Source organism: Psittacula echo, assembly GCF_963264785.1.
Source record: "Psittacula echo genome assembly, chromosome: 21".
In the NCBI taxonomy this organism is placed as follows: Eukaryota; Metazoa; Chordata; class Aves; order Psittaciformes; family Psittacidae; genus Psittacula; species Psittacula echo.
Window position 1 is genome coordinate 3,369,466 of NC_137757.1, and position 144,179 is coordinate 3,513,644.

Sequence of the window (144,179 nt, forward strand, 5' to 3'; positions counted from 1 at the left end):
AGTCATCTGTGCCAGTGCAAAATGGCTGCAAAGCTTTCTTAATGCTGAGTCTGAGTACCACGTCCCTGTTGCACACACCTTGTGCACCACTTTCTTGCACTCGCAAGGTCGTGAGGATGCTGGTGTAAAACGACCATAGATGTTAATGAGCCACCTCTGATGAATTCATTCTCTGTAGGTCTGGGAGCAGCTTTCCCCAACCAGTTGATCCAGGGAACAACCACTCACACATAGCCAATGTGTCCCTGCTGTCTGCAGATCCCATCTGGATGCTCTACTGTGTACATGGTCTCTCCATGGGAGCACATGCTGGCAGCTGGTACCAAGCTGGGCCTCTCCACCGTGTTCCCATCTAAGCTTCGGTGCAGGGGGCTGAACATGCCAACAGTTCACAACATTAGCAGGCCCCCAGGGCATGATTTCATGCACGTGGGCCAGCACCAAGCCCCTTCGAGTGCGGAGGGGGGGTGTGTGTGTTGGCAGAATCCATTAAAATTCTTGGATTGCCACCAACATCTTTGACTCTTTTGTTTGGGCCAAATTCCCAGTGGGGCCCCTTCACTGCTTCCATATTGGCTGTGGCCAAGGTCTCTTGAGAGCACACTGGTTCAAGTTGGAATATGTTTTAGATAAACAGCGTGTCAGGTTATGGCATGTGCCCAACAGCCTGAGCCAGCCTCACATGCAAACCCCACCCGGAAGCCCAGCTCTCCTGCAGAGGCAATGGTGGAGCATGACGATAGCTGTGGGTCCACCACGGATGGCGTACACTGTGAAGTCCTTAATCCCAGTGACCGGAATATCGCCCGTTGGATTATGGCATCCCACTGACCAATTGCTCCTGGATGTAATGTTAAGAACAGGCAGGATCATTTCTAATTTCAGGTGAAGACCTTTAAAGATGTTGTTGACCCATCCCAAAGCAGTTCTGGTCATCGGTTGGTGGTGACTCACACCTGCAGTATGTGACTGTGCTCCCCGATCTGCGCTGGTCCATGGTGTCATTATCATCGCCCTCATTGGGAAAGAGAACTCACCTGGAATAAATGAAACCACTGCTCTTTTCTTCCACTACAAGGGGAACAGGAACAGCAATTGCCGGAGTGGAGCGACAGGCTGATGCAGTGAATAAACACGGAGCCTTTTCACATTGAGGCTCCTCTGGGCACCAAGACTATCTGAGGATTAATTACAGCAAAGAAAAGGGACCACTGGCAGCCAAAAGTATGGAGACAAAACCCAGAGCCAAGCTAAATGTTTCCAAGCCCAATGATCCCACTTGGGAATCCAAACCTCCAGCTGGGTGTGAGATCCAATTAATCCTTTCACTCTCTTTCACTTGCATGGGGCCATCCTGGGTAGGAGGTGGAACAGAGAAATGGCACAGAGGAGACCACTCATGTTGACCTGGATCAACCCTCCAAAGCATTACCAAGCTACCCCATGGGCAACCCCTGTTGTCACACAGCCATACCTTGAGTCTGATGGTGCAGGCAGGCATTCCTGGGTGTAGTGATGATGCAGAGATAGTCTTCAGATATCCTGATGATGAGCGTGCTAGGGAGATAGCTAGGTATCTTTCAAGTTACATTGTCATCTTCTCAGGGCTTTACTCAGATCTCCCTCAGACAAGTCATTTTTGGGTGGTGATTTGAGTAAGGAATGAGTAAAACTTGATTAATGCTCTCTAGGGCCGACCTCTGACAGAGATTCACTGGGCCCAAAAAAGGTAGCAGAAAACACTTCCCTGGCAGCCCCACTGTTATCATTTTATTCTAGAAGAGAATACAAATTTAGGGTCAGTTTTCAACAACAGATTTTGCTAAACTGATTTTTAATTGATTTTGAAGGTTTCAGTCAATCAGACTATAAGAACAAATACAGGGTGGAAGGGGAAGCACCTTTTCTGTCAGTTCTTACATCTCTTCACAGACAGAATATATCAGCCGTCCCCTGTACTTCTAGAGTAGGCAGAATAATTCGGTCTAGCAGTTATTCTGCTGTATATGCTGTTAAAATACCAGAAATGATACTTTATATGTATGTATATATATGTGTGTGTGTGATATGTACGTAGTATATCTAGATGTATCTATACCATATGTGTGTGATGATACATCTGTTTAGAACATGTACATACAGTGATTAGAACACAATGTCCTACTTTCTATGTAATGCACAAGCATAGTGTGGCTCCAATGGCATCCCATCCTTGTTCTACCACAAAAATAACTAGGTTTCAATCCTAAGGATGTTTCAGCAGCTGAAGCCTCTCGCCACTGCTCTGAGAGATTTTGTTTCAAGAAAGCATTGCATTATGTTCCTGGTACAGAGTGAACTGATGAGGTGGTCACTCAGATGCAGAGAGCATCGCTTATCGCTGGTCAGGGGGCTGAGCAGCCCCTGGAAGCTGCATCCCCCACATCACTTCTCCAGCATTTCTTTGAAGGAACATCCTCCAGCTTCCCCATAGCAAAGAACAGCAACCTCCAGAGCTGGTGTCAGATCAGTTGCTGGGTGAGAAGGACTGGGAGGTTGTGTATGATAAAGGAACAGACGGGGAAGTCCAGTGAGATCCTGGTCACAGCTTACATGGCCTCCAAAGGGCTGTTTCCTGCAGCTTTAAACCTGTCCCTTAGCACAGCAGGGGCCCTTTCCAGCTCTAATTCATCTATCATTGGTCTCCCCTTGTCTTTGTTGTTGGTCTTTCAGACTTGTGATTTCCAAACAGGTTCTCTCAGTGTAGTCCACCATCTCCCATGGCTTGTGGGCACTTCTGAGGGCACAATTATGCTATAAAAGCACTGGAGAGATTTTCACAGTGACCCTTCCAACAACTCCAGGCTGGAACAACCATGAGCACAAGGATCAGGTGCAGGGCTCTTGGTGTTGATGGAGGGACAGGCAAAGCAGAGCATAGACAGGATGCAAGTAGCCAAATTCTCCAGTGCGTTTCATGTTTAGTGCCACCAGCATGGAAAAACAGACATATGACCCTCGGAGAAAGCCATGTCTGTGCCTTGGGAGGCACCCACACGTACCTGTGCTTGCAGTGACACACTTTGTGCTTCCAAAGAGATGCAAATCCGAACTTCAGCAAGTGCAAACACACACACACTCTTGCTCTTTCTCTCCCTCTGTCACAAGTAGTCAGACACATACATGCATTTCTATATGTGCTAATAGGTTTAGAGAAGATGGAGTCGTTTCTGTAGGGTCTCTCACAAGGGGATCTAGATCTTACAATACTTGTCCCCCCTGTAGTACCACTGACTTACAGGGCCCTTTAAATACAAGTGAAAACACGCAGTATTTTCCTTGTGGAGCTTCCACTCTAAATCAAGATTGAGAACGTGCCAGGCATATGCAGAGATTATGCAAGGAAGGGAGATGCAGAAGCACAGTTGGAAAGGAGCTGCTGGGAGAGTGTGCACTGGGGAACATTTGCATTCATTAGGTTTGCTTTCTTCTCTCCAAGATGCATCGAACCTATGCACAGCACTGTGTTGTTTTAAGGAAACACAGCTTTTTGAAGGGAATATGGATGGTAAAATAAAGGCCCACTAGATGGCACTCCGTGGACACGCATAATTCACCTTCCAACTGTGCCAAGCGGGAGCTGGCTGCAGGCTGCGGCTGATGCAACGCTGGGAGCTGGTGCACCTCATGCCCCACCAGCATGGTCCTGAGCATCCCTGCTCGGTGCCAAAGCCTTGTCTCTGCCTCTGACCTTACATCCCAGCGGTTTTGTCCCCCTGTCAATCATTTGGGGGATCTGGTTCCCCTTATGTAGCCAAGGATGCTGCGAAGGGTGTTTCATGCACAGTGACCATCCCTAGTGTAACCAATGTCAAACAGCCTTGTGTTAGGGCAACAGAAAACTTGCTTTGACCCTCGGATCGACAGCGCATGCCAGGGAGCTGCCCTATGGTGTGGCTGCAGGGCAGAGGCAACAGAAACGGGCATCCTCCCCCTCCCTCCCAGCTCCCAGCCTGGCCCCCCAGATGACATGACCAGAGGAAGACGAGGCTGGACACAGCTGAGGGTCACTGCTGGGCTAAAGGAGCTGTAAAAGGTCCTGTTTTGCTTGAAGGGATATATTTATCAATGGCGAGAGGGGCTGGGGGCTTCCTGACTTCGTAGCACAGTGCCACGGCTGTGAATAAGGGCAGGAGAATCAGACCCCACCAGGTCTGGTTGCTGCATGCTGTGAGGATGTGCTCTGGGCTAAGGGAACCTTTAGTGAGACCCAAGACCTAAACCTTTCTTCCCTCTGGCCTCAACCCCTTTCCTTCTGTGCATACCAGGCTCAGGGATGCCTGCGGGAGCAGCTAAGCCCATGGGGGTCTTTTCTCCTCCAGGATGATGCTCTTCATCATGGCCCTGCTCGCAGCCCCAGTGCTGAGCCATGGGGACACCTCCAGAGAGCCCTGTTCCCAGTGGGGGCTGACGGTGATTCTGGCTCCTTCCCAAGCATCACGAGCACAAAATGCTCGCTTGCCCAAATGCTTGGCAGCAGGACTGTGACTCGCAGGGTTTGACTGACAGCTCCTGAGGCAATTTCATTAGAGAGACAGGAATGCTGGAGAGAAATCATTAATTTCCCTTAAAGAGAAATCTTTGCTGAACATACCTGCCCGATGCGGGTGCGGGGAGAGGGGCTGGGATTGGCCCCCACACCCCTGCTAATCCCATCTTTTCATGTTTCTTTCCTGAAAGCTCATTTTAATACCATCTGTCAGCAATCCGATTCCCTCTTATCACCACTGGAAGACCATCTAGCCATTTGACAGGCAGCGATGATGGGGCTGGAGGGTACCCGCAGCCATCTCCATGCACGCTGCAAACCCTGTCCCTGATGGCTGTGACTGGTTGGATTTTAGCTGTTCTGCACACAGGGCAGGTGGGAAAGTGGAATTTATTGCTAAGGTGATGCTGCTCAAGGGTTGGCTGAAGGTGGGAGCAGGGATGATAGTGGGTCAGGTACCTCACTGGGTTTGGCACTGAGTGGCCAAGGACCATAGAGGGTGTTTGGAGAGGGCTGTGAGCATCTTTAGTCAAGGAAAAAGGAGAATGAAGAGAATGAAGGAAGCCTGTGGCAAGAACCCAGATCTCAGTGGATGCCAGCCTGAGAATCCCAATGCAGATTCCTTTTGCCTGAGTGCCATGGCTGTCTGGGGACATGGCACATCGTCATGGGCAGCCATCACTGCATCTGGAGTGACTCAAACCTGGCCAGCAACGTCAGGCTGCCACTTGATGAAAGGTTTGTGGGGACCCAGCTGGGATATTCAACTGCAGGACAGGGTTGGGGATCTCTTTCTTAGGATGTCCTGGACTTACAAAAAGGCTTGTGAACCCAGATCTCATCATGGTGCCCACAGACCCCATTGCAGTTCATCACCCTGACACCATGCTCAGGACTTTCAGTCTGCACACATTAGTTCCGGGCATCCCTGGCTGAAGCACAGCTCGAGGCTGGTGTGGTGAGATCATGCATGTGCACATGCATGGGCTGAAACTGATCCTCTCAGTCTGTGCTCTTTCTCCTTAAGCAGATGTACCACCAGCATCTCAGCCCTTCACACCCCTCCATGCCAATGCAGGTCATCAAAGCCTCTCTCCTTGTCCATGCAGAGCGGGCTAGGAGTGAAGCTTCTGTTGCTTCTGGAGCCCCAACATGGGCCCCTCGATGCAGCCCAGCACTGGTGATAGCTTGCACTGCTACCCAGCTTAGCCCAGCCCCGTGGCCTGGAGCCCAGGCAGGTCCCTGCCTGCCCACCTCAAAAATCAAGGTCTGGCTGCAAGTTTTGCTGGCTTCAATTCTCAGCAGCCCAAAATGGGAAACGCAGCCCCTTTTCATTGTGCAGGCAGGAAAACCGAGCTGCCTTCTTGCCTTGGATGCTCTCAGAGCTGTCTTTTGGGAATAGCTCATGAGCCAGGAATGTGGCTTTTTGGAGCACAAGCGAGGATCGCTGCTATTTTCCCGTTTAAAACCAAAGGAAAATAGATCAAATGTTAATCAGCAGCAGGGGAACCTGCTGCAGGTTTATTAGGATTTTCCCCTTCTGCAGAACCTCCTGATGAATGGACAAGCTACAGAACACCATAACACTTTCAACACTGCACATTCGCAAAGAGCACGGCCAGTGCCCAAAGGATGAATAAGTCGGGGAAGGGGAGGGAAGAATGGTTTAAGTGCACAAAACGAGGATGTGAGTTTGCCTAAAGAGATGATAAATCCCAAGCAGCATCCCTTGTTCTGCCAGTGGCTAACGGTAAGATCCGAGCGGAGTCACATCCCTGGCTTGGTTCTTTATCTGTAAAATGACCTAACCTCTGAGCTAGTTGAGGCTGTAATAAAAAGGCTGGAGCGAGCTCTCCCTGGTATCACAGCAACAGCAGGAACGTTTCAGAGCAAGCTCAGTTTAGCTGCAGCCTCCAGCGTTCTGAGGAACAGCTCTTTAATGTCTGCAAAAGTGCTTTGAAACCCAGGGATGAGAAACGTGGAAGGGGAAGGATGGTGGTTATTGCAGACACGGAGGACTGTGCCTCCAGCATGGCTGAACGCAGCAGCTCTGGGAGAACGCACACATGAAGAGGATCATCCATGGGAGACAAGCTCAGCGCTGATTTCTCCCAGCTGATACAGCTGAGAAATACCCAAGGAGACCCAGTGAGCTTCATGACCTGAAGGGTGCTTCAGGTGGGATGAAACCAGCAAAAGAGCAATCGGGTAATTCTTGATGAGCCAGCAGTGCAGAAGCTGTCAGTGCAGTGCAAGGGCAGAAAGACATTTATCCTGCTTCCTGGGCAGATGGAGATGAAGAACCTTAATGTGCTTTGGTCTTCATGCCTCTCACCCAGAGCTGTCTGCACGGCCCTGGAAGGATCCTGGAAACTTCTGTCCTTGATTATCCCCCAGCAAAAAGTCCTCTAGACGTTAAAGTCACCCGCTGGGATTTATGGCTCAGGCTTGCTGGAAGGCAGAGTGGGGTTTGTGGCCATAATTTAAACCCACAAGAAGAAACAGGGCTAGGATAAGGTCATTGCTCCCTCATGCACATCCCTGGATGGGGAGGCAGAGAGAGAGGAGAGTTTCTGATGCTGCACAGTGCTCCAGATCTTACTCACCAATGGCATAAAGGCCTTACGATGTTATAGCAGGACCTCCAGTGTCCAACAAAGCAGTTCATAGGAGAGACTGTAGGATTTCACAGTTTCTCCTCCTTCCTGAAGCAGTACCCCTGGGTTATTGCACTTATTACATTAGGAGCTGTAAAGCAACTGAGTAAATAATAAAGTGCTAGAAAGAAAGAAAATACCCTGCCACCCATTGCAGTTATTAGTCCAGATGAGTGAATTGGGTGTTGAAACAGCAGCGTTGAAGTTTCCCTCATTAAATCACACACCAATTCAGCGCTTATTAGGTCTCCAGTCAGATGTCTAAACCCCAGGAAGAGAGGTTTGCTCTTAGCAACAGCCACTACTTTTTCTGCTGTGAGCAGCTTGTGAGTCTCATGCTGTTTGCTGGGTTGTGAGAGAAGAGTAAGAACCTAATCCTGGTGCTGCATGAGAGTCTGGGGGGGGTTGTTTCTGAAGGAGGAGCTCAGAAAGTGGGTGATAACTACACCAAGAGTCAGGAAGGCAGAGAGAATGAGCTGGGAGGAGACTTTCTGCTCTACCTGGCCTGACCCGGATGCTCACATGCGTGTCTACCTCAAGAAGTTGAACTCTGCCACTCAGCAGCACTTTGGAGGCTTCCCCCATCCCTGCATCCATCCATCCTGATTAATCCTCTTCCTCATGCATCTCTGATCTCCCTTCCCTGTAACCCTTATCTCCTCTTCTCCCCACGCTTGCCTCCTGCCTGCTGGCACTGAGTGTGGGGCTGCAGCCGGGATGCTGGTTGCCTGGTTAAAGGTGTGCTATAAGGGCAAGTTCCATCCTTCCCACACTGTAGCAGAGGCAGTTGGATGTGATTTATCCACAGACCCCCTTTGCACAAGGGTGCAGAAGCAATGTCCGGCTGGTGTTGCCTTCACCATAGCTTCTGAGCAGCTGGAAGGCTACAACCCATTCCTCACACATTGATGGACATACTTAGGACCATAGGATAATTGAGGTTGAAAGGGAGTTGAGAGCAGGGCCAGCTTAGGAGGTCAGACCAGGCTATTCTGGCCTTTATGTGGTTCGGTCTTGAAAACTTTGCTTATGCTCCCTTTAGAACAGTCAGGCCCACATTCCTAAGGGATGTGACCAGGTCTCACAGGAAGGCAGTGGCAGTGTCATGAATCTCTCATGGGTGTTAATCCCTCTTGGCAAACACAAAAGGGGCCACAGTTCTGAGTTTTCTACCATAACCAGGAGGATGCAGTTGTTTGCATCTTTCTATTTGAGGAGAGCCAAGGTTTTCACTTCATCATCGGGGTGCAGGAACTGGCTTTACAAATGAGTGCATGTTATGAGGCACCTGTTCAAAATGAGAAGCACAGGCTGACTCTGTGCACTCAACCCAAGGGCATCCTGCGTCTTGTGCTGATCCCGTTTAGGGCAGGAGAGGCTGGGAGGGAGCACCGGTGACTCCAGCAGGACACAACGTTTAGTATGAGGTGATATTTTATTTGTCTTGCTAAGCATCCAAGAGCTGTCTGTGAGGAGATGAAGTCATGCTTCGCCTGCCAATGCTCCCCAGGAGTGATCTGCTGCAACCATCAACACACTCTGCTATATCGGGCATTATTTTCCCCGTTTCTGGCCACTGCACAGGTCCCACCATCCATACGAATGATGCTGGGGGGGGTTAGGCTGCTGGCACGCAGCATCACAGGCATGCCCACACCCTTCTTGTGCACAACAGTACCATGAGCCATGGGAGAAGGCATAAACACAACCCTTCTTGATGCCCCATGGTGGCTGCATGCCTTGGGGTGCACTGTGCATGCTAACCCCTTACCTCTGCCTGACCCCTTGCTGGCTAAGACCTTCTCCACCACCATCCCTTTTCCTTCCTTTCCTCCTCACACACAGCAGCCTCCTCCTATTGTCATAACAACAAGCATCAGTCCGTGGCGGCCACGACAGTCCATCCAGCAAAAACACCTCCCCATGGGAGAAAGCACCAGCTCCCAGCCCCAAACCATCTGGCTGTGGTTAGGAGAGGCAGAGCTTCCCCCCTGGCAGAGGGATGGCAGCTGCCTTGCCTCTCCATACACTTTGCCTAGGGCCTGTTCCTCAGCAGACAGGCAGCCTCATCTCATGCACTTGCTGACACCACCCTGCTCCCTCCGTGCTCACCCATGTCCTTCCTTCTGTCTCCTTCCCACAGCATGGGGATGTGGGGCAGATGAAAAAGGGCCGCATCCTTGCCCAGCACCCCCCGGCGAGGCAGCATGTACAACTCGAGTGCACATCTGTGCCTGCCCCAGTAATCCCTCCTCCCCATCATCCCACCAAAGTCCCAGTATCCCCAGAGCCAGGTCCCCTGACCCTCTCAGCCCCTGGTCTCCTCTCCTCCCTGTATGACACAGATGAGGCACCCTGAGGCACAGGCAAGATCAAACAAGACCAGCTCAGCGCAGATTAAAGAGCCCCCGTGGCTTAGGACGTGCTTCTCGGAGGGGAATCAGGACCACAGGCAGAGCCAGAGATGCTCCTGCAGGCACCAGAGGCACCAGGCTGTGGTGTTCCAGAAATCTGTCACATCCAAGGTCTCAAAAGTACTTCCCCTTCTTGAAGCCTGCACCCACCAACAGATTAAAACCACTCAAGTCCAGCCTGCTCAGAGCAAGGGGATGCTGCTACACCCAGAGGAACATAGGAAACAGAGCACCAAGATAAAGCAACTAAGATCTGAGGTTTAGCTACTCATTCACTCCCCACAAGCTTTGTACGAGTTCCATCCGATTGGATGCCCTATGCCAGGACTGAAGACCAGCACCCTCCTTCCTCAGAGCCTCCCAGCCTCTCTTTCCCAGCTCTTTTCCAGCAAGTTTTGCCAGCTCCATTCCCCAGGGGAGCATTCGCAGCCCTTTGCACTGATGCTGGTGGAAAAGCAAATGCAGAAACCAATTAGACACTTGCTGTCAGGGCTGGATCTCAGTGTGCCCACCTTCACCCTATCTCAGCTTCAGTCCTGCTGCATCTCCCCAGAGGCATTACTTCATCCTCATCCCCAGTCCTTTCCCCTCTGTCCCATGCCAGCGGTTCCCTGTGGTGCAGCTCTGTGATTGACAGCAGGTAAACTGATTCGGTTTTGCTAAAGCCATCCAGCTCATTCTCCACACAAGCTCTTCCCAGTTGTGATGCTGGGGTACATCTGCCAACACAGTGCAGTTAAAACGCACCCCTCAGCTGGGCAATCCGGCTCCTTCTTCAGCCAAAAGCCATATGGGAGGTCAAGGAGCAAAGATTTCTGAAGGTGCTTTTATTCCTGTGATGCGCAGAAAGGCCTGGTTATAACAGGAATTAATCTTGCCAGGTTCTCAGCTCAAGCTCCCGAGCTGCTGGGAGGCTGAACCTGGGGAAAAGGAAAAACCATTTCACCATGGGATCAGGTATTCCAGCCTCCCAGAGGGAATCACTGGTTTGAGCTTCCTGCAGTGTTGTCACAACCTTCCCCACTTCACATGGCTGTCAGCAGCTGCATTTCTCGGGGTAACCAGCCCGTAGCATCAGTATCAGCAGTCGCATGCAGTATTTTGATACCCCATTGGCCTCCCCAAGGGAGGAAATGTCTGGTCTCTCTGTCTAGAACACAAAGACTCTTCAGGGGGAAGGAATTTCTTGGGACACCTGATTCATTGGAGCCGTTCTGGAGATTTGTGTAAACCAGATTTGTTCCAGGTTTGAGAGATCAGTGGGGTTTAGCTGCAGCGCTCTGCAGACAGCTCTGGCTGCCTCTAAAGCAGCTCTGGTTTGAAGCACTGTTTGGAAAACTCATTCCTCCGTTCAGTGGCTAAAGCACACACTGGAGGGGCTGGCAGAGTGGCTGGAATAAACGTCACCATCCTGCGGCCTCCAGCCAGGACTCGTTGCCTTCCACCACCATAAAGGAAAATACAAAGTGGTTTTAGGGTAGTAAAGGACCCAGCCTTCCTCAAGCCTCACGCATCTCCCTAGACCCACAGAGGCACTTTGGATGCATGGACCAAAATGCTAGATCCATTTCTACTGCAGACTTTCAGAGCAGGGACAACAGCAAGAGTGGGATCCCCCTGGAGCAGAGGGATGCAGAGCATAGCACCCAGCACCCAACGCTCTCTAAGCCTTTCCAGCACTGGACAACCCCTGGGGAGATGTTACCCAAAGTTGTGCGCCTGTAGGCCTTGCTTTTGCATATGTTTTAACCACTGGAGTTTTCTCATAGCCTTATGAGGCCAGGATTGCTGTCTACAGGTGGGGAAACTGAGGCAAGGAACAGAGACCTGATCTCCCAACTGAATGCTATGGGCTGGTACACTCCTTCGTCCTGAGTGATGCAGAATTCAAACCCAGTGATTGCTGCCAGCCAGACCTCAGAGAGGATGGAGGCAGAGGTCTGCAACCCTCTTCCTCCTTTTCATGCACAAATGTGGCTTTTGTGAGACTAAATGGAGAGCAGATGAGGTTCCCCACCCCTTCCCTCATCTCTCTCATTGAGAACAGCCACCATCCTAAAAAATCAATGCTGGAGAAGCATTGTCCAGGCCTTGATGTTCAAACAGGGAGCAGCTGGTTGCGGGGGTTGATGCAGCCCTAACTGCATGGTCACAGACAAAATTGGATGAAGAGTTCCTTCCTTGACCTCTTTTCCAAAGCCTCCCTCCACCAGGCCCTGAACTTGTCTGCAGACATCCATCAGAGACAGACTTGGGTTGGAAGGGACCTGAAAGCTCCTCCAGCTCCAACCCCTGCCACGGGCAGGGACACCTTCCACTGGAGCAGCTTGCTCCAAGCCCCTGTGTCCAACCTGGCCTTGAACACTGCCAGGGATGGGGCAGCCACAGCTTCTCTGGGCACCCTGGGCCAGCGCCTCAGCACCCTCACAGGGAAGAGCTTCTGCCTAAGAGCTCATCTCAGTCTCCCCTCTGGCAGGTTAAAGCCATTCCCCTTGTCCTGTCAGGCCCTTGTCCAAGCTTCACACTGGTTTATCCAGCTTTCCAGCCATGGTTTTCCAAGCCGGGTCCCTGGCTGTGCCGCACGAGGTGAGAATCAAAGACGGCCAGGCGTGCACGTGCTCGTATGTTGGGACTTCAAAATTTATTCCAACATGCTATTTTTTTAAAAATAGGCTCAGACCGAGCAGTCAATCTGAGCTGTAGTAAAGGCAATGTTATACTTGTAAAAACTTCTCATTCACAGTACAGATGTCATTTACAGAAGGGTCACAAACACCAAATACTGAGGATTTTCTCTTGTTTTTCTCCTTTTTTTGTTCTGTTTTTGTGGTTTTTCTGCTTTTTTGTTTGGGTTGGGGGTTTTTTCGTTTGTGGTTGGGTTTTTGTTTTTACATCAGACTGTGCTTTTAGCTGCGTTCCTTGGGTTTGTTTTTTGCACTGCTATAACCATACAGACATCGCGAGATGCAAGTGTAGAAACCGGAGTTCAAATAAAATTACAGGCAGAACTACCAAACCCCATTGGACGCTGTACATATTTACAGTACCCTTTTTGGAATGTATTGCCATTTGAAGAACATATAGAAACTTTCTACAGACTATTCCACTTACAGAATACATACACCTTTTAGAAAAAAAGGCAAATATTTATCTTACATGAGACCATGTATATTAAATTTGCGTTACACATTATTCTTATTCTTCTTATTATTCGTATTTTTTTACATTACATTTACTAAAGTGATCTCAAGTGCCATCGTATCTCAGGAATGGAAACAGATTGGGGGTTTATGCCATCAGGACTGATTTTTTTTTTTTTTCCTTTTTTTTTTAATGATTTTTTTTAATTATTTTTTGTAAATAATTTACAATATGGTTTTCTCTGTAAATACTGTGCAATAGATGGAGATACTTAAAAAAAAAAGAAAAGAAAAGAAAAAAAAAGCACATGGTGAAATCAAATCGGGAAACGAGAACAGCAGGAAAGGGCTAGATCAAATTGTCCAGGGTTTTGCATGAAAATTGGAATCGTCTGAATGCACGCCCAAGTATATTGCTTGTTCAGGTGCTGATTCTGTGAACTGAAACCAAAATCTGGGTAACGTTGAAAGCTGGCTTAAGGGAAAACCAATTGGTTTGCAGGTTTGTTGGTGGAGGTGATAGGAAAGCAAGGGGATGTGGCCAGTTGGGGCTGATATTGCTCTGGTGGAGCTGATGGGCAGTGACTGAAGGGTGGTTGGGTGCTTTACTGCCTGCAGGTAGGCATCCCCCAGCAATGCCAGCCAGCATCTCCCGCTGCATCCAACCCCTGGGCTCTGCAGAGCTTGGCTTTGACCAGTGAGCCCAAGCACTAGCCAAGGCATGGAGCTTTATAGACACCAGTGCTGCAAATGTTACCCCTTCGGAGCAGGTGGTGAAACACATTTCTCAGTCATAGGCTGTAAAGTCACAGCTACTTCATCGTTACTTTTAAGGGTTTCCTGCTGCAGTTCCTGGGTACCCAGCCAACAGCCTGTGAATAATTGGAGCTGACAGAGATCTGCTTCAAGGCACGGGGTCGTTCTGGGGAGCCAACTGCCTCCCTCTCCTCCTCCTATGGTCTGCTCAGTCCTGCAAGATACGAAGCTCTGTAGCCTTGATAAAAGAAGCTGAATTCATGCTTAAGCACAAAGAAGTTACTGAAACTCCAGAAGTGCTTAAGCTTAAGCCAGCGTACAAGTGCTTTATTAGCTCTGGCTATAAGGCTTGGTACTTAACGTGACTGTTTCAAGGAGTTAAGAACATGGGCCAAGTACTCGGTGCAGAATGATTTCTTGGATGCCAGAGCATCCGTTTGCCATTGAGTACCTGCATTCATGAGAGCTACACAAACAGCTTCCCAGGGAAGGAAATATCAGAGTGGGGTTTTGGCTGATGAACCAGCTACATAACAAAGAAGAGCAGCCAGTCTGGACGCCACGTGCCCTCATGGACTACACATTAAAGAACCTCTGCCATAAAGGAAAGCAGGGGGTTTCATTTCCACGTGCTGATGAAAAGGAAGGGCTGGGATGTGGTTTTTTAATTTCCTTATTTGCATTATTAATACATTCTCTTGCAAATAATACTGCTAATTCCTCTGCAAACTGTCTGTACTGATACAAACTTAACCACCCCTGCAGCCCCTGCAGAAAGTAAAGCAGGATTTATCATCCCTACTTTGCAGACAGAACAGACACCCAGAGCGATATTGAAAGCTGTGACCTGCAAAGAGCTTTCACCAAGGGTGGAATGGGGAAGCCAATGGGTGCTCCAGGTTGGAACGGCAGCCACCAGTGATGGCTGGGTCTTCACCCCTGCTCTAACACACAACTCTATGACAATCAGTGGAGCTGCATCACTGTGCTCCTTGGCTGAATATGAGGCAGAGGGGAGACACGAGTTGCACAACGTCACGCTATGGTTTCACAGCAGGGCTGGGGCTGCCCTCAGGGACACCTGCTCTGCCCACAGACAAGATGCTGGTGCCGGTGCAGAGAACACTCTTCCCATGGAGCTCTGAGCTGTCAGTGTGAGAATTAGCCCTTAAATATATGTATATATATTTGTAATCCTTTTTGCCTATACATTAGGCCATATTGCGCCTGTTAGGTACAGCATGAAGCACCATTTCACCCCAGCCAGAGCCTCCCCCGCTGTGCCCGCAGCCACTCTGCTGAGAAACCAAACTGGGTCGAGACCCAGACGGGAGGTTTGCCCCTCTCCTGAGTTTTCAGCTCTCCCTGCGTGTGCCCAGTCCATGACTACCAGGGGGTTGGTATGGGATCTGTGGGCAAATGCATCCGAATGGTCACGCACACCAGTGGCTGCCAGTCTGGATGCTCTGCAGCTGCAATGCAGAAAGCTTCAACTCATCTTGATCTGCTGGGAAAGCTTTAGGTAATAATAACAATAAACCACAAAAGCAAGAAACCAATGGAATGACTTCAGGGGTTTGTTGGGCTTTTTTCTTTCCCCTCTGTCCAGAAATGAGAGAGGAAAAAAAAACCCCACTCCACCATCTAAAGTATCAACAAGTCAAGGATTTAAAGAGAGTTACAGAAAGAAGCCGAGCAAATTTGATCTAGCCCAAAGCTCATGTCAAATGCACCTAAACAAAACCAGGACTCTGAGTGCACAACTGCTGCATTATTTTTCTTTATGTACAATTTCAATATATATAAATATATAGATATAAAATTAAATACAAAAAGCTACCTTGGAATAATGTTAAGAGTGTGACAAGGGTAAGGGAGGGGGCAAAGTGGCACCAGCCCAGGAAGTAACAAGTGGTGGATGGTTCGCAGGGATGCTTACACTAAGCAATCCACTCCGAGTCATCTTGAGATTAAGCACATGCTTAAAACCTGACTAGGATTTAAGCTGGTGCTTAAAAGTTTCATTGAACAGAGCTGCTTCACTGAACTGAACTCTGAGACCCTGCTCCTGCCCTGGGATCTGGCCGGGCTTGAAAGCAGGACCAGCTTCCAGGCTTGGGGCCAAAGAGGGAGAGATGGGAAAAAGGGCAACTTGATAAAAGTGCTAATTAAGGTATAAATGGGTTCTGGACATTGTTTTGGTCAGTGTCACAGCCTTAATGTTATTTCCATGATATCTCCTTTTGTACTTAATTCCCTTGAAAAGAACAGAAGGAAACCCCCCAAAAATCACAGAAGATCATTAAAAAAGGTCTATTATTTGCCCGTGGAACGGGAACAGTTCATCGCTCACCAAGTCTGGCGAAGGGAGATGGTCTCAGTCAGGGGGTTCTTTGATTTCTTTTCTTTTTTTTTAAATTATTTTTATTTTTAGTTAAAAAGTGTATCACGTACCCGGTAAGGCAGAGCAGCTCTGAAGGAAAGAACTGCTCCACCGCTTAAAGAGCAATAGCTTTTTCTGTTAAAATAAACCCCCCCCCAAAAAAAGAGGTTTGTACAGATTCCATAGACCAGAAAACCCTCTGAAGTAGTAAAGAACCTGCCGTCTGCTAGGGCAAACATATACGGAACAGTTGTATCTTAAAAAGTGTATTAACATGACAGAGAGGAATGGCTCCATCGGGTCTCTCTGTATTTGGTATCGCATCTATTGGCAGTAGAGACCATTGCTCGGCTACGGATGGTCATAGTTAAAACTCTGCTCTGCCAGAAGTTCCTGTGCACGCACAAGAAGCTGATTGCAAACATCAACCGCTCAGCATCGTCACCGGTTGCTTCCGAAACACCAAAAAAAAAGGGCCCATCTGCACCAGAAGGACTGCGCTGGCGACGTTCTGCTTAAATAAATAAATAAAGTGAAAACAAGCCACGGAGTTACTCATGAGTTACGGAGCCTCAGGCGTGCAAAGAAGCAGAGCACAAACTCCTCCTGCATCCCTAGGGCTCAATGAAGCCAAACCAGCAGGAGCGAGGCGGGGAGAGAGGGAGCTTGTCCGCGCCTAAAAAACGACAGAGGAAAAATGGTTGCAAGGCTGAGATTAACTTCTTCGTTTAAACCGAGGGAGGGTGTTTACAGAGGGCTCCAAACCCCACAGAAGAAGGGGGTCAGGCACGGGCAGGACTTTGCCGGGCGGCCGCGTGCAAGGGGTGGGAGGATTAAAGCAAGCAGGAGGCCGGCTCGTCCAGCGAGAGACACCATTCCTGGCACTGGGTCTACATTCGATACATCCCTGTGTTCTTGCAGGTAAATCTTTGAAGGAGAACCTTATTTTTCTGTCCCTTTTTAGGAAAGTGCTTTGATGGGTTCCGCAGGCGGGAGGAGGGATGCTCAAGATTCATGTTCTCTTTTGAGTGACAATTTCTCTCCCTGCGAAGAAACCTCCCCTACTCAAGGAAGCGCTAGTTTCATTTACAAGCTCAGGGTAAACACGTTTCTCAAATGTAAAGCAGTGTCAACTGTTTAAAGCACAACCATAGGCAAACAGAGGGATGCGAGAAAAAAACCAAGCACTTTGGGAGAATTAAATAAAGCATGTAATAAATACGAATCATAAACTTCTGTACACAGGAGCAAGGGTTTGGTTTGGGTTTGGTTTTTTTTTTTTTTTCTTTTTTTAATCATTTAATCAATATAAAAAAGTTTTTCTGTTTTGTTTTTGTTTGTTTTCAGTGCATCTTCTTCCTCTTAAAATGCTTAACCCTTTCCTTTCTGCATCTCTCAGGCCCATCATTACGCACACCGAAATGGCAAAAAAAGACAAAGGTCTAACAAACCCCTTCCCAAAAAACTGTAAAAAAATATTCACAGCCTCAAACAGTTTTGTACATTTCAAGCAACAAAAGGTATAGAAAAAGGCACAAGTAACTGCATACATGTGGAGATAATACCAGACTGGGACAAAGAAAACCAGGAATCTTCCATGGGTTTGGTCATTCACTAGAGTGCTTCTTATAGCGATGATTATACTAAAGGAAATAGTGTTGAAAATGTCTGTTGATTTTACATTGGAAGCCTAAAGGTGGAACAGATGGTGGAGGCTATTAAGTACTCCCCGGGTTTTCATCCACCTTCTTTTGAGTTTGACCTAAATCTGCGTGCTCTGCGTGTGGACTGCTCTTCCTGGAGGTTCCCCCTTGGTGACTGGGCTCTCCAGAGAGGTTTCTCCTCCGGCTGGAGAAGGGCTGGGCGTGCGGGTGGCTCGATGAGGGCTCTGAGAGGCAGCCGGTGCTGCTGCTTCGGTCCAACGGCTGGGAGGGGACATCTGAGATGAAAGTGCAGGACGATTCAAAAGAAGTGCTCGAGCTGCCAGATTGCTTCTTGCCCGGTTTTGTCAAGGGTTCTTCCCCGCTTGTCGAAGGCTTTGGAGAGTGCTCGTGGGATGTGCTGGGGCTGGCTGGGGATGCCGAGCTGCCTGCCTGCTCCGCGTGGCTAGACTCAGCGAACATTTTTACCCTGTATTCCTCCTGGTCTGTCTTTTGCTGAAGCTCACTAGTCCTCATTTTCTCTTCTAAGTAACCACTGCTCGTAAGCTCTGGGGACAGTGTGTATTTAGAGACCTTTGCAACCGGGGAGAAGGATGCTGATGATGGCTCCTGCGGGACCTGCGGTTCCTCGTCCCTTTTAGGAGCTTGGCTGAACTCTGCAAAGCTGCTGCCACCAGAGGCAAAGTATCCCACTTGCAGGGACACGACTGAACTGGGCACCAAGCTGGGATGGGTGCTTGGCCTCGCCTGGACCATCTGGATGCCCCCAATCGGAATCATAGGATATGGGGTCCTTGTGAGCTGCTGCGAATGCAACGGGAGATGGCTGAAGACATTCTCCTCCCCTCGGCTGGGAGTGTGGACGTGTATTTCATGAGGTGCCTGCAAGGGTCTGGAGCAGACAGGCTGCGTGATGCCAGGTGAGCATGTTGGGCTTCTTGTTTCTATCTTCTGCACCAGAGAGGGAAAAGAAACAGCTGAATCAGTGCAATGTACAAGTTACAGCATTAGCATCATTAATGTTCACTAGAAGGACTGGGGGTTTTAGTATTTCACTCTATTTGGGAGATTATAGAATCATAGAATAGTTTAGGTTGGAAAGGACCTTAAGATCATCTAGTTCCAACCCCCCTGCCATGGGCACGGACACCTCACACTCAACCATGGCACCCAAGGCTTTGTCCAACCTGGCCTTGAACACCGCCAGGGATGGAGCATTCACAACCTCCCTGGGCAACCCATTCCAGTGCCTCACCACCCTCACAGTAAAGAACCTCTTCCAACCAAAGAAGATTTGGAACCCCAAACCTTTAAGGTAAGGAGCAACACAACCCACAGCATTTGCCTTCTGGGTATAAATATGCCCACTGTCTGTTGGTGTACAGATCCAGGGCTTGGTTCAGCCTTGGATCATTATAAGATCATAGAATGTTTTGGAAGAGACCTTCAAAGGTCACATAGTCCAACCCCCTGCCATGAACAGGGACATCCTCAACTAGACCAGGTTGCTCAGAGCCCCATCCAACCCAACCTTGAATGTTTCCAGGGATGGAGCATCTACCACCTCTCTGCGCAACCTGTGCCAGTGTTTCACCACCCTCAGAATAAAAAGATAGATATGATATCTAATCTGAATCTACCCTCTTTCAGTCAAAAACCGTTACCCCTTGTGCTATTATCAGAGTTGCCTCTGAAAGCCTGGCAGAGGATGCCAGTGTTTCCTGCCATCCGAGCTGCTTTGGATCCCTTTCAGTGCTCTGAGAGCCCAGAATAATGTTATCTATTTTTATTAGGATCACATCCTTACAGCTGCTAATTGAAGGATGGTTTGTACAGAGGGAGACATAGCATTAACTCCCATTTGACACAAAGCACACCCGTCAGTGTGGTCCCCACCACCACCCTCATGGTGTGGTCTGTAGAAATCAAGTGTTAAGACCCTACCATTTTACCTTTTCCTCTTTCTCTCTCGGTGCTTCACATAGTTTCCTAATGTACATCATGGAGAGATATGTGGCTAAACAGAAATGGATTAATTAGTGATGAGGTTATAACTAAACCCCTAAGCAGGACTCCCAAGAAGAGGAAGCAACAGAAGTTGAAATCAACTTTCCATTAAGATGGGGTTAGCTTTAAAAGTTGAAGATTCACTGGAGGGTATGTGTCTTTGTAGGGTTATGGAGAACTGATCGACCCTGTGGGCTGGATCTCTATGAAGAGGCGACAGAGGAAAGCAGCAAGAGAACAGAAGGGAGAGAAAGCAAGAGACACTGAAGATAGTACATACTTGTTCAGCACTTACAAGCCCAAACACTTGCTAAATCTCACTTATCCACATGAAGCCTTGGTAGAATCACTATGGGATACTGGGAAACCCCCAAACAATCTCAGTGCTGCAACAGCCACCAGCCCAAGAGACTACCTACTGCAAGAGGCAGTGGGAAGAGAGATGGTCATGGTCAGGCCTGATGCAGAGAGTCGACAGAAAGCCTTACACTGAAGCTAAGCTGAGACCATCTCATGGTTTTGGATCTGATAAATCCACCTCTGATCTTTCATGTAGCCTTACCAGGGATACAATTCTGCAAGGAAAGCCCAGCTGTCCATCTCGCTGATAAATGGAAAGTTTCCTGTTCAAGTCTATCATTGCTTTGGAGGCACATGAGAAAAGCAACAGTGATGACTGTGAGAATGAAAGGAACAGGAAGATGGAGCAAAAAGGTGTGAGAGTGTAAATTACAAGGTGTGAATGGGCAGATAAGCAGGGGTACTCCGTACTGTTTTCTACTGTTGACTAGAGAGCTTAGGGGATTTGCTACAAACAGTGGCATTGGCAGTTTTCCTGATAGAGATGCTTTAGAGTTGAAGAACCAGGGTTTCCACAGCCCAGAGATTTACCACGAGACGGGAAAAGTTAATAGACAGGAAAGGAAAAGAGCATTAAAGTAAGCAAAAGTTTGAGCTTAAACCAAGGGATTTTCTCTGAGAAGGTAAGACAAGTACTCAAAGTGGAAAGCAGAATGAAGGCAGCACCAGAAGAAGGTACGTTATCATTGACACGGAAGAAACGCACACAGGGCAGCGTGGCTTTCTGGAGAAGACCTGGGTCAGCATCTGCTGTGACAGGTTCTCCAGGGCTTTTATAAAGGCCCTTCTTTTCCCAGTGCAGCCCATAAGGGCTTGAGTCTCTCCTCACACCAGTTTCACAGCAGAGCAACTCCAGCAACTGAATCTCATGTTCATCAGCATGAATTACAGCAGATCCAGGCACTTCTGCAGAAACAAGAAACGTTCCACCAAACCCAACATCTAATTTGCCTGGAGCAGTGGGAGGAACATGCCATTTCCCTTTACCCATAGGACTTGATATGTCCAGCAGAGAGATTAAATCATTTTCTGGACCCAGTGGGATCCACCTCTCTGCTGAAGAGAGAAGTGAGATGAAATCAGAGCAAGTTCGTCTAACACAGTTGGTTGCCTATGTACATAGCCCAGGAGCCAGCAGGAGAGCGCAATGGCCAGTTCAGAGCTCATTCAGTGGTTTCAGTGACCAGAGAAAAGCCACAGCTTTCCCTCAGATGGTGAAATCTCAGAAACGAGTATGAAAATCTGAGGGGAAAAAAAGCTTTTTAGTGACAACTAGTCATTATTAAGGTCATCCTCACTGCTTGGCTCAGCAGGAGACCAGTTGGGTCAGGAGTGTGAATAACCCCTTGGAGAAGGGGCAATTTCATTTCTCTGCAACTGAGATAGGCAGGACCACATGAGTGCAAAACCCATTGCTGTCCATTGTCACTTTTCCCTGGGTTACCTGTGACATCAGCCACGATCAGAGCCACTGTGCACTTCTGCATTGCAACCTTCGTTAAAAAACACACCAGAGAATGTACTGCAGGGACTAGAAGACAAGAGGGGCTTGAACTTACCAGCTTGGACTCGTAGAGCTGTATGTTTTTGCCAAAGAACCTGTGAGGTAGAGGCATCGAAGATAATATCCCATGCTGGGCTTGATATGAGCTTTGAACTTGGTCATCTGCTGCTGATTTGCTAGTACCAGGCAAGTCCTCTTTCCCGGGGGATGGATACCTAGACGGCTCGGAACAGCCTGGAGACAGGACTTTCTTCAGCGATAAATATCTGACTGATGACATCTCTCTGCTTGGCGACGAGTGCCTCGCAGGGGAGACCTCTCCTTCTGGTGGAAGGTATGTTCTTGGGGACAGCTCTCTTCTGGGGGATAGATGCCTGCTGGGTGACAGCTCGAGCCTTGGTGACACACATCGCAATGGAGATGCCTCCCTCCTGGGAGAGACACGTTGGCAAGGAGACAACCCTCTCCCTGGGGACAGGCACCTCAGAGAAGACTGCTCTGCAGTTGGTGAGAACCGCTTCGGTGAAGTTTCGTTTTTGGTTAATAGGTGCTTTCTGGCTAGCATTGGTCTGCTGCTGCCACTGCCTCTGCCAGAGTCCTGGCTCGGAGACCACCTCTTTCTTGGGGAGGTGTCTTTTGAGGTTGCCAGGTCCATAACTAAGGCCATCTGTGGCCTCGTGACAGACTCTCTTTCAGCAGGAGCCAATTGTTCGGTGGAGGTCAAAGCTGGTCGGTGGAGACTCAAGAAGCTGTGGCACACAGCAACGTCACTGCTGTCTGCTGACCACTTTGTTTCCAGCCCTGAGGAGGAGGCCTGCTGGCCTTCACCTGCTTTTTGGCCACTGGAAACAGTTTCTTGGGCTAAGGACAACGCTGTTTCAGTGCCTTCCTCTTGAGAAGATGGAGAGCCACCTGAAGAGTACATCAGGAGGGTGGTATGTTTGCCTTCGGGCAACTTTAAAGTTGGCTCATCTTGGCTCTCCTCTTCCTCCTCATCTTCCTCCTCTTCATTGTCATCATCCTCGTCAGATTCCTCTAGGTCTGAAAACTGGTGTTCCTCAATTGGCTCAGATCCCTCCCGCCCCTCAGAGTCCTGGAATAGGTCTTCACTGGTTCCTGAAGGAATGGGCAAACAGAAAACAGAGAGCATAAAACCACATGTACAGGGACTATTGTTGTGCTAAATCTGCTCAGAAGTTCTATGGGGACAAGAGGAGAGAGGACCTGGCTATTTCATAGCTTCTTCTGACCATTGATTGCAATGGTGCCTACAAATATCTACAGCTGCCAAAACACAGGGAAGTTGCTGGGATAACCTCTCCCATCCTCCACATGTTGGGCCTTTTCCTGCCTAGATTAAATGGAAGTTAAACATTAGCAAGACAACTTCTTGAAAAGCAAACAACAGCAGTGAAAGAACCTCTGTGGATTTTCCCGTCTTTTGATAAATTCCAACTATGAAGCAGATGCTGCTTTGTGACAGAGGAGTTTGGAGCCTGGCTGTGCAAGGCCTTGCACTGGGGTGCTTTGTTAATAAGGGCTTTTAAACGGCAAGGAGTCTACAAAAAGCAAAGTCTAAAGGGTTTGAAGCGTGCAGGTAAGAACACAGCATCTCCCTTCTGCTTGAAGGACCAGCAGAAGCTGTCTGAGATCAGTACCGCGCTCCCAAGCAGATTGCTGCAGCATCACCCACTGCCCTGCTCTGGCTAATGACAACCTGCATTTCCCCTTGCCAGATGTGCACTGATCCTGGCACAAGTGCAAGCTCAGCCTGGAGAGGTCCATCGGGAACAGCCACTGGATGTCACTGTAGCTCAACAAAAGCGCACTGTCAGGAGGTTTCCTGCAAGCCCCACGGCTCATGAAACACCCGTTTCTCACGCTGCTTGTGCCATACACCAAGGCGATGGGCGCAATGCTGCTGGCACACACTCTATCCCAGCTTTGGAAGGAAGGAGAGCGCCTGGATGCTGCTCTGACACCTGCATGAAGCCGTGTAACTAATTGCAGCACTGCTGGCCTCTTTTCCCCATCAGTTCAGCCTAGGACACTGTTTCTCCTCTGATGACCACTGAAATGATTTTCCATTTAGAGCTGCCATCTGTCAGCAGGACAAGCTGGAGGGGAAATTAAACAGAGCTAATGCTGAGGCTGGACCACACCTGCCTGCAGCAGGCAGAGTGGTTTTCTGAAGGGGACGTGGCCACACAGGGAGAAGTCACTGTGATCTATGGATAAAAAGTCTCATTTTGCTTACTCCGAATAGCAGGGGCTTGGTAATTAGTGCTCATGAAAGTATCAGGCATTACCACTGAAATAAGACATCTATTTTGCCATTATCTCTCCAATAGACAGCCTGAAATGCATCCCATTTGCTCCCCACCCCATTTCAAAAGTATCTGTAACTAGTCCATAAAGCAAGAAATACTTCAGAACTCCTACAGCATCGAGTCAAAGCCATCAGCTCCCCACCAAGAGGCTGACTTTGTGAAATGCTTGTGTGATGATGGTGTTTGCTGGACCCAGGATCCAGTGGCGGGTTGTTTGCAAACTCCCAAAGGAACTGAGTTCAGAACAAATATTATTCCAAACAACCAGCGCTCCCAGCTGTAGGGTGAACTGTGCATATTTCTTGCTTGGCAAAGGAATGCATTTCACTACTGGAGCTATGAGCTTGTTCCTGTCTCTGGCTTTGGGGTTGCGGACGGACAGGCAGCTATAGCCTCAGCCTCCACTGAGTGGCTCCGAGAGCCTTGTCCTGTGTGGTCTCCTTTTTAGGCCCCAGTCACACAACACAGGCACTGGCCAGGTCAGAGAGCAAGGGCAGAAGTGTGGACTGAAGGAAATGTGAAGGCAGCTCCGCACTTGGGACTTGTTTGCATTTGCCACTGAGGGAAGCATTTCAGTGAGCCCTAAGACAGCCCAAGGGGAATTGGCTTTGGCATCCTAATGCGCTTCTTGCAGGCAGAAAGAGAGCTCAGCTCTGAGCTCTGAAATGCATCTTCCTGAGCTAATGGGCTAAGAAAGGGTAGATCAGGAGAAGACAAAGAGGGAGGGAGACACGGAGGAAGGAAGGAGAGAGGAAGCTAGTGAAAATGTGCCCTGTTGATGGCTTTGTTTGAGGGTTGCATTTCATTACATGCCTGTTATTCTAAGGTTATTCTACCAAACCTACTTGTGCAATCACACCAAGCGCAAACAATGCAGGAGTGAAGAAGGATACTCAAATCTCCTTTTATAGTAACACCCCTCACTTTCTGCTGCCCCTTAAATAGAAATAGAAACAATCAAGTGAAATACAACTCTAGTTCAAAATCATCCAGGGAGCTTTCGGAACTGCTGTTCCCTCCCAGCCTGCCCCCAAAGGAAAGCACGGCAATTTCCCTGCACTGGTTTGTGACATATGGAAATAGTCTTCCTTTTTTGCTATTATTATTATTTAATTAAAATAGTCCTTTCCAGGCTCTGTTTTAAGCCTCTTTGCAAAGAAGACAGAAGATACACCGTGGTTACACAGAGGAAGGCTCTTTGCAAGCCACCGCTCTGAGAACAGGGGATGTGCGATGCAGCTGTGAGCTCTGATTTCTCATGCACCTTTCTGCATTTCTATGTTATTTTCTCATTCACCCAAATAGCCCCAACCATTCCAGTACAAAATGCTATCTTCTGTCCATCTTCTTGGCTGCTTTATTTAGTATTTACTTGGCATTTGTGAGTAATGGGCCTCCTTACTCTAGAGGCAGAATAGCTGAAATCTCAGCACAAGTCCAATGTTAGCTTTAACCAAGTGATAAAGAACCTGGAAGGGAAGAAAGGAAATATCCTCCAATAACAGGCCTTCCCATTTCCACCTTTCTGCATTCCTTCCTGGCAGACCGTCCCTTTTACACAAACACAAATGGTCTTCATCAATGGGAGGAAATGGGGACTGGATATTTTCTGTAATGCTACAATTACACGGATTGCTTGTATAATGCAATGAAGTCCAGACAGCACAACACATCCCAGCGAGCAGCCGCACAGCCAGCAGCAACAGCGGGAGAGGAGTCCCTAATGAAAGCTAATGAGATCCTCTCCTCTGCAGTCCACATAGGGCCCTTCCTTGCTGGCTTAGCAGCTGTCCAGCCACTACTTGTTCAGCTACAAGCAGTCAGGGACCAATGATTTGATGGTGGCCATAAAAACAATCCCCCAGCTGATGGTCCCATCCTTCCCAGCTGAGCTGGGGATGCAGAGCAGACCTTTCTTGGGCTTTTGCTTAGATCTGCTCTTCCCATAAGGCCAAAGGCTGAGACCAGCTCAGCTTCATCACCTGCCAGACCTCTGTTTTCACAAGCAGAGTGCTCCCATGAACAGGCTTTCAACGCCCTGCTGAGTGCACTACTATTAACCCTGTATGAGCACGGGGATGAATGACTGAAGGAAATGATGAATGAAAGCATTCCCCTGGCCCAGTGCAGTGAGCCCTTGCAGTTCTGTCCTCAGAAACCTGTAATTACGTGTAACATAAATAGGACTTGTGATTTGCAGGTATTCAAAAGCGAAACTCAATTAATAGGATCCATTAGTTCTAATTGGCTGTAATGGAAAGGTTTAAAATAACAGTTGCTCTTTCCAGAGTCGTGCAACCAACATTTCAGGAGCCACTTTCCTCTTTCCCTATCTAGCTTCGAGCTGCAGAGGCATCACTGATGGGTGGTACAACAGCAGGGAGAGCTTGCTGGAGACCATCAGCTAATCCATTCTTTGAAGTGAGTTCCTGGGCTAGAACTCTCCAGCAGCCCCACATGGGAGCAGCCTCCCACTGCTCACACCACACCAACACTTTCCCCTTGGGGCTGCTAACGGCAAAATCCCTGACCAGGTTTTCTTTTGGCCACGCCATCCTTTGTAAAGGCCACAGCCCAGTACAGCACGTCTCTCTGCCTGATGAGAAGGTTGCTCTGAAGAGCTGGAGGAAAGCCAGGAGTTCAAACAGATTTAAAGGGAAGCAAGCCATCCCCTGAGGCAGGCAGCACACTGGTGGCCAGGTTATTCTTAGCCTTGGTTAGATGGGAGAGCCCTTTGTCAGTCCCTGCACATGTCAGGAAAGGCACCGTGAAAGGGGGCACAGGTGTCTGGCAATGCCATAGGGCTCTTTATTTCTTCCATCTCCTTGTCCCCTGGCCAACCAGTTGACTACACCTGGCATGAGCCAGCCCTTAAGCCTGAAAGGGCATGGTGCACTGTGCTGGGGATCACTGCGGTTTGGGACTGGTTAACTAGTGGGACTGCCCAGGTACCTCCTACAAGTTCTCTGCTGGCAAGTTGAGCCACAGTCTGTTCAGGTCCAAACCAGTCTCATCAGCCCTCTAAGCCACAGCTGCACCTAAACAGTGACCCAAGCCCTGCAGCCCCATCAGGTTGCTCATCTGTGCCTCCTAACCAGGGTGGCCACATCCAACCTCTTCTGCAGGAATGCTGATTCCTAAACTGTGCTCAGCATTTTTGTGGAAGTGTGGGGGATTCCCTGAACCACAGATGATTGCTGATTGCTCCTCAGTTTAAGTTGAAATGATGCTTTTCCAGTGCCTGCAGGTGTCATAGAATCATGGAATGGTTTGGGTTGGAAGGGACCTTAAAGCTCATCCAGTTCCAACCCCTACCACGGGCAGGGACACCTTCCACTGGAGCAGCTTGCTCCAAGCCCCTGTGTCCAACCTGGCCTTGAACACTGCCAGGGATGGGGCAGCCACAGCTTCTCTGGGCACCCTGGGCCAGCGCCTCAGCACCCTCACAGGGGAGAATTTCTTCCTTATATCCAACCTAAATCTCCCCTGTTCCGGTTTAAACCCATTCCCTCTTGTCCTATCGCTACAGTCCCTGATGAACAGTCCCTCTCCAGTGTCCTTGTAGGCCCCAAGCACAGTGTAATTAATGAGCGTGGAGATACCCCAAGGATATAGCACACTGCATTTGTGAGCTTCAATATCCCAAAACTGAGACTTAAAGCACCCAGACCCCCCAGCCCTGTGAACCACCTGCACCACAAGGGAGCAAACCACATTCTCACCATAGGGAAAGGCACTTTGTGTTTTTTAATGACCTCTGAAACAGGGAGCAAGCGGCACTGCCCATGTCCCAAGAACCAGCCCCTTTCCCAATAACGCCTCTGATTGACTTGACCCCAGCAGGGGAGCGGGGTGATAAGCGCTGTTTGTTGTTCCTGCTGAGTTAACGTTCCCTGGCTCCTGGCTCCAGCACTGCTCAGCTGATGTTCACTTTACAAAAATAACCGTGGCGCCAGGTGTTTGGTGCAGTTCATTTTAACCCATTGTCAACAAACCCTTGCGGGCTGCAGCAGAACGCATCCCAGCGATGGGGGAATCGGCAGGGTTTGGGGTGAGACAGAGTGGGGGTGAAACAGGAAACGAGGAGGGGGGAATGCTAAAGGCAGCCACAAGAGCTGCTTTCATACTGGGGTTTCTGGAGCGGCAGCCAGGAAGGGTCAATGGTGTCGTGCCCAGCCTGCAACGCAACGCAAACAGAAAACACCGCCCTGCTCCGTGGCACTGGTTTCCCCAGGAATAAAGGCACTGTGATAGAGGCAGACCTGTGCTCCCAGTGACTCCCTTCCCTCCATAGCCTGTGCACTGTTTCCTACAACCACAAAAGACCCGCTGAGCACAAATGCAGATGACTCAGACTTCACGAGGAGCTGAGATCTGCTCTCCCTAAGGCTTCTTCCTCATCATCCCAGTGCTGCAGCTCCAGGCCTGAATACTCAGGGTCTTCCTAAAGGAAACAGAACAACAATCGTCAAAACATCTAACTGCTCCCCGGGGACACATAACTGAGCCCTTCACAGCTGCTGGGCTGCAGCTTCCAATAACTCGGGTAAAAGATCCTTTCCTAGCTCAAACAGCCCAGCGAACGTAAGACTTCCCCATGCTACTTCATCTCCCAGCTTGGAAATCTTCCTCACCTTCCCCTCCCAGCATTTCAGATGGAGACAGAAGCGCTCATGGTCACCACGCTCCTGCCTGATGCTGCCCAACATCCCCAGAGATGTGCTTGGGATGACTTCAGGGAATTCAGCTGCAGATACTATAAACCAGGGTGGATATTACTAAATAAGAGAGTCAAGCGTCCTGCTCAAAGAGCAGGCAGACTCCTGCATGTACAGAGCTTTGGGCAGGCTTTGTGTGTGTGTGTGCTTGTGCAGAAGTAGGTGAGAGAAATAAGGAGGTGAGTCAGGGTAAATACCTCTTCTTGTAAAGCACTCGGAATAATGCCATTAAATGTCAAAGCAATATCTTATTTCAGCTTTGCCGGCTCTTTCCCTACTGAGAAACCTTCCAGATGATTTCTGACCTGGGTGATTCACCTTCATCCTACTCACAGAAAGGACCCATGAGAGTGAGGGATGCTGGAAGGAGCTGCTCACACCCCATCCTGGCATGCTGAGGTCTTCAGCAGTGGCGCAGGGTCCAAGCTGGGCTTGCCTGCAGGGACAGAAGCAGCTCCTGCATGCACCAGTCCCTCCAGACACAGCCCAGGTTTGCACTGGTAGCTTGGAGTCTTCTGGGATCAGCTCAATACAGGAAGATGGGCAGGTCCCTAGAAGATGATCCTTATGGAAAAGTCCTTCTCCAGAGGCCCTTTCAGGAGCAAGGTATCCCCCAAATCATTAATACCCCTGTACTGCTGCAGCGCATCCCCTCTGCAAGAGCATCACCACAGCGTGCAAGGGCCACGCACCAAAGCATCACTCCCATGCTCATCACTTCAGCTCCAGTAAAATACGCTGTCACATCCCAAGTGAGGTGCTGGGACTGATTGTTCTTCTCCACCCACCACACTGTGCTTGCAGCAAAGTCGAGGTTCACAGCCTTATGCAATGCATCCTTACGGATGGGTCTTGTTTTGCTGCTTTTATGGCCAGGAGAGACCCAAAGCACATCAGGGAGCCCCTGAACTCCCTGCCAGAGATACCCCAAAATACCAAGCAGCACCGTCTCATGCCACAGATCCACTATTCATTCTTATGTGTACAGCCTATATGCAGAGCACTGGATCAAGCAAAGGATGCTCCCTGCTCTTTACTCTTGCCTTCAGCCAGCCAAAAGACTTCAGACAAACATGCACAACCCTCAGCAGGGAGACACAGGCTCACACTGTCCCATGGATACAGCATCCCAGGATGGCCCCATAACCCACCCCCTGCAAGCAGAAATTCCCTGATTTGTGTGTTGGAAGGAGCCAGGGTGAACACAACCACTCCCTCGTCTTTGAAAGGATGATCTATGGAGCACACCTCCTGCCTGAATGGATGCTGCCCTCTCTTAGCAGCAAGAGCAGGTTTATAGTGTGAAAGATTTTACCTTCTTCGGCTTCCAGATCCACCAGTGAAGATACCAACACGCCCATCTCCTGACATTTTTTGCTGTGGGCCTTTGACTTCATGTGTTTAGTCAGATTCCCTGAAAAGAAGCAGAAAACATATTTTGCTCAATATGCCTCTTTTTGCCTCCATTTTGCAAGCTCAGCAGTTCCAAGTTAATAATTTGGCTCTGAACCAGACAAAGGAGGCCTCTGACTCTCCCCAAACCACTATCCATTGCAAATCCCCTGTGGCCCAAGACTCAAGTCCTCCCTTTCATTCCTCTGCTGCTGCCCTGGGATGGAAGAGGAGGTGCTGGCAGGGTCGTGAGACGTTTCAGGTGTTGTGCAACCTGAAAAAACAGTTGTGGTACACATTTGGGTTTGGAGGCAGGGAAATCCTGGCTCGCTTTCAGCTGTGATGGTGCAGCAATGAAAAATGGCAGGAAAGTAGGGAAGGGAAACACATCTCAATCCAGGATCACCTCCCGCCTCATCCCAGCACACGGTCACCTGCCTCGAGGTGAGGAGCTCCTTAGCACCACAGGGCAAACTGCTCCTACCAAAATGAGTGCTCGAGATGCCAGAAACAGGGAAAAATCCCCACAACCACCCTCTGCTCACCGCAGGATGGCTCAGATGCTCTGGCAGGCAGTGCCAGGCTGAAGTTCTCTGCTCTCTGGAGCAGGACGAGTCCTGAGCACCCTCTGAAGCCCCATGCACCAGGGTCTGGCAGCACTAATGAGGCTTCATCCACTGGGATGTGGGGGCATCGGTTACTGCTCCAAGACAGTGTGATGGGATAACTTGTGGGCACAGCGGCATCTCTCTAATTCTAACTCCCAAATCACAGGCAGGTTAATTAGACAGCTATTAACCCTGCTAATATCCAAGGGAAATGCTGAACAAAGGGGAACCTTTGTTGAGGGGGAAAAGGTAGGAAGGTGGAATGCAGAGGAACACAAAGGGTAGGAGAAAAAAGCAAGTATGTCCTATTTTCCCTTTCCTCTCCCACATTTCTTTATGGGCTGAGCTGCTGATGAGAAGAAACCTGGGCTCTTGCTGAAGCTCCACCAAGGGCTGCTTCATATCGCAGCAGAGCCCCAGGAGCTGAGCGCTCCAAGCACACAGCAGCAATATTGATGTGCCACGAGCCTGCCTGTCAGCCAACACCTGAGCACAAGGCTCGTTTCTCTCACCAAAATATAAGAGGAAAAAAGGGATTCTCACACTTTATTCTACCCTTCAGCTGAGGACTGAGGTCCTTTGGCTGGTATCCTGAGTCTCCCAGTCCCTGAGCTAGGTGGGAGTATAAGAGGGCCTCTATCAACCTCTCCTCCCGCTGCTCTGGATAGTATAAATAAATAAGCAACCATTCATAGGAGCAGAGAATTACCCGTGATGCCCTCCCATCTCAGAAGAGGGCCATAACCATCTAGCTACCAAGTTACGGTTCTCTTTAGCCCATGAATTATTTATTCAGCCCATTTTGTACAAAATGGAATAGCTCCAACAGGAAAGACCGAGAGAGACAAAGGCTGACTATATATCCTTGTGTAGCTGGCACCCATCTAGGATGTGGATTCAAAGGATATTTAATAATTTAAATGCAGCATAGCAGCTCCAATCAGAGAGATGTATTATTTTTCAACTTCATGTCTAAATACCCTTAGGCCCATGGTTAGGACACTCAGGTATGAGGGTGAGGGCAGCTTGGCTCAGGTCCTTGCTCCGAATCAGATCTCTCTTTCTCCACTTTGGACCAGGGTTTTTGTTCTGGACCCAAAGACAACCAGAACTTTGTGTCCCGTTCTGATGAGACAGATGGACACAAGATCCAGTGAATCGGGTCTGGATCCTGGTTCACATCCACACATCCAGACAAGATCATGCTCTCAGGGACACCCCCGATCCCAGTGAATCACCATTGTTTTAAAGTGAAAAAATGCTTCACCAAAACCAACGAGTCCAAATTGTGGCCTCATGGAACTGGAATTCGGTTTTGGACCTAACTAGCAAAAGGCAAACTGACTCAGTCTGTTGGAATCAAACCCTGCTGCTGCCTGTCCATCACACACATCACATCGTGGCTGGCAAAAATGACCCATCTTTGTGCAGTTACCACAGCAAAATCCCTCACTGGCTTCCCTCCAGGGACAATAAACACAGAGGACAAGCCCAAGTAAATGCCTGGTGTGAGAAGGGGGGTGCTGGTTAACCTGTGGTCTGTGGCACCTTGGGAATTCAGCTGTGAAGAGCGGGGAGGGGAGGTCCACCGGGCATTTTGGTTCTACCATTATCCTCAAAGCAAGCTCATAAATCCAGTGTTACAAGCTTCTGGTTTGGCTAAACTGGAAGGGCATAACATCAATTACTTGAGCGGTTGGGGGATGCAATGATTTGGGCAAGACTGGGACCTCCCCATACTTGAGGGAAGGACTCTGGTCCTCAGAGGCATCCAGCAGCCACCTTGGCCACTTTGGATGTCTGAAGGATGTTTATGCACACAATTCCTCTCTACTACCTTGCTGTGCCATTGGCAGCAAAGGCACACTCTACCCTTTTGCTGCTGAAGGGCTTGGGCAGACACTTCTGCAGCCTGCAGCTCTGTGCCCATCCCTTCACTGCACCTCTGCTGTGACTCAGCTCCACTCTGAGCAATGGTTTGACTTGACAAGCCATCACTGTCACTTCCCTTCTCATTGTCTTTCACTGGAGGCAACGGTCCTTGCGCAAGGCAAGGCCATGGCTTCTCCTCTGCCTTCCCCACCTCGGCTGCCTGCACAGGCAATGCCAACCACCCTGTACCAATGAGCTTATGAGAAATACCAAAGGACCAATTCATAGCAAGCGTTGCTTTCCTTCCCCATCCACTTTTTTCTACTCTGCTTCCCTTCTTCCTTCATTCTCATTTGGTTTGATAAAGCAATACCCACACGCGCTGAGGAACAAGATAACCCTGCAAAGCTCTCGGTGCAAATCCCCTTGGTGCACAGTCTATCCATGGTCAGCTTGCTGCATGCACGCCATGAAGAAATCCCAACAAAACAGGAATGCTGCTATCCTTTTAGGGAAGGGAGACTCAGCGGGCTGGATTCTCATCTGCCCTAAGCTTGCATCATTTTAAGGAAGTTAAAAGCTCGAGGCTCATTTACACCATCTGAGAAGTTGAGTTATTACCTTGGGAGCAATTTGGAGGACAATCATATTTATCTTATCAGGGTTCTTCTTACAGTTTGTGTTTTTAGACCCCTTAATTAATGCTGGCAGGATTAAATGCTAAAGTCCTTCGGCAAGTTTCCAGTAAAATCAAACACCACTTTGCCTAAGTAAAAGCTGGATAGGAATCCTACAAGGAAGGCCTCAAAGCTTCTTGTTGCCTTAAAGAGTTCTGGCTCACAACTTGAAAAAGAAGAACCAAACCCACTGAGCATTGCTTCCTTGGAAACAGTGGGAAAAACATACTTGGAGGAGCAAGAGAGAAACCAACAGGAGGGGAAGCTGGATTTCAGCAGCAGAACAGTATCCCAAGCAGGTGAGTGGTCCTCACTAAGGGTTGTTTACCAGAAAGTTCCCAGATTTAAAATACACTGGCTATATTTAAATAAAGCCAGGAACCAGTGGAAATTGTGACCCCATCCCAACCACTGCTGCATTGGAGGACAAGCAGTACCAGCACAGCACTCTCATTACCCCTGCTTGTAACTACTTAATAGCGGCTGCTTAAGCTCTTCCATGTTGTGAGGTCTTATTCTGGACTTAAAGCAGCTTAAGTACTTGTGTTGTTTTGAGAAAGCTGGAATTCTGGTGTTCCAAAAGCACTTAAAGCAGCTTCATAGGGACCAGAAGTCATTTCCCAGTTAAATTTAAAGAGGGAAATTAATTTTTCAGAGTATCCATGACCATATTTTTCATATGCTAAAGCAAAACATAGGGGACAGAAACATGAAGATCCTTGGAAAAAATGATCCTGTCTATCCCGGGCATGCACTACGATTCCTATTTCTCCTCTTAAATGTGAACAATTTAACACCAACAAAAAGCCCCCAACAAATTACGAGCTGCATGATCTCAGCATCCAAGGCGATGCAGTGATACAGGCACTCACAGCTCTGCAGGACTGAAGGGTTTTCATACTCCTCTTTTAAAACACTATGCGAGGAGAGCAACAGCTTCTCCACAAGTAGCAGACTCCCATTTTGCTGTGAGGCACACTCACACACAGAGAACCAGCCACAGGCCAATGCTCTTCATCCCAGATAAACCCTTGAAATAGGTTTTATGTGCGACAGGCTTTGATTTAGGTCTTGGCATGGAGATAGTGTTCCCAGGTGAGACTCTATGAGAAGGAAAGCTTTAATTTACGTAAGTTATTAGGCAAAAGATTTTAATTTAAAAAAACCACTGTTATTATCTTTTATTCTTATTGACTTAGATATTAAAGCAGAGAATCTGAAGATCTGCCTGCCTGCCTCTATTAATAGAGGCAATAAAATGTTAGCCGTCTTCTGGATCAAGCCTATCAGCTTGTGTTAGCCAAAGACTAATCTTCCAGAAAGGTGCCCAGGCTGGATTTGCAGATTTCAAAATACAGGGAATTAGCATATTTCCCATTGAGACTTGTGCTGAGCCTTAATAGCAGCACTGTTTAAAACAAATAACAGCTAATATTTCACTTGAATTTGCCAGTTTTTTACTTCCAGCCCTCATTCCTTGTTATTTTTTACCTTTCCCTGGGAAGTTAAAGAGCCTTTTTGCTCACAGTGTTCCATCTCCTGTCTGGACCACTGGGCCATTTTCTGTTCCCAGCGACACGTCTCACGCCACATTGCGTAAGGGAGCAGGCAGCAAATTCCTGAGGATAACTCCGTCCTCATCTCATTGGAGGTTTGTGACATCCCAAGGAGTGGGGGGAACAAAGCCTCCTCCCATCAGTGGCTCCACAGGGATGCTCAGACCCTTTCCCTCTCCCAGCCACTGAGGAAGGGCCCCAGCACACATAGCACAGGGGCAATCTGCAAATCTCTATCTCAATCTGCGCTGCTATAACAGCAGTTAATTCTTCTGGAGCTTCCAGCCAGTTGGACCCGCTCTGTAGTTTCCAGAGGAGGCTCAGCCGAGCGCTGAGTCTGCTGGAGCAGTAATAACAATAAACGGAGCAGCCATAACCTTGCCTTTAAGGGCTGAGGGGGTAATGCATTTAATACATTAACATGTTCAATAACCTCAGTGCCTGTCATGTGCTGATTTAAGGAACTGAAAACTAATTTATTAAAGGAAGACTATGGCTGAGGACATGAAGAAGTCTGGTGTCTGGAAACTGTGGCTGGACCAGACTACCAAATGGGTATCTTCAGCCAACAGGCACTGATGTCCTTTACACAAGCACCTTTTAAATTAATATGAAGTTCCTTGTCCCTTCTGACCTCCAAGCAAAGGCAACAGCATTCACAGTGAGCTGCTCCATACACTTAGTCCAGAAATGTAAAGCAATCTTAAGTAATCAGGACATGAGAGTCTGATGTGAGTTTGAACAAGAACAGAAAATAGCTGTGGAAATGGATAATGTCTGCACAGGAGGGGAATGGATGTGCCAACACTGATCCACATCCCCAAGTCACCCAAGAGTGCACTTCTCCCAAGGTTCTGGAGATGAGTGACAAGGGAAGGCTGGTGGTTCCTGGTGGTTCCTGTGTCCCCTCTGGGAAGGCAGTCAAGGGAAAAGCTCTCCCCGACCTTCTTGAAAGGGAGACCTGTTACACTGCAAGTTTTCCTTCATTTCCTTCCTGGTAAGAAAAGAATGAAGAAGCTGCTTAACTTCTTTCAAACAACCTCTTGGAGGCCATGGTAACAAACCTCTTAGGAGAGCACTACTACAGTGGAGGTAGAGACACCTCATTAAAGAGGCACATTTCTATCTGGTCCAGAAACGTAAAATCAAATAAATCTTTACAAACCAAATTTCCAAGGCTGCTGTTCCCATCAGCTCAGTGAGCACATGAAAATCCCAGGGATTTGCTTTAAAACAAGAACAAAAGGGAAGAATCTCCCTGCAGTTCTGTAACCCGAAGGAACAGCTCTGCTTACAGGGATGGAAGTGCACAAAAGGCAGACAAACAGGGCTATTAGTGAAAAGGGGGAAAATATTTAAAGCTCTTTCTTTTGCAGTTTTCCCAGTTGTTGGAACCCTGATATGGAGTTTCCAGGACGGGGAGAGGAGAGGGGGAGGTACATTTTAAGTAGATAAAGATCCTCATTAAAAATAATAATAAAACAAATGTTTAACTGCTTCCAGCCTACTTGAGAGTTTAGAGCATTAGATCATGCTGGAGACATCTACCACAGCCCAAATGAAGACAGCTCCACAATATCCCCCTTGAGTTTATGCTGAAGGCTAAAATTAACTTGGGAAAGCTGATTTCTAAAAGAGCTTCGACACAACTCGTGTTTTTCGCAAGTGCAGCCCGGTAGTGAGAGCTCCAGCTTCTCCATTCTGCTGCTAACTGTGGTTGCAAAACCGCCCGCCAGGAAGGAGGATCCCAATGAACCAGGGCACAAACAAACCGATTCGAGACATCTGCAGAAGAAGCTGTGAACCATCCAGTTCTGCAAACCCTGGCCCTCTGTTTTGTGCTCTGTCGCCAACAGCAGTGGTTCTGTAACTGGACTTTAACTGAGGATTTTATCAGCACATACAGCTGATCTTTTTCTCCCTTTCCAGGAGCTCTTCCAAAGACCCCTGTATCTCCATCAGCAAAACAAAACAGCTGCAAAGTCATGTGGAGTATAAGCATGCCCATAGGACACAGCCAGGGCTCTGATTGTCACCCCCTTCCAGCAAAGAGCCATCTCCATGCAGTTCCAAGTTACCATCATCCAACTATTTGTCCTGAAATCAATGATCTGTGGAAGCTCTTCCCCACTCATGCATCCATAGGTAAAAGGATAGTTTTGCATTTAAATCCCAACACTGGGGTTTGCTTTTGAAGGAAGCATTTCCATGCCGCCTTCCTCATGCAGGTTTCCTGCAAAGCTGAAGAAGGGACGTCCCTTGGAGGCAAGTGTCTATTTGCAATGTGCAATCTGCAGTCAGTGCTGACAGTTTGTGTGCTTCAAGGAGAAAGAGATGAACAGCAAAGCAGCTAGAGAAATGGTGAAAAGGATGGTTTGATCGCAGCATCCTGAATAAAAGCCTCACAGAAGCATGGTGGAAAGCAAGGTAAAGTGACTGAAGAGGCTGAATGGATTCACCTCTCAAAGGAAAACCTCAGAACAAAGTAACAAAAGCAAGAGGGAAAGAGAAGGAAAATGAACCAGAAATAGCTCCAGGCTGGGAGGGAAAGAACCGCTGCTCAGATCTGCTGCATGTGTCTGACGAGAATTTGGCCTCTGTATCACTTCCCCATGCTCCCATACACGCAGTGATTACCAACACATTGGTTCCCAAAATCACCCGCCAGCTTTACCAGCAAAGTCATCAGCTCCAGATAGTGACCACCCTGAATCACTTGGCATCTGGGTCACTTGTCTAGCATGGACATACCCCCATTGGCACGTCAGGGTAAGCACATGTGCCATGTTCCATACACAGCCAGGGGCTTCCTCCTCACATCTATGCTGTGCCACTTCCTTAGGCAGCACCGTTTTTGGGGAGTTGATGCTCTTCTTGAGTAATCGACAATCGCAGCTGTGTCATCTTCTGAGATTTGCAATGATGGAGCTACAGATAATGAACATTTCATACTCATGTCGAACTAGAATCAAGAAAGTGAACTCAACATCTTTATTGCAAGACTTGCTGCAACCAAAGATGGAGGGGAGATCTGCCGAACTCACATGAGAAGTTAAGGGGACCTGGGCATCTCCAGCACTTTTGAAGTCTTTACCCACAGTCTCTTGGAATGGACTTTTTTTCTACATGTGGTTTTGCATGTTCCTCATAGAATTCACTCACACACTCACTGAGGCAATGATGAAGGTTACTTGCAAAGAGTATCTGGTGGTAGCGAAATCGTGGATCATTAATGACTAGATGTCCTGGAATGGAGGCTTTAAGAGAAGAAGTCTACTGATATGATACAGGAAATGTGGAAGCTACATGCAACTGCGAAGGATGAACATGTGCAGCGCAAACAGATCTGAAGAGCATAAAAAGCCACCCAAAGACTGTCTCCGAGTGCTCGGTCAGAGCATGTTGCCTGTACCCAGGAGCAACTGCTCTCATTCTGAGGTGCTTTGGTTTGTAAATCCCTGCCAGTGAAGCTGCATTTCAGGATCATTCCCTTTAAGAAGCACAGATGGGATGGCACAGATGCTGTGCCGCAGCCAGTGCTTTCCACTGGTCATCTTCTGACAATGGCAGCCAATTTGAGACTCCCTCATCCCCCTCCCTCCAGCTCCTGGGCTTTTCCAGACCCTGGGAAGGCTTTCCCTTCCTCTTCACCAGCACCCCCAAGAAGGCTTGCAAGTCAATATACTGAGCAGAGGAGCTAGGAGCTGACTGTCTCTTACCTTTGGTTTTAAAAGCAAAGTTACAGTACTTGCAGACATATGGCCTGACGTCTGTGTGCGTGCGAATGTGTTTCTTCAGCATGCTGGGTTTCTTGCAGCGAATTCCACACTCCTCACATACATACTTCCCTCTTCCACGGCCTCGCACATACACATACTCTTCGTTTGATTTGTACCTATGAGCAACAGGTGTCATGATAAAAAAAAGAAGATTCCCACCTCAGAAGTTGTCACAACTTCCCTGGATTAATTCAACGCGTTACGGACGCCACCGCTCCCGTTCCGCACGTGCTAGCTCAGGGTGACCGGGCTCAATTCAAACTATCTTCAAAAGCTTTTGCCCAGATGCCTAATTCCTCTTCTGGAACACGTTCTTAGGTCCTGCTTCTCTGTACAGACAAATAGCCCAAAGTCTGAGATAAGCAAATGTCCTGGTTTTCCCTGTCCTCAAACACAAGCTGAGGCACTCGTAAAAGTCTGAATAAGATATGTCACAGTCCAGCCCGGCTGCACGAATCATGTCTCTGTCAGCCTAGGCTGTGTTTTGAAGTGTGCACAGTCTGTCACTGTGCTATGCAAAGTCCTGAGCATCACAGAACACACATCCTAGTTAAACCTCTCATGATACAACCATTCCCACCCGCTGTTACAATAAAAGCCATCTGAGAAGACTGTAATACCACACCGCAAATTGTGGTCCCTGCACAGGCTTCTGCTAGAACGAGACACCCAGAATGGACACAAAGAGAAGAAAACATCCATTTTTTAAATACACTGTGCTAGCACTAGATGTGAACACCACAGGCTCCAGGCTCCTTTCTCTTTGGCACAGTACCATGACTTAGGTTTACCCAAGAGAATGAGATTGGTCATCCTTCCTTCACATTGTATATGCATTTACTTTCTGTCCACGCATTAGTGTATGGGGAAGGCTCCATGATGAGGGTTTGAAAAATATTGGTGAGACTGAGACAAATCATTTAGCCTCCTGCCGTTTAGCAAATGGGGTCTGTAATTTCCTGTACTTGCAGCACACGAAGAGTAAGGTAACATGAAATTGGTCCCCTCAGATTTTTAAGCAGCCAAAGTTTTGAAGCAGGGTACTTCTTGCAACTCATTTTTCTATCCAGGATGAATTATGCCTGAAAGCAATCTCCAAACATCTGCATGTGAAAATCAGGTCTTCTAAAGCACCACCATCAGTCACCTTTTAGTATCTTCCCAATAAAGCCACATGTGGGGGAACAGCTTGTATTTCTGTCCTTCAGCATCAGCAGAGTTTTCCTAGACCATAACCAGCATCATCTGGTAGCCCAAATATTCTATTCTATCTCTTGCAACTGAAACCACAGCAACGGCATCTACCCCGTACCTTTTTCCCCAAAAAAGACCCCCAAGAATCAGCACCAAAACCCCTTCAATAACAAGGTTCTCATCTTTTGGCCAGAGGGGACTGAGACAGTATCTGAAGAGCACACACTGACTGCCAGCCTCCACCCCAGCATGTCCACCTATCTCCATTTAACCATACAGATACACGCAAGGAGTTGTTAGGGATGGCCAATGTCCCTTCTTCATTCAGTCAGTGACTTGATGCTAAAGGAGCAAAAGGAACCCAGGAATCCTGATTTCTCTTCTTCTGTTCAAATCTGGATTTGAGGCTTCCTTCTGGCTCTCTTTCTGTCATTATGCTGGTAACCACCTTGCCATTTAAGAAATTAAATTGCTTCTTTATCAGCCTTGTACTTACTCTACCTTTAATTACACTCTCACTTGGCAGTCTCTAAGCAAGTCCTTTGTGTCCAATAGTCCCTTCGTCAGCCTCATTAACGCTATCAGGGCTGGCTTTTCCTGGATAAAACGGGCCACGTGGTTTAATCTGAAATCAGACATTGCAGTTTATCTGCCACTCTATGAGCCTGAGCCATCCCTCAATGCAGAGATTTTTCTACAGCTCCCTGAGACCATGTGCAAAACACCCAGGGAGAGGAGAGAAACAGAAAGGTAACCTAAAATAATACCAAACCAAACAAGGAGAAGAAAGCAAGGGAAGTAATCCTGCCATAACGTAGAGAAGGCTGCTGCAAATGCCATCCGTCTGCATTGAAGGCTATAACATGTTTATGGAGATAATTACTTCAACATGACACTGGTTTCTCTGTGGATCTAATACGCTTGTATGATTTGCATCAGAAAGACAAACCAATGACAGCTCACTTCATGTGAAGATTTGCCCTGGACAAAGGATCTTCCTGCTCCGTAACGTTTGCTGTAACCAGATCCCTCTAATAGCCACAGTTGGAGTTTGTGTCAGCAAATCTGGGCTTCTCTTCCAGAGCACTGTGGAATTCATAATCCTGTAGTTAGCAACTTATACCTCCTACAGTGTCACAGCTCCCATCTAATACAGAGATGATTTGAAACCCAGGAGGCTAACTGGCCATTATGAGCTCAGAGGCTAATTTAGGAAATAGCTCTTTCAAACAGAGACATAAAAAGATATAAAATCCCGTTATTTGTTGCATTTTTGGAACTGTTCTTTGCTGGGTTCTGCACATCTGTTGAATTCTGTGCAACCACTACAAATGCTTTTCAGAGCACGAGGAACTGGCAGAGCCATGGCAGCATCAGTACTACCACAGGCAGCACCAGATTCAGAAACTTGATGGCCCCAAAACAGCCCATCACTGCCAGGAGTCACAAGAAACCCAACAATGGGAAAACATGAACCTGGAGAAAGCTTTGTCTCAGCTCTTTCCCTTAAACTTAGTTGAAACCTAAAACCATGAAGCATTTATTCCTTTGCAGGCTTTAGGAGGCTTAGCTCTTCGTATTTGCCATTACAAGTATCTGACTATCCTTTTTAGCCACAGACACTTCTTTTTATTTCTTTCTCAGTGCTGTGAGCCACGTCCAAAATCCTCATGGGGCTGCAAACCACACGATAAAACCTTGGAGAGCAGAGAGGGAAGGAAGTCTGGTGGTTCACAGGCAGGAAGGGAGAGCAGGTTTCTGGGGGACTCATTGCTTCACATAGTTGGGCTGAACCACCCCTTCTCTCCTGCTTTCTACAACCACCAGGAATTCACCTTGACTGCAAAGCCTTTGTTGATGTGACCTTGCTCATGACAGCCTCAGCACAGCAGCTGCATTTACATTATTTGCAGGTCACACACAGGCAGCCTCATTTTGTGGCTTTCCAGAATATGAAGCCCAATGATGTATTGTGGTAACGAACACCCCTGCTAAGTTCTGCAGCAACCAAACAAGTATTTCCTTGACTGGTTTTGACATTTGTTACACTCACTTGTTTGCTTTTTGGATTTCTGGTACCTAGTAACAGGAATCAGATATCTGATCCCTTTCCTGAGCCGCTGCATTTAGTTTACCGTCAAGTGAACCAAGTAGCTCCAGTAGTTGCCTTTGGTGTAAGTCTTCTGGTTTTATTGATGGCACATTTTATCTCAAGCTCCCTGCTCATCTGGCTTGGCTCAGACCTTCGGAAGTTCCTGATAGTTTGCCCCGGTGTTAACTAATCTATTTTATGTTTTATGCCACCCGCAAAATATGCCCTATCGCTGATAGATGCATAACTACTATAACGTCACACCTGACTATCAAGTTGATTGCTTTTCTCGCAGCTCACTACTAGATGATGAGAGTACTTCTTGCAATACCCACTCTGAAGCTGCGTGTGAAGCAGAAGTCCTTAGCATACCCAGGGAAACACAGGGTAGGAGACCCTGTAAGACTGCAGCCTACATAGGGATCACCACACACTGAGGTGATCTGTCTTTAAGGCCAGACAGGATAAAATCTCCCTTAACTCAAGCCAAGCTACAGCAGAACAAACAAAAGGATTTCTTTACAAAACCCAGACCAGACAATGCCAGTTCCAGGTTTCTAAAAGCATCATAAAACCTTCTAGTATCCCAGGTTACCAGACAGGGATATTGCACCAAGACAAACAATTCTTCTGAAGCATTATACAAGAAGACAGAGAAAGAACTGGGTATGGATATGGGAGGACCCAGGCGTGATTCAGGTCTTTGCAGAGGAAGTCCCCTCTAGATGAAGCAAACTAAAGCCAGGATTTACTGCTTTCCCTTCCACTTGCATTTGAGATTAACAATTGTAGGAGTGTCCCTGGGCTCTGAAAGTCACCCTGGTGAGGTTATGAGCCCACCTATGTATAAATCAACATGATGTGGGCTTCTCCTGTCCATCCTCCCCAGCCCTGTAGCCCTGAGAGGACATCAGTGGGGCTCAAGGGACCTGCTGAGAAGTGAAGGCCTTGTCAGGAAGGCAAGAGCAAGGAGACATTCCTCAATGTGTTCAAGTGCTCCAGGCAGCACCTTGAAAATGTGACAGCCTCCCAGCACTGGCACCAAAGAGCAGATCTTGCCATGCTTTCCCACTGAAGTGGGACATTGCGTCTCTGCATGGAATGAGTAGGATCACGTCCTGGCTGGGGGGCAGTGTGTTAAAACTCGCCTGCAGTCGTTTTTTTACACAGAAATGACAGTGAGGATCATCTCTAAAACCAAGTCCTTTGTGAAGATTCCATGCCAAGCCCAGAAGAGGAACTTTTGTTCCAAGCCCAGAAGTGCTTTCCAGGCCCTAGGCTCTGTAATAGTTCTCATGACCAAGCAATGAATACTGGTAGAAATACATAGGTCAATAACTCATCTTTGTGATTTAATTTACTACATAAAGTGGGAACCTCTTCACAAACACACTTTTACGATCTTCTCTGTATTACCAGTTCTGGACTTACTGACATTTCATGTTTATGTCCCATTGATGTACAGAGCAGGACACCAGCTATTTGTCACTTATCAGGGAATACCTTTATGAAATACCTGGTAAGCATTGAAGAAGAATGCAATATTAGCAGATGGAAATACCATTTGCCAGTGTCAGGAGAGATACCAGGCAAGAACATCCTGTTGCCATTTTCAGAAGCTACCAGAGCTGACTAATCTTGCTTAGAGACCCGAACAGGTAAAGTTACATGAGCACTAAATATTGCTATTTCTAGATCAGCTCATATCAAAAGCACATCATACTTTTTCAAAGAAACCCTTTAAAGCATCTTGCTTTAAAGGTCTTTTCCAATCTGTTTGATTCTATGAAGCATCTTCAGCCTCACCAAAGGGTAGGACCTCAAAGGAGGAGATGTTGCTTACATTTATCTGGTATTTTTAGGTAAAAAGAAGTGACCATCAAAGAACAATCAGGTTTCTTGCCTGTAACCCCGCATTGCACTGTGAGGTTAGCCATTGACTGGAGGACAGGCTCACCATGCATACAGTCACTAGCACACACGTAAACCACAGGACAGCATGTCTGCTTGCATGGAAACCAGTAGCAGTGCTGGCGTTCCAAACAGCAAAACAACCCCTTGACTTGCCAGCCATGCCAATGACCCCAACTGCAAAATGCATGTCAATTCAGCAAGAAATTCTAAAGGCAACTTCAGGAATAAATGCATCCTGTTCATTTCCTCTCTGCGGGAATCTAAACAGATAGGAGGAGGAATTTTATGGCACTGCAAACAAATTAAGATCATACAGGACAGCTCAGGCCTAAGTTACCCTTTCTGCTTTTTATAATGTCCCTGGTGGGTCCCCACAGCTCAGATTTTACCTAAGGCAATTTTCCACATTTCTTTGAATGGGAAACAATAAAGTGGGTGTATCCCCACAGTGTGTTCCTTGTGATCATAGCTCTGTCAGCACGACCTTGGTGGCACTGGGGCTGCGTGGGACATGCCAGCTGTTTCAGAAGTGATGCTACCACCATGGGTGGCCAGGGCACTGTCCGAAAGCAGATCAGTGATTCTCCAGCCTGCCTACAAAGAAATGAACACTGGCACAGCCCCTGTATCATTGAAAAATGCCACAGGAGATGGCTCCTATAGCACTGCTGTGTCACAAGGCAGCCAGACCACCAGGACATAGGGAGGTCAGTGTAGAAAGACTAAGGCAAAGGAAATCTCTCTGATCACATCTGGGACATTTGGTCCAGGTTTTTGCCTTTCAAAATTCATGTCGTGCCAGCAAACCAGAAAAAATGGGAGGGAAACAACATCTCGGGTGAATGGGATGGATGCAAAGGTGAATTTTGGAGGAAAGCATACAAAAAAATGAATGACTCAAGCATCGTATTGAACCATAGACAGTAAAAGGTCAAGGATAGACTAAAGATGTACAGGATGGTCAGGATGGAGAGAGAGTCATTATTGGCATTTACCCTAAGAACTCCAGGGTGAATCCAAGAAGTGGAAAATTCAAGCTAAATATCTCAGAATCACAGAATAGTTAGGGTTGGAAAGGACCTTAAGATCATCCAGTTCCAACCACCCTGCCATGGGCAGGGACACCTCACACTAAACCATGTCACCCAAGGCCTCATCCAGCCTGGCCTTGAACACCGCCAAGGATGGAGCATTCACAACCTCCCTGGGCAACCCATTCCAGTGCCTCACCACCCTCACAGTAAAGAATTTCTTCCTTAGATCCAATCTAAACTTCCCCTGTTTCAGTTTGAACCCGTTACCCCTTGTCCTGTCACTACAGTCCCTGATGAAGGGTCCCTCCCCAGCATCCTTGTAGGCCCCCTTCAGATACTGGAAGCTGCTATGAGGTCTCCACGCAGCCTTCTCTTCTCCAGGCTGAACAGCCCCAACTTTCTCAGCCTGTCTCCATACAGGAGGTGCTCCACTCCCCTGATCATCCTCGTGACCTCCTCTGGACTTGTTTCAACAGTTTCATGTCCTTTTTATATAAAACAAGATGGGCAGTGTCTTCCAGTAGGTAGGTTCACCCTGCACAAAACCACGCCATGGATTTAAGCAGAATAACACCTCCTGCATGGTCAGCCTCTAAAGCACCTTTCGCTGGACACAGCTTCTTGGTGTAAATTTACTGGAAGGGCTGTCAAAACTGTTGACACCTCTGTAACACACACAGAGGTAGATAAACAGCCAGAGTGAAAAGCAATACAGAAAATATGCATAAAGAATCCAAATCCACACAAGAAGCTTTTACTACCATAAAAACACAGGCCAGAGAATGCCTTTTAATGGCATTTCTCCGTCAGCAAAAGCATATCCTTTGATCGGTAGAGCCCGTTTTTTTGATTAAAGAAGTGTTGTTGGCTACAGGGACAAGAGGATTTGGGACTGCATGAGCTGGTCTGCACCAGGAGGACTGCTCCACCAACAGCTGTATCTGATCCTCCTGAAGCTGGCCCTCGAGCAGTGTGGTATGCCCAAGACAGACCATGGGACTTCCTTCAATTAAACTAATCCAACGCACAGGAAGCACAATAGCAGCAAATGTTGTATATGGATGTAAAACTGCAAACCCAGTGCCGTTTCATATTACTTCTCTGGATATTATGCTTGAGTGAAAGCTTGATTCAATTTTAGGTTGTGGCATCAGACCTCTTCTAGCCTATTAGAAGTAAAATTACAGCTATCCTCATTATGGTTCTAGCTGCTGTTATACAACTTTATCCTCTCTAAGCTTTAATCATTTAATTGTCGTTGCAAACCGCTACAAAAACACATCTATTGCAGAAAAAAGGAATCAATGTAAATAGTCATGCGGTGCTTTCTGCAGCTGGAAACCTGGGTTGGATTACTGAAATGCAATTAGAGATGAAACCATACAGAAGAAATGAAAGTACATTCGCTGAAAGGCGAAAGCGCGTGCATTGGCCCTGCCAGGTGGTCAGCTTTAGCCTCCTAAGCATGAAGAAACGTGGAAGTGTATTGATTGTGTGAACAGGCTAATCAGTCCCTTCCGGGCTTCCCTAATGCAAAAACTCCCATGGTCTCATTTGTGTAGTGATTGGGCCTTGTGTCCCTATCCTCGGGAAACACCACACAAAAGTCAGTTATTACAGAGCTCATGCACTCTGAACACCTTTCCCACCTCCACAGTGGCATAAATGGGAAAGAAAATAGAAAGTAATGAGCGTCTGCAGTGTTTTGCAAGACACAAAGATCACAAAACATCACTTCTGCCTTCCACCTCTACCTGCCTATTCCCAAAGATTTCCTTCTATGTTTTTAGAACAAATGAATGCTGTGTGACTGCTAACACAAGGCTGGGCATTTTTCCCAGCACCAGTCAAACAGGCTAGGTCGCAATTCAAAAGTCCATCCGGGTGAGCATGCATGCTGTTCCCAGGGCACTGCTCCAATGCCACCTCCTTCTTTTGAAGAGCAAATACAAATAGGGTAAGCCAACTGCCATAAACTCCTACAGCTGATTCATAAAATATTCACGGAGAAAGTCTCGCATGGAAATCCCCATGGATGCCCTGTCTCAATCCTGTTTCTTCCTTCTCTGCCCCCATCAGAATTGATTAAACAATTTCCGGAGAACCTGACATTAATGACTCCGTCTGACACTAAGTGACTCTTGTCTGACACAGATACTTCTTGTTCTCAAAACAGCTCTTTCTGCAACTGTTCTTCTGACTGCTATGAATGATTCCGGATGCGATCACTGGTGTAATTACAGGCTGCCTTCTTGTCCTTCTGTTGCTTGTCCTGTCAAGGACAAAGGACTGTGTTTAATGGCCTCACTCCAGTGCTTTATTTCACAGCACTCCCTGCAGTACCTGTATTTTTGGAGGCATGCTTGGGTCTTTAACACTTGTCAGTCCTAACCAGATCATCAGATTCTTGAAGAAACTGGTTTGGATTTAGGTTAGTTACAACTCAAGAGCTACTTATTGAACAGAAATATCCAATGTAAGAAGCAAGTGCCCACATCAATACGTTCTGCCCGCTACTCTTGTTGCATGGTTGTTAGCTTCATGATCTATCCTCCTTCTCTATTTTGAAGCTGCTACCAATGTACTCTAGACTTTAACAGTCACAAACAGTCAAATAAATTATCATCATGAGGATTTGGCATTTGAGATGTAAAAGCATTTTGTTGGTGCATTTCTGTATCAAAAGCCACCCATTTTTGACAAAAGCAAGCTTTTAGGATACACATGACCCCTTGCTGTTCAGCTTGGATACCATCACATTATATCTACCTCCACATTATTTCAAGCAGCCTTTTTTCTACATCATTTGCTGGTCCTTTCCAAAGTCAAGTTCATTCCTTACAGTAATCTTGATTTGAGCTGATTATTACATGGGCAAATACTACCAATGCTTCAGTCTCTAGGCCAGTTATTAACTGCTGAAATGCACACACTACAGAATCAAGCAAATCTGTGATATAACAGTCCGTGGAGTCTCTCAATAGACATATTCTGGCAAAATAGAAGGTGTCACTTCTGGAGTGACACCTTCCTGTCCCTCAAAGTTTATTCCATTTGTGGATTAATTTTCAATCCCCTTCTGGTCCAACTGGGATACAACAGGATGCTCAACACCTCTTGGACCTGATGCATGGGCTGGTCCAGAACATTTAGTTTTAGAGGATTTCTTCCTAAAGCTACCTGTCTTCTGGACATGGCTGTCTCCTCCCTGAGCTCTCTGCATGGTCCCTGTCCATTCTGAGGGGTTCACAGTGCTTTGATTGCTCCATTGTTAACCCAGGTTTAGTTTTTGCCAGATGCCATGACATTAAGACGCAGCACAGAGGAGTGCTGGTGTCAGACTGGCCCTGCTGACCTAGCATCAGTCAAGCTGAAAGAAGCTTCATATTCCTGCCATGGGACAAGGTGGGTAACATGGACTCCAGTGACTACGTTAAAGACATGCATTTTCTCTTCTGTCACCATATCTGACATAAGCCTTCTTGTCCTCCAGCCTATTAGAAGTGAATAAATACCCCATTTACAACTTACACCTCAAAGGATCACACCAGTGAGTCCCGGGGACAGGTACAGGGAAAAATCACTGCTGTCCCTGGATGCTCTCCATTGCCACATCACTTGGTTTGAAATTATTAAGCAGTGGAATTTCATCATTTCATTTGAGAAACAAACTCAACTGACACTTAACAGGAGGCCGGGTTGGATGGGTTTTTTCCAGTACTCTAGCCAAAATCATATTTACATTGTTTCTGATTATTGCTTAATCTTCTGCAAGCAATTCCTCTGCTTTTGGAGATCATTGACCCACAAATGGAGCTGTCCCATCCACGGTCATTGGAATGACTGGTAGGTAAGCAGGAAAAAAATAAAAGAGCCGTTTACTGGCTTTTACAATAAATCTGTAGTGTAGCAGCCGGTTTTGTGAGGTCTTTAACATAGAAAACATATTTTATGCTCAGCGAGCATGCTAATGGCTTTTGTGGTGAGCCTGGTAAAGCTGATACCTAATGAGGCTGGTTGTTTCTTTGCTAAAAAAATAAAAAGCAAAAGCCATGCTGCACATTTTTAGATTAAAACACTGTTGTGTTAAAAAAGCCAAATTTCTGCACAGAGCAAAAAACAGTAATTAAGATGAACACCACACAAGGGAAATTTAACTGCATTGTTCTGCTACTGCTCTGGAGCGAGGCACTCCAAGCCCAGATCCTCATGTGCTTATCTACTTCTCTGCAGTGGGTGTATGAAGAGGGGCACAGAATGGTGCATTAGAAAACCATTTTAAGCATCGCTAAGCGGGACGAGAAGCAGCAAAGAACCTGAGACGGAGACCAACAACATCCACCGTAGATTGAGGCTTCCTAAGCTTATTTCACGTACTAGAAATAACCTGCTTGCCAACTGGAAAGCTGCAACACTAACAAACCAGGTAATAACAAAGAAGTTCTCAGTAATAACAAGGAAGAGTTAAACAAGAATTAAAAGAATTGAACAGACTAAACTTATGCGTCATCGGATTTTTGGCTCTAAGTTCAAACCTTTCACCAAAATGATGCCAGAGATCATTTTACCTGGACCAGTGAGCACAGCCTGAACCAGCATTTCCACCCTGGTGCAACAGACTGGGCAGGGCTGTCTGCCCACACTACTGGAGCTTTGTGCCAATAAGTCCATCAGCCCTACCCCAAACTGGACTGATTTAATCACTCTGGACTTAAGGCACTTCTGTACTGGGTTTCCTTTCATGGCTTAGACACCTCTTGGAGATGTCAGCTGCTGTTATCAAGTCTTCACACCAATCTTGCCTCAGGACTAACGTCTCTTAACAATACGTCTTATGCACCTTTTCTAATTTACCCTACTGATGATGTGTTGTTACAATAGTAATCCTGCTCAGCACGAGAGGAACCACAGGTTCAGACCCCTGGTGCGTGAGCTTGGCTGAGGAGCCACTGGCACGAGGCTACCATCTGTGGGCTTATGACTGAACGCCTCTAAGTCAGAATCCTGCCTAGACGCTTGATGTTGTGCTGTTGCGACATTGGTCGCTCGAGATTGACCCAGGAGATGACAGTCTTGTTCAGAATGCATGGGCAAAGCCCTTCCCAAATCTTCGTTAACGAAGACAAGCCATCCTCATAGGAGAAGGAAAACTCCTAACTTCAAATCTGGGCAGATGGAGCTCGTCTAGCCTTGTTAAGTCTTCCATCTAAGAGAAGGACACTCTTACAACACTTATGACCTGAGGACTTTGCTGCCACCATCCTAGCTTGCTAGGCCCTGGCAGATAAACCTCAGGTGTAAAGAGTGGGGCCAGTTCTGCGCACGCTGTGCCTCACCTAAAAAATCCACTGCGCAGGCTGGAAGGGTTTACTCACACTTGCAAAGCCCTGTAGCGTTAGGCGAGGGACGAAACGGCAGGTGACAAGGTGCACTGGAAGCTGCAGATCCAACCTTGCATGCGGGCGGTTCAGGACACTGGTCGCTCGAGACTGACCCAAGAGATGACAGTCTTGGTCGGAAACTTGCTGATTGCCTAAGCAGCCTTTTTTCCAACCAGATTTGCCTCTCCCACTTGCCCTTAGTCATCGTGCTTGTAGTAAGCGCGGGTAAAGCCTTTCCCAGATCTTCTATATTTCAGTATACATCAGGAATTTGAAATTGTGTATAAATAAATCACAGAATAAAATAAAATATATTTGGATTCAAAGTTGCAAACTTCATCAATTAAAAACCAGAAAATGCTACATGTAAGTTTGTCCACGCAACCAAAAGTCTCATGTGATCTTTTAGATTTTGTTTTCAATGTTGACAAGTTTTGGAAGAGATGAGGTATGACATTTCCCAAGTTTTATCATTTTTTTTTAACATCGATAGATGCATTTTATAATAGATTCATAGAAATAGTTAGGGGGGAAAATAACCTTGTCTCTCCCGCTCCGCTAGACCAGGTTGCCCAAAGTCCCATCCGACCAGGCTTTGAACACGGGCAGGGACAGTAGGATTATGAACATTTCTAATCACTCAAATGTACAATGAAGAGCTTTCTGGCATTCACTACTGTAGGTGAGCTATGAACTGCAGTCAGAGCTACAGAACCTGGTAATTTACTAGCATTAGCAACTTCAAGACATTTCCACTGGCTAAATACCCCTGTTCACTGCTAGCGTTCTGAGTGCTGATGGCAATGGATGTCCTGTCTTATAGGATCCTTGTGTTTCCTTACTGTTTGGCCAGGCCACCTATTTAAATCTCCTAAGTCACTTCAAGTGACAGAAAGGAATAGTCATCCCTTCTTCTTTGAGTAAATCTTGTGAAGTATTTCACAAGATACAGAAAAGGTGTTTTCTGGTGCAGCTTACTCACTGGAGCAGAGTTCAAAAGCTCCCTGCAAGCAGTGGAGATGCTACTGCTTTCCCTCAGAGAAGGCTGCAATGCAATGCAGGGATCACTGGTTACTTCCAGCTTCCCTTTAGTATCAGCCCACTTCATTAATGCTAATGATGTTACTGTTAGATATGCACAGACAGAATAAGGAGGACCCATTCTTCTATACAGATGAGCCACAGAAATGGTTCAGGCCAGACTCATTCACTGATGGATGTCTGCTTTGTCACATCTGTTTCCCTCTTGATGTCTCATGGGGCTTCAGCCCATCCTCCTCCCATGTAAGTTTATTTCTGAAAGACTTGGCAAGGATGCTTTTACAGGGCACCTCCTACATCTTCATTCCCACTGCTCAGTCAGCGATAGACTTTGGGAGCATCACAGGAGGAATCCGTAAAAACAACAAGAATGGGGAAAGAAAACTTCCTCTCAAGTTCCCCCACTTCTACTGTCCTGAAAGCTGAACCCAGGACACACACTGGAGAGGTTCTCAGGAAACCCAGTCTCCCTCTCTAGTCTGTGTGAAGAGGCTGCAGAGGTGTATGGGGGCCTGGGAAGGTGGTGCTGCTCAGGAACTGGTTTTATCCCCATCCTTTTGTTACTTAGCAATAGAAACCCAAACACTTCTCCTCCAAGTGTAGAAGGCTTCCAGCAGCTCTAGCGAGAGCCCTGCAGGGAGTATTGAATTTCATTCACTTCTTCACCAGTGACATGAATACCCATCCATGAACTGTTGGCACAATAAAAACTGAACGTCTAAGACTGCCTGCCATTAACAATAACACAAACCCCATCCAAACAGCCGCCTGGTTACGCTTTGAAATAACAGGAAGTGCCTTGATTTCAAAGAATCTTGGACGTGAACCCGATATCCTGCACATTATGGAAGAAATTCTTCAAGACAAATGCTTGATTTCCAAATGTCTTCACAGGACAACCCAGACAACCTCACTGCCAATCCCATGCAAAGCTTCAGCAGAAGCCAGAGAGCTCATTGGAAGCAGAAAGGTGTTTTTGGCAGGAGAAATAGTCCCCTTTGGAGTCTCAAGCCCTTCAGAAAGACTTGAGTGAGAAGGTGCTATGGATGGGACAAGCATCAGCAGCTGACTCTTTAAGGTTGCTTGCAGTGTGTTAACTCATGGCTGACTTCAAGGTGTTAGAGCACCTCTCTTTGCTAGGAGTATCCTGGGAGTTTCCTGCCAGGACTCTTCTGAGTTACAGACCTTGGCTCTGCCACCCGCCGGCTGCTGGAAGGCAGAGGGGAATAGACTGGTTCCACGGAGCCTCACACTCCCCTAAGTGAGGTCCAATTCCCCAGTGAAAGCTTTTACTGAGTAATAACAATAAATAATAATAACAGACTAGATTTAATTCGATAGCATGGAAGCAAAAAAGCTTCTGGCTATATTGGAAAGTAGTAAACAAAAGCAAGTCCAGCTGCCTGGTCCCTTTTCTTCCCAAAGGTAACAAAACTGCATGCAGAGGCATAATAAAGACAATCTGAGAACCACTACTAACAAAAATACTCAGGAAGTATCACTTTCTGGTCTGTTCTTGCCCTTAGCACTACTGGGTATTGAAGGCTGATGAATTTCTCATCTCCAGATATAAATACCACTGACAAAATACCCAAAGCCACTTAGGTTATTATGACATCTTGACATCCCAGAGGATCTAAGAGATTGGTCTTAGATTAATCCCCACAAGGAGACCATCATGTCAACCCTCATTCTGCCCTCCAGTACCTAGACGCTTCAAGGAAACGCGAGCCTCAGATTGTCCCAGGCCTTTACCCATTCTTCAAACTGAACCTGAGACAAACCAATTTATAAGAACTGATTCAATTATTTCTTATTTCCTCTGCTTCCTGCCTCCTGTCAAGGCCAAGCAAGGAAATGAGGACTAATCCCAAGGAGACCTCAATATACCAATATTCCAACCGCACAGCAGAAACACCAGGAACTGCATAAAACAGTTTTGTCCTACCAAATGTCAGACTGATCCCAGACAGGTAAGAGATTCCAGATGAGCTGGAGTGAAGAGTCTTGACCTTCAGGCACTCATCTGGACTAGCAGGATTTTAAGCCCTATTCATCTCTAATGATGAGGAGTCACCAACCTGTGTTGTGAAACACCTGGCAAGAGGCAGTAAGTCATCGGCCCTGCTGAATCGATGAACACCAAGATGCTCTTTTAGTGTTTCTACAGGCAAAACATTGGCCCCAATCCAGCATGCCCTCAAGGCAGTGCAAGGGTCTGGACATGGGCTATAGGCAGGATCTAGTGGAGGCTTGATTCAGACGGTATGAACTGGGTCCATGCATCATAAATGAATTATTGACCAAGCAATTGAATTCTTGCCAGCTGGGCAGCTCTTTCCTCCAGCTCAGGCACTCTGAATGGAGTTCGGTGACTCCTATTCCCAAATCTGTACAAAAGCACACATCCCTAAGGACCATCCTCCATCAGCCATGCAGTCCTTCAGCCAAGATTCAGCTGCTTCGTGGCTTTCCAGGGCCACTCACTGCAGGGTGAGGAGTGCCTCTGAAAGTGCCCCTTCCCATCTCACTGCTCCTCCCCAGGGCATCCTCAGAGTTCGCATTTCTGACTTCAGCAACTGAAAAAAGTTTGTGATTTCCCCTTTTGCTGTTGCTGCAAAACCCAAGACAGCCCAGAGAGAGGGAGCTGGATCCTGCTCTCTCTTGCACATCATCAAAGCAGTGATTTAGGCAGCTCCAATCACATATGCAAAGCAACTGAAGGAAACAGGGCAACACAAAGGTAACCAGGGGTAAAGCCTTCATTACCCATGATGATGTGTGAGGAGGTGAGCAGAGCCAAAGTGGTGCTTGCAGGACCCACAGTTCAAAACCCTCATCTTTTAACTTGGAAGCAAAGCACATTAGATACCACAATTATTAAGGAAAAAATCTGGAAAACCCATAATGCTATTTTCCCAGTCATTTTTCTGCAACTGAACTTAAAAAAAAAGGAAAGGAAAAAACCACCCCCCCACCACACCTCTTTCTTAGGCATCTGCTTTTAGATGGTGCATTAGATAATTGTTGCGCAGAAGATTCAGTGTATAATGATTATAACAATGAAAACCATGATGGTGCCAAAGCACACTCTTCAGTAGCTTTAGCAGTATCCATGCATGCCGCAAGTAATTTCTTTTGGAAGGCCCTAAATATGAGTCTCACTCACATCCTGCCCCTTCTAGAAACCATTTCTACAGATAGAGTTTCACAGCTTCAGATAACAGATCTATGACACGCCAATGTTTTCCTAAGCCCCAGTAGCACAGCGGTTCTCACGGGACCATCCCTGAGCGCAAGCGGCCGATGCAGGTCTCACCACTCCGACAGGGAGCCCCCACGTTTCAAGGATGCGACACAACCCTCTGCATTCCCGCCAGGGCCATGGGATCGTGCTGCTCCGTCTGTTCCCAGACGTTATGCCACACTCGTGGGTGAGATCAGAGACACAAGCCGCAAAGCAGCTGGGAAATGAGGAAGGCAGGGATGCAGTCGCTTGATAGCCAGCACCGAGACACACCGGTAGCATGGGTTTCTCTCCAAAGGATGCAGAGCTGGTGGGAGGAGGAGACCAGCTCCCAAGTCACTGATGGAAAATGCCGTGGGTCCGGCCACCTCCCCTGTGGGTTGAAAGGGGCCGTGGAATAATCTCTCCTTGGAAAGTTTTCCATGGAAATCTCACAGGGATAACACACAGAGACAAAAACGTGTTTGTGTGTGCAAATGGGGGAAGATCATAAGGTTTAGGGGAGGGGGGCAAACGTTTCAGCAGGAAGAAAAACATATATAAAAGAAGTTCCCTGAGAGCCCCAAGGTCTGCTGATGACACTGAAAGGCTTTCATTTTGAGTCTCTAGTTCAACATCCAGCCCAAAGCAATAGTGGCTGAAAGCTGTCACAGCGTGACAGTTTTCTGGTAGCTCATAGGAGAAAGAAGCTGGTAATTGCAGCTGAGCTCCTATGGATCACATCTCTGCCCTGCAGACTGGCTGCTCTCATCAGCTTCCCTCTGCAGGTCAGAATAAGTCCTCTTCAGCCCTGCCAGCCCCTCTTCTGACACAGTGACTTTGCTCCCCAATGCTGCAGGTCCCCTACCTTGCATAGATAAAAAAGGACAATCTTCCAAGACAGGAACCCCATTATTTGTCTTAACACGGTGCCTGCAAGCCCACTCTGCAGGCACTGCACACACAATAACAGAAATGGTTTGCACCCTATAGAGTTCCTGCCCCAAGGATATACGGATACACAGCAGATGGACACCAGTGGATAGTATGGGAAAACAACAGGACAGCATTGGACAGTGTGGTGCCCTGGGATGTCCTGGCACAGCAGCCTAAATGTTGTCATCATTTCTATAGACATCTCAGAGCAGAGGTGAGTTGAAGGAGGAACAAGGTTGGCAGATGTTGTCAGAGTGCTTTTTCCAGCAGGGAAGAAAGGTTTGGAAACATAACACATGGGGAGTGGAGAGCACTGTCACCATTCCAAGGCAGGAGGTGACAACAGGCAGGGTGGTGCTGAACCATAGAGAGTCTTGTTAGTGACACCAGCTTGTGTTTGGCGTGACAGGGAGTGAGCAGGCAATGCAAGAGGATGCAAAGAGGGCTCTATGTGGACAAAGCACTAGGGAAATTGCTTTTTCATTCTGTTTTCCAAAATGGACTGACACAGACCCAGATTATCACTGTCAGCATGCAGAACAGGATATAGGAAAGGAATCAGATGAGCCTCTGATGTATTTTGCTCCTATATATGGACAGCAAAGGTTGTATGTAAGAGCTGTGCATGAAGAACTGGCGAAGTGCAAACATGGCCTGAATGTAACAGCCCTCTCCTGCCACTGGAGAAGCTGTTGCCCTCCAGGGAGCCAGAATAACCCCAATGAATGAGGACAAGATCTCCAGTCCCTCCTTTGAGATGAGCTGCCACCTGGAAGTGGATCTTGACAAGCTCAACAGCACATGCCTTGCAGACAGGACCCAACTTCCTCAGAGTGTGTTATACCCATTTCAGGAACCCCCTTTCTGCACTAATATTGCAGGATATTTCCCTTTAAAAGTAAAAAAAGATTGAAACATCACCTAAATCCCTGCCCAGAACTCCTTCTCTCTGGATTTTGCATGCGTGCAAGGGAGTCTGTTGAATGTCCCAGTGTATCATGCTCAGTTTTGCTGAGACCAACACATACTCATTTTTATCTCTAGAAAGTTACAAACCAGCCTTGCTTATCCTACGCTTGTGGCCCTTTTGCCAAGCCAGGGAGGGACGTGCAGGCTTCTGGGGGTCTCTCAAGTACATGTCTTCATATGGGACACGTAGGCTTGCTTCCAGCTGGAAGACGTGCTGCTGTCTGGAGGCGAGGCGACACTAAAGCCTGCAAGAATCCGAGGCTGCTCCTCCTCAAAACCACTCATCTTCCCCTCTTCTAGATAAACATGGAGTGGTAGGAGGCTGCCAACAGCCACCAGCACTCGTGGGATCACCATCCAGCTGGGAGTTCCCTTGACGGAGCCATCTGCAGAGGAACTTGAAGCCATCTGATCCCGGGGGCAGTTCATAAACCCACTGCTCCAGATGTGACCTCGGCTGCTGGAGGCTTCAGCGGTTCTGGTGACACGACTCGCACTTCTTAAGAGACAGCAGGAAGGCTGCAGAGACCGTGCAGAAAGAACTGGCTGCTGTTACTTGCTGACACGTCCTCTGCTCTCCAGCATTTCTGGGCTGTGCAGGAGAAGGAGGCCCGGGAAGTCCTCTTCTGGAGGAGGGGGGGCAGAGTTAGAAGCTATTTTAGGTCGCTGCTCTTCACTGCAAGAAATAAAACCTCCCTAAGCTTCAGCAGAGAGACCCCCGTGTGTTTCATGCCGAGGTGCCCTGGAGAGCTGCTGAGCTGCACAACAGCCATGCCCCACGGCCCAGCAGCGCAGGGTCAGAAATGACCATGACTTTCTCTGCTGGTAAAGTCAAGCTGCAGATTGCAAAGGTTCCCAATACAGGACTGGCGTCTCCCAGAGCTCTGCTCCTGTCATAGGCCACTGCCATGTGCAAGTACCCTTTGCAATGTATTAGCACTTTCTTAATTTACCATCAGGGTTAATGGTGCAAATCTGCAGTGGGGTCACAGTTTTCTTTCTTGGATGCTGTGAATGACCTTATTAAACTCATAGAATCATGGAATGATTTGTGTTGGACGGGACCTTAAAGCTCCTCCAGCTCCAACCCCTGCCACGGGCAGGGACACCTTCCACTAGAGCAGCTTGCTCCAAGCCCCTGTGTCCAACCTGGCCTTGAACACTGCCAGGGATGGGGCAGCCACAGCTTCTCTGGGCACCCTGTGCCAGCGCCTCAGCACCCTCATAGTAAAGAAGTTCTTCCTTATATCTAACCTACAGTGGCATCCACATAAAGGTCCAGTTTCCACAAGCACAAATACCCAGAGCTCTTAATGACTGCAACGAGCTCTGCCCATTACTCAGCACCTCAGGAGACTAAGACCTCCTTTGAACGATGAGCTCAGCTTTCAGTTCAACAAATTTAACTCAAGATTCAACATGTGAAGAGCTGAATTAGTACTAAATTATCGTTAGTAATGACACTTTGCAGCACAACAAGCAGGTTTCAACTCTAAAACTCAAAGCCATTCACAACCTGGGTAAATGGACTAATTACCCTTTATTTGTACTGTGACCCTGCATTCCCACATACACAGGAGGTCTCACTGCTGTTCTCAACACTATACTATTACGGGAAAGGAAAATATCCACAAGCCAAGGCAATAACAGAGCCATGCAAAACACAACTTCCCCCCCTGCTTTGTACGCTGCTTGAGTCAGCACCCGCCAAACAATACTTGGCCTTTTTGAATTCCTGGGAAAAACTGATCAACCTTCAACCTAAAGACTCCCCCCAAGGCTCTCTTCTATCTACCTTCCCACTGACCAACCCCAATGACCTGACAGCCTCCAGGTCTCTCACCCCCCAGCAGCTCTCCTGCCAAGCTGAGGGCTGTATTTATAGTAGGAGAGGGCTTTGCTAAGTTCACATTTGGGAAAGGTTCTTACTTTATCAAAACCAGCTTGCAGGCACAGGCTGCTCTGGCACTCTTCAGACCAACACGCTGCCGACAACCCCATGCTTGGAAGCCTTCCTTGGTCTTGTAGGGGGACTGAAATACATGCAGCTGAATCTCAAAGAGCAGTGTAAGTGCGCAGCCTCTTGTAACCTTGAAAACCACAGAATTCTGCCATCAAATAGTTTGTTTAAATAAGAATGGCAAGAAACCCACAAATGTTGAAAACCGCTGCTTGAACTGCTGAGCTAAAACATCTGCAAGGAATAGATTCTCTTTGAAAGCATCGCTACTGTGCTGCTCACCCAACCAAGGGTTACACAAACCAGCTCAGTCATGTCCGGGGTCTACAAGAACCCAAAGCACCCACAGACCAGAAAGCTTTATAAAAGCTTCGCTATGTGCATCTGATTATTCCCCTATGTTTGACATAACATATCCTGAATAAAGTAGAGAGATAAGAGCAGCCAAGCATTCAGAAACACATGAACTTCCAAGAGACAGAATGCCTACCAGAGATAGTAGGTGAACATAGAATCATAGAATAGTTAGGGTTGGAAAGGACCTTAAGATCATCCAGTTCCAACCACCCTGCCATGGGCAGGGACACCTCACACTAAACCATGTCACCCAAGGCTCTGTTCAACCTGGCCTTGAACACTGCCAGGGATGGAGCATTCACAACCTCCCTGGGCAACCCATTCCAGTGCCTCACCACCCTCTCAGTAAAGAATTTCTTCCTTAGATCCAATCTAAACTTCCCCTGTTTCAGTTTGAACCCGTTACCCCTTGTCCTGTCACTACAGTCCCTGATGAAGAGTCCCTCTCCAGCATCCTTGTAGCCCCCTTCAGATACTGGAAGCTGCTCTGAGGTCTCCATGCAGCTTCTCTTCTCCAGGCTGAACAGCCCCAACTTTCTCAGCCTGTCTCCATACAGGAGGTGCTCCAGCCCCTGCTCATCCTCGTGACCTCCTCTGGACTTGTTCCAACAGTTCCATGTCCTTTTTATGTTGAGGACACCAGAACTGCACACAATGCTCCAAGTGAGGTCTCACAAGAGCAGAGTAGAGGGGCAGGATCACCTCCTTTGACCTGCTGGTCACGCTCCTCTTGATGCAGCCCAGGATACGGTTGGCTTTCTGGGCTGCGAGCGCACATTGAAGCCGGCTCATATTAAGTTTCTCATTGACCAACAGCCCTAAGTCCTCGGCAGGGCTGCTCTGAATCTCTTCTCTGCCCAACCTGTAGCTGTGCCTGGGATTGCTCCAACCCAGGTGTAGGACCTTGCACTTGGCATGGTTAAACTTCATCAGGTTGGCATCAGCCCACCTCACAAGCGCGTCGAGGTCCCTCTGGATGGCATCCCTTCCCTCCAGCGTATCAACCGAACCACACAGCTTGGTGGCATCGGCAAACTTGCTGAGGGCGCACTCAATCCCACTGTCCATGTCACCGACAAAGATGTTGAACAAGACCGGTCCCAACACAGATCCAACATCATCAGGACAGTCAGCGAAGACCCTGCCTGTAATCTCCCCTGCTTCCAGTTCTTAATTCTTCAGCCTTAACACCAGCACAAGCGGCAAAACAGAGCAGCAAAAATATCTTATTAGCTCTCACTGCCTTTTGTCTGAGTACTGTATGCAAAGAAGCATGAGTTACAGTCTGCATTCTGCTTTTTCAACACATAGGCATCAATTTCTCACATGGTTCTAAAGAGAGACACTGCATTCCACCATCCCTTTTCATTCAATTGGTTCTGTGTAACTGTCCAAGCAGCAGCAGGTCCTTCAGGACAAGGAAATGACTTTAAACCCTTGCAGTGAGTAATCACACCTTTTCCCACTTCTCCATCCTGGAGAAACAGAGCTGGGCTGGCAGCTGCCTTAGAGCACTTCATGATCTGGAGATCATGAGACTCAGATTGGCTACAGGTTTCAGATGCGCCTGCCTGCACCACGTCCTTGGGAAGCTCCTCCTCAAAGGAAGACTAAAACTAAACCATAGGTAAACAGGTTTTATCATAGAAAAGCTGGAAATAAAACTTTCAAATAAGGAAAAGCAACTTGGGAAGATGGAGTACTTAAAGAGAAGTTTCTATACAGCCCTGCCCACCACGTCCTGCAGTTGGATCCTTCCTGCTGGTCTTCTTTCCATCTGCTCTTGCCATGTCCCATAGCCTCTTAAACCTCTCCTGCCTTGAGCAAGCCCAGCAGCATCCCATGAGAAGGAATGATCTCACCTTCCTTCAACAGCACTGCACCTCCCTCTGCTGTGCAGATGAACCCTGATATTCATAACCATCAGTGATCCAGTTACATCATGAGCTATATCAGGACAAAGCACAGGAGCTAAGGCACTCTCCTTCCAGCAACAAACAGGGAAGAACTGGAAAATCTTTCTCAAATGCAGAGTCTGGCTCTCACTTCAGTCCCATTTCTTAAGGCTTTACTCAGTTCTTCTGAGCATTCTCACCATTGGTCTGACTTGTGCGCTCACTTCTAAATTATGCAGAAAAAGTAAAACTTTTCCAAAAGTAAAATTTGGAATCCAAACTGGGGGTGGGGAGAACTTAATTCCCATTCGCAGGGACACGGACCTTCTCTAGGGGAAATCCATGGTCAGCGCACAGATTTCATGGGATTCATGCTCCCAAATGCATGTCATCTTTTGAAAATGGAGTTTAGGCACTTTTTATTCTCAGACTTCCACCATTTCCAGCATGCAGAATGTTCCAAATGATTTCACATCCCATCCATCATCTATCTAGGATTCGACAGATGGTAACCGATACTAAAGAGACTTGAAAATCAACTGCTACACTTGGGAACAGCCACCAAACAGGAATCAGATTAACATCTTCCTTGAGAAGAGACCTGTCTCCTCACAAGCAATGCTTTCACCATTAGAAAGGGTCAGAAAAGGAAGTCGCCAAAAGCCAGTTCAGAAATATATTCTCAGAGTCATCTTCCTGCCATTTACCTCGTGGAACATGGATCGAGTATTAGGCAGTCGGGTCTGAGTCTGTCGATTGGAACATCAGGTTTCTAATTGATTGCACAGTACTTGGACTCTATTAAAGGGCCTCTATAAATTACATTTCTGTATAGGACAGGCTGCCTAGATGTGCAGCTGTTAAGAACTGGCTAATCCTACGTAAAGCTGGTAAAAACGTTTGCCTTCTCAGATTTTCCACCAAACTAATTGGAGAGATTGTGTCACTGAATCAATAAAATCAAACCCCTGTAATCTTGATGGTTGCCACAAGCCCATAAAATAGTCTGCTAACAGGGAGAGCTTATTATTCCAGACATTTGGCCCACATCGAACAGCAGCTCAGAATAAGACATTGTGTCATGCCTGTGAATCCAAGACGGACAGCCCAGGTGATCACAGTTACTTCAGGACTTCACACAGATCCTTTTACATCATTGTTTTCAAACCCCTGACAACAGAAAGTGTTGCCTTTTATTAAACTGCAAAGAAATGCTTACTCTTAGGAAACTGAGGGCATATACAGCCTTGGAAATGAACACTCACACGGTATCTGCATGCATCCATTCCTATGAATGTGTTATTTTCCCTATCCTGAGATAATCTCTGACCCGCAACCTTCTCTTCATTTCTTTGCTGCCAGCAGCTTGTACCATTTTTCTCCATCCCACATCCTCATCTTTGCTATGAGAGCTCGGATCTTCCAGCCTCACCCTCTCCTGCTTGGATAATGTCTTCCCTTCTAACCAATTTCTGCCTCTCTTCATCCCTATTCAGCTGCCTAAATTGTCTGTCTGATGAAACCACACTCTTCCTTTCCACTGGCTTCCCCTCATCTGTGTGATCAAGGCACTGTGAAATACTCTGTCCTTTCATCTGCTCTCAGATGTCACATCTTCTCCTATCTCTTATGCACAGCTCTGCTCTGCCAACAACCCTGAACCTATACAATACCCGCTGGCACTTTTTGGTCCACATGCTGTTTGTCCATTCTGTTTCGTAGCTCTTTGGTATAGAACACATGCCAGCACACAGGTTACATCCTCAGGCTCTGCCCACCTGGATGACAGCATCATCCTCCGTACCTTTATCTTCTCCCCATCTCAGCCCCCATACACTTTTTTGCCCTAGCCATATACCCAAGGCACCTGTGCAAGGGAGCAGAGACATCTTCTTCCTTGATATTGTTTATTAAATATGTATTTTTCATGATTTGAACTGAAAGCAAACAGGAATTCTTATCTTCGTTTAATACAGAGAAGATGAAAGTCATGGTGAGTGGAATGAGAGGCTGGGAAAATATCACTGGGGATGCTGGGCTCAGGAAGAGCAACATCCTCTCCCCGAGGACCACAGTCAGCCTCTGCCTCACCGTAACCATGTCACACTGGGGAAGCCCATGGGCTGCCTGGATGCTCACAGGGATCTTCACGTGGGAGGAAAGAAATCCCTGCAGAAAGCTGAGCATCCCACACAAGGTCAGACGGGAAGGCATCTTTAACAATTGTCTGTGGGAACTTAGCATCGAGCTGCACCATGAGTGCTGCCAGCAGGACGTGGCAAGAAAGCAAGCAGGCAAAAATAAGACAGAAAACCAAACAACAACCTAGCCTAAATGCTTCTGTGTTTGTCAGATTTCCTGGGAAAACAGGAATTAGCTGCAGAATGAGCCCAATTTGTCAAGTGAAGTGACGAGATGTTCAGGACAGGAAACGTTAACAATTCCCACTGAGGAACATTAAGACATTTTAAAGGCACAATAAAATCAAGCTTAGCAGTAGGTGAGTTTGTACATCCCCTCTCACAAAGAAGGAAATTGAAGAGCACAGAGGATGACTTATCCAAGAGTCACGGTGAGTCATGAGCCCGCCATCCCCAAGTCACTTCTCTGCTCTCACCAGCACACTGGCTGTGCCTGGGATATGTTCAGGAGGCCAGGGAACAGACTGTTCAGGAACTGCTCAGCACAAACACAGCTGGTATTAAAGGAAAGCTCCGAGCTGCAGGCACAAGGGGACATCCTGCATTTTGAAGCCAAGGTGGAGGTGGTGCAGGGATGGACGCTCATCACCACACCCAAAGCACAGAGAGGACAGGGGTCCATGTGCTGCAAATATCAGGGTTAGGATGATAAGTGAGAGTGGGTCCATGCTTAGTTGACAGAAACATGCAGGATTTAATGGTGTTATTTGTACCCACATCCATAGGGAGAAAGCAAACGAGGTAGCCAAGAGTAGATTGAATGTGAAAGATGCTGATTTGTATTGCACACACCTTTGAGAACTGTTCAGGGAAGGTAGCAACTCACAGGTTGAATGTACTGTCATAAAAGCAAGGAAAAAATAAAGTGCTTCAAGCCCTGAGCGCTCTCATAAAGATAGAACATTTGGCATCTTGCAGGATGCTTCAGTGGTGCGTTACAACCTGAATTGGTTGCGTTGTGAAGCATTACAACCAGAAGCTGCTCCCAACAGAAATTAATAACCTGTTTTAAAGTTAACAACCCGAGGTTACTTCTACATTATACAAGGTTACTTCCAACAAGAGCTCTTGGCACGCAGCTCCATCTGCTGAGTGACAGGTTCGGGAACTGGCGCTGTTACAGAGCCAGCCCACACTTCCCTCCAAAAGGGAATCTGTCTGTCAGCTCTCCCAGACACACCGGCTCTTATCTAACACGGCTCGAAGCAAACACGTAGGCTGAGGTGACCAGAGTTGGAGTCAAGCGAGTTACACCTTTGCTGTGCTGCTCTCTGCACTCGATCTACCTAAATCATCGCCCTTTCCTCCTCTTCTGTGTGCTGGGTCCTGTCATCTACCTTGCTGCTCCCAATCCAAAAGATTTCCTGAAAAGACCACTGAAAAGAACTGATTTTTCAGCTTGGCTGCTCCCCAGGGTACCAGGGAAAAAGGCTGGTTTTCAATTACACCCAAAATTAAAAGGAAAAAATAATAATCCAAATTTCCATGAAGACATGGGGAGAAAAAAGCATTTGCTTGAAGTCAAATTGAACCTGTTTTTAATCTTAGCTTTTAAGCATGTAAGAATGCACTGATTTTCAAAGCAAAAAGCACATATTCCTTTCATTTTGAGACTATCAGTTCTCCAGTTGTTATTTTCCTCTGCTGCTATTCCTGAGTGGATCTTTCACGCAGCCTTTCTCGCTGCCTGAAAACCTGTCTCCTCAAACAATTTCTCTTCTTAACATGTCAGCCTTGGTAAAACTCACAAATCCATCCCTTCCTTAAATTGCCACCCTGTGTCTTGTCTCCTTTGGATTGTTGGCTTTTTTAAGCAGAAAATGTGCTTTGCTTGTGCTATGATAAAAAAAAAGAGTGTAAACGTATGGTGCTCAAAAGAGACCTTATGTTCTTCTAATGGGCATGAGAAATGAGGCTCGTCCTTTCCCCCGTATGGAGCACAGTGCCTGGACGCAGCCCCAGTGCCGCAAGGATGGATTCTGGTGAGCATCACGACCCTTTGGGCTATACCCAAACCCGATGCGTATGGACCAGCAGAAAGACAACCAGGGAATGCAGACCAGCTACTCTGGTGGGGATTCTTGGCTTGCTGCCTGCATTTGACACATGTCTTATTTCATACGAGCATTAAAAAAACCCCTTCCTTTTCTCCAGCATCCCCAGCACAAGCTGGTTAATTGTTCTCAGATCTGCAGTCTCCAAGCCAGTGGCATGAAATCTCTCCTCTCTGTTTGCTGTAAAGCCCTATCCAAACCAACAAATTCCACATATAAGATACATGATTCCTTTAAAGGTCCTTTACAGAAGCAGGATAAACACCTGCGCACAAGCTGATGCTTGAGACTTGAAAATCACGTTTCAGGCAGCAGCTTGGCACAGGCAGAACCAGCTTCTCCGAAGGGCTGTGCAGCCACAGGGCTGCCCAAATGGAGCACAGCAACGCCTGCTCAGCACTTCTCGAAACAGGGGAAATCCAACCAGACCCCACTAGATGCTCAAATTAATGCTGAGTGGTCAGTCTGGCACCACTAACCCCGATGGAAAAGCTCTAACACCAATTCCTCCCTTCGGTGCAAAGTAGCGTTAGGAAAATCCCTTTCACTCGAAAATGCAAATTATAGGAATTCTTTACTTCTATCCAGTACGGAATCAAATATTACTATTTAATCCTACTTCCTTTCCTGCTAATGTTCATGCTCAAGTGAGTGTCTTTGGGATAAATGACTCCTTTCAAAATAAACATGGTGAATTCTTAGAACTCAGCTAAGCAGGAAAGGAAATCCCCTGAACGAACCGGGTCCGATGCAGGGGTTTGGAGTTACACGCTGAGAAACTTTGCTTGTTTAACAGAGAGGCTTTCTCCAGGGTAATAAAACTCTCACATTGCTGTGCCAGGGATTTTCCATGAGGTGCGTGTCAGCGGGTGGTGGGAGCTGCAGTTTCTGTGGCCGGTCATAGGAATGGAGTGAGATCACCCCAGAGAAGCTGACCACAGATCCCAGTGAGTCCACAACAGCAAGAGCTGGGAGGAGAGCTGGGGGAAGGGAGGTTTGCATACAGTTAATGGGCCACCCAAAAGTTCTTTTTCCTTATGCATCCAGTAATGAGCAGTCACGTCCCAGTCTGATAAAACAGTCCCAGGGCTTCCCCGTTTTCCTTCAACCCAGGGGAAAGTCTCTCTCTAGACAGGGTAAGTGAGGCAGATGTACAGCTCCATCCTCTTCCTTCCTGCCTGAATATCCAAAAGCAGCCCCACAGCATGGAGGCAAAGGGCAGTGCAACACAGCTGGGGCTCTCCAGGGAATGCAATGGTCAAACTTCATCCAATCCCCTAGTTATTTGTACTGTAGTATCATAGAATATCAGGTTGAAGGGACCTAAAGGATCATGTGGTCCAACTACTCTTTGCAAAGCATGACCTAGACTAGATGTCCCAGCACCCTGTCCAACTGAATCTTAACAGTGTTCAGTGCTGGGGAGTCCATCACTCCAATGGCTCATTGTTCTTACTGTAGCTGGCTGGGTCACAGCAGCACTATGAGCATCTCTCTTAAAGTTAAAATTCTGACACACTACATTACATCACATGGGTTCTTCTTGCTTGTGTGTGGATTTGTACACATGGGCTGCTGTGAAAGGGAAGTATTTTTTAAGCTGTGAATGCAAGGATACTTAGGTCTTGCAGCCATAAGTGTTTTTTCCCTAAAAGGGAAGAAAATTAAACACTTTTCCAAAAGACAGCTTTCTTTTTGATGTTGTTTCCATTTTACATGGCACTGGTTTGGGGATGTCAGTTAAGGTTAGTGGTCTTCAACCTCCCGTATCTTGATACTGCTTTCCCTACTAGTGCAATAAGACAACCGATGGGCCCCATAAGAGCACAGTGAGTTTGGCTGTGAAATAGAAGAACATATATTGACTGTAGCTACCCCTCTACTATCAGATTTCATCATGGCAATGCTAATGCACAGTAAACAGTCAACATTTCCCTGACAAGACCATGATACCATCACAGACCTCACTCTTAAATCAGGTCAATACCAATCTACAGTTTCATGATGTAAGATTTCAGAATGGGCCTGGTGCCTCCAAAGTACCCGAGTGGATTGATGAAGGTGACACAGGGCCACCTAGGAATCACGGCACTCCTCCTGGAGCAGTGCTGACCAGCTTGACCTTCAAAGATCATTTTCACTGCTCAAAACCACCACAACATCCCTCAGGACAAGTCCAATGGATGTCATTATGAGCTCCTTCAGGAGTACAAATGTTGACCTGCCTGCTTAATGGCATGGCTCTCCCAAACACAACCTAATGAGACTGTGCAGCATCCAGCTTGTGCGGGGAATGACTCCCACCTCCTTTACAATCAAGTGCATGGGATGCTCATGGGGCAGGGGGTGAACGCTGGTTGCCATGGAGGTATATCCAATCTTATGGAATTTCAGGACTGCAGGTAAAAAGACATTGCTGAAATGACATATGGAGTGATCTTTAGATTTGCTGTCTAAGAGCTCTAAGCAATGTAGCAGCGGGGGCAAGGCAGCTATGGGGTTGAGGAAGCAAGAACACTGTGCAAAGGGAAAAGCAAGCGTTGAAAATGGCAGTGAGAAAGGAAAGAGCTCAAAAGAAAAACTGAGGGGAAGAAGGAGCTAAAGGCCTGCACCACATTCACCTTTAGTGGAAACGCTTGAATTACTTTATAATCTCCCTCCTTGGTTGAGGCAACAAAGCATGGGATGGCTCCGAAAGATTTGAAACCGACCGAATCCCAGTGGAAGGATGGGTAGAGCCAGCAGCAGGTTATGTGAAACCAATAAATAAGGGGAAAAAATGAGACAAGGAGGGAATTTTTATGGGGGAAAAAAAAAAATAAGCCAGTGAAATCACATCTTGAGAATGGATGCGCTTTTTGAGAACCCTTTCCAAGAGATGGCCAGGAGGGGTCAGATCCATTTACCAGCTTGCACAAAGCACCAGGCACCCTGTGGATTCATCTGCAAGAACGTTCCTTCACTGCAAGAAAACATCCTTAGCAGCCACAAGCTGCTGAGGCTGAACTATCCGACATCAGAATCCTTGTGGGAACAAGGCATGGACCACCAGGTATGCACCCAGCACCTCCAGGGACCAGCCTATGCCTGTACTGCCTCACCTCAATCCATGCCTCAAGCCATGTAATGTAGCTATAAAATGTGTTTCTGCAACCTGGTGTGTTACATTAGTGCCTGTGCTTGGCATTAAACAGCTACTATATTCTGTCTCGCATCCAGAAGGATGGTGGCCTTAAGTCGGTGCTACAGGAACTTTAAAATAAAACACAACCATACGTTCAGGATGACTAATGCGTTCCCTGATGCTTACACAGAACGCGTTGGAAAAGTTGCTTTATTTTGTCTCTGTCGTTTAGCAAATGTGACTCTGCATCCGTTGTGCTGGGCTGAGGGATGCAGACAGGCTCACAAGGATGTGGAGACATGGCTTGTCTCAGTGGGGACAGCTGGGGAGCAGGTAGCACTGAGAACTCTACCCAAAACCCCTGCTCTGCAAGGGGCAGGGTGATTTGCATTCATGTTAATGCTGAGCCTCTTTAATTTAATTAAATTGAGGGGCCAAGAGTCCCCTGAAATGGCAGCAGTTCCAGGACGACCCAGTCAAGGGGAACAGAAGCTTCTCATGGGCTTTACGGCAATAAAACCCAGTTCTCAGTTAGTCCCATAGGTCCTATTTGCTACAGGAGGGTGATGGCAACACATCCTCTTGCTTCCCTGCCATCCCTGGCTCCCTCCCCAAACCACTTCAGCCCATAACCATTAAAGGTTGCCACTACTTTGGCTCTTTGCATTCACAACTCACTGCTGACAAGCATCTAAACCTGAGCTGGACACACGGTGCCTGTGTCTGGGTGAGAGGTGAGTTCTGAACGAACAAGCAGGTTTCCTTTCCCAAAGCACTATTTCACTCTTTTGGTGAGCTAGTTCGATCATCTACTAATGAAGTACTTGAAAATAAAAGCAAACATCAACCGGTAACTACAGAAAACCACAACCACTCACTAATTAAAGCCTTTTTCCAACACACAAAAACCAAGACCACCCAATGGCAAGAGCAGAACTGAGGAATCCTGGCAGGGATTTCTTTCAGCTCTTTGCCCCCTTCTGCAACACACAGCAAGGATGAACTTTAATTGTATCCCACAGACACACTACTTATGAGCTGGGTTTCAATGTTTGAGAAGATAAACAGCAGTATTAGAACCATGCTGCATTACCAAGGAGTACTCGGAATTACCTGGAGCAGAGAATTCAGATATACATCAAATTTAGAGCTTGCGTCTATTCTGGTTTGAGCTACTTGGGTTGGGTGGGATTAAAAACCACATGAATATAATCCTTCTTTCCTCCCCCAATCAAAACCCAGGTATCAGAAAAGACCTCCCCAGATGCTCCTTGTAATAGTAACAGCCATTGGGAACATCATTTTCAGAAGGCTCTGGAAAGATTGAGAAGATTTGGAGGACACCTCTGTCACATCAGAGACAACTACAAGATGTATTTGTGCTCTTCAGCCGTCTTTGCCCAACCACCCACTCAGAAAAGAGATTGAGGTGCTTGCTAAGTTAAAGACAACTCCAAGATAAAAGGAAACTGATGCAGCCTGACGTATCTCCAGATCTCAAGGGTCAGGTTTTTACAGTGGCTGTAGAAAGTAAGCTGAAATCCACCACATCTGCTCACGTCCACATGGCACCTTCACTGACTTGCCATGATTGTTATCAGTACCTCCTATCCAATTGTGACACAAAAAGAGAAATGAAAGCAGACACTTACCCTCCTTCAAAGATCTTGATCCGGACTGGCTCGCCTCTTTTGGTTACAAGAGCCTCTTCTTCTGATTTTCCTCTTTTATCCTCTTCCTTCTCAGCTCTAGTTATATCTTTTCGACCTTCATTAGAAAGGAGCGAAGGCAAATGAACCTATCTCCCCAAAAGAGCAAAACAATCAATGATTACATACAAAATCACTCCAAGACAGACACAGACCAAACAGTCTCAGAAAGAGCCAGCAACCTACCGCACATGCTGCTCCTGACAGCTAAGTGCAGTAATTAGGACACCCTCTTAACGTACAGGGTGTCTGCTTCTGGATTTTGAGCCCTGCTGGTTATATTTACTGTGACTGCTTACAGGTTTCTCAATCACCCCTGGTATATGGTGGTTCAATATTATCCAGCTCTTGCCAACTGGGAAACTGAGGCATAAAGAGAAGTGTCTTGGCTGGGTCACTCTGAGCATGTGGTAGAGCCATGGGTCTCTGTTCCCAAATCCACTGCTCTGTCCCTGGATAATCCTCCCTCTAATATCTACATCTACTAAGGTCTAGAGAGAAAGCATTTGTAGAACTCATATATTTAACTTCAACCTTTGGGTTCCCCCCACATATACACACCTTCACACAATTCTGGACTTCAGCCATCTAAACGTGATATAAATCACTTGACAGTCAAAGCTCTCGGGTGATTTCCTTTCCCTGAAACCCTGTTGCCAAGGGCGCAGGACAGAGACCCACAAAACCAAAGGGAGAAAATAATCCTCAACCTCCCCAGATGCTCCCAGGGTAAAATTTGCTTTTCCACTGTTTAAATTGCCACCCCTTGTTTAGACCGAGGTTTAAGTCATGCACTGACATCTCATCTGTCATGTTTAATGTTATTTGTTACAATATATGGACATATATACAGCTGCTTCTCTAGCTCTGTAAGATGCAAAGGGAAGCTCTTCCATACCTGGAATGAAACCCTCCTTCAACACAAAAGTACAAATAACAGGGTTATCCAAAGCTCCAAAACAGGAAAGCAGATTGCTTTTCACCCAGGTTACTCTTTATACAAGTGCAAGAATACCTTTCAAGTGCAAATAATTACTCATATCCTCCCTTTATATATAATTCATAGAAACAGACTGAAGGCATCTGAGAGACCAAGGTTATTAGAGGGATTTTGGTCTGAACGTAGCCAACGAACTGGCAGAAGTCTAAAGGAGAGCTGGTCACCCTTGCCTCTACAGTTGCTGGAAAGAGTGGCAGCTCTCAAGGGTGATTCACCTACCCCACCTTAGACACTTATCTTAAGAGGGGAATGAATCACCCAAGAGGTGCCTCTTTGTCTCCCATGGTTATAGGGGAAGCCAAGGAGTGACTAGCTCAAACTGAGACATGCAGAGTTCAGTGGGATACAACCCCGGCTCCCCAGCAGCATGCTGCTGTTAACACCCTCATTCTCAGCAGGAGGAGGAGGGATGGACTCATTCAAGTGTAGCTTTGCAAAACTGAGGTTAAATATGTCAAATTTGCCCAGCAATTTCAGGAGCTCACCATAGAGCATTAAATGTACCCAGGACTACTCTTTGCCCTTGAGTCCAGCTTGCACAGATTAGCCCACATCCGCACCATCAGACCCACATACCCTTCCTAGATGCCTCCTGGGAATGATTCCTATCTTATCTCCCTAAAAGGGCCCAGGAATTGCTTGGGAAAAGAATATCAGCCCAGGACAGAACAGTGCCAGGAACCATTTTAACAATTTAACAGCAGAAACAGTCTCAAGCTGCTATCTCTGGGCATGGAGATGTCTGTGCTTGGAGGAAATCAGGGGCAGGTGACACATTGAGCACCTTCAAAGATTAAACCTTGGCTGTTGTGACTTCACCTCCTGATATGAGCTGCAGGCTGGTAACAATGCTAGTGAAAACCTTCCCAGTTCAGCTCCTGATTTACTGAGGAATACAAAACAATTGACTTTCTAGATGTAGCATGAGGTTTATTTATTGCAACTTTTGAAAGCACAAAACATAGACAGATGAAAGGCACCAGAGAGAGCCAAAATCATACAGTCACTACTATCCCCCTTTACAATCTCGTTTAATTTACAAAGTGTGCAAGCCCGATACAGTGCAATCATCCATCCCTACATGCACGCTGGAGCCTACAGTCACTTCAGAATTGATCTGCTCAATAAATCCCACTGGTAATTTAAAAACCAAGCCAAGTACGTAGACAGTATACACAGTACTACTGTTTGCTGGTAGCTTGCTGCATGCATAATTATACAAAATATTAGAGCTGTTTTACATTTTCTGTTGTGTCAACTGACAACTTATAGTTACATAAAGAAGAAAATACTTAAGGGAAATAGCTAAGAGCGGAGTTAACTGAAGGCTGAACTTTCAACCTTGGATTCGGACTACTTCTACGCAGCTCCTGTTAATCGCATCTTCCTGAGTAACCGGCAACACTCCTTGCTAACCTGTCCCAGTCGTGTGTACTTTAAAAACTAAACTGAGGATTTCACTCCCACTGATCGTCTAATCAGAAGTTATTTCTCTGCTTGGCATGAGGTCCATTTGTCTCCATTGCAATTAATATAATTTCTGGAAGTCTCTCTCCTTTAAGCAGCAGGTATTAATATTTCCATTTAGCTTACACCATTTCCTAGGTGAATTTGGCAGGACAAACTCTGTTGCAGATTTTACCATGAAAACCTTAACTTTCACCACCAGTCAGCTTATAGAGTTTTGTCTAAAAGGTTTCTGAGTCTTTTGAGCAAATGCATGCAGTGAACTATGTATTTTGATGACTAAGGGCTGAACCATTCCTGTCTAGAGCTTAACCTTTAACTTCAGGGTATGAGGGTCTTGTACCTCTGAAGCACACGCTTGGTGTGCGCTTTAGCACCATGTCAAAGAGCAAAGCTCAGAGGAGCACAGGCACTTCTATTAGAGAATGGAATCAAGGATGGTACGACACCATTCAGATAAAGTCCTTTGAAGAAGAGTGCATTCTATCAAGCACTAGTATGGTTGTTGCCCCTGTGTCCCTAGAAATTCTGTCTTTTGGATTTCTGCAGAAGAATGATGGAAATGCTGAATAGAAATAAAGATTTATTGAGTCCAAGTGACTCTACTGTGTATTTTAAGATGCACTTATAAGCAGCAGCTGCAGCAGCAATTATGATAAATTTAATATTTAGCATTCACTTCATGATGCAGAAATAAAATGAATAATCCATCGATATAAATTGACTTGAGATGAATATCAAACTGCAAAATCTTTAGAGCAATTCTGTTTGCTAATCTGCATGAACATGATCTGGATTAAAGGGATCTGTACGGTTCAGCATTAACCAAGAGGGGAAAAGTCTGGCCTCAAAATGAGATAGATAACACTTGGCAGCTACCAGAAGTGTCGTAAAGACTTCTGTGCCTTTATGGCCAATGCCTTTGGTGAGCTCTGCCCCTGCAAAGCTGTTTGCCTTGCTTCCCTTAACCCTAAAGACCAGGTCTAAAATATCCTTAGATACCCACAAAAGCAGGTAGACAGCTAAGGACATTAACTTAAATGGACCAAATGACATGGGTGTTTTAACTAGACTCCATGTCTAAACTACTGAGGCACTTTTATGAATGTCACTGCATGCCTTTACGCTTCTTCGGGGGCCTAAATACACTTGCAAATGTCTCTTTAATGTTTTTAACTACTTTTAAGCATGCCTCTCCATGTTCATTACTGTGAGATCAGTAGATGCACAACCAGACAGAATCCCATTTTCCCCAAGGTAATCCTTTTTCATTTATAACATGCAAAAGGTAGGGAATTATAACAGCAGTTAGGGGAAAAAAAAAAAAAAGGAATAAAAAAAGAAGTTGTAAAGCTATTCGAAATACCAAGACAAATGCAAATCAAGTCTAATCCTTTGTGCTTGAGCAGTGGCAGTTCATGGTGCGGTGGTGATTCCTACATGCTCTTTTGATTACAAGGCAAGTAGAAACTGGAGAACAGAAATATGGCACATTGCCTTGGAGCAGGCTTGCCTTTTATTTTATATGTAACAGTGGGTTTTAGCTTCTTCATTCTAAAAGTTTCATTGAGAACAAGTGCTTACCAAACTGAGAGAGGGATGAATAAACTCCTATTAAACTAAGAATAGCAATTCCCCGTCCCTCGTCCCCCTCTTCCCATGAATCCAAATGGATGAGGAGAAATATATAGGATTGCATTACCTCGGTCATTTTTGGCTTCCTGGAGCTGGACGGGACAAGCCTGCCTGCCTCTGGACGTGGAGCAGTAGCCATGGTGTAGGTTTCCTTGCTCACCTTCTGCTTGGACCTCAGGAGGGACAGGGCTGCTTTAGTGGATATACCTGGAAGGTTAGGATTATACAAGCTAATACACCAGCTGGCGTACACTGAAGACCTTCGATCAGCTTGCTGGATATGATTTGGCTTTATGTAGTTTAAATAGCACCAACTGACATTAGTGGTCGTGTGGAGACTGGGGAACTGAAGTACCTTCTTCGTATCTGTACCTTCTCGAGACTTCATTGTATTATGAGTGACCTCAGATAGAGGTGCAGTGCTTGGAGGGTTTGGTGGAGACTGCTCCACCAGTTCTTTGGAGTCTTCTTTCTTCACAGGTTGCAAAGGTGCCTTGCTGAGGAACTGCTTGCCAGCTGGCTGCTTATACTCTTCCAGTGCCTCAAAACTTGGAGAACCTGAATGGGACACAGCTTGCTGTGAAGTACTTGGGATTTCCTTTGGTTCTGACTGCTCTGAAGACAAGCTAGGTGGTGTTTCAACCTCGACCCTTCCTTGGCTTTCTGCAAGCGAGTGAGACTTATCCTGCTTTTTCCCTTCTTCTATTGCACTGGGTGGCTTCACCACTTCCAACTTCTCTTCTGCTTCAGACACTTCCTCCTCTTTCACTCTCTTCTGCTGTTGTGTTTCCATGGTCAGCTCCAAGCTACCAGCTGGAGAGAGCATTCTTTTGCTTCCACCAACTGTTGATGTGCCTGCTTCCAGTCCAAGGACACTGTCTGATGGGGAGGTGAGTGGCATATACCCTTTCCGTTCTGGTAAGGGTAAGGGCACTCTCAGATACGGGCTCTGGAAAATGCTTCTTTGATCCTCTGTGATCATCTGTGCCAGATCAAAACCTAGTCCGTGAACATCAGTGCTACAGACCAAGGTACCCTTGGGTTGGTGATCATCAAATTTGGGGAGTACGATAGAAGAGGAACTGCACTGGGATTGAGTGACCAGAATCTGGGACAGCGTTGTGTACATCGCACTCCCATAGGATGGCATATTTGTCTGTATGCGAACAGGGACAACAAGCGACACCACTGGATCTGACCGCGTCGGAACAACGAGCTGAGATGCGGATACAGTCACCGAAGGACTTGTTGTGCAGGTCAGAGGATGCAGCCTACTGTCCGAGTCATATTCCGTGCATGGGGAAAGAGTGGAGGCTCCCGCTGTTGCAAACAAACTGGATTTGATCTGCGGTAAATGTCCACCAGCTTCACCTGGCAACTGGAGAGCAAACTGAGACTGAAGAGGCAGAAAAAAGGCTGAAGGTATTGGTGAGGAGACAGGATAATGAACCGGCAGGAATGAAGGATGCTGCCTGAATGGCACCTCAGCTGGGTGAGACATCAGCGGAGGAGCGATATGAAGCGGGCCCGGGTGGATGAGCGTTTGCGGGAGAGGCAGGGGTGGGGTCTGAAATATGGAAGGAGGAATCTGAGGCATGGTGAACTGAGCAGAGAGGATGTCAGACATCGTGTGTGCGGCAAAGAGCTCTGCAGACTGCCCTGGCTGTGGCAGGAGGTGCTGGTAGGGAAAGATAGAAACCTGTGGGGACATGAACTGCTTTTCATGCAGCGTCAGCTGCGGTACGGGATGAAACACTTGCAGGGCTTCTGTGTATGGCTGGGTGTATGCTGGCTGAGGGCTGTCTTTTGGCTGACTCTTTTCACTTGGGTAAGTACCGTGAGAGGGCAAAGGGGATGAAGATGTTGGCTGCTGGGGCAAACTTGTTGAAGGAGATTTACTTGTAGAAGGAATTGGATCTTCTGTCTCTGGCCGGCCTGTCGGGGCTGGGTCTGGCTCATGCTCTGGGTGCCTAGTGAGGGATGCTTGCCTAACTAGAAAGCATTTCCTTCGCTCCTGTGGAGCTGAGGAGGATGAGGGGCCAGGGGTTGAGGCAGGAGTGGACGACAAGCTCCCGTAGTCAAATGATTTACTGCGGGTCTCGGACATCTGGGAAGGATGGGACACATTCGGTGTCTGCTCAGAAGCAGATCTCCGCATTTCCCTGGAATGGTGATGGTGGCTTGGTACCATCAACATATGTGAGCCAACACCAGGAGGCTTTGGGTGGGATTCAGAGGGCTGGCTCGTTGACTCTGGCTTGCCGTGATCGTCACGATCAAATGAGACAGAGTGGCTGGAGCCGTGGGATACGCTGCTTTCCTGACTTGGGCTGCGGGTGAGGGAGACGGATTCAAAACTGGACTCTCCGGAGGACTGAGCCATTTCTGCCAGCCGCAGCCTCTTCTTCTTTGGTGGAAGTTTCTCTGCTGGGAGCTGAGAAAGGGTCTGGCTCCTCTGCGGCCACTGGAATTCCTCTGTTTTCTCTGGCTCTTTCGGGGGAGGCTCTGGCTCCGTTTCTGGTCTGTCGGGCTCTTCTGTGACCAGAATCTCTGGGACCTGGATGTTGGGCTGGCGTACCAGCCTGGGCTGCAGGGAGTGAGGCGGTCGGCTGGGCTGGGGTGTTGGCTGAGACGAGTACTGTGGCAAGGGTTTGTCTTCTTCCAAGCTGCTCGCTTGTTCGATAGAGTCAGACTTCTCAAAGGAGCTCGTATGCTGGATAACAGAGATCTCCTTTGAGGTTGTTCTTCTCTCTTTGCCCTCTGCGCTTGAAGCCGGTTTGGTATTCCTGCAATGGAAGCTGGCACTGACATCGGAAGGTGCGGATTTACCCGGATCTGCTGGTGACTTAATGGATTCACGGGTTAGGTTTAACGCGACATCAGATGATGCTGGGTTTGCAAACTGAGTCCCTGGTGCAGTACTGGAGGAGGGAGCCTCAGACAGCTCAAAAGCTGGAGGCTCCTCATCATCACCGAGGCTCTTTTCCTTTCGCCTCTTTCGGAGCGGAGTGAGCTCCAAACTGCTCCCTAGCTTGTAATGCATCATCTGGGGCCACGTGTCAGGATCCGCAACACTTTTCTCAGTCTCTGAAGAGGTATGGGAAGTGGAAGAACGAGGCTTTGAGAGCTGCAGTTCTGAACAGTAGTATTTCTTATGGGCTTCATAATTGTCCCTTTTCTTATACCGAGCACCACATACGTTACACTCGTACATGAACCCTTTAACTTTCGGACCCTTCCGAGACTTTTTGGTAAGATCGCTTTCCTTGGTTTCAGGCTCCTCAGGAGGTTTGGAAACAGCTTCTTTGTTTGCAGAGCTAACCTCCTCTGAGACATATTCTACCCCCAAAGGTAGCTCAATAGCTGGTTGTCGTTTTAGCATTCGGGGATGGGAAGAAAACGCTTGACTGCGGCTTAAGACTTCAGGCTCCATGATGTGATCATCAAATGAATAGCTACCTCTAAAGGTATGTGGGGAGCTTATAGTGCATGCAGCAGAAGGCATTGAGTGGCTTCTTAGGAGAGGCACTGTCTCTGTGGCACTGTGGGATTGCTGAAGTGACAACAATGATTGTTCAGGCTTAACTTTTTCACCGTGGGATGTCAAAACTTTCGCTGCATCCAACTGGCTACCGGAACCAGACTTGATATCAAACTGAAACGGTTCTCTATATACACCAGACTTTGGAGATTCAATGCTGCTACGTCTAGATAAAGAGCTTCTTCTAGGCTTAACACTATCTATTTCACTGGTATCTACAACAGCTTCATTAATTGTAATTAGCTTAGTGATGTGTTCAATAACCTGTGTTCTAGGCACAGATAATGGTACCATACTAGGTTTCTCTTCACTAGACAGGTGGGGAAACCCCTGGGATGTGTTTGCACCTAACGCTGAAGTCCTTTGCCCAATTCTACCACATTTCCCAAAAATGATTTCTGCATAAGATTTTGCATTAGTATTTGGTGGGCTGATCTGCTGCTCTGCACTTTCTGATCTGGAGAAGTAGCCTGACTCAGTACTCCCTTTGCTCCCGGGGCTCAGGAAAGCTTGTTCATCTATGACCTTCTTCCGTTCGCTCAAGCGGAGTGCAAGCTTCTGCTTTATAGTATGGGTATCTTCGGATTTATGGCTCAGGGGATGGTCTGACGATGGCTCTGCAAACTGGGTGCTATCTTCAAGAGACTGAGACATACTGGAATGAGACAATGAACACCGGTCATGGCTGGAGCCTTGGCTCCCTCCACTCAGCAAACTACTGGACAAGAGCGTGTGCTTCTGCCTGGGTGAGAGCTCTACCGAATGGCCCGACATCGCACCCGTTTCCTCCTCCGAATCTGTGCTTTCTCCTTCTGTTGGCTCTTCAAAGTCCTCCCCACCAATCCTTTCCATTTCCAAGCTCGATGGATACATCTCTGCTCCGATCCCCGAGGCCAGCCCAGCTTTTATTCGATGAGCATGAGATTTCCTATGTTTATACAAATTGCTCTTAGTCTTAAAAGAAAAGCCACATGGAATGCAAGGGTATGGCCTCTCACCCGTGTGTGACCTGATATGTTTTTGGAGCACACTTGGCTTCGCACAAGGCCTGCTGCAGTACTGGCAAATGTATTTGCCTGGCTTCTGAGGTTTCTTTTCCTTCTTGTGCACTTCCTCAGCTTGTTTTAAGGAAACTTGTGAAGGGCGAGGGATATAGACCTTTTGAACAGACGGCATGTCCTCTCCGGGGATGATCGGTGAATGGGAAGGTAAGAGCTGGCCGTGGTGAGAGTGAAGCCCGGGTGATGAAAAAGAGCCAGAGGGACCTGGTCTTACTGGATCAACTAGCTGCCATGTGGGACCTTCGAGGACATGCTCTGGTTTCCCAGGAGGCATAAATGCTGGTGACAGTGCGTGCTGCTGAAGCTGCGAAACGTGGGGAGGATGCTCAAAAGAGGAAGGCTTAGGCTGCTTCTGATGTCCAGTCTTCTCCTGAGACTCCTCTCTTGGAATCGGCAAAGAACCAGAAAAGTGCTGCTGCGATATGATATCTCGGAGAGGGGTTCCTTGTGAAGGAGCAGAGCTGCCCTGGTATGTAGTTGCAGATGAAATACTGGCTTGGAAAGCCTCTCCTTTGGGAAGCCTCTTTCTTGGACTTTCCTCAGCCTTTTTTGTGCTCTTCTGGCTTTGTTCAGGATCCATGACCTTAAAAGGGTCTCTGAATGCTATTTCGGGAAGGTTTTGGCAGGCTTCATTTACGAATAATAAAGGTCTCTTCTGTAGATTCCCTGTTTTGCCTGCATTTGCTACGAAGCCGGAGCCGCCAGGAGATGGTTGTTGATTTAAGATTTTACTAAAGTGTCACTAGTTGCTATTTGATTCAAAAAAAAAAATGTTTCAAGGTCAATAAAGTTCACATTGGTAACACATGACAAACTACTTCAAAGAGAGAAAACTTTCCAAAACTTTTAGTCCAAATATTTTCCTTGTGAACTTGGTTAAGGCTTTAAACCTTGCCATTTTATTTCAGTTGACAGTGGCAAGCCTTCAAAGTCAAGATGCAACCCACAATGTGTCTCTTGTTTGTTATGCAAACCTTTGAAAACTTGAGACTTTAGTGCTCATCTCACAAGGATCTTTTTTTTCCTGGGCAAGGAAAATAACACTGAACGGTGTGTGTCCCCCTGTGTCTTCCTTCTGTTCCACTTTTGACTTCAAAAGTCTTGGAAAAGTATTTCCCACATTTCTGTAATTACATCCAAAAGAAAACAAACAGAAAAAATTACTTCAGCGTTTGTCCTGAAGCAATGAAACGCTGCTACTTCTATAGAGGGTAACAGTAAATATTTTGCACAAAAGTAAATCAGAGTCACTGACTGAATGTCTGCCATTCACGAGACATTCATTTTAATGGTAATCTAAACATAAATTGTACCGAGTCAAACCTCAGAGACTCATACTTAGTTCAACGCACACATAACCTGGCTCTGCAACAGTAACCAAAGACAGTAACTTGAAACACACTTTTGAAATGTGTATTAAAATGGTTTCAAACCTGAATTCCTTCTAATTTCCTGCAAACACTGATGGGTTTACAGGTTTTGTAATTATATTTCCCTCCCAAACAAACACCAAAGTAAAGCTGACTAAATACAAAGCACTGCCTAATGCAGCACATACATTCACCCACAAATAAAATGCAAATCTTTCCTGCATAAAACCCACTCTTCAGCTTGCAACAATCTTCAGTGTCATTTACAACAATAGCAAGTAAGAGAAAGCAAACACACTCTTACACGGAGATGTTGCCTCTTTAATTTCCTGCCTTTTGTCACCAAACAATGGTAAACCCAACTTGTAAAGGATGTATTTCATACAGGCGGGATGTCGAAACTGGCTGTCTATAAATGGGAACCCTTCTTACAATGAATTTGAATGGGAGGCTCTATTAAACCTACCTCCCTTGTCAGCAAATACAGCTATTACTGAGACACTTGGGGAGGAAATACTGATTCCACTGAAATAAGACAGTATCACCAAGAGATGGAATAGAAAATGGGTGGGATACTCCTAAGGAAAATAAGGATGGTGCTTTTAAGCAAAGAAAATTGATACATGTAATTTACAATGAGAAAAGAACTACCTTCTTTACAAAGCTATTATCTGCCTTAGGGTGCAGTGCCTCGCTATGACAGAATTGCATTGGTTTAATTATGGGAAATGGCTCAAAGTCCTGCTGCTTTGATCCTGTCCCATGCAGTGGAAGGGTGCATGGATGCAGCTGAAACATAGCAGGGAAGCATGAGGGACCGAGATTTTAACTCCACAATGGCCCAACTTCATCTTGAAGAGAACCAGTGAAGAGCCAGCAGAAGGGGTTGGTTATGTTCAACACGAAGTCCTCCAAGAATTACCCACTCCTTGTTCATTCCTAAACCCTGTGGACTCTTCATATTCAATGAGAAAAGAGAGACATGGAGTGTAATTTAACAGAGGGCCTACAAGGATGCCAGAGAGGGATTCTTCATGAGGGGCTGTAGTGATAAGACAAGGGCTGATGGGTTCAAACCGAAACAGGGGAGATTTAGGTTGGATATAGGGAAGAAGCTCTTCCCTGTGAGGGTGCTGAGGCGCTGGCACAGGGTGCCCAGAGAAGCTGTGGCTGCCCCATCCCTGGCAGTGTTCAAGGCCAGGTTGGACACAGGTGCTTGGAGCAACCTGCTCCAGTGGAAGGTGTCCCTGTTCATGGCAGAGGGTTGAAACTGGAACCTTCCAACACAAACCAGCCTGGGATTCTATGATTAGTTATCTTTCCAAATGTTCAGACCATCCTCAGCCTTTTCTGACGAACACATGGGCCCCAGCTGATTTTGTCAGGGATTCTGCACAGGAGTTCACATTTAAAGGACTGGTCAACAAACAAGCACACCTGCTGCCTGCAGCAGCGAGCACAGCCAGTCCGAAACCATCCACGCTACTTCCCACATATTTTTGACATTACTGGAAATGGTCCCTGGAATGGGAATGGCAAGAGATCATTCTCCGGCTGGATGTGGTTACCCCAGATGGATATATCCCCAAGGAAAATTCAACAGTGCAAAATAAAGTGGCATTAAAAAATGAAGTCACAGAATCCCAGACTGGTTTGGGTTGGAAGGGATCTTCAAAAGGCATCTAGTCCAAACCCCCTGCAATGAGCAGAGACATCTTCAGCTAAGTCAGGTTGCCCAGAACCACATCCAGGGATGTCTCAAGGGATGGTGCATCCACCACGCCTCTGGGCAACTTGGGCCAGTGTTTCACCACCCTTATTGTAAAGAATATCTTCCTCACATCCAGCCTGAATATCCCTCTCATAGTTTAAAACCATCACCCCTCATCCTATCACAACAGGCCCTGCTAAGATGTCCATCTTTCTTCCCTGTGAACTTAGAGGCATTAGAGAAGAAGGGAACAAGATGCCTAATGCTGCTCTGCCCAGCTCAGATATAGCCTAGGGTAGCTATGAGTGTCTCACTGCATTACATCACATAAGAGATCATGTTCCTGCTGCTCTCCCTCTTGCCTGATGGATCCCTCCAGCTGGCAGAGGCGAGGGGCTGGTGTGGGTCAGGCTCCATAGAGCTGGCTCCTTCTGGAAATGCAGTGGGACTAACGCTGGTGGGGAAACCTACTCTTTTCTTTTCTTCCTTATTGTCCTTCCAGTTTCTATTCTTTTCTTCTCGGTCAAAACCTATCCTCACATTCAGCCTTTTAATATTCATTACAGTTTACCAATTCTCCCCTTTGTTTCTCAGAAAAGGCACGTCTTTTGCTTTTACTTTCCTCTCCTCCCCCTCATGCCCTGAGTAGCTTCTTCTCCCTCCTGTCATGTTGTGCCTCCACTCGTTTTGCTTATCACTTTCACTTTGCATGCACTCTGCACTGGGCTCCCTGTAGAACAGCGCAGCAGCAGCTAACATACAGCAAGGCAGCACATGGCTTGGGCACAACACAAGAGGCACAGAATCAGCTAGGTTGGAAAGGACCTTCAAGATCATCAAGTCCAACCATTCCCTCAGGACTGTGTCAGTCCAAATACTACCTCACTCCTAGAGACAAATCTTTAAGGAAAAAGTCCCATGGATTTTACGGCACATGGTTTCCAGCTGCTGACATTGCATGTCTGTGGCCAAATCTGAAGTACAGGCACTGAAACTGGGGATTCCAGCTATTATTTCTATTCAGACATCATTTCTTAGGGGTTTACTTGAGATGCGACTGAGTGAACAGGAACAGAAATGCCCGTTTTGTTCACAGTGACAGAAACAAAGAGAACAATGACAAAATTCCGTCTGATTTTAACGGGACAAAATTTTTACCCTAAAGCCTGAGATAAAATGCTTGGAAATGCTTTTTCAGAAAGTCACAAGTGTTGGCATTTTGAATCACCTTATTACAGCTGAAATGAATTCCTTCATAGAGGCCCAGGCACACAGTCTCTCCCAATCCCAAACCTCAACTAAATCCACCTTAAGAGTCTGAGGAAGAGGTGACCAGTGTCGAGCCTTGAGTTGGTCCCTCTGTGACTATGAGCACCTCTATGCAGCCGTCCACTCAAACAAGCTCTGTAACACTGGATTTGGGACTAAGACCCCCTGTAAGTGGGAAGAGAAGTGCTGGAGGCTGCACCTGACATGGGAGCTCCTGGTGCAACATCACTGAAAGGACACTCACTATGTTCCTCAGTTCTTACAAAAAACCTGCAACCCCATGCTTTATAAAAGCAGATAACGTGATGGCCAAAGCATGGGCTGGAAGCTAAAGGGCATTCTGCTACCTGGAGACCATGGTCTTTGCAACCAGCTCTCAACTGTAGCTTTGAACAACAGGGCAGATGCCACCTTAGACATTCAAAGTGATTTATGACTCAGAGGGATTTACAATGCAAACAGTGGGCAGCAGTAGTAGATCTCCTGTCATTACCTCTTGTGACTCGACTCAGTAACACAAACCACTACTACAGCCAGGCCAAAGTTTATCAAAGAAAAGCAAAGGAAACCAAACAGAAATGCAGGTTCTGTTGCCAGGTTGAGTCCTCTGTGAAGAGCAGTGCACACATGCAGGGTAAATAACTAAGGAAGAAAACAGAGATTACTTACAGTGGACTTGGTAGTCTGTAATTTTGACGGTGTCTCCCTTTTGTTTGCTCACGATTTAATTCAGTCTGTAAAAGAAACAGCCTGTTGGAGTTGTAATGCGCATACATTAAAATGCCATCTCAGCAGTGAGCACACAGGGCTTACATCAGGTGCCCTGATGGAGAGGACTGCTTGGTAACCGAAACAGTACACAAACTCAGTCCCAACAGCTGGAGAAACCCTTGGGGACTGCATGCACCTCCTCTGGCACATTTATCCCAGTGGTGATGTGCACGCTCATAGTAAACACAGTGCCATGGGGTATTGCTCCTCCTGGCCAAGGCTGCAAGGGAAGCCACAGCCTGGCTGGTGTCAGCCATAGCCAGATGCAGAGCAGACAAGGCAACAGCTCCATGCTGGCATCTCAGATATTGAGATATTCAGATCAGCACACAGGTGCTGCAGCCCATCCTCCAAAGTTCATATTTAGTCATTAGTTTTGCATTTAGTTTGAAGTAAACCACTCAGTTCCTCCATACTTCATAGAATCATAGAACATTTAGGGTTGGAAAGGACCTTAAGCTCATTCAGTCTTAACTCCCTGCCACGAGCAGGGACCCCTTCCACTGGAGCAGCTTGCTCCAAGCCCCTGTGTCCAACCTGGCCTTGAACACTGCCAGGGATGGGGCAGCCACAGCTTCTCTGGGCACCCTGTGCCAGCGCCTCAGCACCCTCACAGGGAACAGCTTCTGCCTAAGAGCTCATCTCAGTCTCCCCTCTGGCAGGTTAAAGCCATTCCCCTTGGCCTGTCCCTACAGGCCCTTGTCCCAAGCCCCTCTCCAGGTTCCCTGCAGCCCCTTCAGGCACTGGAGCTGCTCTAAGGTCTCCCCTTAAGGAGTCTTCTCTTCTCCAGGCTGACCCAGCCCAGCTCTCTCAGCCTGGCTCCAAAACAGAGCTGCTCCAGCATCTCTGTGGACTTTCTCCACATCCCTCTGAAGTTGGGGGCTCAGAGCTTTCTTCTTTCTCAGTGGCAACTGATTGTTAGAAAATAAATGATTAAAATCATAACAAAAAAGTGGGTTTTTTTTCTTTAAGAAACATCAACTTTTTGTTTTAAAACTACAGACGCCTGCATTTACCAACACGATTCACTCGTTCGATTCTTAAACCCATTTCACACGTGCAACATCTGCCGAGTTGCTGTGGACCTGCAGGGGGAAGAAGCAAATCCAGCGCTAAAGTCCAGTGACTTGGGTTCAATTCCCACATCGGTTACACATTTCCTGTGTGAAACTGGGCAAGTCAGATCATCTGTGGGACGAGTTAGTCCCCGTTTCTAAACTAGGGATACTTCCTTATTTCACAGATGTGCTGTGAGTCATTCATTAATGTCAGTCAGACCCTCGGATACTACGGGAAGGGAGAGACTCACACAGATAAACAGGGATCTATATAACTAGAAACAGATGGGAAGACATCCAGGGGACTTTCTCTGCTCATTGAAAAGTCTAGGACAGGATGCTGTGCTTAGTAACTCTCCCTTATACCCCACATTGTATCAGCAACTTCCCTTCTCACCTTTCCAGGCACCAAAGGGCACTCGTGGCTGCACCACAAAGAAAGCAAACAAACAAAAGCAGCTCTCATTTTGCCAGCAAGGCATGTGCAACAGGTTAATCTAATTCATAACCTAAAACCGTTTCTCCAGAAAAGCGTTTGAGTCGGAACAGAGTAATTATTGCAAAATCTGCATATTTTAGAGCTAAATATTCCCAGAAATATCACCATTGAAACTAGAAGGAAAACCAAAAACGAAGCAACAAGCACTGTGCAGTCCAGGAAGCATCCCCAGCGCAGCAGAGATCTCCAGACCATGAACACACAGCAGCTGAGAGATCCCTTCCTAATGCTAACACTCACAAATGCAGAAGACAGCGGTTTCTTCCTACCTTGGAGGTCAACACTCAGCTCTGCATCCTTTGGTAACAGTTTTAAGGCAGGCCCAGCTCTTGCACACAGCCTCATGCTCGCTGCCTGGACCAGCTCTTGGCCGCTCCATTTCCATCATTAAGAGCAGCAGGTATTTGAAGCCAGGCTGCTGCAGACATGGAAGGGCATGCCAATATACCACTCATATTCCAGAGGGTTTGTTGAGTGTTTTTTACATTGTTAATGAAACTAATCCTGTTTTCTTGCTACCAAAACTCAAGAAACCCAAGTTTTCTTGCAGTGTTCAAGCTGACCCTGAAGAACCATTCGATGCTCGTGACGATGAAGAGGGATTCTGTGCATCACCGTCACATCTCCTCCTCAGGACTGCAGAAATCTCTGCTGCTTTCACTTCTCACATACTCATTGGCGTAAGAAAGTCATCAGTTTTGAAAGTACTGCTGCATAATGATGCTTTCAAAATCCATCTGAATTGAGCACTCCAGACCTGTCAAACCAAGAGTGGGAAGCCAGCTATCGGCAAGATGGCGATTCTTTCCAAGGTAACATGTCTTGCATACAGCTAAAGCAGTAATTGCTTTTCCCCAATAATATGTTCCCCCTGCTGAGACTTATGGTTAAACTCATGTATTGAGAAACCTTCCAAAACGTTTGAACATAGTTTCAAACCACAGGAGAGGAAAAAAAAAAGAAAGGAAGGGACAACCACAGTTCAGATGGAGTTTATGACTTGTACTCAATCTCATAATTGCAGGGTGAATCAGTAGGGAATGAGGTTTTAGTCAATACCACACTCCCTGGTCTCATGGGCAGCAAGCTTTGTAGAGATCAGCTGAAAATGGTTTCCCCTTGACCCTACCCTGACTTATTGATGAACCTCACCTCAGAGACTGCCTTGCCCTTCTTCTATGGATGCACACAGCCACATCTGGACGGTCGTGCACAACAGTCACTGCACATTGCCTGCTCACATCTTCGTTTGCCTGGTGCAAAAGCCAAGTGGACAATGGAGAGTGGAGGTATAATGCAAAACCGAGGCAGATATAGCGAGTGTCACAGATTATTTTGCTGTATGAGAAGCAGAATCTTGCTTCAAGATGAAGCTCAGCCTTCTGCAGAGAGCAGACACAAAGCCTAGGCACTGATTCGGAGCGAGGTCCTTCCATGTCACTGGCCCTCAGGGTCAGAAAATTGATCCTGGTTCCTTTTATTTACTGATATAAGAGTTGTCTCAGTTGCTCTGCAGTTGGAGGGTAGAGGTTTGCATCTGCAGCTAGTCACTACCCTGCTTCTCCTGCCCCAAGGAACTGACTCCTCGCACTGTCTGGTGAACTCAAGGGCTGGGACGGAGCAGAAGGAAGTGCACTACGGGAAGCTGAACAAAGACAAATGAACCACAATGGAGGTCAGGCTGAACAAAATGTTAAGAAACAGATAACAGGCCAACTTTCAGACATCACACTCGGTGCTATCTTCTCATAGCAGGCTCCAGTTTGAAAAGGCCTGTAAGCAGCTGCTGGGATGAGGAGGGGACCATCCAGACCCATGGCCCCTTTGCAGCAAGGTTGGTCTGCAGACCAGAGCATGGGTCATGAAGTTGCTGTTTTGCATGTGTAGGTGTCTGGGCTCACTGCACACATCTTATCAAGCCCTATGCAAATACACACCAGAACCACGCCGCAGGCAGAGTGCCTTATCTGCCTTTGATGTGTATCACGGTAACCCAGCAGTGATTTTAGCCCTCAGTGGGGAAAAAAAAAAGGACCCCAAATCAACTACCAAAATGGAAACAAGCTTGTCTCAGCACTTGCTGTGTTTCGTTTCAGCCTGCAATGATACACAGCAAGTGCCAGGTCCTGGCTCCTGCTCGCACATCTGGACTGTGCTGTCCAAAAGGGACCGATTTGGAACCTCTTCTCTTGTTTATTTCAGGAGAACAATTAATGGAGTAAGGGTTACCCAGCAGGCAAGCCTGCAGCTACTAAATTAGATGCTCAGTTAATCACTGTGCAAAAGAGTACTGAATGACAGAAAAGAGGCAGCAGCAGCAAGGAAGTCATGACTGTGTGTAACAATGAAATTCATTTCCATTCCTTGCAGAGTATTCTCCAGTGTTCCATACACAGATTTTACCACCCATGATTTAAACCCCACAGCAGACTACGTAACTCCTGTATGGTTTTGCTTCATAAGGATGCAGTTGGTTACTGCAGGGGTTGAAGCCATTCCACAACAGGGAAAATAAGGAATTTTGGTATATTTAACAAATGTGAGACAGGCTACTTGTGGCTGATTGCAGAAGTGACCAGGAATGAAGGACTGATAGAGGGCTCAGGCAGGAAGGCGCTGCCTTGGCCATGCATGACTACGTGCTGTGTAACATCCTGCACCATGGAGAACGCATCCTTCTGCCTGCCCTCAGAATGTACTTGCAGGACGTAGCTGGGTCACTGATGTTGCCTGCAGGGCACAGCAGGTTTGTAGGACTGAACAAAACCAAATGAGGAATTCGAAGACAATGAAACCAATTAAAAGAAACTTTTAACATGCAAATTCCATCTCTGCTCCTTGATAATTTTACTCTTTGAGCTATTACATAAACTGCTTTTTGTCTCGTCAACAATAAAGCAGAAGCAATTAAGCAAAATGCAATAAAACTTAAGCCAAATAAAATTAAAACAGACTCCAAGATTATTGTATAAACTCACTAAAATGACAAAGTGGTCCTTCAAGCTGACATCACAAAAAGCTTCCAGTTTGCATCGAATACAGAAGCAAGAGAAAGAAATGCTATGGAAAACATCTCCACGCAAACATCTCTCTGTGGGAGTGGAGCTTTCTGGTGGCTGCGAGCTGCATTATCATTTATCCCCACGCAGAATTACAGTCCAAGCCCACAATAAGGCTCCCTCTCTTTATACAGGCTTAGCAAAATGAAGCATCCACTCCTGAATGTATTTGCACCTCTGTTCATATCTATATAGACGTGGAACTATGCAACAACCCACAATGTTCAATCAACTAGGGAGGGACATAGAGCTGTTGGAGCAAGTCCAGAGGAGGCCACAGAGATGCTGCAAGGGCTGGAGCAGATCTGATCTGGAGACAGGTTGAGAGAGCTGGGCTGATTCAGCCTGAAGAAGAGAAGGCTCCTGAAGGGGAAACCTTAGCGCAGCTCTCGGTGCCCCAGATCACAACATGCCAGGTGGGTAATCCCTGCTGCTGCGAGAAGATTGCATCACTTCAGGTCATCACCACGCCAGCTCTCACTGGCTACATCAGGATCTGAAGGACGTTGGTATTTCACTAGGAGGTCTGCAGGGAAATCCAGGCTGCCCTAACCACGAGGAGCAGCTATGCCACTGCCCCCAGGCTGGGAGGTTGATGGTAGTTTGTGACTGAAATCTTGAGGACTGATCATTAAGGATCCCATAAGCCCTTCTGGGCAACCACAGCCTGAAATTCCCACACTGCTGGACAGGAGGTTTTTCTTTGCTGCCTGCCCTGCAGTACTGTGCAAGGCTGCTGCATGCTCTCACCCAGCTGCCCTCTCTCCATCCATGGTATTCTAGCACTGGAAGTGCTGCACTGAGTTAACCAAGTTCCTAAGTGCTCTAAGGATAGGAAATACTATAGAAATACAAATACAACATTAATTCTCTGAGTTAGGATGATGCAAAATCAGGATGCAGTGGGGGAATTACTGCATCTGAGCACAGCCCCTGATGAGAAAAACAAAAATACATCAGATCTTCCTAGGTAGTGTGTTACCTTCTGAACACAACAGCAATACACAACACTGTATCATGCCAGTCTGTATCTTACTTAGCCAAATACAAAGAAGAGATATTGCAAGTGACAGTGAAAAAAAACATGGAATCTCAGTGAAAATATTTCCAAAAGGAAAACCTCCCTCACTGATTCAGGACCCAAGACAATGGGGTTTTTCCTATCCTCAATGAAAAGACCGACAGAAAGAGGAGAAAATGGTCCCTTTATTCCTGACAAGCAAAACCAGAGTATCTGATCCCATCACCAGGCTGGCAATCTCCTATGTACAGAAGCAGTCTTGACTCACTGGGACCATATATTGAAAGTCATTTCTATTTTGTCACGTCACTGAAACGGTGCGGAAAAGAGCGGATTACACACACGGAGCAAGCATCTGCGTGTCCCCAGTGCCACCCTCATCCTGAGGAGCTTCCTCGATAAAGACTTTGCTGTGTTTTCCTTACGTGGCAGGGGAATTGGTACAAGAGGCAGTTTCATTTACCCAGCTTTTCCCAAGGTAAATGTTTTCTCAAGGCAACGTGGAGCCGCTGAAACACCGCACATTGAGCTGGGCAGATGGAAGCAGAACCAGCTGCTAGAGATGGTGCAGCTCGTACAATTCCTCCTCCCCAGCAACGTGCCCCCAGACCTCACTTCGAAAGGGTAATATCTATCCTGCAGATGTCTGTGCACACACACACAGATCTGAGCATCCCTGAGTCCAAATGACAAGCTGCACAGCTCTGTGCAAACAGCTACAAAGGGTGTGAAGACATGTCACTGTTGGAAGACCCTGCTGTTCCTCACACCAAAAGCATGGGGGTTCAGAGGGAGATGTCCCATTTTCCAGCTCTCCTACCGCCCGTAGAGGCCAAGCAAGCCACAAACCCCACAGAACTCATTTTAAATCAAGATCTACATTTGTTTAAGAGGAAAGAAAGAAAAACCATGGCTGAGTTTGAAGGGAATGTTGTCAGCTTTGTAGGAGGAAAAGAATCAAGTCTGGGCAGTGTTTGCTTCCTTGTCATCACAAGCTTTACAAAACTCCCTTGTATGCACATACAAAAACATACCTTATGCCAGTGAAACGAAGCAGCATTTAATGAGAACCAGACTGTGTTTTGGTTAATTTCCAGGTGATTGGCCTCTTCTTAACAGATTGTTCTTGTAGGTGAATGCAAATATTTACATAGGGACCCCATGGGCTCTGTGTCCATCTAGTCTGGGTTTTCCCCTCATAAACCCGTTCCCCAGGAATCCACAGCACTGGCACTCACTTAGAGAATGAGAGAAAATCCAGAGCAGGGTTTTCCACATCTTCACCACCCCAGACAGGATCATCCTCCGCACCAGAGAGTCTCGTCTCCACTTTTCTAAATCCTATTGGATTAAAGTAGCAATCAAAAATTCCCCATCCCTGACTGCTACACAGGGCTACAGTGAGATCGAATATTTGCATCTAGCATCTGCTTCCATTGGACTGTAGTGCCTCACACTAGACCATGTCACCCAAGGCTCTGTCCAACCTGGCCTTGAACGCTGCCAGGAATGGAGCATTCATCACTTCTTTGGGCAAATGAGGGCTTCACCACCCTCACAGGGAAAAACTTCTTCCTCATCTCTAATCTGAACTTCCCTTGAGTTTAAGCCCGTCACCCCTTGTCCTATCGCTACAGTGATATATGCTGCCATCACATCCACTGACCAGATAAATTATCCTAACACACCAAAGCCGTAAGCAAAATGACATCTTAATACAGATCAGGAGAACAAGACCACTTCGGTGACACAAAGCTCCACTTTCTAATCCTAATAGACTTCAGGAATTTGTTTCTAATAGCTAATGAATTAAGAATCAGCCAATTATGTGTACCTTTATTACGATGATTCTAATGAAACAAAGTGTGAACTTCTGTTTAATTAGAAATGAGCTCACACTGCTGAGCAGAGGCACTTCTAAAATATCTTTCAGCACTTCACAACTGAGCTCATCAGGGCTTTGAGTCGGAACGGCATTAAGGCAATGATATGGAGGTCAAATAGGAAAGATTTCCAGGCAAATAAATGTTTTTCAAAGCATGGTCCCACATCCCTAGCAAAGAAGGTGGATCTCTCCTTGTGCATAGTCATGCAGGAAATCTGAGATCATATTCCTTCTGCTTAACGCTTAGGGCTCAACAGCAATTAGTTGGGCTTCAAACTGTTTATTTGGTGATATTTTAAAAGAATTTAAATGCATTTGGCAAGAAAAAAAATGGACCAAGATTTTCATTAACACTTCCAATTTTGGTTTTTTTTCTTTAAAAGCAGGTTACTTTCTTCTAAGATATTAAAACAACAGCCATTAAACCTGCAGAGAACCTAGATGCAGAAATCACTCATGTGCCTCCTGCTTTGCAAAGCCTCAAGAGAAAGAATGCTTCGAAAAATCCCACTGAAGATGAACTGATTGAACAGCTAAGAGACCACAAAACCCCTCAGTGTTTGAGTGCAAGCAAGAAACTCTCTGGTCGGAGATCACAACCAGCTATATACCTCTGAATGTTTGATTAAGTGGCTACTTTAAAAGAACCAAGCAAAACAACCTTCAGACTAATACCTTTTGGCTAAACGGATTCTCACCCACATTCACCTCTCCTCCTGACCAAGCCTTATCAGCATGAGAAATAACAGGAGGTGTTTATGAGAGTCCCGACACCCTGATTTTTGTCCAGATGCTTTGGTTACATCTCGCACTCCTCACATGTGGATTCACAACGGGCTCTGCTAGCATGTCCTGTCCCAGAGAACCAACAAGATCTTGCAAAACACCATCTACAAAGCACAGCACTAAACCAGCAACTCCTTCTTGACAGGGCTACTGAAAACAAACCACAACTACCTTCACCTTAACACAAAGCCCACCTCGATTATCCATAACAAGTTGGTTTTGCTGTGTCCAAGGACTGCCTGCTAAAACCACTATAGAAGCACTGGGTGTTATAACAAGGCTTCTCTCTCTACCTTACCCTCAATCTGCAGAACAATGTTTATAGACGAGGCAAGCCTGGAATTGCCTCCAGCTTCTCTAGGAAAGGTTAAAAAGATATATATATTAAGAAAATAAATCTATTAAGGGGCCAGCATTCCTGCTTTATGCCTGAGCATTCGCAGGCAAACTAAAAGAATAGCTACAGGCCTTGACAGGAATGGAGCCGACCATTTACTGGTGTAGGTCTGGTTTATGACTGCTGTCACTGCAGACACCACTCACTGGCTGTAGGCAGCAGATAGCAGAGGCTGTCTTTCATCTGCTCAGCAGCTGAACAGGGCAGTTATGTCAGGACAAGTATAAAACAGTGGGGGACAGGTTCAAAAAAGGTGTTGGATGAGGTTTCTGCATGCCCCCGAAGAGACAGCTCCAGCCACGTCTTATTCATGAGGGGAACAGGGAGATCTCCTGTTAACGTAAGAAACAGCGAGACCAGGTTTGGAGGAAGAGTTCCTGTCTTTAAATAGACCAACTGACATAGCGGGAAACACCCAGACAAGCTTTCAGCCACACCAGCCCTGTTGCAAGTCAATAACACTACAACTTCTGCAAGAGCAAGTCATTAAATGAGCGACTCTCGCACTGCCAGGGTGGCAAATGAGGCGCAGCAGGAGAAACTCCAGTGATGTGAAAGGGCAGGTAGCTACGAGATCTGCTGCTCGCCCCTTGCTTTGCACAGCAGCCTGCAGAGCAGTAATCCTCCCTGCATGCTTCCTTTTGGTTGCAGCCTGTGCTCTGCGCGCACAGGGTGTGCCCCGCAGCGGGCGACAGGATGTGGCCCCACGCCTCCTGTGCACTCTGCGTACTGGTGCGCAACATACAGCACCCTGAGGGCTTGGAAACCCTGCAGAGAAACACGCCACGAAGGTTGCTAAGATTTCCCCCCAACTCCTCCACCACCTCTTTAGCTGAGTACAAGCTAAATTGATTAGGAGGGGAGATTCTCCCCTCCGCTTCCAGGTTGCAGCGAGTGAAGAGCATCTCTCTGCACACCTCCCAGCGCGCTTGCTGCATCACCCATGGCTCCTCCACCGTGCTGGGCTGCACACCAGAAGGTGGTGCTGCAAGAATGGTGTAGAACCAATTGCCTGACCTGAGCTGGGGTGGAAGATGCTGAATCATCCTTCGGGCTTCATAAAGCCCCACTGCCTTCCAGACCTGCTCACCCGAAACCAAGAGGGTCCAAAGCTGAAGGAACCCAAACAATTAATTGGCCATTTGGATAGGAGCCCTCTTCTGAGAAACATGAAATTATGACCCTAGTTTTCTGCTTTGCAAAATGCTCCTCTTTGAGCCTTTTGCATTCATTCATGAACAACAGGGTTATGGTGGAGGAAAGCCATAAATATGGCCCCGCTTTGGTTGCAGAGAGAGGATGCTTGGGCACACAAGTAGCAATCTGACCACACCCCCAAAATAAAAGAAACATGCCTTTTTTTCTTCTTTTTCTCCTAAAAGTCAGTTTGGAAGATGCTGCTCCTGCCCACAGCCAAAGGATGTGGTATTCGGACAACCAAAACTGGAGTTTCAGAGAAGAGCCCCCAGAAATACCACTAATAATAAAAAAGATCATTCAAAACAAGAGGGAAGTTGAAGCTTGGATGCAAAAGTGTTAAATGAGAACTCTATGAACTGAATGGTAGATGCACAAGAGTTTATTTGTTTTCACAGTGAGTTGCTGCACAGCTCACAAATACTAGGACCTGTGGGGGCTCGAGGGCTATTCTGTGATGCCACATCCTAACACCAATGAACTGGTGTGCAGTTAGACCAGCATTTGACTTGGCAGTTCCTATTCTTAGCCTGAGACTGAACAGCAAACAAAACACTCATGCTCCATTTGGGGGGTACTGCAAGATATAGGATTGCAGGAAAACAGACTGTAGTCAAGGCCCTTGATATTTCGGATTAAGCATTTCCAGGAAGATTAAAAGGGTCTGCAGACATCCTCAAATGTTAAGACCAGAAGACAGCATGATAAATGATAAAGCCTGACCTCCTGCTAAACACAGGCCGCAGAACCTCTCAGACATTTCTACATCAAGCTTATTACTTGCCCTTGAGCTCCAGTATCTCTCAAGGAAGCAGAAAACAGTCTTGATTTAAAGACTACAAATGGTGGTAGAAGCAGCAGTGCTCAGCTAAGATGTTCCAGTGATTGATTTCTTCTCTTCTAAGATTCTGTTCCTTTTTTCTACGCTTACTTTGTCGAGGTTCATTGCCTAAACTTCAATGAGAAACACCCCGACTATCACAAGCCAAGAACGCATCTTTGTGGGCCCTTCCTAAAACCAGCCATAGATGTTGTAATTCCCCACCTACAATTACTATTTGAGATCTATTTGGGGTAAGAGAAACATCTTTCAAATTTTAGACCTTACACAAACCAAAACACAGCGGATTCTTGGAAACGTGCCTCTTCTCAATCAGCCTCCTATACATCTTACACAAACTTGCTGGCTGCAACTGGTTTTGAGGGCTGCAGAGGCTGACTGTGACACTGTGGGAGCCAGAAACCATCGCTATTTTCTCTGGTCCTGGAGACACGACGGTGCTGAAAGTCAAAGGGGAATGAAAAAGGCATACTTCTATCCTTTGCAAGCTGGTTGACATTCCAATACCCACATCTGGCTATCCACCAATGACAAAATTCATAGTGGGTTTGTTTTTTTTTTTTGTAGCACCAAGATTTTTTAAATGTTATTCTTAAATACTGAAAACAAGGGGAAAAAGGCAAAAAAGAAAGGATTATTTTATTCTTAGCAACGGCAGGGCTTCATAACCACAGAGCGCACAGCACCCAAGACTCAAAGTTCAACACAACGCAACCATCAGCCCCTGCAGTTTCCCTCTTAGCTCCCCAGTGCTCGGCTGGAGGACTGGGTATGTGGGCTGTTGTTTTTAAAGCTCTGTTCCAGTTCCTTACAGCAACAATAAATCTGCAGGCCTATTATAGCAATTTAAAAAGTAAACCTAAGAGGGAAGCAAATTTGGTAGCTGCTCCATCTGGCTGGCAGATTGAGCCGAGCTGAGCTGCGCTCCGTGGTTTAGGAGGGACTCAAAGCAAGGTCAGACATTAAGACCAGCTCCAGAGCTGCTTCCCCCAGCAGCATGGAGGAACTGGTTTACTAGAAGACACTGTATAAATATTTTGCTGAGCTGCAAAAGGAGGAAGCTTCCCCAGCCCCGGGCTGACTTGTGTCATGATGAGTTCCCAGGCACAATGCTCAATGAATGCTATTATATGAAAGGGTGTTTATTTCACTTTGCCAGAACACACAATCCCGTGTCTTACCCGACGGCCCTGCAGGCTGCCACGGAGAAACTCCTCTCCAAAACAGAATGGGACGTTTATGTTGGGATTAACACTTTGGCAGCGGCAGCGGGACTTCCCCAAGTCCCTGCACTGCTTCAACCCCTGACCAAGCAGCACGGGGGGTACAAACGTTACCACTGACACTTCCCCATATCCAGTGAGCTAATTAAACCTCTTCATTCCAGCACAGGCAGGCGAGATCGGGGCTTTTCCCACTTCTTCACTGGTTTCATTATCTCACCCGCTCACTGGCTTTGATGCTCTGCAGATGATCTCGTTCCCACCACCGCGAGGCAACGCAAGGAACAAACTTGTCTCAAAGGGCTGCACTGTAGTGCTGGGCAGATCTAATCAACAGCTGAAGGGGGTTTATTTCCCTGGGGTATTTCATTTGCACTCCAATTGTCATTTCCTTAATGAAGACAGATGAAGGAAACACCAGCTTAAGAAGCCCATATCCTTGCAAGTAAAAACAATACGCCTCTGCTCAGCCCCAGCAAAGGTCCTGCCTTGCACGCTTTTGCCTTGATAACAATTGGGATTTTCTTTAACTGTTTCTGCACTGGGGTGACTCCTGCCTTTGAGGCAGCCACTCCAGAAATGCACAGTAAATAAAATCAGAATTAGGCCTAATGTGACCCTCTGCTCCCATCCCTACTGCCAGTTTGAAACGTAGCACATTTCTAACAGCTTGGTTTAGCCCAGGATCCCAACTGCAACACCAGCAAATCTTCGACGGCCCCACAAAAATAGAAGTGCATCGTTCCTGTATTACGACTGAAACACAGGATCCTGAGAAGTGTTGCAAGACAAGCCAGTATCAGAGCTTAGCCCAGACGTCCTGTTTTACCTCCCTTCATCATGATAAGCTTCTCTTTTTTCATTCTAAAGAACCATGCTTTAAGCAAGCAATGATATTTTCCTCCTACTTTCCATGCCACAATCTTTCCCTTGAATTGTGTGGCGGATCCTCATCACTTCTTCCAGGAAGACAAGAGGATCACTGTCTACTTCACTGAAAAACGCTGCAGGTTAATGCCACCATAGAAAGCTCTAGGAAGCAAGAGGTTTTGAGGGTTCAGAGCTCTGAAATTCATACGAGAAGGAGAGGAGGTGGAAGATTACAGACTAGCGCCCGATTCTCTGACACCAAGAGGGCTTTGACCTCAAAGAGAGCAGGATCTGACTGTGGGTTTATGTACATCATCATACAACCTTGCATTTCTTTGATCTGCTTTCCTGTTGTTTAGCAGCGAGACGTGCACATCTCCACATGGCCAGGAGTTCTTGGCCGTTTGTGGTACACAAGGATACCAGTACAGTCGTCGCTTTAAGTAATAGCCCTCCTCTGCATCTCCCCAGCAAGGAAGCTGTTTCCCCCAAGATGCTGGGATATTCATTGACAGTGTGGGAAGGCAGAGTCGTCTTCTGCTCTCAAGATACTTCCGTAATGCCCTGCTCCACCTCCTCACCCAGTATCTTCGACTCTTCTACATCTTCCCTGTAGTTCCGAGCATGTGCAACAAGTTTTAAATCTCCACCTTATTTCCCAGAGGAATCATCTCATTCCTCATTACTTCCCTTAGTCATTATTTCTCATTTGATGTGACACTGCATCAACTCTCCAAAGCACTGTGGGACACTGTTCACATACAGAATGTGCTGTATTAGCTACCAGACACCTCCAGAAGAAAAGCCTTGTCCAAAGTTTAATGTGACATTTCAGCCTTAGGGGCAAAGCCAGCGACTGTAGAGCTAATCAGAAAAGTCCTCATGGCCAAGTAGACCTTTCTGTATGATCAGCAGCTCACCTCTGTTGTTTCACCCCAGGGTAAAAGTAGGAAAGCTCAACTCTCTATGAATCATCCCCTAAGAAAACATCCCCAATTAAAATATAAACCATTGCTGCCACAACACCAACTTCATTTTTAGAAGCAGCTTAAAATAGAGCGTGTGTTACCTTGTGAAAAACCATCTCCTCTCTGCTTTGGTAAAGGATGACATAAAAGCAACGATACACCCTCCTCTGCGGAGAGGCACTTCACACCCTGCACCAGGATTACTGCACACCACCAAGCTAAGAGAAAAGACTGAAAACAAAAGGAGGGGGGGAAGACAAAATGGGTCTTAACTCCTCAATGAGATACCAGGATTAAAGAGAGGAATTTAAAGGGATGAGACAATGAAGATTTTGGAAATAAAGGCATATTTCCCCCTAAAAAGTGAAAAGAAAGAGCTGTGCGTATTTTGGGGAAGGGTTTTGGTTTCTGATAGCCATCCCTGGGTCTGAAACGGATGCTGATGCAATGTGAACTCTTGGTTGCTGCTGTGAACCCATGCAAAGACTTGACATATCCTGATCTGGCAGTGCAGTACACTCTTCTGCACCAGTAAAGTAATGGAAAAGGAAAGGAAAAGAGCCCTTGGCAGCAGGGTGCATCACTGCACCAACACCATAGGGTGCCTTTCCCTTGAAATAGGCTCCACCTGACACAAGGACTTGACAGGACATCCCATCCTCAGGTATCCACCAGAGACCATTGCAGATAATGAAATCTGTGCCAAGAGTGAATACTTCTCCACAGTTCTTAAAAGGGGCCTATAGGAAAGATGGGGAGGTACTCCTCAGCAGGGCCTGTTGCGATAGGATAAAGAGTGATGGTTTTACACTAAAAGGGAAGATTCAGGCTGGATGTGAGGAAGAACTAGTTGAAGATGTCCCTGCTCATTGCAGAGGGTTTGGACTAGGTGGCCTTTGAAGGTCCCTTCCAACCCAAACTATTCTATGATTTAACTGATAAAGATGTGGAGTAATGGTCATAGCATCCACACAGGGAAAATTATCTGGTCTTTCAGACTGGCAAAACTCAAAGCCATCTTAATATTTTGATTGAAGCTTTCAAGGAATAAATATCAAATGAGAATAGAGGGATGAATCTGATGGAAAATTACCTCCTCTGACAGCTACTGTTCTGCAACCTTCGCTATACGCAGATACATATGGGCAGGGACATATGCAATGCCATACAGTTTTGTTTAGTGAAAACCAGAACAGCTTTTCAGAAATGGAAAACAGTAAGGGGGAAGAAAAACAGGGAAAAAAGTGATGGGAAAAGTCAGTGGCATATGCAAGTGTGAAAAGAGATGGCTTCTGGTGAGACTCAAGTGGAAACTTACAGAGGAACTGCTCCAGAGAGGGAAAGCCAAGTGTGGGATGGGGCAAGGGTGCTCTGCAGATGAGGGGTTTGGCCATACCAGGAGCAGAACTAGGCTGTGCCTGAGGGGAAATGTGGGACAATCCTCAAAAAAGAAGCAGTGAGAAGAAACGGGTTCGAAGACATTAGCACAGGGGTGGCTGGGTCAACTCCAATATGGGAAAGGTGACAGGGGATGGATTTACTGACAACACAACATGCAAGAGAAGACAGCAAACTAATGGCTGGCTCTAAATGCTGGATGCAAACACCATTCTCCCTGAAAGCCCAACCAGCCTGAGATTTATACACTGCCCCATGTGAAACAAGTGAAAACTATCAATAAAACTCATCAAGATTTCGAACAAAACTCCTTAGATGTGCTTTTATTTCACATAATTAAAAGCCAGACAGCTAAATTAATCCTAATTAATCTGATTAGGATTACTGCAGTGGTAGGAATCATTTACTGGTATCAGAAGCTTTTTTTCCCTTCTCTCCAGAAAGAATTCCCTTTGTGCACCTGCTTTTAACACCACCATACTAGATAGCACATCCAGAATACAATTCCATTATGGTCAGGAGACATTTCATGCACTCAGTGAAATGCAATGAATAAATCCAAAATCATTCACATTATGTACTCTCTACAGGGATATTTAAGGCTTTTTTGCTCCAAAGTAAATCAGTTTTATGTAGTTAAAGTCCTTGAAAATATCAAATTGCAAGTTTTTGTTCACAGCACTTCATTTCTTCTCAAATTCTTGTAACTTTGGTAGACACACAGGTCACAGAGGAGGGGATGAGAAGCAGCATTTCTCATCCGGCTCACTCTATAAGCCCAACACGATACTGGCCTCCTGTGCCTCAGTTTAGCCCTCTCCAACATGGGAATGGTATTTCTGGCCCTATGGCAGAGGTGCTGGAAATCCTAATTCACCGTCATAGCTCTGAATTCCAAGGAGAATGGCAGGTAGAAGTTATGTATTCCCATTTAAGCTTAGATTTCCAGAAACAGCACATGTCACAGAGCAGACGAGGTTTGACACCGAGAGCTATTCTGACAAACACATATCCCTTTAGGTGCAGCTACCAACAAACCCCAGCTTCACACTCCTCTTGAGAGGAAAACCAAGAAACTAATTCTCCTTCGAGCTCATTTGCAACTCATTTCCTTTGGGGTCCATTCACCGGTTTTGGTTTCATTTCTTATTTGTTCAACAGTGACAGGGACATAAGCAGCGGCTGTCCATTGTATTTCTGGTCTCTGTGGGCAGCAGCTGGCTCTGCCCCTTGCGTTATATATATGAGCTTGGTCTATAAAGCTGCATTTATCAGACCCCACGGAGATTCCTAAATCTTGGAATACTACACCTTTTGCCATCTGCACCAAAATGAACCTATGTGATAGTCCACTGACACAGAAATGCAGTGTTTGAGCCAGAGAGTGAAAATGCAAGCAAAGGACATAGATATCAACTTGGACACAGCCTTGCTGCCACCCACAGCAGGTCCAATACATCCCCACCATCACCCACAACTGCCTCCTTGGCTAGTAAGGCATGAAACAAACTGCATTTGCTTTCCTCCCCTCTGGATCTCAGCCCCAAACTCTCTTTGTTAAAGAAGTATTTGCAAAAGGGACACTACAGGTGGGTTTTCCATTGAGAACAAAGGCAAAAAGAAAACTGTAGCAAATAGATGGGGAAAAGTTGCTTATTTTCAAAGCAAGCACAGCTTCTACTCTTCCAAACTAGAGAAAAGGTATATTCAGCCTGTTAATTATGTGAGGTGCTGCCATAAAGGCCAGGTTGGATGGGGCTTGGAGCAAGCTGCTCTAGTGGAAGGTGTCCCTGCCTGTGGCACGGGGTTGGAACTGGATGAGCTTTAAGGCTCCTTCCAATCCAAACCAGTTTGGGATTCCATGATTCTATGGCAAATTTCTCATTACAAATCTTCAAGAGGGCTGATGAAATCTCTTGCTTTGGGATACAAGTCTCATCATCCCAGGGAGCTGCATTGCCTTTTGTACCTTTTGCAAGGCAAATGCAGCATTGCAGGATGCTGCCACAATGTGCACTGCCAAAGGGAAAGACATATAGAGCGAGTGCCCAAGGTGTCCTAGCTCTAGCACAATTTGGTATCTTTAAGATTGATTTGAGTGATGGAACATAGTATGCTTACTACAATTGCTGCTGATACCAGGCTGGGACAGGCTGCAAGTACTTCGGAGGCCAGGATTAGGATTCAAAATGATCTTGATAAATTGTAGAAATGGTCTGGAAAAAAACAAGCAGAAAGACAATTCAGGAATGAGGGATGAGCAGAGCTAAGGCAGGAATCATCAATGGCAAGGGAAATTATTATCCACTCACAAAGTTGGGTTTTTCTGGGGGAAAAGGATCTCGGGATTACCATGGATCACAAACTGAACAGGAGCTGAACACAGTCACGTTAGTGCAATAAAACCAAACGTCTCACTGCAATACAGACAGAGGTGAACTTTTCACCAAGGAACCATTTATGTAGCACAACTGGAGGTCTGATATTGGACACTGCATTTCCATAAAGCTCTGGAGAAAGTCCCAGTGCAGACAGTGAGAATGATCAGAGATTGAGAAAGCACAGCCTGGAAAAATCAGTGAAACAAAATCACATTCATCTGGACTAAAGAGTAAAGACAACAGGGAGGCATCAGAATGGTCTTCAAACACATCAACAGGGTCAGAGGAGAAAGGAATAAACTATCCTCTTGGCTTGTCAAGAGTAGCACCTGATGTCATAGTCTTAAACTGCACCAGAGAACACAGGTTAGACACTAGGAAGAGTTTCCTGGCTAAGGGAAGAAGTACATCATGACAGTTGATGCTCCATCCACCACGTGATCCACACAGGGAAACCATCTTTCCCCACTGCTGTCTATCTATGCAGACCAGGTAGGGGAAAAAGTATTATCATGTCAGGATTATGGAGAAGAAAGAGACCTGAAGAGACCAAGTCGTGTGCCAATGCCATACAGAGGATCTGCCACAAGAAAAGCCCTGTCCAGTGCTGTAATCTCTGCTTAGGGAAATATTAAAGTATATTCAATAGAGGTCTCACTCAGCTATTTGCAGATTGTGTCAGTACATAACAGGATCTCAGAACAGTTTTTACTCTGCCTTCCCACGACATGCAAAATACCCATTAGCAGGTGAAAGACTGCAACAGAAATGCTCACAGCACTGATTCCTCATTAGAAGTAACCTGCCCAGAATACCGATGGGGCTGAGGAGTGAAAGCAAACATTGGTAGCAATTTCCACTGAGTGCAAAAATAGATGTGCAATAAGGTGCTGTCCCAGTCTGGCAGGATGCTGATGCTACAGGGGGGGCTGCAACAGGCACCCCATGTGGGCTGTCAAAGGGTCTCACAGCTTCCCTTGAGAGGCACAGGGACAGTGTGGTCCAGCCACAGTCTTCCCTCTGCACACCCAGTGAACAGGCAGCCTTTGGTATCTGCTGAGATCTTCACTAATGCTCTCAAGAGACCAAAATAGGGCTCACTGAAGCATCATCAATCCGTGGCTGCCACCTGGCTATAGACAAGCTAGGAAAATTCAGGGCTAGAACAGGTACTACAGATGTTTTTTCATCAGAAGTGAATTTTCATTTTCATAGGAAGATAATAGCAATAACAGTAAAGAGAGCATTTCAGAAGCAGACAGTGATGCTACCCGGTGCAAAACTGCCCTGGCTTTAGCAGAGTATTATTGCTGTATCACTCTTCTACCACCAGGTCTTCTTCAGAGCATCTCTAATCACAGCAGCTGAAATGCCAGTGGGAATAAATGCTGGCCTTGCCCCCTTGCTGGTGCATAAACATCTCAACAGATTTCCTTTATGCTGTCTTTGACAAACTGAAGCCCCAGCCTTCACCCCAATTTAGTTCAGGAGCATCCTATGAAATAGCAGGCAGATATCTATTGGTAAGTAACATCAATCTTAACTGGGGGGCATCTGCCCCGTCTCGGTTTTGAACAGAGAATATCAAAGGGAAAAGGGAGGGGAAGCAGCAGTCCAGGCACTTGAGATAAAGCCGCTGTTATCACCCTTTTCAGTGAGGATGCTCTATCTCCAAGCAATGACTCTGTGAAAGCAGTTTAACACAGGCTAAAAATTCAGATCCCAGCCAAGCTGTGCTCACTAAGGTAGAGGAGGGTCATTGCTCCTATGACTTTACATTATGTAGTGGCATTATCAGGTACACTGGGCAGCTCACTGCTCCAGCCATCCTCTTCAGGCAGGGAAGGGCCTTGCTGCTTCTCCTTTTTTTGTTGTATAAAAGCTGGCAAACCCATTTAGATGAAAAATCTCCATTTCAGGTTGAAAACAACTTTGTAAATCACACAACCAGTCTAGCACGGAGACATCTGGCACATCTCCTTCACAATGACTGTGGATAGGGCTAAGAAAATTGAGGCTGTTCAGCCTGGAGAGGAGAAGCAGCTTCCAGTGTCTGCAGGGGGCTACAAGGATGCTGAAGAGGGGCTCTTCATCAGGGACTGGAGTAATAGGACAAGAGGTGATGGGTTTAAACTGAAACAGGGGAGATTTAGGTGCTGCATCCCAAGCAGACTTGCAGGACAAGAGACAGCTATTTAAATGAGCAACTTAAAGCACCCAGGGTCTTGATTCAGCAGCTGAGAACAGGTACCAGCAAAGCTGCAGATCTCAGGAGGTAACAGCACTGAGGGACTAAATTCCTGTAGTGGCTATTTACCCACTAAGAAGAAGAAAAATCAAATCCACCACTCATGTGCTGTTTCACCCTGCTGACAGGAAAGAGCTGGAAAGGACCATTGCTTCTGAGCTTAATTACATCCGAACCTTCTAAGGGTGAGGGAAAAGAGTACTTCATGAGCCAAAACCCGAAAAGTTAATATATTATACTGCAGCAAGAACATAGCATCTTCAAAGCTTTCTGTCCCCACACCCTCAAGTGTGAAATCAGAGCTATTTTTTTTTTTCTCAGTAATGCTTTTTCTTCATTTCCTGCCTGGCCTCATACTCATATAACAATGAATCAGGATGAATTAACATCAATGTCAAGATTAAGATCATGCCTAACCAGGACTTTCTTGTCATCTTCTAGGGAATTAAACTAAAGCCACATAATGACGGACTGACCACACAGCCAGGCTGGGCTACCTCTGTTGACCCATGGGGAGCTGGTGCTTCCAGGTGAAAGCAGCTTGCCTTTAGCACAGATGTCTTGCTTTGGGGAAACAGCCAATCTCCTCAGGCTCATTCTTTGTTTCCCATGAACCTCTTCTAAACCAACCATCACCATTTATTTTCACATTCCCAGGCAGGAAGCAAGAAGCCGTGGTCTGAGGCGGTCAAGATGCACTTTTAGCATAAGATACTGCAAGTCATAAGCTAGTATAGAAAGGAAAAACAAGTCCAGCAGTCTGTGGTGCTCTGAAATCAGACATTAGTAGCTGAGAAGAAAACTTCCCTGGATTCTCCTCCAAATATACACCTTTGACCTTTATCAGGCTCTATATGCCATATTTGAGCAACCCGGTCTAGTGGAAGGTGTCCCTGCCTGTGGCAGGCGGTTGGAACTGGATGAGCTTTCAGGTCCTTTCCAATCCAAATCAGTCCAGGATTCTATGATATGCTCATAAGGTTGATTACTATCAATTAAGCTATGAACAGCTTTTTGAATGACCAAGGAGACCAGAAGGTCTTGTCTTTCTTATCTGAGCAATTACTCATCAGGCATGAACTGGTTTGAACTGCAAGTTCAACCCAAGAGTTGCAGCACAAAGGTGGTACGAAACCACCTCTCCAGCCCACACAATGCAGCAAATAGGTTCAGCATCACAAGCACTGTGATGTCTTGATTCAAAGACCCTCAGAAAATCGGCAGCTCCTCCCTTCCCAAGTTTTGGATACACATTATAAACACAATGTTCTGAAAAGAACTCTGCTGTCAAGCATGACATAGTGTCTATGGCAGTCTCTACAGCTACTCATTCATCTTTCCTACAGCCCTATCAACAGCGTACCAAGAGCAACAGAAAAATTATTCACATGGCACATTTCTGGTGCTCGTTGGTTTTATTTTACTTCAGTATTGTAGAAGTTAAAAAGCATGGCCTGTGCCTTTATCATTAAGAGGAGCAAAGAGAGTCACAAGTATGGGGAAGTGTTGAGGGCTTTAACTTTGGACACTTCTGCAGAGCAAAAGTACTCTGCTAAACTTAAGGAAGTGGAGTGAGGCTATGAACTAAGATTGAACCAAGAGCTCATGGAGCTTAAGTTTAGGATGCAATCAGTTATAGAAAAGAGTGTAAAAAAAAACCAAACAGAATCTCTTTGCAGAACGCTGGCCTCCATCCCTGAGCAGAAAGCATCATCTAGGCTGTTATTTCAGTAAAAAATAAGATGGCCAAACATATGTCCTAATGACTCAGTAGGATAAAAACCTCTGCTTAACCAGTGCAAAATGAAGAGTTTCATTCTCCAACCTCCAAAATACAAATGTCCAGGCTCCTCCCAAGAGCGGGCAACCAGAAAGATCACATCACCCTTCTCACCCCGTCAGCAGCGAGGGAAGAGATGACACCTCCTGCAGTTCCCTGCACTCACACTGAGGTCCAGAGCAGGAACCAGAATCTCCTGAGGGTTGTAAGGCCTGATAAAGCTACCCTACAACAAGATGAGCTCCAACAGAAGCGCATCACCGCACTGCACATGCTGAAATGACACAGTATTCTCATCTCCCCAGCCGAGAAGCTCTCACAGATTAGCAATTTCTATGCTACCACTCATTTCCTTCAACCTTTTCATCTGAAGCACAACACAAAAGCGTAACCTTGAGCACAGCGCCCAAGACTAATTGTGATTTCTCAATTCCACTCATGGCACAGACTCAGTTTGTACAAAGCACAGCTTGGGGGGGGGGCCCGGTTTGCCCTTATGAGAGAGGGAAAAGAACAGTAGCAATTCTCTTCTGTGCACAGAAGTTCTGCTCTACTTTTGCTGGATGACACACCAAAGAACCACAACTGCACAGCCCAAAGGAGACAAACGGCTGATGCAAATGGAAAACAATGCAGCAAAAGGAAGTAATTCTTTGTTCTTTCAGGGGCTTTTTGGGGTACCTTCTTTCCATAGAAAGTTTCCATTACAGTTATTTAAATGAAACGCGTGTGTATTTTGGTCCTCAAACCCATGAGGTTGCATAGCAGGAGGCCTGCTGAAAATTAGTAAAACAATATAGAGAATTGTGCACAGGTCCAGGATCTTTGGTCAGAATCATAGAGAAAACACAAGGAATGCCCCAAGACAATTAGCGAGTTACCTGGAAGATATCATTTAGCGAAGTCACTGTAGATGTTTTGGGGGTTGCAAAACTGCAAGCATGTGAAAAGCAAGAGTTCAAAGGTACCTGCACAAGCCCATACACCTTCATGGGATGAGACAGAATGGGGAAAGGGAAGAGTTGAATGAACATCTGGAAATCCCTCCATTAAGAGTCATCCCATCACTTGAAACACTGCAAGGCTGGAGAAACATCCTCACGCTATTGGGTTGGAAACACCTCTCCAGGATGCAGATTCTCATTCATCTGGAAATCCCTCCATTAAGAGTCATCCCATCACTTGAAACACCGCAAGGCTGGAGAAACATCCTCACGCTACTGGGTTGGAAACACCTCTCCAGGATGCAGATTCTCATTGTCTCCATATGGGGCTCCAGCAGCATTTCCTCAGACATTGAGGAAAACACCACCACAAAGAGGAGTGAAGCCTGGGTAAGAGCTTCAAACCTAAGGCTACACCTCCAAGTGATTTTCACTATGAGGGTGCTGAGGTGCTGGCACAGGGTGCCCGGAGAAGCTGTGACTGCCCCATCTCCGGCAGTGTTCAAGGCCAGGCTGGATGGGGCTTGGAGCAACTTGGTCCATTGGATGAGCAGCTTTAAGGTCCCTTCAACCCAAACCACTCTGTGATTCTATGATTTTGGGATGTCTATGCCTTCCTCCAAGCCTGCAGATGGCTGAATATTCAAGCAGCTTTTGCTTCCTGGCACTGTGCAGCAATGCGGTGGCATGAACAGAGCATATAAAAGACCATTTCTGCAGAAGATTTACAATCCACCTATAAACCCTCAAAAGGGGTTAAATAACATGCGTTTCTTGTGGGAAAATGACTCACAGGAAGGATGGCAACAATGCACTGCTATAAAATATTAACCATAATCAGTCTCTCTGCCCTGGATTGAAAGAGTAGAAACCAAGGGAAGTGGACCTGTGTTTTTCTCCTGGCTCTCAAAGTCACTAATGGCCCTGTGGGTCTGTGAGCAGATGTCAGCAGCGTACTGCAGGCACCGCAATTTACTCGCTGCAAATTAGTGCCTGGCATTTAATTAACATTTTATGGTGGCGATTCCCATCAGCTTCTCCCCACAGCACCGAACGGAACAGTCTGAAAAGTGGATCTTTGGGAGCAAATGAGCCCAGCTCATCAATAACGGACTGGAGCCCCAAAAGAGGAAAAGAAAGTGTGTGGTAAGAGGGTTGGTGATCTGACGCAGGGGCCCCACGATGCTGTTCCCGGCACTGACGCCTGCTCTGAACCAGCCTGAAGTTGGCTGTGGGGTGAGCCCAGCGCATGGATTGTGTTTTAATGCTTGGACTCATGGAGGGTCACACAGCATCCCTTCAGGAACAGAGCATGGAAGAACCAGACTCAACAGTTCACTTGTCCAGCTTGGGAGGAAAACACTTTTACTACAAAAAGCTCTTTATGTGATGTTTCATTTCCCATATCATGGAATAATCCCAAGCTGGTGGCAGGATCTGTCTACATAATGAAGGCTCCTTAATAATTTGTGCCCTTTTTTACCCAAAACCAATGAATGACTTCCTCCCATCATAGCAGTGGGAGGCATCAGGGAGCTGGATGGACTGACATACCCACTGCTTGTAGTGGATGAAGCAGAGGGACTGGGTCTTCTCAGTCCCAGTCTGCTGCTCCATGCACTCCACCATGCCCATAGCTTGCGTAGTTTCAGAGAGGGGCTGGATGGAAGCAGAAGACCCATCTTTTCTCCTGTCCTGCACATTTTTCCAGTGGCTTCCATAAAACCCAGTAACTAAAAGCACAGTGTAGGAGACTCAGCAGTTGTGGGGCTTACGCACAAGGTCCCAACTATCCCAAAGATTCTGGAAATGATCAGGTGTGCAGAGGTCCCACAAGTGCTGCTGGCAGTAAAGGAAGGAGAAAATCCCATGAGTATCATGAGATACCTCCCGAGTCACGGACACAGCGATCCCAAATCCATGAGCAAAACAATACAGCCAAGGAAGGAAACAGTCACATCCACAAAAGCCGATGCTTGATAGCACCAGATTATCCCAAACCTTAGTGCCCTTCTACCAGCCGAGGCCAGCCTTGATCCTTCCAAAAAGAAAGGGGAAAGCTAAAAAGCAAGACAAAGCATCCTCAGCTGCTTGTGTGCTCAGAAAAACTGCCCTCCTGATACCTGCAGACACCTGCTGGGAGCCCTGAAGCACAAGACCCAAGGAAAGCAGAGTTTTCATGTGACATGAGATGCTAAATACAACAATGCAACCCCTCTCTGTCCACAGCCAGAGGAAATAGGGGCTTACGCGCACACCAGCTCCGCGGCCAGGATGGATTAACACTGTCATCTGCCTAACAGCTTGAAGTACTGGGGGAAACACAGCTCTTAAATAAAGGCTTAAGACTAAGAGTCTCTGAAGACCTGAAATACCCAAGGGCAAGGTAGGTATTAGCTCCTTTCCAGAGTCTCAGAGGTTAACACAGGCACTGCTGAGCTGCTCTAAACAAAGCTGCAAACCTCCCTCCTAAAGGTATCTTGCTGATGCTTTACCTCCCTGTGCAACTGCTCTGGAAAGTCAGGGCAGACAGAGCTGGAATGATGGATGCAAAATTAAAAGCTCAATAAATAATTAATTGCTGAGGTCATCAAATTGTACGGATCTGTCCATCTCACTCCCTGCTCCCCTGTTAATCAGAGGAGGCTCTATTTCAGTGGTGGGTGAAGAAGCGGTCCTGGAAGAACCATCATTTCTGCACACCGCTGCCATGCAGCTCGTACTGGGTGCCATACAAATCAATAGTCATAAATCATTTGCTGAATGCTGTGAAGACTTTCAGAGTGTTAAGCAAACAGAATGCCTCCAGAGAGCCCAAAATAAAGTGAGAGGCGAGTTTGAGTAAATTATTAAGGTAATTATTAAAATGCAAAACATCAAATATGTATAGCATAGACAAAACCTCCCTTCCTCTTTCCGGTATCAGCCTCTCCACAAATGCCAATGAAAAGGAGCACTCTGCAGCACTACAAATAAAATAGATGGCAGACATGAAAGCTGGGAAACCCACCTCACCTCCTGGCCACTATAACCCTTTCTTTTCCTCCTGTCCATGTGCTATTTTCCTGTGATGTTAAGCTCCCTGAAACTGGGACCACGCAGCCAGGTTGTCCGATACATGCAATTTCTGGTATGTGATGGTGATATTCTAATTATGAATAAGTGATTAATGATAATGAACCAGAACCTCCAGAATGACAGAAGTTTATCCCATGGGAGATGAGTTGCAAAGCTTGTTGCATCCTCAAGAGACAGGCTGCTGAGCAAGGTGAACTGATGTGACTGAGCATGTCAGGTCCTTGTGCTTCGAGAAGCAGCAGTGGCATAATCCAATCTCTGGACTGGGTTAGATCAGCTCCTTGACAAGGAATAATGATGTCTCCAGTATGTAAAGCACAGAGGAGAAATAAGAGGTTTATTCCTGCATCAAAGAAGAAATTGAGGAAGTTTAATCGTTCAAACTGTAATTTAGTGAGGGTTAATGGTTAATGTTTGCACAGAATGCCAGTTCTTCACAACCTCATACAAGCACTCAGGGCCAGTCTGCGCTGTGCTGCACCTACAAAATGAGGTTTTTAAGTTCCCTAGAAGCTCCTTCCCAATTTGTGAACAGTGTTGTTTCCATATCCATACAGAAATGTCATGTTATCTGAGAGGAATGCCACGCTAAGCACAGCGCATGTGTATCACTCTGTTGCTAATACGTTACAGGAAGAGAAGACAGCCCAGCGCTGGTGGGGAGCTGCAGCAGTAGGATGAACATCCTCACTGCTCCCTTTGGACATGGGACGACAACAGCCTTGGGTGCACAGGCTGCACGGCATGGGAAGAGCACACTCCAGCTGCACAAGGTCCTCTCCCTGCAGTAATCGACTGTACGCTTCTCTCCCCACATCATAGAATCACAGAATAGTTAGGGTTGGAAGGGACCTTAAAGCTCATCCAGCCCCAACCCCCTGTCCCAGAGCTGGATCAGGACTGCAGGGTGGGGAGAACCCCGTCCCTGAGCTGCTGCTCACGCTCTGGGGGTGCAGCCCAGCACACGGAGGGCTCTGGGCTCAAGCACACATTGAAGCCAGGTCATGGGAAGCTTCTCCTCACCCAACAGCCCCTGCATGTCAGCTGCACCTCACTGCACACGACGGTGGCACAGAAACTCCAGTCTTTGTGGAGCAGCTCCTATCTGGAGGTGGCTCCTTCAGCAGCACCAGCTCCAGGGGCTCTGCCACCACATTTATTTCCCACTCTGCATGGTGCACAGGAGATGCTTCCATATCCAGGCACCACGGCACATCATCCTCCCAAATCCAGCCTCAGCCATGCGGTGAAGCCGTGCCAGTCTACTCTAACAGAGCCATTTGTTGCCATAATGGAGTAGGACACCCGTAAATAGGTCTAAAAAACCTCCTATCACCATATACATTCATCTGTAACTTCTCGTATTTCTCTAAGATCATCCCAGCTATCTTCATATTTCTTTCCTCTTCATAATAAAAGCTAACTGATGTTATTTGTTTTTCCTGAAGCACCATCAGACAACACAGGACCAGAATTCAAGCACCAAACCTCCCCTTTTCCAGCATCCTGGGTGCTCTTTGCCATTTCACTTCAGCTGTTTCTCAACTCCATTAGAAACACAGCCAATAAAAATCTCCCGAATACACTGTTCCCAATTAAAGTGAGCCCTTATGAAACCAGTATCACAGCCACTTGCTTAATATATTTCTCCCTTGAAGAACTTCACAGTGTTTCCTTGATGAACCCCCGAGCATAACAGTTTCCACAGTGATTACAGAAAAAGCAGCAGCGCCAGAAATAACACCGTTCAATGGAAAACATCCCCTGTGCCTGCTCTCACACATGCACACACCCAGAGCCCAAACAGGCTCATCAGCACTGGGGACGAGTCCTCTCTGTGACAGCCCAAGCACCAAGTGGCCGTCGCAGTGCAAATGCAAGCAGAGATGGAAACTGAATCAAAACGGGTAACGGGTTCAAACTGAAACAGGGGAAGTTTAGACTGGATCTAAGGAAGAAATTCTTTACTGTAAGGGTGGTGAGGCACTGGAATGGGTTGCCCAGGGAAGCTGTGAATGCTCCATCCCTGGCGGTGTTCAAGGCCAGGCTGGACGAAGCCTTGGGTGCCATGGTTTAGTGTGAGGTGTCCCTGCCCACGGCAGGGGGGTTGGAACTAGATTGGAACTAGGTCCTTTCCAACCCTAACTATTCTATGATTCTAAAATATTACTTTTTAAGTAGGTGTCTTGGGGATTGGACATGGGCAGGTACCTTCTACACACAGGCATGCAAGAGCATACTCTTGAACAGAGACAGAAACCAGTCTATCCCAATACCACATTCCAAAAGCAGCTTTCTTGAGTACAAGATGCAAACTATTTTACCCAGCAAGGTGGGACAGGATGACCCGTCCACATGGTGTGTCCTGTCCTGTGAAAGGCAATCTGAGTTCTGCCACCGACCCAGCTTCTCTAAATCACATCCCCCCCTTCAGCACTCACATTCCTTCAGTTATCTGAGGTCTGAGGCATGCAAAGCTGCAGCTCCCATTCACATGAAACGCTGGGTGTGTTTTCAGGGGGTCCCACGCTGCTCTCCCCACTCGGGCTGTGGGCAGCCTGCTCTCAGTATGTGGGTAGATGGAGGCTTCGGCCATCTCCACCGCTGCTGGGACTGGACTGACATGGAATCATAGAATCCCAGAGTGGTTTGGGTTGAAAAGGGCCTTAAAGCTCATCCAGTCCCAACCCCTGCCACGGGCAGGGACACCTTCCACTGGAGCAGCTTGCTCCAAGCCCCTGTGTCCAACCTGGCCTTGAGCACTGCCAGGGATGGGGCAGCCACAGCTTCTCTGGGCACCCTGTGCCAGTGTCCACTGCTCTAGTGGAAGGTGTCCTTGTCCATGGGGTTGGAACTGGATGATCTTTAAGGTCCCTTCAAACCCAAACCATGCTGTGATGCTATGATTCCACAGGACCAAATTACTGTTCACTTAGGAAGGTATCGCTCCAAGGTGGACAAAATGAAAAGAAAGAAAAAAACCCAAATACAAACTAGCCACCAATGTCCAGCTTAGATTCTTTCCTGACGAGTTTTGTGCTTGACATGACTGCCACATCCACAACCAGAAGGCTCCCAGGACCAGCAGGATACAGCCCTGACTGCCAGCAGAGATTCCCAGCTCAGAAGAAGTGGGATTTGAGGCTTTCTGTTATATTCCCACACTTCATTTCTGCCTTTACCCCTGTTTACTTAGAAAGATTTAACTGCTGGTTTAACATCTTGGCAATCCATTCCCAGGCTTCAGAATAAGTTTGAATTCTGATGAATGCAAATACGAACGCAAAGTATTTGCTCACTTTGCAGCAAATCCCCACAGGTGGATGACAGATCAAAACACAAAGGCAGCAGACCATGTCTATGGCAATGAGCTACAGGCAGAAGTGAAAAGCAACTACATTGCATGGAGAACAGAAGGCAACCAAGTCCTCATCTGGGACTTTCCCTTAACTTCTTTAAAGACCTAAACCCTGCATAATGCATAATAAAACCAACACTGCAGGCGTTTTCTTCAGCACAGCGCTGCCTTAGGGTTACGAAAAAATCCTCCACTTTGGCAGCAATGCTTTCAGCCTTCCTCACTTGCCTGAATGCAAACGACGCCATTCAGAGCAGGTTTGCAAAAGCAGCAAGGGTTTGGTTTTAATAAACACTCCTTGAATTAAAAGGATTACCTTCGTAATGATACAAACCACAGCAGTAAACTCATTAGACACTGAGTCATTACTGTAGGGCGCTATCAGATGCGAAGATCCAGCCCGTGCTGCTGGCAGCTCTACTTGTATGATGTGAGGAAGATCTTAGGTGATTCTTGGGTCTCTTTTACTCATTTGAGCAGCTTTCTGAGTGGCTGCTGGGCCATCAGTGCTCAAAAGCAATCACTTCCTCAGCCTAGAGCGCTCATGAACCATAACAGCCCATCTTTACCATAGTATGTTTGCAGAGGTATTTGTAGCCATTCATTCTAGTATAGAATATTATCTAAAATAGTATCAATGTACCTTTATTTAGCATTTTTCACAGTGGTGGAAAGAACTCTGTGGTGTTTTACAAGCTGCTGCGGAGGGAGTGTGGCAATGCTCCTGGGAGGGAGGGACGGAGGGTATTTTTAACCCCATTTTACAGAAGTGGGAACTGAGGCACGCACTTTTCCACAGAAGGACATTGGCCAGAAACACTTGCAGGATAGCATCCGGCAGAGCTCCTCACTTCCAGAAGAAGCCTACGCTTATTCCAGGCTCCAGGACCTTGTTGTGTCCCAGCCAGTTTCCTCACGTAAACAGAGTGGTGAAATAGGGGGGAAGAGTGGTTTATCTTTAGGTTTTGTTAATTTTGGCCTGAGAAAGTCACGATGGAAATACCTGAGCACTACGGGCAAGTTTGGGGCAGGCAATTAAACACCCAGCTCTGAAAAGCTTCACGTTCTTCTGCAGGTATCTACAGCTCTATTTTTGCGCTTGGTTCTCGCCTGACCTCTCCTTGCACTGTCCTGCTCCAAAGTCAAGCTCTCCAAGGCTTCAAAATGGAGGCATTTTTCTTACAAACATGACCAAAACTGCATTTTCCTCTTAAAAATGTGCAAAGATCCAATGCATTTTTTTGGTGGGTTCAAATACACACAGGAATGCTTTGTCCTGCCCCTACCAGCCCTGACATCCCCCGCAACAGCAACCTCCCCATTCAGACCAGCACTCCAGATGGGATGCCAAGAGACCTCAAATTTGAGTAATCCCTTAGCTGCTTTCACATGTACAAAGAATAATTCCTGTGAACAGCTCTTCTAAGGAGAGCCGCTCCACAAACACCACACAATACTCATCATTCCCCCAAGGAACAGCCATCACCTCCCCATCCTTCCTCACACCCAGCCAGCTCATCACCTTTAACTTGTTCCTCTGCAGCTCATACAACCTGGTGTGCCTGTGCTGCCTCCATGGTTTATCAGATTTACTCCCCTCTGGCAATAGGGTGGCAACTGCAAACCAGCCTGTTACAGAGTCACAGCACATCCCAGTGCCTTCCAAAACACATGAACGTCCTGAAACTTCTTTATTTTTCATTTCTATTCAGCTCATTTTAGCCCCATCTCCAGTTTTCCTATAGCTTTACATTAGTAAATCTCTCCAGAAGGCAAAAAACCCCAAAAAACTGAATAAAGGGCAGGAGGGAACACAGGAAACCCGTGGGCAGCTATTTAAAGAGTAAGCGATGCCTCATGGAAAACTCTGAAACACTCTGCTGTTAGTGACAAACCCTCTGCATTGGCCTCAGGTCACTCACTGCATCCCTTCAGTCCTCACTGCCTCAACCCTGAACAGCAGGGAATGGGGAGAGCCCTTCCATCCAACACCTTCTCCTGGGCATCTCCCAGCAGCTTGGGGCAGGAGGAACCAGCCAAAAGCCCAGGGTGTTCCTCCTAAACCCCCTGAAAGCTCCTAGAAGCCCTGAGTTTCACAACCTACTTGGTGAACCCCACTATCTAAATAACAACCACACATTCACCTTCACCAGATGAAAGGGATGGAGACGGCAGATGCAGTGCGACACAGACCTCTACAGCATCTAACCCACAGTTTATCTTACCATGTTACTTTTGGGGTGCAGGAGCCCAGTCATCGCCTTATCTAGTTGGCTTTTTACCCCAAGACCTGAATCAGGAATACAAGCAGTTCACAACACCCCTCGGGTCCCTTTGTCATCACTGGCTCACAGTTTGCTCTGATACTGAGGATAGACAGGGCTATCAAGAGAATAATCATACAGCTGAAGACAAAGGCCAGTCCATGTATTCCTAAGATTTAAATTCACTAGTAATTCCCATGAAAAGTGATAGAAGGTGGTTACAGAATTAAAGAGTTTTGGCTGTTTTGTGCCTTTTGAGTTCTGCAAAGTAATGAACTGCCCTTGAGCAGAGACCATCTACGCAACACAGAAGTTGGATTTCAATCTGGATGTAGGAGCGTGACCGTAAAGAATTCAGGGAACCAGGTTTGCTGGGAAAAGAGCCAGGCTCAATTTCACTGGATTCTCTTGAGGCTTCCCCTCTACACTGCACCACCAAATGAGGGCTCAGCAAACCCCTCCAGATCCCGATGCATCTGAGACCAACATGAGCAGAGAAACCCAAATCCTATGTCTGAATTCAGCTGGATCCAGCCAATTTCTGACACACTTTGCCTTCCTGCCTAAACTCTGTAGGTCTAATGAAGAAGCAGAAATAATTGAAACCCCACAGCCTCTCAGGGCTGCAAAGCCTGAATAATGGTTTAACGAGCAGGCGACCCTCCAAAGTCTGAGGAAGGAAGAAGGAAAGGTCTGGATAAGTAGCATGGAAAAGTCAGCTCAGGATCTGGAGACTGAGGAGCTGCTGAAACTGAAAACCTCATTTGCACAAGAAAGATTTTCATATCATCAATGTATAATGAAGTTTCCCACCACGCTGAAGATGCTCTGCTCTGAGCTTGTGCCAGTGGCTGACCCCCCTGCTGGCCCCTACAGCCCTGCAAGGCTTTGTGCCTACGCGAGATGGTACACGGGTGTCAAGGCAATGAGGAACAAGCAGTCCGTGCTTACAGCAAGTCCATTTTGGGAAGGTAGGAAAACTTGATCTCACTCATGTTTTCCTCTTAGCTATCCCCGCTCCAAAGTGGCTGAGCACTTCCCAGAAGAAAAGTGTCCCCAGCTGAATTTTCCGTACAACTGGAAAAACAAAAAGGCTACAAAAATACCATTTCGATGCATTTAAATGGTTTCGATACTGTTCCTCTACGGGAAAAGGCTTCTCAGAGGATTTCCACGTGGTTAAGGCTCAGGGATGCCTCTGCTCATCTCATTGAGCTCTGACACTGGTTTCCTCACCTTACCCTCCTGCACGTGCAACCCTTGTTCACCTTCTCAGAAAGCTCAGAAGAGTGGGCAGTACAGAAGAACCAGCACTATACGGGCTAAACACAGCCTGGACTTCCTAAGGAGGACGGGTTGGGCTTGGTTCAGGGCTTTGCAAAGAAAATGAGGCGGTGTAGAGGATAAGGAAGATTTATTGCACATTTACTTTCAGCAAATGTTTTCTGAATGACTGAATAATCCCTTAGTCCCTTGAACACGGGCCCTCCCTGACACACAATGAGTCTTTTGACGCTCATTAAAAGGTTCACCTTATGCAGGCGTGTAATTAGAGCCCGGCAGGATAAAAATCTCCATTCTGATTACTGCACCGATTACAGGCACCGAGATCCCAGCTGACTGTGCAAAGCCGGCCTGGGAAAGCCCATTTTGTTGCATTCAAGTCCTGGCACAGCGGGAGCACTAATCACAACCGTCCTCATGCAAGGTGGTCTCGGCAGAGCCCAGGAGAGGGAGCACCAGTGAGAAATCGGAGCAGATTAACGTGCCAAAGGTGGGAAGAATTCAGCAAAGTGTAATGGGCAGGATGGAAAACAGAATATCCCTGCATCCCAACTGGCCCTACTGCCTGCCGAGCCCAGCAGAGCTATCAAGATCTACTAACAAGCAGCTTCTTTGAAGTCAGAGGCAATAATGTTGAATGTACATTTAAAATCAATCGCTTTCTTTTCCAGAGGGTCTTGGGGTTTTTCCCAGAATTTGAACCCCCTTGCCAAGAAAGCAACCGCTTTAAAGTGCTCTAGGAACAGCGAGTCCGCAGAAACCCTTTCTGCATTCAACACGTGCAGCCAAATGTGGCCATAAGTTATGTCGGGAGAGCTCCTCCGAGCTCGGAGCCAGCAGGAACCTCAGCGCGGAGGGCAGCCGGGGGGAAGCCAGCTTTCCTAACGCAGAAGGAGCTACCCGATGAGGCCATGGGACTTTGCCAGTGACGTACGGCAAGGGAGTTCCCAGGAGCCCCTCATTAATGACCTGCCACCCAATCAACAGGCCGGCGGCGGTGATTGCCCCAGGCGGGATACACTTCCCGGCTCTCTCCGATCCCTGCTAACCCACCCATGTCAGCGCTGCCTTATCCCTGCAGCTTTCTCAACGGCGCTTTTGTTGGGAACTTCGGGATAAATCTGATTTGCGAGAGCGTTTCTCCAGGGACTCACCCCACCGGATCCCTCAGTAGTCCCCCACATCCGATCACGCTCACACACGCTGCAGACTGCCCAGGCTGAACACTGAGCTATTCTATTGACGGCTATTTTTCAAGAGCAAACTGCAAACATTTCTGAGTTTGCTCACCCCCCCCACACCCCACACCCCCCCCCGCTCTTTCCTCCACCCCAGCTGCAAGAACGTGCTTTTGCTCAGTCAGGAAAAGCAAATGAGCAGAGCCTGTGGTCCTGTCTCTCCTTTTTTCAGCCACTTAGCAGGGCAAGGGGTGAAGAAACCTTGTCCCTCGGAAGCTGCAAGAGGGACGTACACATTTCTGAAACAGATGATGTGTGACACAGAGAAATTTGAAGTGCCCGTTGTGTGTTAGGATACAGCGATAAGTCCCTTTCCTTCATGCTGCAAGAGCTCCCCAGGAGAGGAGAGGGCTCCTCAAAGGCATTTCTCAGGGGCTGCACAGCACTTTGCGTGCTGAATGTGCCCCAGAGGACACAAAGCCCAGACTTGCCACATGCAGTTTGGTGGCAACACATTCACCAGCTAATCCACCAGTAACTTCTCAAAGCCTTTTCTGTGACACACAGTTTACACAAGTCCTCAACACATTTTCTTTTTCATTTCCTTAATAAAGACTGCAGTGAAATCTTTCACCAGTCCGAGAAGCCCCATGGCAAGCCTTGGAGGCATGTGACTTATCTTCTCAGGAGCAAGTCAGAACAGCACACATCAACCCCCCTTGTCTATACAGTACCTCTGCATCCTCCACTGAAGGTTAATTCTCTAGGGATGAAATAAATCATATTTCTAGGAGCCCTTCACTTTTACCTGTCTGCTAAGCAGGGGGAGGCAGGAAGGGGATGGAGACAATGAGTGCATTGCGACGGGCTTTGAAGCTTCCTCATAGAGTCACAAATCACAACTGGTTTGGGCTGGAAGGGACCTTGCCACAGGCAGGGACACCTTCCACTAGACCAGGCTGCTCCAAGCCTGGTCCAGCCTAGCCTTAAGCTATTCCAGGGATGGGGAAGCCAGGTGAGAATTGTGGCATCCCACCGCACACAAATCCCACCTATTCTTATCAGGGTAACACACTGACAGCATTGTGAACGTTTTCGTGCAAGAAGCAGAATGAGAAGTTCCTGAAGCACTGAGAAAAGCATGACAGTCCCCAACAAGCACAAACATCTTCCTCGAGGAGCCCTGAAGCCAAACAGAGTAAGGGAGATGAGAGTTCCGACAAAGGGACTATCAGGACATGCAGACAGCGCAGGTTAAACCTGGCTCTGCACGCTGACACAACTCATCTTTCAACACCAGGGAAACGAAAAGCCTGTAAGCAACAGGTTATCCTCAAGCAGTGGGGCAGGACTTGGATTCTATTGCTCACACCATAAATCACCATGTCAGCTGCCCCAGACATTTCCAATTGCCAGAGTGGAACTGGGTAAAAGTGCCTGGCGCTTTCCCGATAGTGGGGATTAGCTACAGAACAAGGAGGAAAAGTGAAAAAAAATGATGCATGGTGCCTTTTCCCAGAATAACGATCCCCACATTTGCATAGTGCAGCTCAGTGTGTGTCTGCATCTCTGATCACACCTCTGGGTGCATCCAAAGCCTTATTCATTTCCATCGAGGAGGATTAAGAAGCTTAAATCGTTAGCGCTCATTTACTCAGACTTAATGCATTTTTAAAGCTGCCTCATTATATGCGGATGTGCAGGTGCTCGTCAGCAGCAAGAAACACTTGAAAAGGATAAAGCACACAGAGGGTCAGCCCCAGGTACAGGAGGAGTCTTCCTCCTTCCCTGCATCCAGCCCCTCTGGCCTCCCTGCAGCAGCCCAGCAGGTAATTTGGGCTCTGGATTGGGAAAGCCAGCTTGCCAGAAGCTCGCACAGGGAATTCACTCACACAGCTTCTCCCTCACATCACGTGTGGCCCGGGGAACAACCCCTCTGCTCCCCGCTTGCTTTCCTGTACAAGTGATAAGGAGGAAATCCGTCTCAGACAGCCGGACAGACAGCTCACCCCTGCCCCATGATGCAGCCAGCCGGAGTCCCCAGCTCGCAGGACATTAATTAGAGGTGGCCGCCAATTAAGAGCGGAGCAGTTCATGCCAGTGCCAGGGCAGGCACCCGGGCTGCCTGGCGCCGGATCAAGAGAAACAACCCCTCGGTGTTTACACTGTGGAGTAACCCGACATCCAGTAACTCCGCGTTACTCACTGCCGTGACCTCATCCTGTGCCCGCCTGCTACAAGTGCTCGTAATTACACCTCACAGGCTGCTCTTCCCTCTCCGCGGCAGATACAAGGAATAATTAATAACGCATATCTATGGAGTAGAGCTCGTATCCCCCCTCCCCGTCCAGCAGCTTGGAAGCAGGACCGGGTCCATTACCTGCGCTCGCCCCCCGCTCGGCAGCCGCGGCTCTCCCATGGCTCTGCCCGCCGGGCGGTGGGGACCGGGGGCTCCGGGGGGATCTTCTGCCGGGCTGCAACAGAAAAGGTGAGTTTAAAGCTCCTTATTTGGGCAGTGATGTAAAGGGAAGTTGTTCAGCCGGCGCCACCCCCTTTTTCCATTCACTACACATTGTTTCCTGTTGTCAAGCAGCTGCCGGGGCTCTCGGAGCGGACAAGGGAATCCTGCGGCCTCCGGATGCTGCCCGAGGACCTGCGGGGCTGCCCGGTCCCCGCAGCCCCAACCGGGGATGGGGGAACCGCGACTCCTCCGGGCTGGGCAGCAGGAGCGGGTCGGAAATGGTTGTGGTCCGCGTCGTCCCCCCCCCTCCCAGCGCTTTCCATCACAAAAGCGGCTTCTTGCCTGCAGGAGCTGGTGCCGTTGGAGCCCGGGGGGAAAGGAAGCAGCCCCAGCCCCGGCGGAGGGAGCGCGCTGCCGGCACGGTGCTGCTAGCGCGGCTCGCCCGCCCCGCCGCCTCCCTCCCCTCTCCATCCATCCCTCCCTCGCCGCCTTCCTCCACCACATCCTCCTCCTCCTCCTCCTCATCCCCTCCCGATCTGTCCCGGCAATCCCGCCGTCTGAGAGGGGGGACCTGAGGGCAGCCCGAGCCGCTTCCCTCGGGATTGGGAAGCGGAAGAGGACCCGCAACCGGGGGAGGGGGGTCAGAGGGGACCCGTCCGCGTCCGCCCGCTGCTGCGGCAGGGAGAGGAGGGGGGAAGAGAAGCCGGCAACCCTCGAACGGCCCCGATTACCCCCAAACGCAGCCAGATTTCTTTTTTCTCCTTTTCCTCTTTTTGTCCCTTTTTTCCTTTTATTTTTTTCCCCTAAGTTATCACTGCCGGAACAATCTGAAAGCCTGAGCCCTTGCGCTAAAAGGAAGAAAGACAAAGTGCTCCTTCATTCTGCTGCAGGCAAGGCAAAACGATCAGGCAGGCGAGATCCCGAGATCCGCAGAGCCCCGTCCCACTTCCACGGGATGATGGCCTAAGGCCTCCAGCGCTGTTTGTCCTGGCTCCCACCGGGATCCCGGCTCTGGGCAGCCTGAGGTGAGCTCAGAGGACAGAGCCAGACAACCCCAGGCCAGACAGCTGGGAAGCGGCAGGCTGGGTTAGAAGAAAGCAGGAGTAGCTGTACCCCAGAGCTGGCTTGGCCGAAACTGCATCTCAGCCCTCCTTTTCTAAGGCAGGCAGCACAAAAAAATCCCTAGCTATAAAGAAAACACCCTAACCCCTCAAACCCCCCAGTATTACCAAGCCTCTGTTCCTATCTGATTCCAGACTTTATAAAGTCAGGGTTAGGCCAAAAGAAAAGTCACCTAATGATGAAACAATAATGATGCGAAGTCTCTGTGATGGAATTAATTACACTGGCAGCCAAATGAGAGGCTTCACAGGATGCGCTTTTTGGGGTGAACGTCAACAGAGGTGTCACTTTGCTCAGCAAACAGCACTCTGCTCATCAGGAGAATTGATGATTGGGAACCTGCTATCGAAACACCCGCCTGGCCCATCTCCAACCAGCCACAGAGCAAGCTCCATGTCAACTGCATCCCCTGAATGCTTTTGTAACACAAATACCGTGTAACACATGCGCTTCAATTCCCTCAATAGCCCGGTTTCACACCCAATTTCAGCTCCTCTCATTTCAGGCAGAAATGAGAATTGGAGCATGATGTAAAAAGGCTCCATAGTTTTATTTGTTTAATTTTGCTCCCAAGCTGCTCCAGGCTCAGCCTGAGTCACTTTGGTGTCAGCAGGTGCAGTTGCTTAAGGTCCTTAAGGAATTGTACGGATGCAGTCAGACACTGGATACGCTAACTGGCCCGCAAGGACTCTCAACCAGTGCATGTGGAACGGCCTCTACCCTCCCAAACCTCACTTGATAAACACTGAAATTGGGTGTATCCCCGCATCGAGCTGGCTGCAATTACTGAGCTGCTCCATCCCAGGCACTGGGTTCCAGCCCCAGCTGCACATCCCGTTTGCTGCTGGCAATGGAGAGCAGATCCCATCCGGAGCTCTGCACAGCCCAGCTCTGATGGGCCAGGAGCAGTAAAAGCAGGTTTGTCTCTTCAAGGCCAGCTAACACAGCCCGCACCGACCTGGGAACTGTGGCGATAGAAAGGACTGGATACGGCAAGTATTCAACTTGAGGATATGGACAGACACAGAATAGCTGAAATAGAGCTCACAGTAGCATGGACGGAAACACAGGGACCCCTAATCAGAAGCAAAAGCAGCCACACCAAAGCAATGTCCCCTTTACTCCATGCCACAGTGGGGAAAAATCAGCTACATCTCAGTTACTGTGTAAGAGTCTCATATCTTTCAGGTCCATTCCAACCCAAACCAACCTAGGATTTCAGCAGCAGCTTCATGATAGCTCTGATTTTACTAGGCCAGACAGAGAGATCATCTCCTCCTGACATCCACCATCTTCCTTCCTTCCTTCTGCACCCAGGGATGAACTGAGAGCTAGCTGTGAGGAGGACTTACTGAAGTATCACCTTCCAGCCTGGTGTGACTGTGAGAGGCTTCAGCACCTCTGCTGTGATAAACTCTCTCTTCCTTGGAAGAGAGCCCCAGGAATTCAGGAAAACACTAGCAAAGTGCTAACATTGCTTTAAAAGTGCACCACAGAACATCAAACATGGGCACGTTCAACGTTGGAATGATTTTAACCAGTCTCCGTTACTGTGCTCATCCCATCAAACACCCAAACATCCTTTTCCCAGTCATGGAGGTTGAGCTCTGTGCTCCAACACCCAAAAAGGTCCAAGTATTTTTTCCCCTGAGCACAAACACAACCATTCAGGGCTATCAACACGAAGGCGTTTGCCTGGTCCTGGTGGCTTTTCCTGGGTGGAAGAGCATGGTTTTGCTTGGATGGGAAAAGGAAGGACCATGTTCCCATGAGACTCCTCTTCCCACTGCAGGGTTGAGGACACACAGGGTTAAGTTCAGGCCACGATGGGCAGTTTTGTGGAAATCCTTTGTTAGAACCCAGCATTTAGTCAGGAAAGGGGCTGTCCTCAGGTCTGGTCTAAGCAACCACATCTCACTCCTCATTTAAAGCTCAGCCTCTTTTCCTCCCCTTGGTGTTTAGTCTGGTTACGCTGCCTTCACCCCCCTCCTGTTCACCTCAGCGTGGCCCAGGGTGTGCACAAGTTACCCACTGCCTGAAAAGGCCTCTTTGAATCCGTTCCCACTTCTCGTTTTTGGGCTCTATTACTTTTTCCACCATCCCTGCTGCTGTGGAGTTGTTCCCAGCGCTGTGCTCCTCCTCGGAGCACCCTTGGTGCTCTGCACACTTCCAGCTGGTCCCTAACTTGCTCCTCTCTTCCCTGCTGCTAAAATGCATTGAAAGAAGCCAAAAGCATGGTCAGGACTTTCAGCTTTTCCATATACGTGACTGTTGGAGCTGCTGTTTGAGTAACCCAGTGGGGAAGGAGGTTCCCCCAAAGAACCCCTTTGCTACAGTGTGGGAATCAGGACCACAGCCTGGTTTGGGTTGAAGGGACCTTAAAGCTCATCCAGCTCCAACCCCTGCCACGGGCAGGGACACCTTCCACTGGAGCAGCTTGCTCCAAGCCCCTGTGTCCAACCTGGCCTTGAACACTGCCAGGGATGGGGCAGCCACAGCTTCTCTGGGCACCCTGTGCCAGCGCCTCAGCACCCTCACAGGGAAGAACTTGTGCCTAAGAGCTCATCTCAGTCTCCCCTCTGGCAGGTTAAAGCCATTCCCCTTGGCCTGTCCCTACATCCCTTGTCCAAGCCCCTCTGCAGGTTTCCTGTAGCCCCTTTAGGTATTGGAAAGCAAAGGAATCAGGGATTTTCATGTGAGTTCTCACACTGGTTTGCTGTGCAGTTATCAACAGGTCACTTCACCTGTCTGTGGACCTACAAATGCTGTTGTGTGTTTAGTTTTTCTTAAAGCCCCTATGCCCAAGTATGAGCAATCACACTCCTGATTGAATAGGAGACAGGGAATATGGTTTTTATGTCATCCTTTCCCCTTAGGAAAGCTAGAGTAGCCAAAACCAGTGAATCAAACACATTTCAGACACATTTCACAACCTTTTACAACCTGAACTGTAAATCCCTAAAAGCGAAATAAGATCTTCAGAAGTTTCAGGCTCAGTCAGCACCACTGGCAAAGCCCTGAGCTCCCCCTGCTTTTGGAATCCCACCAGGCACCTTTGAGGTGAGCTTATTTGGAAGCCTGACCCCAAGAAGCCCATACCCCCTTTTTCTGCCAGCCCATCCTCAAACCCCCATTGAAGGGCAGCACTGGTTTGGCTTCAGTTCCTCCCTCTCACCCCCTGTCATGGCTCTGCTCTCCCCAGCTTGCTTCCATCCTGGACCTCAGGCACTGCAGGAGCTCTGTGTCTCACTTTCCACATCTGCAAAATGGGAATAACAGCGTTCCTTAACGCAAAAGGTCCCTGGGCTTGTTAAACATTTCAAAAGCATGCGGGAGAATCTTCAGTTATCCCCCCCCCCCAAAAAAAAAAAATCACTGCAAAGTTTCATTATTATTCCAACACTTCCATTAAAGACACATGTCCTGGTAAGTAACAGGCATGAGGAATCATTATGCTAATTTTAGACAGAGCATCTGCTCAATGTTAAATCTGAAACTTTGTCTCGAAGAAATCATTTAAATGCTTTTTCTGCAGAATTGACATTTGTCAAACAATATGTTGCGAATGGAAATCGCAGCCAACCATGAGTAATCCGAGCGAGCACATGTACTCCACCACGGGGAAAAGCGCTCGGGGAGGGACGCTGCTGCATTTTGGCATGGCAGGAATTAATGAGTAAAGGAGCCAGGCTGACGTGCTTCCTGCCTCCAAACCATCCCTGCCAGCTCTGGACAGTGGCACAGACCCTCGCCTTGGAGCTGTGTGATCTCTGGCTGCCTGTGCCCCTTCCTTCTGCCTTCATTCCCAGCATCCAGGGGTTACCTGACCTGCCAGCTCCTTCCCTGCCTTCCAGGCTCTGCTCAGCATCTCCCTGGGAGAAGGTCAGCTAGAAACCTGGGACTTCTCCCTTCACCGTAAGTGTACCTATGGAGATCGAATGGCCTTAAGCTATGCTTACTGCGCTGGAGCAAGCCACATCCATTTCTTCAAGCACCATCTTACCCTATTTTAACATGTTTGCACAAGCACCTAAGCAGCTTCCCACTCACCTACCCCAGTTCTGCAACGTACCAGGAGACAGGAGATAGCATCTTCAGAACTTGAGGGTTCTACAGAGCTTTGGGGGTTGGAACTAGATGATCTTAAGGTCCTTGCCAACCCTCACCATGCTATGATTCTATCAGCCCAAACTCTCTCAGTTGCCAGCCCTGTTTGCATTGGGGGACGGAACACAGTGACTTCCCAGCCCATTTTTTCCCTTCCCTTCTGTTTTCCAGGCCAACCTTTCTATTAATTTTAGGCCAGGCATTTCCAGTGTGCCTGACGAGCCCTGGGGATCCATGGCAGCTTGTAAGGTTTTTGTGAGTTGTAACTAAGAAAAGCAAATCCAGCCCCTGGAAGCTGCAATTTGCTACACAAATGATGCACGCCCCTGTAAAAATGTGAGATTTACAAATCAAGGAAAAAGGTTGGAATCCACTGAAATAGCCCAATATACAGGAAACACCCCAATAACCACATCAATCAACACATGTGAAACAAGGTGTTACAGACGAGGTCCACATCTAGCAGAAGGAGCATCTAGACATCACAAGCATTAATTTATAAACTAAATAAGCATTTTTACCATATATTTTCAATTGCTCTGTATCCACAGGAGTCATCTCCCCTTTAGGAAACAGTGCAAAAAGAAGTCAAGTGGTCGCAAACTGCCACCGTCACGTCCTGGGGATAAAGTCTTCTCAATTCTACCTAGTAGAGTTCAAAAGTGCTATTAGAAGTTGCTCATCTCAAATATCCTAAATGCCTATTTGTAAAATCAGCCACTGATCCCTGATCTCACTGATCTCCCTTTAAGGGATACCATCTGTATATAGTCCACAAGTATTTATTTCACTTATAGATAAAAGATGCCATAGAAATAGCCATCAAAATTCAGTCACACTGCCTAAACCTGTTTCTCCTTCATTTTGACCCTGACAACACTTTCCAAGTCATCAGAATCCCTCTTGACTGTGAAATTACCTACTGTCCCATGCAAATACTCATTTTCCCTTAAATATGGCAGGGCAAAGGATGTCCTCACCATGAACTCCAAGGCAGGGAGAACACCGTGTCAAGGAGGACAAGCGTAAAAGCAAAGCAGGTGCCACAGAGGCTGTTGGAGCTCTCAGGAAGCACGTGTTTTGCTGGGTGAGATGTGTTGTTTCAATGCTACACTTAGGGAATGTGACGGGCTGTGTGTCCTTGTATGAGCTCCAGGTTTTGAGTCACACATCCCAACCCACCGGTGCTCAGATATGGATGCTCCACTTGCAGCCTTTGCACTTTGGTGCGTCTCAGCAAGTCACCAACGTGCTTCGTATCCTCTGCACTGATGGAATTACAGCCAAAATGAACCTGAACGCTGCCATTGCTTTGTTTTAGAGGAAAACCCCTTGTGAAGCAATAGCTACTGCTTCTTCCACCCCTCCAGGGCAGCATCCCACTGCAGCTGCAGGAGCCCTCGCACAGCAGAGGCTGAGGAGGAGGTGGCAGTGCGGGCAGCCTGCCCTGTCTTGGACCTTTGGCACTTGCTCACACACTACTCCTGTAACAGTCTGCTCTCAGGTTACCCTGCTCAGCCCAAGTCACCTTGCAGGCTGAGGGGGAAGCCACTGCTGGGGCTAAGGGACTTAGCTCGGTTACAGGATTATTCCATTAGCTCCAGCTGAACTGACAGGTTGGTTTTGTACTGTGTGCAGTTCTGGTAGCCCCAACATAAGAGGGACATGGAGATGTTGGAGCAAGTCCAAAGGAGGCCACGAGGATGAGGGCCTGGAACACCTCCCATACAAAGGCAGACTAAGAAAATTGAGGCTGTTCAGCTTCAAGAAGCTGCATGGAGACATCAGAGCAGCTTCCAGTATCTGGAAGGGGCTACAAGGATGCTGGAGAGGGACTCTTCTTCAGGGACTGGAGCTATAGGAGAAGGGTGATGGGTTCAAACTGAAACAGGGGAGATTTGGGTTGGATATAAGGCAGAAATTCTGGTTGGACAGGGCTTGGAACTCTATGATCTTACAGTCCTTTCCAACCCAAACCACTCTGTAATCCTGTGATTTATTATTTGTAAAGCTTTCTCCTGGGCACCCAGACCTCTGGAGAGCCGCTCTGTGAGTATCAGTAGTATATACACACACAAACAGGAAAGTTTTCCCAACAATTTGCCCATTCATTTCAATGGAGTAATTCTGAAGTTGAATTTGGCCCCAGATTCTCAGTGGTATTTAAATAGGACAGTTTATGCTGGACATGGCCGTGGACTCAGCCAAGAAGAAGTAAAATAATGGATGGCACACGAAACATTGAATAATACATCCTTATTAGAGAAAAACTGGATTAATCCTGAAATGCACTCTTAAGTAGGGCTACATCATGAGATGGATGAGTACAAGGCTTGGATAAGGCTGGACAATGACAGCTTTCTTCTAAAGACAGAACACTCACACGTTCCCTAAACCTGCCTCCTCTGCTACGACCTAAGGAGAAGCAATCAGCTTTTAATTCACTGAATCACAGGATCACTGTGACCACATTCAGGTTGGAAGGGAGCTCTGGAGATCATGTAGCCCAACCTCCTTGCCCGGGCAGGGTCACCTAGAACAGGTTATAGTTCTTCCAAATCCAATATATTGGGCAGCAATTAGAAACCCCTACAACTTTGAAGGCAGCAGGATCAACTCCATGTGTTTGGACTGAAAGCCCACAAATCCCCCTATACCCTAAAACAAGGTAATAACTCATGAGTGAATTTTCTTGGAAGAGCTATTTCCTATGACCAGTGCTCTACCAGAAGCTTCTGCTGCTCTTTGCATTGATTGCATTACCTCATTTATGCTTTTCACTAAAGCCACTCGCATCGTTTTGTCAGCTCATATTCTCTCTTTCAAGTCAGAATTAGCAATAGAAAACCAAAATAGTTTTATTAGTGGATTGTGTCCTTTTAACAAACTTCAATAATAAAGCATCATAAGTTTTGCATCTGTGGCTAAATGCAAAGGGGGGGGGGCACTAACTGACAGCATCTTTTGATGGAAGCTCAAGGGAGAGCAGGCAGCAGCCTAACACCACCGAAAAAGGGAATAAAAGCATCATTGGGGCGACAACCAGAACTTTATAGTTAAGAGTCAGTTGGTTTCTTTTCCTTTTGCATTTGTAAAGCAGAGATTTCAGTTCTTTGATGTACAAGAAGCTGCACTCAGCACAGCTTCTCCAGATTTACAGCATTTGTTCCGTACATGTAGAAATATGCATCCACTGAATAATAATGTTAGAACTAGTTTCTGCAGCAAGCTTGGCTTTGTCCTAAGTAGCCACGCAGCAGACTAATGTTGACTCTGAACCGAAGTTCAACTTCAGTAAAAAGCAAAGATAATATTCAGTGAAATCTTAAACATAGGCTACACTAGGAAAGATATTATTAAGCAACTTCATCATTCAGGAATGACTGTTGTACCTAATCAGTGTGCTCTCTTATGGTACATTGGCTACTTAGAATCGCAGAATCCCAGTCTGGTTTGGGTTGAAGGGACCTTAAAGCTCCTCCAGCTCCAACTCCTGCCACAGGCAGGGACACCTTCCACTGGAGCAGCTTGCTCCAAGCCCCTGTGTCCAACCTGGCCTTGAACACTGCCAGGGATGGGGCAGCCACAGCTTCTCTGGGCACCCTGTGCCAGCGCCTCAGCACCCTCACAGGGAAGAACTTGTGCCTAAGACCTAACCTAACGTCTCTGAAACAGAGCTGTTACAAGAATTAACAAATCTCTTATTTACTGTGGCCATGTGTTCACGAATGGCTGAAATGAATAGGCAGGGGCAGCAGCAGTGCAGCAGCAGTTCTCATTGCTCACTTGGCACTGCTCCTTAAAATCTTTGTGGCTACCTGGTACTTTGACCACTGGGGACTTCCAGGCTCCCAGCAGCCTCGTCTCTTTGTCTGGCATCTTTGTGTGTTGCTTGGTCACACAAAGGAAGCCTTTAAAGTACAGAGAAAAAAGGGCTGGGGGGTTTACCCTGCACACCTTTTCCCAATCTGCTATTCTTGGCAGTACATACCTCTAAGCTATTGCTAATAAAAATAGATTAATGCCTGTCTTCTGCAGCGTGTTTCCTGGCTGGAATTTATCTCACCCAACTTCAGCTCTCTGCAAAGTAAATACCTCCAAACCTCCTTTTATGGAGGAAGTCCTAGAGTTGATTCGCTTCGTTGCAAGATACACAGCTGAAGTCGTAGGTGAATCATGCCCTGAAACACTTTTTGTCCTCTCTAGTGACTGCAAAGGGAGAGTGGATGACTTCTCAACTGGAGAGAGATGAGAGGAGTCTCAACCCTGCTGCTCACACTGCCCCGAAACTCCAGTAGTGTGCTTTTAAAAGGATGTGTGCATGTGAGTGCATGAGCATGCATCAGTTTACACTTCATCAGACCACTAGAAATGTCACCTGACTACCCTCACTGCGGTTATTATGCATTATTCATACATTCAGTTGGATGACATTCACTAATGAACACCATACCAATGAAATATACATTTTAGACAAGGAAATTCATCAAAAAGACCCTTCCAAAATAAGATGCAGTAACTTAGAACTTCTAAACCTAGGAAATTAGGGCTTCATGTCACATACAGAAATAAATTCAAATAAACACAGGGGAAATGAAGATATCAAAAAACCCCAAACGCTCTGAGCCAACGCATTGCAGGAAACCATAAAATCACCAGTGTAGTGTTCGTGGTTCCAGATGCTGAGCTGCCATTCTTGGTCATACCAAGGTCTATCTGTTCCGGTATCCCTTCTCCAGAGGCGGCCAGAAGGGACATGGCTATACCATCACACTGCACTCAAGAAGACAGCGCAAGGGAAGAGAAGGACAGGTCTGTGCCATCAGATTGAACTTCATCAGTATCATGATGAAAACCCAGAACTGCACAAACAGGGGAAGATAGCTGCAACGTGCTTGGGCCATTCGGGAGTCTACGTGCAGCCAGTAATGAGTTGACATGTCCCAACATGACCAAGGAATCAAGACCATGTCTGTGTATGTGGCTACAGCCTAATTGGAGCTGGAGTAAATTCAGGTGAAGCTCAAGCCCCTCTAAGACCCTCTGAGTTGTGTATGGGCTACTCTGGCACACAAGGATGGATCCCACCCATGTGTGAACGTTGTCTCCTCCAATGCAGCACCAAGGATGAGGCAGGATAGTTCTAAATCAGGCAGGAGTTGGCTAGCATCCTTCCAAACTTAGTTCTGACAACTTGTAAGTCAACAGTCCACAGGCAAGACCCCAGCTGTCTTAATGCAACTGGTTATTAGAGTGGTTTTAGGCTGGCTATCCTGTAAACAACATGGATACGCATCTTAAGGACTAAGGGAGTTTCCATAACCACCAGCACAGCTCCTGATAAACTTGCTTTGCATGTGAAGATATTTTTCTCTGATTTTTATCTTTTCCTGCTGTCCTGTATTCTCTCTCCTGCATTCAGGTTCACACGAAGGGGGTATATTGTTCATAGAAATGATTTGGGGGTTCATTCCCTATAAAGATGGTATGGCAATGGACTAGGCAGAAGAAGGAGGATTTCTGGGAATGCAGAGAATGGCACTGAAACTCCAGAAAACTGGAACACAGCCTTGAGCATGGGGATTACCTGGACTCCTAACCAAGCACTACCTGCAAGCCTCCACCTCCAGGACAAAGGAAACAGCTAAATGCAGATGCTGCTTTGCCATCAGAGCCTCCTGCTCAGAGCAGATGCTGTGAGAGGAAGATGAGGAAAGCTCACCTAGGCTTAGATCCATAGTAGGGATGCTGACGGACAGGTTTTCTTGGTATGTGTGTGCGCATGGATGCCTTGAGACATTTCCCTGCCCTGCCTTAGGATGCAGTGAGGATCTTCCCCATTTGTTAGTTAGAAAAATGAAATCAGGAGGAAAAGCCTCTCACTTGGCTGGAATTAATTTGCTGCTTGAAGTGTTCAGCTACAAGGAGAGGAGCTCGGATGAGATCCGATTTTCTTCATTCAGATAAGCATCCTAATAACCTGACAGGCTTGTGGTGGGTCACAATCCTCGCCACATCAGGAACTGGATCTCTCTTATATAAACAGTTATTAATGTGAGAAAAGGAATGACTAGGGTTTTCCATGCATCAAAGAACCACCAAGAACAAGGCTGTCCCACATGCAGGACCAGCTAAGCCTGACTCTGCAGAGCACTTCCTGGGAGCCTCTGTCATGGATTTATTTCCAGATCTGAGAAAATCATCGTCAGAACCGGGCTATTCCTGCACAAAGTCTCTGTTTGTGTGAATCCCAATTTTCCTGCCCTTGGGAAATTTCCGAGGGCAGGAAAATTCGTCCTCTGTCCCTGTGAACACACGGACTGCCCAAGGCTGGGGACAGGCAAGCCACCCTGATCCTCACCCTCACAGCACACACTGTCCTGTCCTACATTTTCTCTGTCTAAAACCACAAACTCTCCAACCTGAGATTCTTTCTTAAAGAGCTGTTGGTTTACAACCACTTTAAGTTCATGCTCCAGGGAGCACTGTGTCGAGGGTGTAAAATTAGCCAACAGATTAGCTTGGGTTTCTTTACTGAGGAGAGAAAGAGAAATTAAAGGCTTGATAGTCCCGTCTCTTTGCCTCTAGATTGCCTCTTCTGTCACATGAGGTAAGAAGGACAAATCCTGATGCTTTGTTTTAGTTTAAACTCTTCTCTTTTTTTGGAGGTGGAAAGAGAGAAAAGCATTTTCTACATCTGCGCCTTAGGGAAAACCAGAGCCAGTCCTGACCCACACAGCAGCTGGGTGATGCTTCAGCAATTCGCTATTACACCAGCTTTTGTGAACTTAGGACTCGTGTATTCCATGCACATCCTGCTCGTTTTGGAGGATGAAGCTTTTACAACAACTCATCTGCTCACCCTCGTTACGTTTCCCATTATAACTCCCCAAAACAGCAGTCTGCAACATGAAGGAAGCTGCTGCCATCCCCTTCTGCAACCCCTTAGAGACCCCAACCAAGAGAAAAATCGCAAAGCCTAAATGGAAAATCAATGCTTTGAACTCAGGGGGTCTGGAGAAGAAACCACAGAGAGGCAGCGCTGCCTGGAAAAGCGTGTTTGAGCTGTCAAGTGCATATGGTGGCCAAATAAAAGGGTCCATTTCTATGAGCGCATTGCTGAAGCTCTTGATGATTTATGTCTAGATGCAGAGAGACAGGACTGGCACACAGCGAATTTCAAGGCAGAAAAGGGCTGTTATAAATCGAGCTGTCATTTTTCCTATCTTCTAAAAAGAATCCCAGAGAGGTTAATTTAAGCAGCGAGGTATGTTTCCCACTCTCAATTTTCTTCTCTCACTCATGGTTATATGACACAAGTCATGTTACTGCTTACCTCTAAGGCAAGAGAATAGAAAAAGGCTTCTGCTGGAGATCAGCCAATGTTCTATGCTGCATAACAGCAGAGTAAGAAAATTGTGGAGATTTAGGTGAAATCCAGATGTTTTTGCATCTGTTTTGGCATCTTTGACTGGCTTTGGCATCTGGTGTGGTGTGTGCATTAAGGAAAGTGATCCAGAAATGCCATGCTCCCGGCTCCTTAGCCTTGCAGATGCCTCAACTTGACTAAAGGCCATGTAGCACCTCAGATCTCTCCAGGTGCTCACATGCAGGCACCCACACATACTCAGAAATGCCCCAAGCTTTTGAGCTAGACACTTTGCTCATACCTGATCTATGCCTTCATCCAAAGGGAAGGCATCTGCTTGAACACCACCCTCTAGGCATAGGCAGCCCTCAAATTCAGCATGAAGCACAAAATGCCCTCTGATAAAGATAAGAGAGGTGCTGTAGGAGAACTGCTGATGGGCAGCCACCTCCATACTGGATTAAGAGGTCTGATGTCCCCCCCATCTCCCATCAGGAAAGATGGGAGACATCACCTTTTGGTGGAGACTGCCGTGCAAGGTTGTGCCAGAACATGGCCATGACCCTCTCTAGCCACTTCTGTGGGCTATATTAGGTTGTGCAATAAGAACCTCACCTGCACACCCACGAAGGAGAACAGAAAGTCCACAGGAGGCGAGGAAACCAAATAAAACCCTGCCCAGCTACTCCCAGGCACATCAGTCCGTCCCAGGTCCACCTCCACAAGCCAAGATGAGCACAAGGCACAATGGCAGGTGGAGACCAAAATGATGGGCTCAGGAGAAGGGATGCCCTGCCCAGCTCCTCCCAGGAGAGCTCCAAGCCTCAGGGTATGGTTGTGAAACCCATTGAGATGAGTCAACTGGAGTTCCTTTGGGACTGAGGGGGTGTCATACACATAGGGTGCAGGAAAAGGACATTTGGGGATTGCACAAGACTTACAATAGGACGTTTAGGGAAGGAACCACAGTTGGGAAAGGGAGGGATCAAGATGGTTTTGGGATGAGCATACGTGGTAAACTAGAGGCATAAGATAAAAAGGGCCACCCCTGTGTAAGCAGTGCTGGTGAGTACCCTTGTGCAGCACAGTCTGTCCTATCTTCTATTAAACTTCATTTCTAAGTATTTTCCTGGGTGGAGACACTGTCAGCATGTCTGTGTGTATGGAGGCTGGGTGCAGCAGTTTGGACTGGGAACAGGGGTCGGTGTGTGATCCCTAGCAAAGCCAGAGCAGTTGTCAAGTAGGTGAAGGTCCTGGGAGCCAGCGGGGTGCATGTCTCTGCAGGGGAGACCACAGGAAACACTGGCTACTAGCTGCTGGAGAGGGGTATGTGTGGAGATGGTGTGCGAGTGGCTGAGGCTGCATTGCTGCACAGGATCGCGATCAACTGGAACACCTCAGTACTGGGGTTTCTGTTCTGCAGTGTGCTTTTAGAATGGCAGAACTGTTTGGGTACCTCTGTGTCATGCATTGCAACCAATAGGTCTGGGAGAGTGACATAAAAATGACTTGCTTTGGCTCTCCTTCCAGGAGATACAAAACCATAAGCTCCATAAAGCTGTATTCCACCAGCAGCCCTGAAGTGCTAAGCCTCCTTTCCCTGACTCTGCTTAGACATTTAAAAGACTAGCTTGGAAATTTGTCTTTCCTATATATTATTTTACAGTTTCAACTCAGCAGAGAAAACACCTAAGATTTTCCTTCAAGGGCTTAAATCTATGTAATTACAGGCTAAAGTCACACAGGACATGCTGGCTGGTAGAGCTCTCTTCACTGCCAGAAGAGCAGGTCAATTATAAGCAATGAACCCATACTACCAGGAGAGAAAGCTGGTTTGAATTCTGGTCAATTAGTGCTAAAACTGTCTTGGAAGAGAAAGGTAAATTGAGCTAATAGAGCGGTGCAGTGAGACCTGCATATCTCAGCACCAAGCACAGACAGCAAAAGCTTCATTTCTGATATGCAGGAATTAATGATGTTTTGGCATACAATCAGATTGAAACCTGCAGAGTGAAGTCAGTGACGTTCCCATCCTGTCTCTTCTCACCTGCAACTGAGGGTCTCGATTAAAAAACCATGCTTGCTTAGGGAGGGTGCTGAAACACATAATTAACTTGAAGGATGTTCTTTCCCAGACCAAGGCTCGTGACCAAGTGTAAAGAGCTGCAGTGTGTAAGGGCTTGCTGGCCTCCTGCCATTCCCATGACTGCCACAGCCAGGGAGGAAGAGGAGGAGGAGCAAGCACGAAGCAGGCTTCCTCCGGTGCTCCTTGCAGAGGGCTGGCTCTCAAATAGCGCAGAGACGTGGGACCAGTAGCTTGAGTCAGGGGGGTTGTGGGAATCCCCCCACTCCTTTGAGTGTAGATTATTGGAAGTAATACAAGCTTCAGGGAAAAGGTTAAATAGAGATCTTTAGCTTGAAATCTTACTTTTCTACAGCTGGTAAATCTGCACATCACCTCCCAGAGGCCACATAAGTAGCAAGCAAGAGCCAGGCATCTCTGTTCACTACCGTTCGTGCAAGGCGCATAAAGGTGAATTGCCCTTTTGGGGTTTATCGTCTAAGAGGGCAGCAACCAGTAGGAAGCAGCAGCACAGCCAAGCCCAGAGGGATGACAGAGAGAGGAAACTGAGTAGGCCATTGAGAAATTGAGATGTGGAGGGAAAGCAGCAAATGGAAAGCTGAGATTTACTGCCCCAGTTTGCCTCCTGCAAGGTGGCTCCAACACTCCTCATTCCCTGTCCCATGTCACAGCAAGAGCATGAGAAGCAGACACACAAAGCCTGGCTCTCAAGAGGTTACACACCAATGGCAGGGTCACTGGACTGTTATTTTTAATCTTTGACTTGTTTTTATGTACCCACATATAAAGGGAACATCCTTCACAACACATAAACAGCATGGTTGAGGTGGGAAGGGACTTCATCCTTCCACTGCCAGAGTAAGGAGAGGCTGGTGTGGGCCAGACTAAAGAAAGCTTGAGATCAAAATCATGCCTCTGTCTCCCCTTGGAACAAAGCTCTTCTCTTTACACAGTGCAGAACAGGACCCAGACAGGCACAACCTCATCAAGCATGAAACATTAGCGCCCAGTAGATCATGAGCTGGCATGACGGAAAACATCAGCAGGTCACTGCGCATCACCTCATAGATTTACAGTGACATGAAGCTGATTAAGGAGGAAAAGAATCAAGGAGTAAAGCTCTGCTTGGACACAAAATGCAGACAGAGGACACCCATTTGTTTAAACAAGGTTCATCCCATTTTCCTTCCCTGTGGATTTTGCTTGGGTTAACCCTAGCACAAAGTGGGCTTTGTGAAAGCCCAGGAATGCTCTGAGGTTGCTGGCAGCCAATGTTATTGACCTGCTCACTCCTTGAGCTTTCCTTTAAGAGCTCCAAAGTGAAACAGCTGCAGCTTGGACAGGCAGTGACCCCCCCCAAACCCCACATCTGGCTATTTACAGGCAAAACACCCCAAAACCACACAAAGCCACATCACTGGAACACTCAGCACCTTTGGTTCTTACTCTGCTAAAGGGTACGGTGACCTTAAGTGTCATGGGTGCTCTCAGAAGTGCCTCAGCTGACCCATTGCTCATCTGAGCAGCTGCTAAATCTCCTGGTCAGAGCTGCAGGACCTTCCCATGGACGTCACAGCTCTGCAGACATCTCCCCTGGTCACAGCACTTCAAAGGCAAGTGCAAATCGACCCAACAGTGAGCAGAAAAGACAACCCCAAAGCTCCCTTGCTCACACAGGCAGCGTTTGACTTGCACATGTTGCACCATTTCTTAAGCAGCCTCGCATTTTTATACCTCTCACAGAGCAGATCTGTGCCTGGTTTGATTAATAATAGACGTGTCTGTCTCTTTTTTAAATGTTATTAAGATCCACTCAAAGATTTTCCTTGGCAATGAATTCCAGGCCTTAATTATGCACTGTGTTAACAGGCTTAGTGTTTTTTAATGTAATATCTAATCTCATTAGAGGACACATGCTCTTGCATTTTCAGAGTAGGTTAAATAACAAGACTAGCATATCCTCTATACCTTTACATTATGTTTATTGTATTGATTGAATTTCTGTGCATTGGATATATTGCCACTGGGATTCATCTTCAAAGTGAGTCACCCTTTCTGAAGGTTGCACTGATTTATAGAACCCTTTCACATCCATCTCAATTAATGCCAACGAAACTGAAATATCTGTTGTTCCACACTCATCTCAGTAACGCTCCCTGCATGGTTTAGGGAGAAAATGAGTTAATGCATTGACATTCTTAAAACAAATACTTGACGTTGGCTGTCGTGCTACCACAGCCAGCAGATGACAAAATGCTATTGCTTCCAGATCACTGTAGTATAAACCATGCTGTCATACCAGGAGTGCCCATGCCTAATAGCTTTCAGACAAGTTTTCCCCATAGTGTGAGCTGGGTTAATACATGGTACAGTTGGTTTTCCACTGCCAAAGAACAGTCATACACAGGGAGAGGCTTCATGTCAGCCCCTCTCCCATGCTGTACCACCCACAGTCTCTCATCAGCTCCCCCATCACCACAAAATGACACTGGACCTAATCCTGATGAAGATTATATATGTGCACCGATTTCAGATTCACTCTAAAATGCTACTCGTCGACTTTCCCTGTACATAACCAGGTCCAAACTAACCTCTTGGGTTTAATATTCACACTGTACAGACTGTGATGCTTTCTTCTATACCCAGAACAAATAAGAAGATGAACCTACTGACCTCACTGCTGGAAGATGCTATTTACTCACCTACTTGATTTTGCTTCTGTGGTATAATAATAATAAGAGAAGAAATAAGAAAACAACCAAGAAAAAAAAAAAAAGGGCATTTTGTTTCTCTATGTCAACATGAAATTGGGCTGTAAACTCACTCTGAAAACTTGAGTATCTTTTTGAGTTTAGAAGTTAATTCATCCTCCAGGATTAAATACCTTACTATGGTCACATGGGATTAAAGCAAATCCAAATCATTAAACACTGCTAACTACCTCCTTGGCTGTAAGAAGATGTAATTTCCTTCATATAAACAACATAGGAATTGGAACTCAGCAAATAATATTATAATTGCTTCAATGGCTACAGAATAGAGCAGAAGTCTGAAATATAACTCAAGATGAGAACACATTAGATGTATCTTGTTAAAAGGTTTCAACAGCTGAGAGCTCCCATGTTACATATGTTAGCAGCAGCCTATCATTTTCCACTTTAGGATGTTCACTGCATGATACTCCCGTTAGTTTAATGCACACACTTGATGCGTCATACAGAGGAAAATCCATCACCCGTATGCTTCCCTTAGCAGCAATGTTGTTCACATGGACTGAAGATGCCCCATTGCTCACAGATAACTTTAAAAGCTGTGGTGCTTAATTTCTTCAAGACTCAAATAGTGAAATGCATTAAAAACTGGTGTGCCAATCCTTGGCCTCCATCAGGCCAAACTGTCCCAGCTCCCTATCAACCCTCTTTGATAGCCCATACATTATCAAAGTATATATGTAATGATACCTTTTCCTCTGAATCTGGCAGTACGTAGACATTCCTCACATATTTTTAGTTACTGCATTTCTAATGGGTGAGCACAAAGATGCTCAGGGGTCTGAAGCATCTCTTATGAGGAGAGATTGCAGGAGCTGGACCTGCTTAGTCTAGAGAAGAGCAGCCTGAGAGGGGATCTCAGTGCAGATCAGTATCTCAAAGGCAGGTGCCAGGAGGATGGTGCCAGCCTCTCTTCAGTGGTGCCCAGCAACGGGATGAGGAGCAATGGCCATAAACCGAAGCACAAGAAGTTTCACTTCGAGATGAGGAAGAACTTCTTTACACTGAGGGTGACAGAGCACTGGGACAGGCTGCCCAGCGGGGTTGTGGAGTCTCCCTCTCTGAAGACATTCAAACCCCACCATGGACACGTTCCCGTGTGCCCTGCTCTGGGTGGCCCTGCCTTGGCAGTGGGGTTGGACACAATGATCTCCAGAGCTCCCTTCAACCCTGATGGTTCTGTGAGCCCTTGAGCAGGCACAAATTGTTCTGGTACAAAATCCACATAGAGAGAATTGTCTCATGTCTAGAATCCAGGACAGAGATTTGTCTTGTTAAAATGCACATGGAAACATTTTGCAGAACATCATTGCAAAGCACCCAAGAGAGAACCAATCTCTCACAGAACACGGTGCATTCAGGAGCATGCTGTGGATGAAGTGCAGTTGCCGTGCTGCTGTTGTTTGTTCAAATATATGCGAGTGTATTTAAATGATTATGGATGGAAGACAATTAACGATGAAGACTGACATTTGAAAAGAAGCTTGCCTTTCTCTGTTGGTGCTGTTTGGGGCTTCTTCGAGTAGGGCTGCTTCTGTTCTTTATGGATGTATACCTAATAGAGCATAACTTCCCTAAGAAATGTTTCAACCTGAATGCTCTAAATAACTTTCATATGAAACCTGGAGCATTCAGACACCGCAGTCTGAGCCCAGTAAAAGCTGAAGGACCTTCAGATGAATAAGATAGGGTAGAAGAGTCACACAAATGCACAGCTGAACCTGTGGGCTTGTTCTCTTCCGCAATGAATCTCTGCAGGAAACAGAAAGCTGAGCTTTGCTAGATTAGACTCGGAGGCGCTTCGCTGGCTGAGGACCAAAAGTACCATGTTTAAGAGCACTAACATGTATTTTGGGATTACTCTGTTTAGCTGCTAAGACAAGTTGCCATCACAATGTCATCAGTTTAATCCCGCCGTCAGGATTTGTCCAAATAAAAGCAGCCCCTTTCCATAGCTAAATGCTGGAATTTGGGATCTCAGGGATGCCCAACATGAAGTCCAGGCAGGACATGCGGCCAGAGAGACCTTGAGCAAAATCTAATCAACTTGTAAGAGCACAATCCTTTGGAATTGTTCGGAATTAATACTCATTTGAACTCGAAACCCCCTGGGACAACTTCGTGCCCCAGCTTCCCAAGCAACTCCATGTAGTGGAGAGCAACATCTTGGGACAGATTCTAAATATAGGCCCGCTGGTTACCACAGCAAAGTACCCAAACACACATGGAAATATTTTAGTGCAAACAGAACCTGGATTTCACTTTTTTTCTACTTCATCTCCCAAACCATAACCTGCCGCGGTATGCTACAGGTACATAGAATTAAAATGGAATAGCTTTTCTCTGCACTGAGCTCCACCCATCTCCTACACCCACTTTGAACCTCATTTCAATTCAGTCGAACAGGGCTTCTTGTAACTGTGAATGAAAAAGAACATCAACAGCTTTCTAACTTTGGATCTGCGAACAAACCTCAGAGCCCAGGCACTCGCCAGGAGACCCAGACAACTGCTGGTAATAGCTGCACTCTGCTCTTTACAAACCTCCTCAGCCCTGGGATCTTGGTAAGCTTTGCAAATACCAAATGAGCATCTGTATTTCCCCATGAAAAAGGCAGAGAGGGAGGAGACCATATGAATTAAGGGGAGAACATATAACAGCCTTCCAATATCTAAAGGGGCTACAAGAAACCTGGAGAGGGGCTTTGGACAAGGACCTGTAGGGACAGGCCAAGGGGAATGGCTTTAACCTGCCAGAGGGGAGACTGAGATGAGCTCTTAGGCAGAAGCTCTTCCCTGGGAGGGTGCTGAGGCGCTGGCACAGGGTGCCCAGAGAAGCTGTGGCTGCCCCATCCCTGGCAGTGTTCAAGGCCAGGTTGGACACAGGGGCTTGGAGCAAGCTGCTCCAGTGGAAGGGGTCCCTGCCCGTGGCAGGGGGGTCAACTACATCATCTTTGAGGTCCTTTCAAACCTAAGCCATTCTGTGATTCTATGATTCTGTGATGATCAGAGCACGATTAGTAGCCAAGGAGGATTTCTGAGGGGTGGCAGAAGGATGATGTGTGGCTGGACCAGGCTTTCAGCTCCCTAATATCAGCAAGAGAACTTCATCTTTTCTTGCTGTGGGTTTTTTAGCTCCTGGAGCCAATGGGAAGATGATCAGGACTGAAGACAGATTGGAGACACAGCCTTCTTCAGACAAAGCTCATGCAGAGCTGCAATCATCACGTTGACTGAGATCCTGGACCACTACCCACCTCCCTGCTAGAAGATGCTCTATACCCACCTACTTATTGTCATTGCAGCAGTCTACTAACAGTTACCTGGTGAGAACTCAATGATCCTAATGCCAGTGCCCTATGGACTACTGTCTGGAGCAAGCAACCTGCTCTTCAGAATGTGTGTTCTGGGGTGTAGGAACGTGCATGGGACAAATTCACCAGGATTAAGCTCAAAACAATACTCCAAAGGCTACAAAACTGAACCCCAGGCCCTGTCAGAACAGACTTTTCAATCCTTCCTTACTTAGCCTGCACGCAGGATTAACGGCAGTCCAGTAAAAACACAGCCTTATCCCGGTAAGAAATCATCCACACGTTTTAATGTGCCACCTGCATATACTGTGCAAATCTACAAGGCCCTAAATATAAACAGACAGCCCTTTCCTGGCTGTTAAAATGAACACTACCTCAGCTTGTTCTCCAAGCAAGCCCAAATTACAGCTGCTTGGAGATCAGAAACATTTCAGGGTGGGACGCTTTCTGCCCCCCTTCTTTTTACAAGGTTTGTAGTTTTATGAATAAGGCATTCATTGTGCACAAACCCCAAAGACATCCACCTTGGAGGGAGAGCTAAAATTAGCATGAAGTATATTCCCAACACTGTCAGGAGAAAAGACGGCTCGTGTGGGATGCTGGAGATCCGTCAGGCAAAACAGCATCCCTGCAAAGGCTGGGTCCTGTGCTGCACCTCTTGTTGGAGAGCCAATGGTTTTGCATACACCCCACAGACACACTTGTTTACCTGTCCAAAATAGTTAGTCCTGGAAAGTCTCTAGCGGTGTCAAGTAGTGGCAGCACATGCAAGCCTGATGCTTTTATCAGCACAGGATCATAGAATCATAGAATCACAGAGTGGTTTGTGTTGAAGGGACCTTAAAGCTCCTCCAGCTCCAGCCCCTGCCATGCGCAGGGACACCTTCCACTGGAGCAGCTTGCTCCAAGCCCCTGTGTCCAACCTGGCCTTGAACACTGCCAGGGATGGGGCAGCCACAGCTTCTCTGGGCACCCTGGGCCAGCGCCTCAGCACCCTCACAGGGAAGAGCTTCTGCCTAAGAGCTCATCTCAGTCTCCCCTATTTAAGTTTGAAACGTAAACCCTTTTAAACAGGGGCAAGGCAAAAGAAACCTCCCCTTCACTCCAATGTAGGAGCACATGGCCAGAGGTCCCTGGTTGATGACCTGCTGCAAGAGAGAGGGATGGGTCAGTCATCTTGCATGCAGAAATCCAGAGCAACTGGATAAGGAAAACAGAGCCTCCCCATGTCACACTGGCTGGAGTAAAACCAGGTATATATGTGTGTGTCCATGTGTGTCCATATGTACACACACGCATATATATACACATATATCTATATATAACCTGAGCATGCCCTTGGTACCGCACCAGCAAAGGGCATGACGGCTGTCGTTCTGGCAGGCAGCACGTGTGGCACACAGCCCTGCTTTCCCTTCCCAACCTTTGCTTACATTTCATCAGGTCTACTCTGATTCCAAGGTTTAATAAAATGTAATCCCAGCATGTCCTGAATTAATTAATGAGCTCCCGTTCCAAGCCACCGTGCCAGTGCCTGCAGTTACACTCTTACTCACAGAAGAGATAGAGACCGGCTGCATCCGTCCCCCAAGCGGAAGCAGCCATGGACCAGTTCGTGAGCAGAGTCACGATGCTTCAAAGGGGTTGATTTCAAAGCACTTTGATTTTGCTCCTCCATTATCTCCCCACTAGAAAAACTCCTGCAGGTATCAACAGTCACCCCCTGAGGTCAGCCCCACTGCACTCACAGCCCTCAGCAACGGGGTGGGAAGCAGGCACCTGCAAATCCAGTTTTTATGCAGCAAAATCCATGGTACCTGGTATCATCCAGTCCGTATGCTCCAATTACAGCCGTTTTGCCCACTTCTGTCCTCAAATCATCCTCAGTAAAGGATTTTTTCACTCCCTGAGAGAAAGAAACCACAAAACTGGGATTTTTTTCACCTGGAACAAGCTGTGGGAATTCAGGAGAAAAGGGGATATTTTTGACAGGACAGCAGCATTATTCCCTCTGCTGATCTTCCCTGATGTATGATTTCCAACAAACACAGATGCACCATAGAGCATCCTCAAAGTGCAACACAGTCCTCCCAGCATTTTTAGCTCTCTCTGCTCATCTTCTTTCCTGCCACAGCTCAGGGAAGAGCAATCTCAGGTGCTCAGCAGCCACCGTGATGAGCACAGCATAAATGAACAGACATGGACCACAGAACAGGAGCTGTTCCCCACCGCGTCGTGGTCTGTATTGCACCATTTCCATGCAGTCTAATTAATTCTGATCTCAGAAGAGTCTCATCAGCTTTGTCTGCTGCCAGTGTGCTGGGCAGGGACCCTGATGGAGTGCAGTTGTTTACAAACACGTTAAAGCGTATTTCAACCCCATTGTTTCTCCCTCCAGCTGCCAAAGTACTTTTTACTCAGCTCCTGGACTTGTACCAAAACTAAAAATGACAGATTGCCAAAAAGGAGGGTGGATGGAGGGAGGGAGGGATGCGAAGTGGCTAGACACCACAGCACATGAATTTATTATCCTGCTGCCTCTGGGAACGGAGGTCAGAAGCAGGACCAGGCTGAGAAACACATTGCAAGAAACCATAGAATCCCAGCCTGGTTTGGGTTGGAAGGGACCTTAAAGCTCCTCCAGCTCCAACCCCCTGCCACGGGCAGGGACACCTTCCACTAGAGCAGCTTGCTCCAGGCCCCTGTGTCCAACCTGGAAACACTTGTGAAAGTAAAGGTCAGTGAGATAATGAGCTCTGACTGCAGCCAAGCAAGAAGTACTTGCTGATGGAGCCGGCTCTGAGCTCCCACTGGCGTGCTGCTACCTGCTGGTCCCAGGGTGCAAGACCTGTCCCCTTCAATTAACACTGGCGGATGAGACAAAAGGCCTGGCTGTGTCACAGCGGGGCAGCGGCTGCCACTCTCTGCGATGCTCTGCTCTTCCCCCGCCTGCTCTCACTTTATTTCCAAGCCAACAGCTTCTCCCTGAGAAAAGGGCTGCGGCTTCTGCATGGGCAGCATCGCTGCCTCCCTCAGCCCGTCCGCATCCCCAGGGAACGCTGCTGTGCTGCCCACCCTACACCACTGCATTGTAACTCCGAAAATAACCCGTGTCTGCTGATCTGCAGCATGCCCCGGCACTGTGAGCCTGCCTGCAGACAGCAGTGCCATGGGATGTGCATCCTTTTGCATAAAGCTGTATGCTGCAAAGCAGGGAGCTGACAAACCCGTTTTTCGCACAAGGACTGTGTTCATCTGCCTCATATCAGCCAAGTGACTCCCAGCCCTTATAATCCACCCGACACAGGTGACAGACCCTGAGCTGTCTCTACAACATGCTACTGGTTAGTGTCCGTGCCCAGCAGCTCAGCACCTTCTCCTGGAGGGTTCTCCAAGAGCTCCATAAACAATATTGTATTTCAACAGGCTCCACCAAAATTGGGCAAGCAGCATCCCTAAGGAAGGTGAACCTTCATCAGTGAATGAAGAGACTTCATGAAGGTTGCAAGGGTGAGCAGGGAGGATGGGTTTTGAGTATTTGCTGGTTATGTTGCTCAGCTACAAGTGGAGAAACCCAACAGTTGCTTCTGCTTCTAACTCTTTCATATTAGGCTGGATAAAGAGCCAGAAAGAAAACCACACAGCCAGAGGGGTGACCTCCACCCTGGCACTGCAATCCACATCGACTGGTTGCAGAACATTAGAGCAAGCACCAGTACAGGAGCACAGGCTGCTCTGGATGGGCAGCTACCAACAGAACCACCAGCATGGTGTAAGCAAAACATACACCCAAGATCAGCAGCCTGGATCAGTCCTCACCCCTCGAAACATCATTTTAAATGCTCAGTCACTGTACGTCTGCTCTAGGAGTTGCAAACCCCTGTGGCCACATCACTTTGGAGGAGCGTAAAACCTGCAGAGCCCCCATCAGAAAGCAAACGTCTCATCAGAGCATCAGGCAGCATGGACATGGGTTTGAGCC

The 144,179-nt window shown here is 47.2% G+C and overlaps 1 protein-coding gene across 1 annotated transcript; it reads right to left on the reverse strand.

Annotated features, from left to right (window-relative positions):
* Positions 1 to 17,519: 17,519 nt before the first annotated feature.
* On the reverse strand, positions 17,520 to 78,713 carry HIVEP3 (HIVEP zinc finger 3; the record flags this gene model as incomplete). The annotated part of the gene is made up of 6 exons (XM_080632418.1): positions 17,520 to 18,490; positions 21,466 to 22,526; positions 29,774 to 29,872; positions 38,283 to 38,458; positions 69,373 to 69,518; positions 73,599 to 78,713. The coding sequence occupies 6 exons, from the start codon at positions 78,711 to 78,713 to the stop codon at positions 17,597 to 17,599; spliced, it is 7,491 nt and encodes a 2,496-aa protein (XP_080488544.1). The 3' UTR covers positions 17,520 to 17,596.
* Positions 78,714 to 144,179: the final 65,466 nt, after the last annotated feature.